General features: G+C 39.6%; 12 protein-coding genes across 15 annotated transcripts; 5 read left to right on the top strand and 7 right to left on the bottom strand.

The window, feature by feature from the left end:
* The first annotated feature begins 7638 nt into the window (after positions 1–7638).
* On the top strand, positions 7639–10593 carry phox2a (paired like homeobox 2A). The gene is made up of 3 exons (XM_084558578.1): positions 7639–8136; positions 9314–9501; positions 9605–10593. Exons 1-3 carry the CDS (start codon positions 7914–7916, stop codon positions 10097–10099), a joined length of 906 nt encoding a protein of 301 aa, XP_084414704.1. The 5' UTR covers positions 7639–7913; the 3' UTR covers positions 10100–10593.
* Positions 10587–38770, bottom strand: inppl1a (inositol polyphosphate phosphatase-like 1a). Of its 2 annotated transcripts, none has more exons than XM_084558576.1 (27): positions 38274–38770; positions 29838–29901; positions 29122–29269; positions 28959–29040; positions 27204–27350; positions 26682–26772; positions 25320–25409; positions 24236–24334; positions 23032–23182; positions 22293–22399; positions 21814–21916; positions 21516–21712; positions 21214–21331; positions 20803–20899; positions 19920–20058; positions 19721–19820; positions 18985–19073; positions 18778–18859; positions 18258–18347; positions 17886–17999; positions 17362–17538; positions 17090–17245; positions 16857–16941; positions 15977–16063; positions 15102–15846; positions 14722–14855; positions 10587–14064 (listed from the first exon to the last, which is right to left on the bottom strand). In XM_084558576.1, the coding sequence occupies exons 1-27, from the start codon at positions 38453–38455 to the stop codon at positions 13959–13961; spliced, it is 3780 nt and encodes a 1259-aa protein (XP_084414702.1). In that variant the 5' UTR covers positions 38456–38770; the 3' UTR covers positions 10587–13958. The 2 variants fall into 2 exon arrangements, with proteins under 2 accessions (XP_084414702.1, XP_084414703.1); XM_084558577.1 differs by having other exon boundaries at positions 16866–16941.
* A 2766-nt stretch (positions 38771–41536) lies between these two features.
* folr (folate receptor) lies at positions 41537–44121 on the bottom strand. The gene is made up of 4 exons (XM_084558856.1): positions 43402–44121; positions 43048–43236; positions 42622–42757; positions 41537–42508 (listed from the first exon to the last, which is right to left on the bottom strand). Exons 1-4 carry the CDS (start codon positions 43555–43557, stop codon positions 42237–42239), a joined length of 753 nt encoding a protein of 250 aa, XP_084414982.1. The 5' UTR covers positions 43558–44121; the 3' UTR covers positions 41537–42236.
* Positions 44122–47160: 3039 nt separating this feature from the next.
* Positions 47161–48740, top strand: anapc15 (anaphase promoting complex subunit 15). The gene is made up of 4 exons (XM_084558231.1): positions 47161–47375; positions 47457–47516; positions 47608–47748; positions 47891–48740. Exons 1-4 carry the CDS (start codon positions 47229–47231, stop codon positions 47936–47938), a joined length of 396 nt encoding a protein of 131 aa, XP_084414357.1. The 5' UTR covers positions 47161–47228; the 3' UTR covers positions 47939–48740.
* A 172-nt stretch (positions 48741–48912) lies between these two features.
* Positions 48913–50705, bottom strand: tomt (transmembrane O-methyltransferase). The gene is made up of 4 exons (XM_084558230.1): positions 50110–50705; positions 49825–50021; positions 49585–49707; positions 48913–49303 (listed from the first exon to the last, which is right to left on the bottom strand). Exons 1-4 carry the CDS (start codon positions 50369–50371, stop codon positions 49106–49108), a joined length of 780 nt encoding a protein of 259 aa, XP_084414356.1. The 5' UTR covers positions 50372–50705; the 3' UTR covers positions 48913–49105.
* A 604-nt stretch (positions 50706–51309) lies between these two features.
* On the bottom strand, positions 51310–55987 carry sfrp2l (secreted frizzled-related protein 2 like). The gene is made up of 3 exons (XM_084559296.1): positions 54225–55987; positions 52959–53039; positions 51310–52774 (listed from the first exon to the last, which is right to left on the bottom strand). The coding sequence occupies exons 1-3, from the start codon at positions 54748–54750 to the stop codon at positions 52356–52358; spliced, it is 1026 nt and encodes a 341-aa protein (XP_084415422.1). The 5' UTR covers positions 54751–55987; the 3' UTR covers positions 51310–52355.
* Positions 55988–56736: 749 nt separating this feature from the next.
* On the top strand, positions 56737–61533 carry lamtor1 (late endosomal/lysosomal adaptor, MAPK and MTOR activator 1). The gene is made up of 5 exons (XM_084559297.1): positions 56737–57062; positions 57853–57995; positions 58097–58174; positions 58867–58990; positions 59681–61533. The coding sequence occupies exons 1-5, from the start codon at positions 57021–57023 to the stop codon at positions 59771–59773; spliced, it is 480 nt and encodes a 159-aa protein (XP_084415423.1). The 5' UTR covers positions 56737–57020; the 3' UTR covers positions 59774–61533.
* A 357-nt stretch (positions 61534–61890) lies between these two features.
* On the bottom strand, positions 61891–65057 carry lrrc51 (leucine rich repeat containing 51). The gene is made up of 4 exons (XM_084559168.1): positions 64444–65057; positions 63925–64130; positions 63349–63497; positions 61891–62222 (listed from the first exon to the last, which is right to left on the bottom strand). Exons 1-4 carry the CDS (start codon positions 64493–64495, stop codon positions 62087–62089), a joined length of 543 nt encoding a protein of 180 aa, XP_084415294.1. The 5' UTR covers positions 64496–65057; the 3' UTR covers positions 61891–62086.
* Positions 65058–65192: 135 nt separating this feature from the next.
* Positions 65193–78383, top strand: LOC311498532 (uncharacterized protein). 3 transcript variants are annotated; one of them, XM_084559166.1, is made up of 25 exons: positions 65193–65372; positions 65688–65762; positions 65862–65947; positions 66118–66191; positions 66457–66545; positions 66624–66698; positions 66788–66881; positions 67019–67178; positions 67604–67743; positions 67973–68084; positions 68435–68552; positions 68644–68784; positions 69079–69192; positions 69288–73382; positions 73575–73784; positions 73892–74082; positions 74332–74469; positions 74890–74971; positions 75261–75459; positions 75722–75858; positions 76118–76402; positions 76649–76750; positions 76881–77201; positions 77880–77923; positions 78188–78383. In XM_084559166.1, exons 2-25 carry the CDS (start codon positions 65724–65726, stop codon positions 78189–78191), a joined length of 7050 nt encoding a protein of 2349 aa, XP_084415292.1. In that variant the 5' UTR covers positions 65193–65372; positions 65688–65723; the 3' UTR covers positions 78192–78383. The 3 variants fall into 3 exon arrangements, with proteins under 3 accessions (XP_084415292.1, XP_084415291.1, XP_084415293.1); XM_084559165.1 differs by having other exon boundaries at positions 74890–74995; XM_084559167.1 differs by lacking the exon at positions 77880–77923 and having other exon boundaries at positions 74890–74995.
* A 3290-nt stretch (positions 78384–81673) lies between these two features.
* Positions 81674–95157, top strand: nlrc3l (NLR family, CARD domain containing 3-like). The gene is made up of 12 exons (XM_084558880.1): positions 81674–82242; positions 82616–82783; positions 84209–84301; positions 84735–84909; positions 85097–85244; positions 86710–86802; positions 89578–89933; positions 90183–90374; positions 90573–90748; positions 90888–91161; positions 92046–92261; positions 93129–95157. The coding sequence occupies exons 1-12, from the start codon at positions 82217–82219 to the stop codon at positions 93504–93506; spliced, it is 2295 nt and encodes a 764-aa protein (XP_084415006.1). The 5' UTR covers positions 81674–82216; the 3' UTR covers positions 93507–95157.
* Positions 95154–98704, bottom strand: LOC311498342 (uncharacterized protein). The gene is made up of 7 exons (XM_084558881.1): positions 98682–98704; positions 97702–97777; positions 96889–97104; positions 96664–96739; positions 96477–96545; positions 96242–96360; positions 95154–95857 (listed from the first exon to the last, which is right to left on the bottom strand). Exons 2-7 carry the CDS (start codon positions 97772–97774, stop codon positions 95493–95495), a joined length of 918 nt encoding a protein of 305 aa, XP_084415007.1. The 5' UTR covers positions 97775–97777; positions 98682–98704; the 3' UTR covers positions 95154–95492.
* A 10596-nt stretch (positions 98705–109300) lies between these two features.
* On the bottom strand, positions 109301–113259 carry LOC311497739 (uncharacterized protein; the record flags this gene model as incomplete). The annotated part of the gene is made up of 6 exons (XM_084558109.1): positions 109301–109980; positions 110723–110844; positions 111037–111109; positions 111275–111469; positions 112173–112245; positions 113191–113259. The coding sequence occupies 6 exons, from the start codon at positions 113257–113259 to the stop codon at positions 109619–109621; spliced, it is 894 nt and encodes a 297-aa protein (XP_084414235.1). The 3' UTR covers positions 109301–109618.
* Positions 113260–117288: the final 4029 nt, after the last annotated feature.

Raw genomic sequence — 117288 nt, 5'->3', positions numbered from 1 at the left:
ATATTGCTGATGTACTGTAGGGACATCATAGGTGTAAGGGTTTATGGTTGTCATGGCGAACTATGAAATCTGGGGCCTTTCAGATTTTTTTTTCCATGGGGCCACAAACAATTGCTTGGTTTGCCTGTCCTGACAGTGTGTCCCTGCTTGTGCCTCTTTGAAGCATGGCCTGATGAAGCTCATGTTTGACAAAGGAAGGTTACGGCCACTGCTATGTCCCCATTTTGTGTCCACTCTGGGGACATATTGTAGCATGTTTGGCTCTGGATGATTCTCCAGTGAGGTGTGTTAGAGTTCACTGCAGTCTGAGAGCAGCCCAGCCAGCAGCGGCAGCAGCAGCAGGAGCAGCTCAGGGAGGTGCAGCAGCCAGGTGGAGGTGGTGAATGATGAACGACTACTAGCGGCTTTCCCATTATCATATCTGTCCCTGCTCTTAACGGGGGATTTTCATCCGTGTCCCTCTGCACTCCTCTCATCTCTCCCTCCCCTCCGCCTCTCTCATTGTGCTCCCCTAGGAAAGCGATCGATTTCACCTCCATTACCTCAGTCCGCTCAGCTCTTAGTCTGAAGATGCTCCTCATTCATGCGCCTCTTATCGCTAACTATTCACTTCAGGCTCACATGTTAGTTAAAAATGGCCCCTTCGTGTTAACGCCTGGAGTCACGACGGCTACTTTTGGGAGGACCCGGTGGAAGGGGCGCGCTCACCGGATGCCACCAGGTTACCGCAAAGACAATCACGTGACAGTCCCTGGGGAGAATTAGCATAAAAGACAAATAAAAGACCCCACCGAAAAAAGCACACCAGTCTGTCCTCCTTTCTTTTAAAGAAAAGGAACAAATCCATTCCGCCTAATTCGAACCTTGCTCAGGGACAGCTCGCGTGGCAGATTGCAGCCTAATTAGTTTAGAAGGAATTTAATTCAATTAACTTTCCACAGCTCCGCGCGCCCCGCCGCTGGGCTGCTTTCAGAGCGCGGGGCCAGAGCTCGAGATCTAATTAGCGTGTTTGGAGAAGCTCTCCTGCGCGCGGCCATCCCTCGCCGCTCCAGCTGTGGCGTGCTTGCGTGTGTGTGTGTGCGCGCGCGTGTGTGTGTGTGCGGCGTGGTCTCTCGGGAGCTGGTTTTTATCCTAAAAAGCTTCTTTTTTAAGTAACATGCCGTTATCCATTAGGATAATACAGGTCTGGAGCCGCAGGAGAGATGTACGTAGCATGTGAATAACCGCAGCTGCTCTGCGTCACTTTCTGATGAATGCGTGTTGGATTCAAGTCAGAGCGGACTTAAACAAAGATGAGTGTCATTTGATGGGTTACAATTCATGGACACATTTTGAGGCAGTGTTGGCAGCTTCATCCTCATAAGCCTTTATGATGGACAATGATTCCTGGCTTTGATTTTGCCGTAATTTTGATCCAATCTGACTAAAATATGCGCATTTCTGATTGTATCAGAGCAAACACGGTGCAACTAGGTACAGTTAGGAATGCAGCGTTGTTTCTCTGTATTTGTCCTTTTTAATCCTAATTACATTTCCGACTTGCGCGCAAATTTGTGCACGATTTGTAAACACACTCACTTGCCAGTTCATAAGGTACACGAGTGAAATTAATGCTTTCTAATATAACAGTCCAGCTCTAAATCCCCCTTGACTGTTCTAATATTCAGTTTGTTGAAACATCCAGAGAAAGGTGGTAATTTAACTGTTTGATCATTTTTGGAGGATGCAGTTTGTGGCGCTGTAAAACTGGATTGAATTAAATACTAAACTGTTTCTGTTATTTAGCCTAGCCTAGCCTTTATAATGGGGATGTCAAAATAGTAGAAACATGTGTCGGTACAACACAATACAGTTGAATAGTACAACAAACCACGGCCTCTAAAATGAAAACACAGATGAATCAACATCATCTCAGTTATTTGAAACTAATGCTGAATACATAACCTTCAAGAAGCTAAGATTTAGTGAAATAATGGTATAGAATGCATTCGTTTTTATTTATGTACTTTATGAACTGGCAATTGAATGTATATGAGCTATAGGTGTTGGTATTGTAAAGCAAGAATAACATTTTTATGCCATTTCTTTCCCTCAGTGTTGTGATTATAGTGGATGTTTGCATTACAACACTTGTTAACGCCTTCTTCAAGGTGAGGCTCTTTGTGCCAGGTATGGTCAACATAAATGCAATCATCTGTAAAAACATTTAACCTATATCCCAACCAGTAGGTGGTTTATTCTATTGTATGCTCTTGTAGACTGTGGACTCAAGTTGAGTTTGATCAATACTTGAGTGTGGAGTTGAATGCAACTTCTACACTCCTCGGTGCTGTGTTGCTCACGTCGCTAACCGGGTTAGATACGCGCCGTCCTCTCCAGTCGGAGCGTCACGGCATATTCCGGTAATTGGGGACTGATATGCGGGGAAGGGCGCTCCGACGGGACCCCCGGGCCCGCCACACCCGCCCCTCCCGCCCGCTCCGTCTTCCATCCATCACCGAGCAAATCAAATACGCACCGCCAGCCTCTGCTGCTGCTGTAAAGACGCGTGCCAATGTTAACGGCAGGATCCACGAGTCGGGATTTTATTTTATGCGCAATCAAATCGACCTCCGAGGGAAGAGGATCTTAAGAGTGGCGATGACACGACACATTTTAGTGACTCTGCAGGTGGAGAGCGAGAGCCGCTCGACTGTGTGATCGCACAAACACACACCGGCCTGCTGGGTTTAACCCAGTCAGCACAATGGTGGCAAATTAAAAAGAAGGATGGGTCCTAATAAAACTATTAAATTATAAAGATATCTTCTAGATAGCAAAATTATGGATTGATTGTCAATAATATAAAATGTGTTGGGGAATACCTGAGGGAGAGAGGGAGAGGCTCGGCTTATTTTACGCACAAGAAAAATACGGACTCCTTTATAAAGAAATAAAGAGCACTCTTTTTATTCTCTCTATATCATGTTTACCATACATATAAGCAACATTCAAAAATAAGAAAATAAAAACTGGTCTGGCTCATAATCTATAATAATTAGGACATAAAGGCCAAACTAAATAAAAAATAGAAAATGATGCATTTAGTATTTCAGTATTTGAATACTTTCATTTTAATTATTACAGGTGATTATAGCATTTAAAACCCAGTTGTGTTGATATTTGTTGAAATAATTGCAGCTGAGTTAAATGTAATTTCAAATGTAGTCAATGTTTGAGAGATATTAGTTGCAGAAGAAGCAGACTACACTCCAACCAAAGACAGAAATAAATGTCCGTGTCTGGTTTCTGTGTTTCTCTTTAAGTATTTTATCCCGTGTCACAGCAGCCATCAGCTGTGTTGCTCACATTAGACAGAGTGAAATCCTTCTGACTTAACGTGTTCTTCGGATCTGGGCCCTGACTCCAGTTAACTCTGGTGTAATCTCCGCTTTTAATTGTTCATGTAACCGTTTTACAAAGCTCGACAAAGAGGAGGTTAATATCCAGACCGAGGATCAATAGAAGCCCGAGTCTACAGCAAAAAAAACGGCTTTGCGCACGGGACGTGTTCTTCTTTGAGCTTTGGTTGATGGATGGAGCTGGCAGTCTCCCTCCCTGACTGACAGCCTCACTCTGATATCAGACCACCACCGCCTGTCCCGGCACAGAACCGGCCTGGGCCTCCCGCGTGGCTTTTCATCAAACCAGTGTCGCCGCTGTCTTATCCTTCCCTCATCCCTTATCCGCTGTCTCTATCCATACACCTCAGCGTCTCTCCGTCAAAACCATCCATCATATCCCTCCAAGACTGCGCACAAGTCTTCCCGCTATCTTCTACACGGAGCCCTGCAGATCTGTAGTCGGACTTTGAGGGCTGGGAGACCATCACAAACAATTACAGGAGCATGAAAGATGAGAATTTAATTTCTCTAAAGATCACGGCCCCGTTTAGAATAGGATGGGACAGATAGGACAACTAATTAATAACGAATCATAAATTAAATCATCAGTTGAATTTGATGCACAATGGAATAAAAAAGAAAAGAAAACAATCACCAACATTTTTTTTTTTTTTTACATAAGCTTCTCACAAAAACCGACATCATATCCTCATTATGGATTCAGATTAGAACATGCTTTGATTGGTGTATTCGTTCATTAAATAAATATACCCACAGAATATGTATTTCACAGTTTACTTTTATCCAACGCTTTTGTAGGCCTTTTATGCTCTCCGTCATTGTTCCCATTATAGCCAATAGTTTAATGGTCTTAATCGCTCACATAACTGCATTTACAATTTTTTGTCTCCTGTCATTATATCCTAATGTTTTAATGGTGTGTAATGTTGCCATAGCTTTAAATCAAGGATACAAAGCTATCAGTGAAAAGATGAATTGATCCTTTACTATTAACTCAATCAAAGCTCTGATTAGAACCGGGCACCACGTTAAGTGCGTTCATAAGGTTTTTTCCCTAATAACCCATGGGCCTATAATCCCTATAGTCGGGGTTCCTCTCTCAGGGGCCCTCAGGAGTCTCTAGGGGACCATTGTGCCCCCCTCTGTTGACTCAGACGCTATGAATGCCAAAGCTCCCCGTTACTGTTTCCGTCAAATCGCTCCATGAATGTAAAAGTCCAAAGTTAAAGCCTCCGCAGAGGAGAAATCTCCCCCTGCGCTGGAGCACTATAGGGCGGATTAGTGGCCTGGAAGAGACCGGTCCCCTCTTTGAAGGGATTAAAGTTTAAATGCTTGAAAGCGGGAGAGCTAGGGTCGCTCCTGGCTGCTCTTTTTCTCTGAGGCAGAGACAGCCTGTAGAGTTTAGAAACTGTTTAGGTTTCTCTGTAAACTCACCTCTGAACCCAGCAGACTGGGACGAGGACACAACAGACGGGACAGCCTGGAAGCTGACTGGTTAACATGAAATAAATAAAAAAAAAATGTCAGTGACCTTATAAAATGTATAGCCTGCTTATTATTAAATATACAATTAATTTAATGGTTTAACTACAAGGCATGTGGATCACAGAACTCTGATATTTATCGATGTTGCTGAAAGCTGTTCTCACTTGCCAAAGCATTAGGTACTGAAATGTCTCGAGCTAAATCTTAGCTTCATGTCTGTTCTAATGTTCAGATTATGTTGAAACAACATAGGAAATGTGATCATTTAACTGTGTGATCATGTTAGAGGATGTAGTTTGTGGTAGCCTACTTTTAAACTGGATTGAATTAAACACTAAAGTGTTTCTGTTATTTGTCATAGATCACGGACTGAAATTGGGTGGTCAAAATAATGGAAACATGTTTCAGTACAACTCAGTATAATTCCACAGTACTACAAACCACAGCCTCCAAAATGATAACACAGTTGAATCAACAACTTTCTCACCACTACCTCCATGAAGCTGAGATTTAGTGCAGGAGTTTTACATTAGAATGCATTTGTTTTCACTGGTGCACCTCATGATCTGGCAATGAGTGTACGTTTTAGATTTTATTTGGATATGAAACAATGAGCGTTTGCAAAGTTTGGTTGCAGCCAAATGTTTAAGTGCTGCTAACAGTACTCTCGTGTCTTACAAATACAGAGCTGGATCCACACACAATAGTGATTTGGCCTATGACCTACCATCATCTCTGCTCTATAAAGCTTGTATTCTGGGTTTAACCCACTTGACTGTCTTCACCAAATAAAGGTGACATAATGGAAGCTTATACTTATTTTGGCCCAGGTAGAATTGATGAGCAAATATATCATTTTTAATACAAGTAATTTATTAACAGAATCGTATAAAACTACACGGTACAAAACTGCACATTTGGAGCTAAATGTATAAGACAGTGTGCAGTATCAAAGTTAATTCAGACCTCCTGAGCCTTGCTGAGCCTCGGACACATCGGACTGAAGTGACCGATGTTCAACCACAGCTTCAGGCCAACATCAGCAGAAGATGAGCAGCAGGAGCACCGCGTGCCGCCCCGCCCCAAACATCCACAACGAACGCCGTGAACAAATCTTATTATTAATTTGTACTTTAAGTGAGCACAGAGTAGAAAATGCACGCATGCGCACGCGTGTAGCCAGTTAATGCCATTAAGGAGCATCACCACGCAGCCTCTGGTCATGCAGAGATAAGAGCGCGCGCTCTGAGCCATTACGCATTTTACGCGCAAGCAGACGGTCCATACTTAATCAGTTTTTCGCGACGCAATTTTGGTTTGTGGATTATATTATTTGGTGAAATCTATCCGCTAATAAAACGCTTGTTAATTTAAAATAAATAGAGTTAGAAAAGCAGAGAGCAATATATTTATTTTAATAGCACCCGATTTGGAAAGTGCACGGAGCACGCGCCTGACTGCTGGTTCAAACCCTGAGAGAGAAAGAGAGAGAGAGAGAGAAAGTGTGTGTGTGTGTGTGTGTGTGTGTGTGTGTGAGAGAGAGAGAGAGAGAGAGAGAGAGAGAGAGAGAGATAGTGCGCGTGCGACGGAGGCCGAGTGGGATATGACTTATCACATTGTATGACACCGAACAATAAACTTAAACCAATTTATGAAGCGTCAATGCGTTTATGGTTAGCCTGTCGCGGTTGCCTCGGTTGTCTCCGCAGCCAGTTCCCTCGTAGTCCTATACATCAAAGTGACGCTCACTCTGGTGACATCTCCGTAAAAGTGATCGGAATCAAATCAAAGCTTTTAATCTCACCAATCACCGTCACATCTGGACGGGTTCCCTCACATAAAGACTTCTGCGGCTGAGCTGCGGTTGGCTCCACGAGCAGTCAAACAGCATTAACCGGTCATGGAGCATTATTTGGAGCTGAATCTGCTTCTGCTCTTGGGCGGCATTTTAGACATATGTTACTAGATTAAATAGACTATTTTTCCTAAATGACTCTAATAACCATCATTAGATTCTGCCAGAACAGCAAAGGGATATTTATCCTGCAGTGTTGGACAATTTAAAATGTTTTATAAACATGTCTCGTTTGTATTACAATTAAAAAAAAACCCTGGCTTCTGATATATTTTACTTCAAGCTACTTTTTTCCAGGTCAAACCCTAAACATGGCATATAGGCCTGTTGTTATACTCTGTAAAGGACGGTTAAGGTGGACACAAACTAGACTCATTTTTTATCTTTTTAATTTAATCTTAATACACGTACATTGTCTTCGTTGAAAACTGCCCTTACATTTTCCTTACATTCCTTACATTTCTACCTGGGCCGTTTATGGGGCCATTAAACGCAGAATAAACGTATATTTTAATTATATGCAAATGCTCACTTGCAATGAAACTTAGATGTTTGATTTTGGTCACATTTCTGCTGGGGAGAGAGTAAACTCACCACAATTAAGCACGTCCGATAAAGGATGCAGGGAGAGCCTAACTGATTTGAATGGAGCGGCCGCTGTTTTTTTTTTTTTTATTGAACTCTGCTGACACCTGCGAGCTCGAGATGCTGTGGACCGCGTGGGCGGTGCAGGGAGCGGTGGGAGGAGAGGGTGGGGGTGGGGGGTCCACGCTCACTCACTGCTGCCATTGTCATGGAAACTAGACCACCGCCTCGCTATTGTCTCGCGCCCTGCCAAGTTTATTATAAACACCGCGCGAGCCGCAGCGCGCTGTCAAACGGAGCGCGAGCGCAGAGCGAACTGCAGTCCAGGGAGGGAAACTGAAGAGACGGACACAGAGACTGAAAACTAGGAGGGAGTGGAAAACAGCTGGATTATTACCAAGAAAAACAGCCGCGTGACTGTGAGATATAAACCACAACAGCTGAAAAGAAACTTGGAGAAAGTGTTTTTGGAGATTCAGGAGAGAGAGAACCACCCTGACTGGTACAGACACACCTGCAGCCTCTCTGAGAGTTCACCTCGCCGTTTATTTTTCGCAGACCGGTGTCCGCATCGGCTGACCTCCATGTATAAGATGGATTACTCCTACCTGAACTCCTATGACTCCTGCATGGCAGCCATGGAAGCGTCGGCCTACGCGGACTTCAGCTCCTGCAGCCAGGCCAGCTCCTTCCAGTACAACCCGATCCGGAGCGGACCGTTCTCCAACCCGGGCTGCACTCCGCTCAGCACGGCCAGCTGCACACTCGGGGCCCTGCGAGAGCACCAGCCCACACCCTACTCCTCAGGTACAGAGCGTCTGTTTTATTCTCCTCTGAAGGTCTCCAGGTTCATCTGAATAAATGAATAAATGCTACACGGTCGATGAATTCATGTTCATTAGTTCATTACTTTAAAGCGACCAAAGGAACATTGTGTGTATTCCATCTGTACATCTTGTTCCAGTTATTTTTTCCATTTCATCTCTAAGCAAAAAAGAAAAAAAAAGAAAAAGAAAATTTTCAATTGTCAGCAATGCTTTTCGTTTTATATATATAATCTAAATATCTATTCCTAAATATCTCACATGTTGTTTATATTCATGGACTTAATTCTGTTTAGGATTCATAGCTGCAACAAATCACTTATGGAAGGAGACATTTTCATGCTGAAATCAGTGAAATCATTTACATTTTGATGTTATTATACTGACGTATGATCACGTTTTGTAATAATAATATTAATAATAACATTAACCCACCCGAAACTAATTATTCCTCATTTATTTGCAGGTATAATTACATGCTAATATTCTATATATTTCTGATTATTCAATTTAATAAAACTAATTGGAAACAATATTCTGGTTTTATTTGCAGTGGAAATTTTTTTTTCTTTGCTGACAAAATATATGCGGATTTTGACAGGCTTGTAAATATGTGGAAATAGTTTTATCGTAATTTCTTTTAATCGTAAACCTTAAAAATGTACAGACACGTATGAAGGCGCAGTCGTTTTGATTCAGTACTCTTTTGTGGTTTTTAGTTTATTACAGCGGCCTGTTCACAGCCAACTATATGAAATACCTAGACAAATAAAATAGAAATTATAATTCGTGCAACTTTTTTTTTTTTTTTATGACATTCTGTTATAAATGAATCGAAAATGCAATATTTTATATTTGTTTAAGTTGGTTTGGAATATTTTTTATTTTTTATTTTTTGTTAGTTGCCTCTGTACTCAACCAGTTATTCAAAATTATTGAAATTATTTGACTTGGGGAAAAAAATCGTTTATGGATATTAAAAAAAAAAAAAAAAAAAAAACGATCATCCAAAACATAACGCCTCCTGTTTCAATAAGGCAAGAGCTCTCCCATTTTTACTTAGTGCACTCCATGGCCTCTGGCATTTAAAAGCGTTTGTCTGAATGAATTCAACGTTTCTTTTCGACTACTAAACTTATGTAATTATTATTAACTTTCAGTTCCCTACAAGTTCTTCTCGGACCCCTCTGGGCTGAACGAGAAGAGGAAGCAGAGGCGCATCCGGACCACTTTCACCAGCTCCCAGCTGAAGGAGCTGGAGCGGGTCTTTGCCGAGACACATTACCCGGACATCTACACCAGAGAGGAGCTGGCACTGAAGATAGACCTGACCGAGGCCCGGGTACAGGTGCGAGGAACAAGCTTTTGATCACTGACCAAATGAAATCTATCTATCTATCTATCTATCTATCTATCCATCCATCTAAATGTTACCTCTGTCTGTGTTACAGGTGTGGTTTCAGAACAGACGTGCCAAATTTCGTAAGCAGGAGCGTGCAGCCAACGCCAAAGCCAACAACTCTGGAGGTAACACAGGCAGCAACAGCAGCAGCAGCTCTGGAGGAAAGAAGGGCGGAGAGCCAAGATCTTCATCAGATGATGATGAGTCCAAAGAGTCCACCTGCAGCCCCACACCTGACAGCACGGCCTCACTGCCGGGCTCGGCCAACGGGAACTTGGGCAGCCCTGCCAGCTTAAGCCCCAGCCCAGCTCCTCCCAACAGCGGCTACGCCAACACCTCCAGCTCTCCGGTCCTTCAGGGGCTGAAGCCTCCAAGCTGGTCCAGCCTGGGACCGTCCAACCCGGCCGTGGCCCAGCCCGCTGCCCAGACTCAGGAGATTCTGAAGGCCTGGCAGCCGGCGGACAGTATGACCGGGCCCTTTGCCGGAGTCCTGTCCTCCTTCCACAGAAAACCCAATCCCACCATCAAGACGAATCTGTTCTGAAGCACAGAGGGTGCGGGATGAGAACTGGGACAGAGAGGAGTTTCTAACTTTTGCAGAGAGTCGAGATTATAGCGCTGAATTCACTGGTGTAGTCTGCTGTAGTTCAGTGAGGCCCTCGGTTCTTCTCTGAAAAACTGTCAAACTGATACAAAGCTCAGATATTAAAACCACAGGTCTGATCACCTTCTGTTACCCCAAAATATTATGCAACTGTGCACATTTTACCTAAAAACCCCACCTGGACACGACTGTCTCTGTCTGATGACTCTCCCCCTCTAAGAGAGCTGAAGAGAAAATATATTTAATGAACTATACAAGTTAAACGGACTCTTTAACACATCAGATATTCTCACACAGTCTCTGTTCCTGCATCTCTTCTGTCTTTCTTACACATTCCCACACACACTGCACTGAAACAAACCCTGTTGTGCATGGCAGCGGCTCTGATGAGCATGTCAGTCAGGTATGAGTTTAAAGCAGAAATCTAAACAGTCTCTGCCAGGGAAACAAACAAGCTTTTACCCTCGAGCACAACTTCCTTTCAGCCCCTTGACACACAGACTTCCACCACGAGGAACAGGGTCCCCCTAAATCTCCTCGCCGGGCAGAGCGGGGCCAACTTTAAATCCAATTAGAGCAGCCGGGTCCAGACTAGACACATCCCATGTTCAGCTCATCCCCTCCTCTTTCTTTACTGTATCAAGTCCTGACTCCCACACTCCTCCTCATGTCCCATCATGTTTTTCCCTATCAAACACATTTAAAATTCTGAACAGAAAAGAGAGAGAACTTGAGGCAATTTGTTAGATGTAGAGAGTCAGCAAGTATTGATCCGTCTGATTAGAACTGGCTTATGCTGTTGCTGTCATGGCACTGATTCTCTGGCGAGATTGATGAAAACAAATGAGTGTGTTCAGCAGCCAGTGTGTGGTATGATTTTCAAAAGACTTACAGTGCGACTCGTCATCCACTTTGACTCTCATAGTACACACAAATGGGATCATCTTTCTCAGAAATGCAACACAAGCTGGTCAGAGGCTGCCACTATACCAAGAGATGAGAGTTTTCTACTGTATGTTCATCAATGTCTTGATTCTCTTAATTTTATTTGACAAAAAAAAAAGCTCTTTGTACTCTTTCATCTTTCATGTTGCTCCTAAACGATCTGTTTCAGTTTGTTGAAAATCACTGAACCAAGACTGATTTCAGAGGATTTACTCTAGAAACTTTACTCAAAAGAAAAAAAAAATAATACATGTATTTATTAATATTTTTTATTATGTCCGTGAGAAACACACATTTCTTTTGAACTGCTCCATAAAATTTGTGACTGTAAATTCTGTAATTAGTAATATAAATATTAGGTAGCGTTTTGTTTTTCCTTGCCTTGATTTACAGATCTATTTCATTGCAGAGCATCTGTCTGAACGCAAAAACTATGAATCAACAGAAAGCTCTAGCGAATACGAAGTTATAGCACTACTCTGAATATTCTAATAAATCTACATTATGGAGGCACTACCTGACGCGTTTAATGAGCTGGTTTCTTCTTGTGTGTGACAAAGTGAGTATGTTATGTGAAGACCTCGGAGACCCACAAAGCTGTTTGCATGAATTCTGAAGTATGAGCTCCTGAAATTAATTAAAAATGATTGTTTGGATTTTACCGTACAATCTGTCCCTTTCTGAGGCGGGTTTACGGCAGTAACTGTTTCCTGCCTTCAGCTTTTTTTCTGTAGACAACAAAATAATAGTGAGTGATTCTATGACAGAAGGAAAGATATTGGAATTTAATTAAAAAAAAAATACACGGGTGAACAACATATTAACTTAACACAACCAAAGACTACATGAAGTAACAAGATAAAATGGAGTGTAACAATGTCTTTTCAACACATGCACACACACTCACACATCACTGAGAACCCTGAAAGGCCTCAAAGGCTTAAAAAGACGTCTGATTTAACTCAAAGACACATCCACATTCTCTGCATTGTGGCTGTTTTGGCTGTTAAAAGGATTAGACGCGTTGAACAACATATAAACAGGCTAGAACTAAATAATACAACAGTCACAAAGAAAATGAATATTTATCAGACATTTATGCATTCACACATCTATTTAGAGTTGAATGTTTGGCTTTTTTAGGATTCATCATAGTGAGATGTAAAAAAAAATCATTTTAGTAGCAAAGGCAAGTTGTATTGAAGAACCTTAGTGTGTTCCACCTTAATAAAACAAAGGTTTCTTCAACAGCACTAAAATGGATTTTAGTTTTGGCTTCTAATTTCATGGTAAGGATTTAAAATATTGACAAATAAAAGCAGTCGGAACAGATTTTAACCGCTTAAAAACTAGATATAAACAGACAAGAAGTTTCCACAGTCAGCAGCTACTGATGAGGTTTGTGGAGCAGCAACACCACCTGTTGGCTACATCAGGGAACAACTGTCCTCAGCAGTAGGTTCTCTACAGGAACATAGCCTTTGCTTTTTTTTACTGTTACTAGAGGTCACATCATCCCCACAAAAGACGTCACCAGAAACTAGACAGTGTTTCTAGTAATGTAACAATAGAACTAAACATTACAGGAATAATGTTTTGGTGACACATGACGTGATGTGATGGCTTATTAAATCTTCAGCACAGTAACCATTAGTGAATCTATTTAACTAATTCCCTGAACACTTGAGACGGTTTGAAAATAAATTAGTAAAACATAAAGCCCATCAATATATTGGGTCATATGACGCTGAAATAAGGTGTCTTGTGTGAATTGAAATTTACGTAGCATCCTTGCAGACAATTTAAAATGTGAGCAAGAGAAATGTACTTTTAAACCTTCAAAATCATGTTTCAACTTGGTGAACTGAAAACTGAGTGTGCCAAGACACGGCGTGCTTAATTTGTCCACAAATTGAAATGTCAGTTTGAAACCAGCAAAAGTCACACACCCGGCAGGAGGTGTCAAAAGCTGGTGACGGAAACGTTTTAACCAAGGGGAAATGAACACTTTTAACTCTTAAAGGACAGATTTGGTTGGTTTGTTTAATATTCCCTTTATCATTTAAAAAGAAAAATAAACTATAAATATATGCAGGTCATTGTTTAAATAACAGTGGCCCAGACATTATCACAAAAATACAAAAATTTGAAAGGTGAGGGTTTAGCCCACATTAGCCTGGCTTGTTGGTTTCTTTCCTGACATCCACGTCCTCAATCACAGAGGAAGAGCTGTGTGCTCACATTCCTCTGAAGTGCTTGCTAATTTCCCAAAATGTGACCATGAGTGGGAATAAACCTAAGGCTCAGAAGAACACTGTTTTAAAACAAATGCTTTTCAAGGCTTATTTCCCAAAATAGCTCTATTCTCATTTTGCTAGAAACCTGAAAAATACATTTCCCACTTGTGAGACATCTCAAACTACAGTCCAGCTTTATCTTGACAAAGAAAGGAAAACAAGCTAACCTGAAGCTAAAGGTCAGATCTAACCGTACGACACGCATGACGCAGCATCGACACATCATTGCATCTCTATTTCTGTCTGGCCAGAAAAACGGATTTAAAGCCAGGGGTTAAGTAGTGACGCTCGGAGGATTGAAATAATCATAATTAAATAAGGCCACAGCTATCACTATGGCAACACACATACAGTACATGTGAAAAAAAAAGGACGTTGGTTCGACGAGTGTTTTCAGAAAGTACAAATGGAGTGCAATTTCTCTCAGAAGGCACAGTGTGGCATCGATCGGCACGTTTTCAGCTCAGCTCGGTTCAGTTCAGTTCAGCTGAGATATGGCCTCTTGGGGACCTGGTGTGGGACCAGGCCACTTTGGACCAGTCACAGTTTGCTACAGTTTATTTCTGCTGCTGCTGTTGCTGCTGCCTGAGGCTCTCCAGCAGGATTCGCTTGTGGGTGGAGTCGAGCACTCCCGCCTCCTCCAAGTCCTCTTCGGTGATGTCACTGAAACAAATGATGATAAATGTCTAAACAGAACTGATGAGGCTTAGATTGAACACAAGACAAACAGCATTTGGTCATTAGTAAAGACGTTCACAGTACACTGGTTTGTGAGCCACAGCAGCAGTAATCAGTTATTTGAAAGATGTACGTAAGCTAAAAAGACTTGCAAGGCTTTTGAAGTAACTCAAACCAACACGCTCTTACAGTTTCTCCAACACATTTTCAGAGTGTGTATTCGTTGGAATACAGGTTGGAACCTTCTAAATGGTGGTCTGAAAACTGCTGTGCGTGTTTGTAAAAAAGTTCTGAAACATAAGAATCCTTTGGCTGTACATTTACACTCGTATTGCTCTGTTCTTTCAGAGTTTACTTCACAACACCCAGTTTTAAATTTTTGACCACACAGAAGCTTTTGAGTCACATGACCCTGACTCTTGCTGGAGTCCAAGCTAATCACGTCATATTTATCAGAATAGACACAACACACAACAGATATGGAATTATGACATGCTAATAATCCGACAATTTTGCTGATAACTCTCTTCAGTCAATATAGCATTTGTGCCACTGTTTCAGGCACACATCCTAACACTTCTTTTATTTCAGTCTACCACTGCATTATCCACTGTCTACATCTGAGCGTGTGACTCCGTGTACCTGAGGAACTCCAGGTCGTCCCAGCCGTTGTGTAGAAGACCCTGCTCATACCGCTCCAGTCCCAGTCTCTGCAGCCACTCCCCCACTGAAGAGTCTCCCACAGACAAAGACGAACTACTGCTGCCCCAAAGTGCCTGCACAGGAGAAACGCAATGCAGGATCAACCAAACAGAAAGGGAAAGAGCTCGGGTTAGGATCTACTTTACTTTACTAAGACACTAATTGAAGAGATAAAGATTGTGTGGTAGCATGAATGTTATTATATATTTAGTAAATAGCCTGAAGGAAATAACTTAAAACATTTGGAGAGACACAGAGCTTTGCATCAGGATATTATATTTAAATTCAGCCACTGAGATGTAAACAAGTGAACTGCTCACTTCCTCTGGCATGTCCTCTGCGATACTCTCTGGGATGGGATTTCTGGGTGGGAAAGTGCGGCAAGCTTCCAGACCTAAACCCATGGGCTGCCCTCTAAGAGGAGGTGGTGCTGAAGGAGCACGTGGGGGCTGTCCAGGAAACTCGCTCTCACTCAGTGTCTTTGCCATCTGGAGCACAGAACACGACTGGTCGTCTAGCGCCCCCGTGCCAGCTCCTCCTCGCCTAAAACCTTCACCGAGGGCAAGTGGGGTCCCGGAACCTGCTGCAGGGATCCGGACCTCAGCCAGGTCAGGATAAAGAGGGCGAGGTTTGGTGAAGGGGGCCTCTGCAACCGTCTCCAGGGCTCCCTTAGGAAGAGGAGGAGGGGGGAAGTCAGGAGGGGGGCGATTCAATGTGCTTCCAACGGTCCCTCCAACACCTCCTCCCTGTGCCCCCGTCATACAAGGACCTCCATCGTCCTCTGAGGAGCCCTCCTCGCTAATGGCACGGACCGGGTGTCCTGTCATGGATCTGCGCATGTGAGGGGGCGCTGAAGTTGGACAGGGGGGTTTGGTTCGAGCCCCAGCTGAGGCAGGAGGCGCTTTAGCTGCCTGGGAGGTAGCTGAGGTAGGAGATGGGAGGAGCTCAGGTGAAATAGCTGCAGCTGACTGGTTGGGAACACCCTCCAGGATGTAGTAGGCAGGATTGTTGTAGCTGTTCTTGCTGACTGATGGATCACTGCTGTCTGTGGTATCCTGTTTAGGCCTTCACAATACACAAAAAAAAAAGATTCAATTTTTCAAATTTCTAATATCAGATAAATAGTTTCCATTTGCGTGAGTTTAACCTGAAGACTGTGTGTAACTGCTACATTAGTGTCTCTCATTAACTGTACCTTGCAGCAGTTTCCTCCTTGCCAGACCTTTCTCCCTCCTCACTGACCTTCCCCAGCTCTCCAAGCTGCTTACGGACCACAGAAGGCCTGCATCCAAAACACATCATAACAACTTAACAAGAGGGATGAAACAGAGAACAGAAAACAGGCAAACAAGCGGCTCCCATATTGCATATTACAGAGTTATCAAGTCCTCAGTTTGTCATCATGTTGATACTGTGTTTCGTCTCACAACTGGGATAGAAAAAAGTCACCAGGGCTGCTGATATAAAGTTTTTTTTCAGTTAGTAAAACGAACATTTAAATACATAATAATTTATTTCTGCTGTATTAAATTCTATAAACATTAATGTAAAGGTAAAAGACAGGAAATTAATAACAAGACAAGGGAGTTTAACACAAAATTTAAACATACGTTTGTTACTCTAAATTCATTCAGTGTGCAGGATATTAAGCATCGTATCTAAACAGTTTGTAGTACTTTTCCATCTGATCTTGGACTGTAGGGATATTCAATACAATGTACATTTGCATACATGCATTGATGAGCTGAAACCTAATGATCTACTTATATGCTGTTGGTCTGCTGAAAGTGCCCTGTGGTGTCTGGCAACAAGATGTTGGCTGTAGCTTTAAGATGCAAGTTAGAGCTGCTGCATACCAGACTACGAGAACCAGCCTTCCCATACGGTCTATAATACCCCAGACCATGTGTAATTAATGCTGTTGGTTTGTGTGTAATCACAGTATTTTGGCCCATACCAACAAGAATACCATTCGTAGAACATATACATAGAAATAATACATTCAGATTTTGGCATTTTAAAAACTATGTTAAAAACTATGTAAGTGCAATATTAAAAGAGTAGAGTGTACTGACTTCACATACTCATGTCCCACTCTGGATACCATAGTGGATTTCCCTTTAGGTCCACCTGTCTCGTCCTTATCCACACTGATCCACTCTGAAAAACAACAATAAAATACTTTTGAAACTACAGTGGCTCAGGTCATGTCTGTAAATGTTTAGATCTTGTGTCTCTAAGGATTTGGTAATGTTCCAGTTTATTTTCTGTCTTCTGCAGACTGTATGTTGCATATACAGTTTATTACCATACAGTCTCTCCCTGGTCCCCATCCTTTCTGAGGGGACTCTGACCCTCATCGACCCTCGGATATTTCCCGTTTCCTCGCCACGGTGGGACAGGTAGGTATGGAACTGCTGCGCTGTGCTGCCAATCATTGACTTCAGAGCCAACACACACTCTCCTAGCAGGAGGAAAAAAAACACACACACATCAGTGACTGTCAGACTTCAAGAAACTAGATAAAACTCCAATGAGCCATATAGCCACATTATAAACTTAAAGACCAAACATATATACCATAGGATTCATATCCATCGAGTGATTTCACTGTTAGCAACAGATGTTGGTCTTGCAGGTACTCTATCTCCGAGAGAAGAGGTTTGAGTGTCGTTAGCTGCTTGTTGGACCAGCCCACGCGGAGGAAGTTGACATTGTCGCTGCTCTGACTGTCATTCTCGTAACTCTTCTTAAACTCTATAGATGAGAGAGAGAAAGAAATGCAGGGATGGGAGAGAGGACAAAGGGAACAAGGTGCAAAGGAAAGATGGGACGGGGAGAGGGAAAAAGAGGAGGGAGATGTTTCTATCGCATTTCATTCAAAAAGTACACGGCGGGCAGGAGGTGGGGATGCAGCACAGGTCAAAAACGGATTCTAGCTTAAAGGTATACTGACTGCCTGAGATAGGGAGGGAGGAGAAAGATACAAAAAGAAGAAGCAGACACACTTGGTGTTACAGGAGCAATGTGTGTACTGTAACTCCTGGTGGATTTCTGCGTGTGTGACTGAGTCGCTGCAAGGGTCAAGGCATGTTTTATCTCACCTTCCAGACAAGTGGAGTAGAACTCGATGAAGAACTTGGTCCTGCTCGCCGTCTTCACTATCGCCTCGATGCTCTCAAACTCAATGTAGGCCTGCTCTGAAGACTTGGGCAGACCTAAACAGAAACAGGTGAAAATGGGGGATGGAAAAAAGATGAATGGAAAGAAAGACCTGAGTGGGTGTTGCATAACAAGTTTCCAGCTCAGAATAACTTGCTTACTTTTACGCATGACATTTTGTTCAATAAAAGAAAAACAGAGAAGAGAGCCAGCTTATTATGAACGTAAAAAGATTTATTACTTCTGCACTTAACTGGCATTTACTGTAACAGCATACAAAGAAGAAGTGCGACTGACAGGAAAAACCTTTTTACCTTTCTTGGAGACAAACTGGGATGTCACCCCCACTTCAAATGTAGCAAATACAGGGGAATGATCACTGGTCACTAAATCATCTGTACAGCCTGGCAAAAAAAAAAAAACAGTATTTATTTCAGTCTGCTCTTTCATTACTTATGGTATTGATGTTGAGGTGAAATTAACGACTATACTATGGCTACTGTATGTTTGTATGTTCTTACTGCTGGCCCAAACTTTGACATATTCAGACTGTATCCAGATTGAAGTCCGGATGGCAAAGCAACGTATGAAATCCAGTTTTTGTTGACAGGATTCAAATCAAACGGGTAGTTTGAAATAAGGTTTAGTCTGGACTATCTGGACACTCAACTTGGATTATTTTGTGCCACTAACAAATGGACATCTGATCACTAGCACAGTCTGTGCTAAAGATCTGATTTGAGAAACAAATCTGATTTGCCTGCAGTCTGAACAAAGCCTGTCCCCCAATCCTCTGCTATACTGAAGGGAAAGATTTTCTCCTGGCAGTCTCACCATAGGAGTTGCAGACGATGTGTGTTTCTGGGTATGACTTCCATAGGATCCTGTCACACCAGGATGGAACATTAGTCCTCATCTGGGACAAACCGACAAAATAGGAGACAATTACAAAATTATCAGGATGACTCATAAAAAGAGGAATAATGTGTCAGAAATAGCTGGAAGTAAGGCAGTCTGCGCTGTTTAAGTTAGTAGACTTACTCCTGTGGCCTTCTGCTTCTGCCAAACATATGTGTCTCTAGAGCCTCGTTCATAACGGTAGGTGGGAGGGAACGAGATCTCCTCCTCCGCTGCAAGCAAAGGGACACACGTTTACTTTTGTAAAGGATCACAGCAAAGCATTTTTATATTACCAAAAGTACAATTACAATGTCAGTGTAATTATAAAACAAATGGACAACTGCTAATACAAAAGGCAAGCTTCTCTCTACTCCTTTGAGTTTTGTGTCACAGATCAAACCTTCTTGTTGTAAGAGTGGAGCGAAAGATCGACTGTGGTTTGCTGATGCATTCATAGTATTTGTGACACACAGTGGCTGATGAGATCAACGTTCCCGATCATCAAGTCCAAATTTCCCAGTTCATCACACATTATCTGTATGGAGCAACTTTCACAATGTTTGACCTGCGTCATTCTAAAAATATTGCCTACCATACAGTCTTTTTATCTGGTTCCCCTTCTTATAATAAGCAAAGAAACCCGTGGTCTTGGTGAACTATACAAGAGAACTATAGAAGTGCTGAGCTGGTGCTTTTGGGAGATGTGCGTCATCACTTTGGCTGTGTTTATGAGACCACTGTAACCGTTTTAAGGGCTGGAGCATTGTGTTAATGTTGAGATTTTACTATTATTAGCTAATGTTTCCCTTTATTTAAGCAAATCCTGCTCTGATTCACGAAGAAGAGGAAGTAACCACTACAGGTTAAACGTACTCACCAAAGCGCAAAAAGACTTTATTCTTCTCCCTCTCCAGGTTGAGCTGGTCCACTTTCAGCAGAGGGTCAAACTCCTTCCTGTTGATATAGTTTAAAATCTCCTATATACAAAAACACAAAAGTAGTAAGAAAATAAAAATGGTCAGAGATAAAATAAAGATGAGATAATGAGGTTTGCGTTTGAGGTTTTTCTGCTTCACCTGTATGTCCATGTCCAGCCTGTAGTTGAGGTCTCCCAGCCAAAAGAGGTGCGTGAAGCGAAGTGAAATGTCAAAGGAGCTCAGCTGTTTGTCTCCTAGTGACAGCAGCCGCAGGATATCAAGGTAGTTCTGGTTCCTCCTGGAGGGGTCAAAGGTTGAATGTATGCTTATATCCACACTAATACATTTTAGTTTTAAAAACAAAGATTCAGATTCATTAGTACTGTAAAGAGCATTTACAGTAATCTTAATCTTAATCTGTACACCCATAACACCCACATATCACACAAACACTGTTCAGGCATGTGGCAGTTTTAACAGGAAGCAAAGCATTGGCTTGTTAGTTGTAGAAAACACTGCAGAGAAAAAAAAAAATGAAATACTTAAACTGACAACGAAGTGTTAAAGTATAACATGAAGGCAGCTATGATGGCGGATTGATTGTCACCGAGCAAATACAGCAACATATTTAAGAAGTATTGTAGCATTAGTGATTGTCAGAGGAAGCCATGACAATAGGTGAAGTGTACCCACACAAAAAGGCATCATTTACAAAAATCCAAATTTAAAATGCGAAACGAAAACAGGGTCAACAGCATTTCATAATGTCTCTAAGGGATCCTAAAATAATGTAAGTCTGGACGCTGTGCGTAAATGTCCCAAAAATTATGTGGATGTAGCCACAGAAGAAAAGTTAAATATTGAGTTTTGTACCTCTTTACAGAGTACAATAGTTAAATGGTTAAAGTTTTAAAGAGAGTTACAAGATATGGGAAGTTGCTGATCGAGATGTTCAGAGGTTGCTGTTGGGGATAGAGTTCAGTCATCTAAAACAAACAGCCTAGAGGCACATACGGTGAGTGTGTAAGACTGTAGAAGGTACCTGGCAATCTTTTCATTCCCTGATGTCAAGTGACAGTTTACAAATCCAAAAGATGTTCCATTGAACATGAAAGACACTCCCACTGCTCCTTTGTTACCTATAAAATCATCAAGACAAAGAAGAAACTGATTTTATTACAGTAATTTCTTTAGAGTTATTGCCTAATATCATCATCATCATATTACAGAAAAAAAGAATATAGAATAATTTTGATCATGCTGTGAAAATGAGCATAATGCATAAATAGCATAATAACCCTCCAACTATTTAGCTCACTGTTAAAGAAAAACAATTACAATCTTGGTTTGATCTGGGTTTGTTCCATTATTCCATCACCATCATTAATGTTTTAACCAAACAGTAAACAATGGGAAGAAAGAATACATTTTGTATACAGAGTACTGTTGTTACCCAGTGTGTTGGCGATGCCTGTCTTGACACTGGACATCCCCACGTGGCTGATTCGGTTCTCATGTTCAGGTTTCACTAACACAGCAATTTTTATGTTCCATAAAGTCTGAACTGCGATCTACAGACGACAACAACAAACAATGAGGAACCTGTAGTCGTCATTTCTGCATTCACAGCAAAAACAGCCCTGTCTTTATTTCAGCTATAGTGTTTTCTAAACCTTCTAAAAAACCTATCAACAAACATCACTAATACAATCTAAAAATATTTAACATATTGCTCCTGGAATATTTCTTCCTCACCGGTTTATAATCCAATTCAGTCTGTTCTTTCAACATGGCACGCAGTGACTCCACCCACTCCCGATCACACACAGAGTTTTCCTGGGTTCCAAACACATACAGATCGTGAGGGATGGTGACAGTCATCTCGTCCAAAGTCTTCCCGAGGCCACGACACAACACCCATGAAGCCACAGACTTGGGAGAAGGCACTGAACCTAGAGGCAAATATTGAAATGATCCCTGATCAAAAATCTAACATACATTTACACTTTTCCATAGTTTGTGTCCAAATGCATGATCACACAGTAAGTGTTACCCATATTCCAGGTGCCTATGAAGATGGTAATCATGTCTGGCTCATCCTGGTTGGAATGTTTGTTTTTCATCAACTGCAACAGCTGGCAAAACGCCTCCCGCTTCTTAAACAAACACACGCACACACATCAGTGAGTGGAAGCTGCAACAAAAGTCAGTTACAATATTTTGAATGCATGCACAAGTTTCTCTTTTACCACTCTCTTTGTTATATATATATATATGTGTGTGTGTGTGTGTGTGTGTGTGTGTGTTGAAAGAACATGTATATATCTATCAAATTTGATTTGATAGATTTGACTGTGAATCACAATACAGGAGCATGTGATAAGAAAAAGGGATTTGGGAGAGTGTCTCTTCGTCAGTTTGGATATGAATATCTATAGGTGGGTGTTTGAACAAACAATAAAATATCACATCATCATTCCTTATGTCTTGAAAGTAGGAATTTGTGTGTGTATGGGTGTTGTGTGTACAGACCTTGGCACTAGCAAAGATGAAGTCTTTCCTCTGGCTCTTATCTTTCTCCTTCTCAAACACAATGCCCAGTTTATTCTGCACTCGCTGAGACTTGATCAGCTGACGTACTGAGAGAGACAGACAGATGGCAGACAGAGGGTTACAGGTGGGGAGTCAAAACAGGGACAGAAAGAAAAACAAGGCCAAGTAATAGATTAAGAGAGTTGAAGAAAGTTACAAAAAGGAGAACAAAGACAAAAAAGATAAGATGATGTAAAAATACAACACAAATGGTATCAAAAGTTACATTGAACACTATTTTTTATGTCTGCATCTTAAATGGATTCCAAGTGCACGTCTTTTATTAATACAAGCTTGGATCCATAAATACATTTATATTCTTGCAGTTTCCATTTAAACTGGTTTAATGGTGAAATGCAGCAGCCACATTACATTGTTTCCCACAGAAAATAACTAACCACAATATGAGATGCGTCAGTATCTGGGTGTCTAAATCCTGCTCAATAATTTGCTTATGGAAACACAGATTGCTCATCTAACAGTTCAGAAAATACTGGGTTTGTGTGTGATGTATAAAAGGCGTTAGAGTTGAGCTTTGTTATACTCCCACAACTGGTCTACACAGAGCTTACACGGTGCAACAGGTGCTGCGACACTTGGTTTCTGTGGAGGTGTATGCCAGGTTGTGGTGTAGAAGTAAGATGCAACATTATAGCTTTGGTGTAAGTGTAATTCTCACTTTTGTCATGTGTGAAAGTGGTCCAGTCTTCCTGATTGTCCTTCATCTTCTTCATCACCACCAGCCTTCCTCCCTCCACATCCACAGACAATGTATACTTCTGACTTTTCCCTATCTTTGTCAGCTCTGCCAGGTAGACATCAAGCTTCACCTGTAATGGACAACAGGAAACAAATACATACACACAAATTGCGTAAGCCTAATAAAGTGTGTTTTTCAAATCACCACCAGGGGTCTCCAAAATGAAAGCAGGGGACCAGCCAACAATCTCTCTCTGCTGTTAATACATACGCTACAAGCAAGCTTGCTGCTTCTGTGCTATTAAGAGTGTGTCAGTTAAACACAGCCACCCCTAACAGGAAACAAAGGCTGGAACTTTGATTTTAGACTCAGTATTTTTCAAACAAATGTTTAACCAGCAGACAGACATTCATTCTTACTATGACTCATAACAGGTAAGTGGAGATAGGGTCTATGTGTCAGTGGTTGAAGTGACGCGTCTCCTCATCGTAATAAACATTTCTGTTCCTGTGCAACAGGAAGTTACTGAAAGGAGAAACCACAGAGAATGCAGGCCTAGCTGACAACTAATATTTCAAATCATTCTTCTCTTCTTCCCACTCTGCCACATGCTCTCACTCGCCATGTCCCACTTTTCAACACACACTCTTATGTCCATAATTTAGGCAGTTTGTATATTTCTATAAATAAAACCACAACAATCTTATAACCAACAAAAGAAATCCTTGGCTATTTTTATGATAAATACATCCCTGATGCTGCGAAAGGAAGCGCATTACAAGCATTCCTTTGGTATCACATCATCTCTACTGGCGAACATCCTGCTGTGTGTTGAGGAATACGCAACTCTCCAAACTCTTTACTGTATTGTAGGTTCAACCTGTCTTCAATTCCTGGGCAATAACTCTGCAGTCGTTTAGGACTCTACAATGGATCTAAAGTTTAACAACAAGATACACACTCAAATTGACAAAAGAGAACTTCGATCAATTTCTTTGAGGATAGTGAGTGTCTGTGTCAATATTGGTTCATTCTTTCTTTGCTGATGAAATAAAAGGTAAAAAATAATTTCAGTCCTTAGCTGACTCTGTAAAGGTCAACACGATCAGTCCTGCTGTAATACAAACCTGCATCACCCTGCAATGAGATGACCACAAATAAATATGTGTGCATGTGTTTGTACCTCGAAGGCCTGCACAGGAATGGCTTTGCTGTGACGCATGGAGAGAGGAGGAGGGGAGCATGGAGAGGACAAACTCATGTCCTGTAGAGCTTTTAGGGCCTGAAGCGACAAAGAGAGAGTGGGGCAGAGGAATATGGAAAAGGTATTAAAAAAGAGCAACAACAATAATAATAATGAAAGAGGTAAAAAGAAATAAGACACCTAAGGAAAAGAAAAGATGCACAGACACAATCAGACAAGCTGTAATGTTTTCACTCTCAGTGTTTGTGTCAACATGACATAGGTTTCCCATTTCCTGGATGTGATCTAACAGTAGCAGAGAAGGTGGAGTCAGTGCCATCACATGTGTTCCGACATGCAGCTTGACTGCACTGAGGCCATTTCCTCCCTAGGCAAGCTGAAGCCCTTCCTTACAAGTGAAATAGAAACAGTATAACTATAAACATGGCTGGTGACACTTTAATTACAAATGAAATTTTAATTAGTGAGGTTTACTGTGCTGGAAGTAAAACCACTCCTTAATCAAAGAGTCACAAAAAATTCCTTTTTTAATTTAGTTACTTTTTGATTTTAAAACTGTGGCAAAAGAAAAAGTTAAATCTACTTCTAAAGTGTCAGGAATTGTCCTCAGGGGTAATCAGCTGAAAACATTTTCAGATAAGATCTTTCTAAATCTTGTGGTAGAACTCAACGACCATGACGTGAACTGATGCCTACAGACCATGCTATAAATACATATCAAATTGTTTTCAGCTTTCAGTTTCTACTGTTGTTAGAAAGGCAGACAAGTCACAAAAGATCTAGAAACTGTCACAATGTTAAAGCTGCACAGCTTATATTATTATTACACATAATGTAATAATGGCCAATGGATAGATAAATGGCTAAGACACCGTCTCTTTCCATCTGCGTCTCTTTGAGGCAGCACAGCTTCTACACAGATGATCCATCATATCAAAGGGATTATCTAGACTAACCACCTCCAAACATCAGACTGTGTGTTTGTGTTTACACAGACATGAAGACAAACAATAAAACAGCAAGAGCAGACGTGATCACATGACTGGATGCAGTATGTCTATACCTTCTTCTCTATAGAAGACAGCAGGTCTTTTAGGATAGCCAGCTTTGTCACGAGGTTCTCCAACTCCTGGTCTCCACCCTGATTCACTGACTGATGGAGAAAAGGCAAAGTTAATGACCCCAATTTTGAAAATGGCTTACTGTAATTATGCATTTCAGCCAGGCTTGTAAAATGCACAGCAAACACTGACATCTGACAATTACAACGTGTCTGACGGATTGTTCTCAAGGCTGCAGAACCAGTCCGTCTGTGTGTACACAAATCAGTTTTTATTCAAACATAAAACTACATGTTAGTGTGGGCTTGGTGACTAAAGTGGCTCCTGGACTCACATCAGCACTTAAAACAGATACTACAACAACAGTATCGTATTCATTTCCAATGCTGTGGCTAATTGAGGAGTTTTTCTTTTTAAAACCTCTTTTTATTTACAGAAATCTACATAAAAACAAGATGTATCAAAAACATAACTTCCAAGGACCCACAGCACTCCCTTTAAAAGAAGAAGACAACAATCTACAACTGTTAAGATCATTACCAATTTGACAAAAGCAGATTGTTTCTAGATGTATGACTATAGCGTGACTGCATCTACCTCACCTGACCTCAGAAGACCCTTGAGAAAAAAGCTTTTCTTCATGACACCCACTGTACTTCAAAGCACATTTGTGTGTGTGTGTGTGTGTGTGTGTGTGTGTGTGTGTTATTTCCGTGTGTTACGGTCTCACAGTAGACATGCTGTTGAATCACTTGTTTCTTAATCTTCCTTTCTGCTCTGTGTACAAGGACCATTATTATATAACGGGATACCAACGTGTTACTTCAGAAAATTATGTCTCGTGTACAAAGCACCATATATAGAGTGAGCAATACTGAATGTGTCAAAGTTTACAGCAAATGCAATAGATGTTGGAATTTAGGCTATCGTTTTGAGGAAGCAAAACTAGCAGTTGATGAATATTATCGCACAGATTAATGTCAAGATAAATGCACATTTCTTGTATTTGAAACTGAGAGTGTTGAGTAAGATTAGCGTACAGTATAAACTGGGATCTACATATTCATGGGTTTCATCAGGTCCCTTTCCACAGGTGTTTTAATCAAGCACCATGCAGTCTACATTCATAATCTAGGTGCTTGATTTTAAACACCTGTGGAAAGGGACCTGGTGAAACCCATGAACAGAATTGATCCACAAAAATACTTAAGAGACACTAATTATTCAGCGTCTCTAATTGTTGCCACATTTCTAGGACTGTCGGGACTCAGTATATTTTGTGTGAATGTAAGAAAAAGTAGTGAAATAGCTGGAGGTAATAGTTGCTTCCACACACACGCATACACAGAGTTAAAGGTGTGTACCTGCTGGATCATCTTGGAGACCATAAAAGCACTCTGCTGATCAAAGACTTTAGACAGGATCTCCAGACCAGACAGAACTTTATCCACTTCCCTATTTTGGGGACAAAGAAAGAGATTCACAACTTTTTTTTGTCTCAAAGTTTCCTTCTCCAACTCATGTTTTCCTCTTCATCTAAATCTATGTATAGGGAAACACATTTTTACAACATTTGTGTGTGCTTTTTGGGCTCATAGAGTACTAAAAGATGATTGACAAGCACGTGATTCAGTTGTTGTCTGCCACATTTTTTAACACAATGATATTTCTGGTTGCTTAGCACAATATTTGAATGTGAAACATGTGTCACGGTGACCAAAACAAGAGACAAGTTGAGGAAGCAGGCAGCTCTGCAAGCTGATTCTTGTAAATCTTTAAATAGTCTGTCAGTTCAACGATGCACAGATATACAAGAACAACTTTGCAGAATATGTACAGATAATAGGATATGTGTCTGTGGAATATGTGTGTCTATAGACATTTACCCATTAAGGCGTTTGCAGGAGGCCACTAGTGTCTTGTTTAGATGAGGCAGTGAGCAGGCTCCCTGTTTGACTGCCTCAAGGTCCAAAGCGTAGCTGCCCTTCAGGTACTCATGGGAGATGGTGCTCAGGCCGTTAGCTGCTGGAGCGCTAGAAAAAATCCAAATAGTCCAAATAAAGTGAGCTTTCCTCACCACCCTTACTATATGCATGTAATCGCACGACATCAGTAGCTTTCTTCATGCAAACAATATTGCTTCAAACCAAATGAAATGATTAAATAAGGTGTATGGGTTTACATGCTCTAAATATACCAGCAAAAGAAGCTTTATTGACAATGAATGAGGCGTTGAACTGAGACAGGCCGCACTGCCCACATAGATTATATTTTCATTTTCATCTTATAAAAAAACTTGTTTGAACAACTTGTGGTTTTGCTCCCAGGATTTTGAATCAAATTGTAAAATATTTCCAGTTGGACAGGATCAGGACTGGGTGCGTGTGAGTGTATGCATAGTGCATCTGTGCAGTTGAGTTTTTTTTTTTATAATCACATACTTCCTCTACGTTAACTTCGGTCAAGCCTGGCACTCACAGACACACACCCTTTAACTAACTGAGCTGGCAGAGTGCCACCTGTACCTGTCCAACCAACTATAATCCAACAGTTTTCGAAGAACTTTAATTATAGATTGTTTCAGAATTGTTGTAGTATGATATGACAAGACTTCTCTCTGAGCTAAATATACTAAAATCTTTTGACCAAATAAACGAACACGCTTCTTTATTTAGTTTTTACAGTTAATTTTACCTGAAGTGTTCTTTACTAGCAGAAATTTCTGCATTTAGTATCCTTTAATATGATCCATAATGAAGTCTTGTTCCTTCACTTCTCCTGAAGACATATTTTGTGCTCATTTTGGTGGCTTATGGCCACCGCTGATTTCCATGGATGAATTTATCCTTCTTTGCATGACAAATAAAAAATGACAGTGACAGAAAGAAAAGTACTGAAAGAAAGAAAAGTACTTGAACTGCTAACCCTAAGTAGGGTTAGCAGTTCAATCCCTGGAATGTGCCACATGCTGAAGTGTCCTTGAGCAAGACACTGAACTCCCAGTTGCTCCCAGTGCGTGGCACTGGTGTGTGAATGTGTGTGTGCTTGTGGGAGCGAATGGGTAGATGTGTCTGTGACTGTAAAGCGCTTTGAGTACCAATAGGTAGAAAAGCGCTATATAAAAGCAAGGCCATTGACCATTTACCAAATATAATTTCCTAATTCTCTTTAAATATAACTTAGTCTGAGTGAAAAAACTGACCTTAGTTGATTCATCTACACAGATCTGAACTACACAGGTCTGTGTGCACATATTAAGCACAGTCCCACTTAATCATCTGCGAGCAATGTGGTTTCCAGGAGGATGTGGTTTGACTTCTTTATGCATTCTGAGGGGGGCACATTTGTAGGGCGGAGCATATCGCGTTGGGTGTGCGTGTATATGTGGCATTGTGCATTAGCGTATATGGCATAGGACAGGGGGGCACATGTGTTCAAGTATAACCTCTTGTTACCATTTCATGTGCTTGACTACCCTATGACATAATCACATTCACAGTGAAGCAATCCTTCCTCTGTGTGTGTGTCTTAGATGGTTAACGTGATGGTTAAGAAGGCTTGCAGATGTCCTGTGACCCTTAGTGCTTCCATTTAACTGTAATCAGGACACAATTAAATGTGTTTTCATGTAAACTTTATACCTCTCTGTGGGTGTATCTGGTCCAGGGGGAGTGGAGGTTGAAGCAGAGCGAGGGGGGAGGGGAGGTTTCTCATCCTCTCCATCTACCAATCACAGAAAAGCAGAGTTACTATGTGACAAGAAGAAGGCTGTTGCTATTGTGTGCTTGGCTTTGTTTGAGTTACCTGAATAGTCCCTGTCATCAGTGATAGCTGTCTCCTCTCTGTCCACGGCGTAAAGCAGAGTGGTGACCAGACCCTGGCTAGGCTGTAGATACAATAACACCAACTCTGGCAGCGTCTTAAACCGCTTAGGCTGAACGCCCTGAGACGTCTGAGAGTGGGAGGGAGGAAGACAAACAGAGAGGGATACGCCAAGAGACAGAGGAAATAAAGGAATGTTGTTTCCCAAACAAACACAACAATTACATCCAAATTACATCCAAATTACATCCAAATTCCTCTGTTACAAGTCGTCATGTTTTCTGGTGGCCCCTATTGTTCCATATTTAGTGTTATGTAACTGCCTAGTAGCTTACTTAACATTCAAAGCAGGAAGACCCCATTGGTAAACATTGGGGGCAAACAACTTCACTTCCAGGAAGCAACATTTCCCTTCTATTTTAATTTTTTAATTTTTTATTTTTTTACTGTCACAGCTAAGCAGCAAAAATCAGTGAGACAGACATCTGTGATGTGGCCACATGGCCTGAAGCACCATGTTGTCGTGTGTGTGAGGCTGGTGGTGGTTGCAGGGACTTCACAGCTGTTGGGCACATGACACAAAGAGGCTGCTGTTGGTGTGCGAGTGTGAGTGAGAGAGATCAGAGCCAACAAAAGCATCTCCTCCTGACAGCTGCTTCTGCAGCATGAGTGTGAAAGTACGTGTGTCTTTTCTGTACCTGAACGGCCAGAAATCCTTCTTCGTCTGGGAGGATTCTGTATGTGTGGACGTGCTTCTGAAAACTGCGGAAAAAGAAACAGACAGAAACATCAACATCAAAAAAGAGAGAAGATGGCCAGAATCGAAATGAAAAACAGAAGGAGAAACAAGTGACAAAAAAAAGAAGTAACAACATTTAGACAATGGTTAGACTCCACAAAAATGAGTCTGACGTTTCCAGACTTGAACTTGACTTCAGTGGATAGTGGTGTTTGTATGCATGAGAGTGAGGGGGGGTTTAGATACTGTAGAGACTCAACCTGTTGCTGTCTGTCACAGTTGTGTGTGTAATACAGTAACATCGAACAGAGCTGAATCCAGTGTTTTTACATTACAACTTTACAGTGATAATACAGACTAGAAACACAGAAGAAACACAAAAACACCACAAAACATTGAAATGGTGATGAAGATGAATCTCTTCCAGAATCCGTGGTGCATTTCATTCATTAAACATCTGTGCATCAAACTTCAGAGTGGGAAATGCATTTTTAATTGAACCGTAACCTTTCTTTTTAACAACTAGTCGCAAATCAATGCTCTGACATTGCCCAGCCGTAACGACACGCCTGCAGCCACAAGCTGGAGTGCAACGATTTTCATGTCTGGACTTTATGTGGGTTCAGTGGACCGGCTAGAAAATTTTCAATATACCAAGCAAACAATGTGGTTTATGTCCATTGGTGTATGTGCTTGGGCCTGTTCAGAAGTGAAGGCGTTAGCTTGGCAGCCTATGCAAAACACTAATTTGATGCTTTTACTTCTGCTTCAACACGGTTTATTTGCAGTATGTGAGTGTATAAATGGAGGAAAGGATAAATCCATGCTGCTCTGACTACTCAGCTGTTCTTCCGGTTTTTCCAGGTCAGTGTCCGACAGGAACTAAAACATGGACTGGAATAAAATCTAAAATTACTATCCCAAATATCAAACAAACTTGAACAGGAATAACACATTAAGCATGCTGGACTCAAGCAAAAGGGTCTCATTTCACTTTAGATTGGTGATGCAACTAATTATATTTTCATGTTCTTTACATCCAGGATGGGCCACAATAGGTCATTAAACCTGGATTCACCGATTTGATTAGGGCTCAATGGCAATCGGCTCGGAATGGCAATCATAGCAAAATGGGTTGGCCTACATTATTAATTCTTGATGGCATCAGAAAATCATATCAAAATTTCCACTATTCCACAATGTGCTGACACACCACTGCATAGATTTGTGATTTGTAGTAATAATTTGTAATAATAATCAGGTTCCAGAGCATTTGGAAACCTTTCCTACATATGTATTACATGCTGCTTATCACCGGTTCCTGCTGTAGTGGTTTTAATGCCAAAACATATAACAGAGGAAAGAAGAGATGAAATAAAGGCCTGAGCACTGAACTGAATATATGTCCAACTTACATTATGTAAAATAAACATTCACAAAACCCTGAACAGAAGCTCTCATGTTTAATTGATTTATATACAGCACATTCATCAGACAGTTGCTAATAACAGTTACAGATATCAGCCTGGGCAAACGGTATAGACAAGGTAAATATTTGCTCCTGACTTTCCATGTCGAGCAGTAAACACAGTCAGCAGGGTGAAATTTCTCTTTTGTCTATCTGGCCTCTAAAACCATATCCATATTTAATCCCGTCACATTATAAACACAATTTATTGTAGGTCGAGGGGCACAAAATCCATACACAGGCGTTGCAGCAGTGTACAGTGTTTATGTGTATGTGCGTCTGTGTGTGTGTGTGTGTGTGTGTGTGTTTGTTTTCCTGTTGGCAGCTGATGGGATTCTCTGCAGGCCTGTGGAGTAAATACTATTGTTTCAGTAGCTGCAATGTTAACAGGGGGAGGGAGACGGAGAAGGACGGGGAGGTTTATTGTGGGATAGAGAAATGTATACAGAGCATGTGTGTTGTCAACAGAGGCCTGTGTAGAGGGTGATGACTACTTCACTGACTCCTTCTGTCCTGTTTGTTCAGCGTGCCACCTCCTCTTCCTCGTCCAGACAATACACACCACCAACACACTAACTCGTACAGTAGGCTATTGCGGCAAAACGTAGTTGTTGCCATTAATCAGCAGGTAAATCTGACTCTCATATTCCACTCTGTCCGTCTTAGTCATTGTGTACTCCCACACTCCACAAAGTGCAGATGGTCAGATCTGTCCTGGCACCAATAATGTATGTATATAAAAACACTCCAATCTGATTCATTTCCTGACATTATTCTATACACAAAAAAAAAAAAAATAGAGCACAAACATTTTAGGAAGAACTAAAATTAAAGTGAGGATTCTTTCAAAAAATGTGAATATTTTTAATTTATCAATAAAAAAATAACTAAATTAAATCAATACAAAACCAAATTCAAGCACCAGTTCTCCTCTGTACACTTGCACAATTTTTCAAGTGTTTGTTTAAGGTGCTTAGCAAACAGCCAGCGCCAGCCATCTTAAAAAATGACCACAGTCCTTTTGGGTTTAAACTGTCTGTCTGTAATCCCAGACTCAGACCATGTTTTTTGATTTGAGAGCTCTAAGTGAGTCATACCATTGGTGTAGTACTAGATTTTTATGCCTTTGTATATTTGCACCTGCCGTCTCATACTGTAGAAAGACTTTGGTATCTTAATACTTAATACTTTCTGCAACACATGCATGCATCTATTCCAAAATATTGTGTGTATCATAATTTATTCAACATTGGTGCCCAAGGCCAGTTCCAATCTGCAGATTACAGTAAAAGCATGAAATATTTGAACTCCTATTGTTCTTATTTTCCTGTTCTTTTGAACAGGATTCATTTTAAGAGGGATTTTTAGCTTAATAACATTTGACAAAGGGACATTATAAAAGGAAGTGCTGATCAGTATCCTTATATTTTTGACATCAGAGGGCAATTTTTACTCTCATTTTCAGTTCCATATTTTTATTCTGGTACTCTACTAAAGTTGCTCTGTGTGAATCACAGTTCAAAAAATCTTTATTTATCTCAAACAGTTTGTTATCCAGCTCATCAGTTCAACCTCTGTGTGAAAATGGGCCATATCAGCTGTCTTTAAAGCCAACCTCCCACAAAGTCCAATTCCTTCTGACTGGCAGGCTTTAGGAAAAACTAATCTGCATACTGGACACATGTTTGACACCACATTCAGTCTGGAGCCGGAAAGTGGACACCACAAACATCTACACCAACAGTCATTACAAGAGGATGATTCTGAATATTACATTCAGCCGGATTTATTGTCCCAAGTCACTTTGACCCGTCACAGCGACATAGACCACAAAACATGTGGTTGGTTCAGAATGCACGTCCTCCTTCACATCTCTCAGCAGTCGGCCAAGCACAGTAAATTTGCCCTTGTTCAGCACCCTACACACCATCTGCTCTTCTCTATTTACTCTCTGTGTTGCAATGATTTCAGTGAAAGTAACAGTTGATCAGCATTTATTAACTCCATCTGCTCAGTTTCAATAGCCGTTGTCTGAAGTACAAAACACCTGACCAGTTATCTACTAGAAGAATGTGTTCATACACTATGTGTTCATACACTAACCCGCCAGACTTGTTGTCTTATGCATGACTTTGCAGGCATGCTACACTTGGATAGTTTTTCTTTTGTGGTTACTTTATGTTACCCATATGATGTTCATTTTGGCCACATTTAATGTGAAATCAAAATAAGGAAAAGCACAACAAGTCCACTTAAGTTTATGTCACAAACCACCTTTGTGAAAAATATCTCAGCACATAGAAAAGCAGCCATATCGTCAAATGTATACACAGACTAAAATGTAAACCATTCCATGCCACGAAATTACTTCAGAGCTTCTATCAAAAATGGTTGATTTACAAAAAAAGCTTATTTAAAAAAAAAAAAAAGTCAAGGAAATACAACACAGCTTTTTCTTGGTGAGAAATGTTTTTTTTTTCTAGGTCTCAAACACACAGAGAAACAGAGGCTGCCTGAGCTCTGACATGTTAAGACGCGCTGCACTAATACTACAGAACATCCCTGACAGCAAAAACAGAAAACATGTAGTCTCACATGATAGTTAGCATCATGTGTCTAAAAACTAGTAATAAATCAAAAAAGTCTAAATGGCAGGCAGGTCAATGTTGCCACTGCTTGCAAAACTGAGGCTATTTAAATGCCCGACACACAAAACCCAAAGTGTGCAGACTCAAATGTGCACAAAGAGGAAGTGAAAAGTCTGCAGACAGGTTCAAAAGTGAATCCCACAACAAGAGTGGAAACACTTCCTAAACACACTGGTGCCACTGAAGCCCTCAAAAAGGAAGTACACACATCCCTGTACGAAAGTCATGACTGCAAACTTAAAGAGTCTAGTTACCAAGTTCAGGTTACAACAAAACATACACCTTGAGTATGTTTATTAGACAGGGGCCTAAATAAGTCCACAAAGTTCAAATGAGGAAGCATAGCCTAATTAGCCAGACCATTAAATCACCACATTTACACAAGTATGTGCTAAGCTATCACAGTGTCATCATGTGGTTCTGTGTGCAAAACCTGTCGGGCAGAGTTCACTAGAAATCAAATTGTAATCTTCTATTTTCATCTTGACGGCAAGAAGAAAATAACTCATACACAAAATACTACAAAGTTTACAAGTTGGTTTTAGTGGTTTTAGGTGACAGCACTGTGCTCAGGAGGGTACGAGATAAAGGAAATCAAGAGGACCTTAGCCACCAGGATGCCACACTTGGTCAACGACCGAAAACAATGTGGTTCAAACCTTTTCACACCTGTAGTGATCTATATTTTACTGACAGGAAAATCTTATGACAAGCTGACAATAAAATGTGTGCCTTACAAATAATGTTTGAGTAATCGGTGCATATCCTCTTCTCACTAGGAGAGTTGAATAATCTATTTTCTCACACTATAAACTTGACAAATTCAGCACTGTTTAGATACCCAGTACCACCTTCAAATACCACCCTCCACTTTCAAAGGTAATTAATGTACATAATAAATATCCTTATAATGATATACGACTTTGAATCTTGCATTTCAGAATGAGTACTGAATTACAATCTGTCATGAACAAATCATGTTATAAAACACCTCTCTTATTTATTATCTCCAATTAAATCTACTTATTTAAAAATCTGTATAGTGGTAATATATTTGTGTCACTCTTGTTTTACTGAATGTATCGAAACACTCAGTGAGAGCTCAAATTAAATGTTTATCATTGATGACAGTAGCTGTTTCAGTCCATATTAACTGCTGAATCCTGCTCTATTACTACTATAAATCAATATGAACTGTGCCAAATAAAATTTAGAGGGCCCTATGTTGGTGATGCAATGCTGGAAGCAGTATTTTGATTCTTCACATAAAAGTGCTAATACTGCATTGGAAAAGTCAAGTCCCAAGTCCTGCATAGAAAAGTCTTACTTATATAAAATGACATGAGTATTAGCAGCAAAATATAGTTGAAGCATAAATGTCCTTCTTTGGTCCCTCTGACTGAAGTATTATTATATACATATGGCATGATTATATTATTAATATCACTATGTAAGTAAGCAGCATGTTGTAGATGCTGGAGGTTTGAATTACTTTATGTAAGTTTTTTATATACGGAGACCGCAGATAAATCCCATGGGTTGTGCGATGATTAATGTGGGAAGAAAGAAGAAAAGTTCTGATACACAAATCTGCTTTCAGATTTTTGACTTTTTCTCTAATTGGTGTGATTATGAGGAAAATAAGAGGGCAAAAATGTTTAAAAAATTACTGCTTTAAGGACTAAGACTATGTTGTATTTTAAAAGCTTTCTATATTATTTGTTGTGAAAAATATCCATGTTAAAAGTAATTAAAGCTGTCAAATAAATATAGTGGAGTACAAAGCAAAAGTATAAAGTAGCATAAAAGAAAAGTACAAGTACTTCAAAATTGTAATTAAGTACAGGAGTTGAGTAGATGGAGAGTTACCACTGCACTGATCATTTATTGAAAAGGGGACAGAAACCTGTAAAGTTGACTGTGCACCTAAAGTCTTCCTTAACTAAAACTTTCTGAGATGAAACAAAGTCCACGATGTGAAAGGTGAAAGGGGAGAGGAAGGGAGAGGTGGGGGTGGGAATAAACCCGGAAACGAATGATGTCAGGAATGTTGTTAGCCACAGGATGACCTACTGAATGACTAGTGCATCCAGAGATGAATGAGGAATGAATATCATCACCACTGTTTGTCCTGGACTGTACACTAAAAGAAAGTGGACGCATCACAACAGCAGTAATTATTTTACATGACAGAGAGTTCAGAATACAAAATACTGTATTACTTACACTCACTTACCCAAACATTAGGTACACCAGTGAAAATAATTGCATTCTCATGTAACAGTCCTGCACTATGTCCTCTTTCATGACTGTTAAAATGTTCAGTTTATATTGTAAGAGAGCCAGAAAGGTGGTACAACTGTATGATCATTTTTGGAGAATGTAGTTTGTGGTGCTGTTAAACTGGATTGAATTAAACACTAAAATGGTTCTTTTTTTAAGCCTAGCCCACTGACTATAATGGGGTGGTCAAAATAACATAAACATGTGTCAGTACAACACAATACAATTCAATAGTTCTACAAACCACAGCCTCTAAAATGAAAACACAGTTGAATCAACAGCTCTCTCAGTTATGTTAAACCACAACCTTGTTGAAGCTAAGATTTAGTGCAGGACTGTTATATTAAAATGCATTCATTTTCACTAGTGTATCTACTGAATTGGCAAGTGAGTGTATGTAGCCACAGTTTCCGAGAGCCCAAGAAGAGCAGAGTATGCGGAGTTAACTTCTCAGTATTCTGAACAATGCGTCTCACCCCCTGCACGCCAAACAAGAGTCCAACCAGAGCACATTTAACTGTAGACTGAGACTACCGACGACCAACACAGAACGCCACAGGGCGTCTTTCCTACCAATGACCAATAAAGTGTACAACTCCTCCCACTTCAGTAGGGAGGAGAGCTGAAACTAGAAACACTGACGGTAAACATTATGTACAATATTGTTCTTTTCTTTTCCTCACTACCACATGTAATACATTTTCAGCATCATGCGTCACATCAATCTGCAATGCCACTGTAATTAATTCTGTCATCTCAGTCATCCAGGTCATGTTATATCTGCAGACGAAGCTCAAAAAAAGGCAGCTGGACTTGTTGAGTATTCTTGAAGATATTTCACACACTCATCCCAGCAGCTTCTTGGATCAGAACTGGGTACTCTGGTACTTGGATAAGAAGCGAAATGTCTTCAAGAAAACTCAGCAAGTGAGTTTCATATTTTGAGATGGAGTTTATTAAAACAGCTGCTAACCAATTTTCTCTTCAAACACCTAACCTAATTGTTCCAGCTGTAATAAAAACATAAAAAGATGTTGGCAATTTAATACATTCACATAGTTCATAAATTATGTACTGCTGGTGTGCGTGCATAAACAAAACGCATACTGAAGTCATCATGGGGTAAACTATCAGATAGGGGATGTAGGTCGAGTCAGTGTCAGAGTACATGGCATGGGCCTTTTATTTCCTGCATCTGTTGTTGTCTATGCATCTGTTTAACTTACTGTGGGCGTGACCATTTTTTCAATTTGTAGCTTTACAAATCTAACATCCCTATTCCACGGTTCATTTGACTAGTCAGGGTCATTGCCATGAGTACAGAACGCTAACTAAAGCTTCCTTATTTTTTATCATCGGGTGAACAAAGTATAAATATGAGCTTTTTTTTTTTTTAAATGAATACTACTCAAGACAATGGTGGTTGTTGGTTTTTCTAGTTAAATAAACACTTGAGTGATTCAGATGGATGCCATACCCCCTTCTAAACAGAAAGAGCCTGAACTTTCCTTGCTTTCTTATGATTATACTGAGAGGATAAGCCTGCTGCTTCTGATCTTTTAACTGGGCCTTCATTAAAACATCAGCAGAGCTTCACCAGCCCATAGACGCTTATATTTACCTCCAGGGCCGTTCATTTTAATGTGCCACTGCTCAGAGGCCGCAGGCTGACTGCAGAACAGAGCCCTGTAAAAAAACATGCCGAGCTCCAGGCGACCACATCAGACACAAGGCAGACAAGGACAGCCCTAAAGTTGTGTGCCATGCTGGAGTCTCACTGCTGGGCAGACAGTCTCTCTCTCCCACTCACAAGAGAAAGTAAACAAACGGCTGAAACCTTTACACTTTGGTACCAATTTGCTGCTGGAAAGTTTTAAACAGCTTCTAAAAGCTACGCAGGGTCTTTAAAAGACTCCCCGGGGGCATGCGTGCTAGCTGTTAACTTAAAGCACAGTTTGAGATGAAACAATTAAGGTAAAAGTAAAAAGTTCCTTACAGTACACACAAAGCGTAAGCCCCGTTGACACTCTCGCTGTCCCGCACCAGGAAGCTGCCATCTCTCCCGGCCCGGGCAAGCAGTTCCTCGGCCGCAGCTCGACTCAGGTCCCGGTGATACCACATCGGCGGCGCGGGCCCCAACGGAGAAACCCCGCCGCCACCTCCACCACCCCCGGCCATGGCCACAGCCCTTCAAAACGGGTTCAAGTCAAGCCGCTTTCCGTCTTCTACGTAAAGAAAACCCTGCTCCAAGTTAATCGAGCAGGAGTAATGCGGTGAGCCCGGAGAAAAGTAAACGGTACTCCGACGGAGTTCTGGAGGCGCGAGTGAACCGACGGTTAGAAAATAAAGTTGTTAATTCGTGAAGTTAACGCGGCTCTCCCTTGAGTTCCTGAAAGGCTAACAGCCCTCTTCCTTTCTCGCTTCCCAGTCCCACGGAAATCAGGGTATGTAAATCCACACTGGAGACCGGGCAGAAACAGCGGGGACGAGCCTCGTCACCCCGACATAGTGTCAACATGTAGCACGTCCGGTCAGGTTTTACAAAATAAAAGAGATTGTTGATAAATTTACATAGAGATACTTTATTGGAGTAGACAAAGTTGCGTTAATTTCCTGTTATAATTTATTTAGATCTTATTAACAAAATTGAAGATAGATATTGTAAAGGAGAAATAAAGGAATTTTAACAAACGGACTAATAAACAAGAGCGTGGAATTTAGCATTAACACGTCGGCTACACAAGTGTGAGGTGTATTAATATCATACAACTTTAAACTTCTTCTTCACTGTTCTACAACAGAAATATTATACTTTTACCTCCGCTTCTATTACATGCATGTTTGCATAACGTTTGCATAAAATACATGATAAAACATAATGCACTGTTATAGACTGAACCATACAAAATTCTATGAAGTAGTTCAAATTAGTTGCACATTGACAACCTGCAACATTAATCAGTCATTTTTCCTCATAATTTGTCTTCATGTTGAAGTTAGTAGCACTTTAAATGTAACTTCCTATTTTCACAGTGTTGTTTCTAATTTTACTTAAAGATCAGAATACTTCACCACTCACGAAGATAAAGTCCAATTTCCCCTTTTGTTGGAGTGACCAATAAAAGTTTTTAAAAGTCCAATATCTTGTGGGAATTAACATATGAAAGCTTATACCATTTATTATTTTTATGCATAACAAACCCGGCTTCCATATAGGCAAAACGTTACCAATGACAAGCAAAACGCATTTTCAAGTTTTGCTTGTCATTGGCTACCTGCTCAGAGATTTGACTAAAGCCAGAGAGCTTTCCTCTTTGAGTGACACTGTGACCTGTAGCCCAGGGGAGGCCAGGTTGCAAAAATTTCTCAACACAAGCTCCAATCCATTTATACAATCCTCTTCTTTTCCAGACCACACACACTCACACACTCCCACAAGGTATAATTGTCCACCTAGGGGCCAGACTGGCAAACCACAGGAAACAAGTAACCCAGCGTTTAGAGATCATTGCTCATTATTCTCATTTTTTCCTCTGCTCCCAAAAAGTCTGACTCCTGAAATGTGGTAAGGATACACACACAAAGAAAGAGCGGTAGAGGTAGGTAGAGGTAGAGGTAAGTGGAAGAAAGACAGTTAGATTTGGGCATGGTGGTGTATATTGCCAATGACCTCAGAAAAGCTGAGTATTAATAGCCACATGGGCAGCAGCCACCCCAATGCTATTTCTGGTTATAGCATCACACTAGGTCTGTGTGTGTGTGTGTGTGTGTGTGTGTGTGTGTGTGTGTGTAAGCTGACTGTAAAAGGCTGTAATAGTATGTGGCTTAACAAAACGTCTGCAAGCTCACATCATAAAAGTGCATTGCAAGATGTTTCTTTATAATAAAGCCACTTTGTCAGCAAATGTCTCACAAATAACTATTTTTGCATATTTTCGTCTTTTGCATCTTACCATAATTGTCTGCCGCCATTGTTACAAGACTAAAAGACCACAGCAACATCACAGACCAGTAATACCCATTATACGCCCAAAACCAATATTGATGGATGGACAGTTGGTGAATACACAACGTTTTAAGGGTGAGGACATTGTATACTACGATACTGTTGAGATTATTTGATGACAAAAATTGCTTTAGACCACTTTACTGAGGTTACACTGGACTGCGTGGAAACCTCATATTTTTCAGTCATCCAGGTCATGGTACATCCAAAAACAATCAGAACCAAATGCAACTGGAACTGAAGAAGCCACTTGGATGAGTATTGAAAAGTCTTTAAAGTAATATTATTAGCATACAATTGATAAGTCAACAACTTCTCCTTGGATCAATATCACAGACTGCAAAGGCTTTTTGTAGTCAGCAAAGAGTCATCCTATTCCTGATAAATGAATTTTAACACGCTCTCTTCTTGCAGGCTGACATATTTTTCAGACAGTCTTGTGCTGTATGTGCAGCATGTTTGAAGTCTACCCACAGATTTTTAGTGATTAGACGCACTAGATACTTGTGTTTCTTGAAGAACTTCGTGGTGTAGTTTGAGGTCTGCTATGGATCACCGTCTTGTGTGTAGCAGCCAGCCTCTTTTCAGTTTCACTTTCTTGACTGTCGAAGACAACTGCATACATTTAGTGCAGTCCCTTTAGTCTTTATGTGTGTGTTTTCTGTTCCATTCACTGACACATAACCTCAAAGCAGAATATTTCCACTGTAATGCTTTACAGTTAGAGCTGCGCTATATGCATCTGTTAGCTTCATTTCAATCACTTGGTCAGTTAGGAGAGCACGTGGTTGTTGAATCAGCTTTATGAAATGACAAATATCAGTGCACTAAGATTTAAAAAAGGGTTCTTTTCATGGTTTTGCTGCCAGGAAGTGCATCATTTTCTTTCATTTGCGCTCAGGTTAAATATTATGTATTCTTTGTTATGCTTATAGTGGAAGAAATATGTTATGTAGTAGTAAAGTAATGCTTAAGGTCAAGAGTACTGCTATTTTGTGCATTTATCTTATGCAGAAGTGGAGAGAGGAAAGGCTGAGATGAAGTACAGAGGCTGAGCTGTTAAACCATACAGTGTCACCATCAAGTAGGGTGCTATTATCAGCCTTAGAAACACTTTGATATGTCTTTGATATGTCTGATCACGGTCATAAGTTCAGGCCAAAACATTAAGTTACTATTGACGGCATGAGTTATGGCTTTTTTTTTTAAACTATTAAATTAATCATGTCAGGCCTCCGTTACAAAGTACAAAGTGTAGGAAAATTGTTAATTATACACCATGTCACACATCTAGCGGATACACCAGCTAAAAAGTGACAAGACGTATTCACAGACTTGACAGAACACACTCAGACGTGGCAATGGCATACACACACATAGTCACACAAATTTTAACACATTCTTATTTTCGCTCCTTCTTTTTACTTTTTCTGTCACGAACAGACACGCACACACAGGGGACTGGAACCCCATAATTACCCAGCAGTGGAGCCCACTAACCACTAGCTGGTGGTCATGCGATGGTGTGATCGCTGGGGCCCATTGTAGAGACACGTTTTCCCTCAATGCTGATCCGGGGTCAGTTTTAAAGTTTCCCCACTGGTCTCTGAGGTTATGAAGGGGTTATTAAACTGATCCATAGCCTGCACTTAAGAGAAATGTCCTCCCAGAGCTGTGCAGTAATACAGCATGTGGCATGTCATTTCATGGCTTGTCCAGATGTGCAAATTTATTTTTATTTTATTTTTCCATATCCACGCAGATCTCTCAATATGCTATACTTTCCTAAGCACACAACTACTGCTCTATTTGTTGATGAGCATGGAAAGCAGATACTATCAATTAGGAAGTTCAGTGACTGAAAAGTGAGCATGCAACCAACAAAGACTTAAGACAGGAAGTGACTTTTATTGGTTGCTCCAAAGTGATACAGGATAGGTCAATGATATAATTTTAGTACATCGTTACAGAGAAAGATGTGATAGCTATGAATAGCAGCGTCAGGGCAAAGCTTGGGCGTTGCTGTGCATTGTTTAGGTAGTACTCGGCTACCTTCTTGTTGGGGTTTGGCCCAGTGAACCAGAGCTGCATGCAGAGGCCAGAGGTTTTGGAATGGGTGGTATAAATGTAGGAGTTGGACCAGATCTGTTCACACATGGATTTTGGAGTGGGGAAAGCTTCAGTCCACTTTCTGCACTTGCTGGCTTCGGGGCATTTGTTAATCCCTTTGAGAGGATGAAAAGGAAAGACATAAATCGTGAGTGAAACAAACTGATATAAATAGAATGGGTGATCAAGAAAAAAGGTGGAATGGTGTCTTATGGAGTGTGTGTCTTACCTGAGCTCCAGTCCCATCCCTTGTGCCAGTTAGTCTTGCAGGTGAAATCATTCTTACAGTCTTCCCACCAACTTTCGCAGTCCTCCTTGCACAGAGGCACATCTACGATACGCTCCTTACGCCAGCTTTGATCCACCTGCGCACAAGCGCACAATTAGCCAGTTTGTATGGTCCACAATCAAAACACAAATGGAACATTTCATGGAACAGATTCCTTGCTCTAACAGTTGTATTGTTATACTTTGTGAAGAGAGTTGTGTATACAAATAACACAAAGTTCCTTAATAATACTTGATTAACTGGTCATTTTCATGGTATATGTATATTCAAACCATGTCAGACGTTTCACTTTCCTGTGCTGCCATCTAGTGTTGACAGTACGTACATACATAAAAACACTCAAGGTCAAAGGGACAATATACACACTGCCTGTATCCATGGTCCTAAGTGTGGTGAGCATTCATAAAAGCAAGTGTCCTGGATGAAATGTTTCTTGCACTGGTCGCTCATTTGCCCACAGTGATTCCAGTTGAAGTTGTACAGGTAGGAGTTGTCATTGTGGGCTTCTGAGGTGGTGTTGGCCGTGCAGCATGCGTTCTCACGCCAAGGAGCACACTGGAAAGAAGAAGAGGAAAGAAGGATCTCTTTCTGTTATATTTTTCAGCCTTTTTATAGTTTGTAAAGCAAGCACAAAAACTTTAGACATCATAATAATCTAGACCTCAAAGCATCCCACAATTTAGTTTAGTCTATCTTTGTTGTCTACATTTGCATTGTCACCTGAAGGTACAGTTGTCCCTCTGGGCCAGGCTCTGTTTTGTGGTGTTTTGCGTCCATACATATGTTGAGTTTGTCCAGACACAGAGCACCACTGGAGAAGGCAAGCAGCAAGGCCAGAATAATGGACATGATTCTAGAGGAGGGACGGATCAGCATCCGTGAGTGGGAGGAGCTTGATCGAGAAAACAGGAAAAATAATGGGATGGCTGCCAACACAGTGTATCAGTCAGAAAACCTTGTCTGAGCATAAAGCACTCACAGCACTTTGTCCTCTTTAGTCGTTCCAGGAGTCACATTGAAAATGCAAACAGTATTAATTCTCATGCATTGCTTTCATAACTGTGCATTACATAGATACCATATACTATCTGCTTGTTCAGTATGTTTGAATTTCACACCTTCAGGAGCTGCTGTTTATATATGCAAGAGTTGTAGCGAATCACAGTTAAGATCATGCTATCACAGGCAGTGAACGTAAAGACAGTTGCACCGAGTGTCTTTATGTTGTCGGTGCCTGTTAGCAATTAACAGATCCCTTTTTCTTCAGCATGCAACCAACACACTTGCTGTGAAATAGGTTTCTTAAAATTGGGTTTGTTTTCTTTTCACCACACAATCACCCCCAAACATCATGACATATGTGAAAAACACAACCCAACGCATTACAGAAACCTTGATAAACCTAAAACTACAGACAGTGCTGAGTGGTGGAAGGTTCTGTGAGGCAATGATCAGGGCATTTGACACAAAGATGGCAACCTGAACTACAAGATCCCAAAACAGAGCTAAAAGTGGTGCAGGATAAATTAGAAAATGGATACGTGACAGTTATTAATGTGTAAAACTCACATAAAGGAAAACTTTATACTAATTATTTTTACGAATTCCACAAAGCTGTAGAATTATTTTTATTTCCAAGTACTTTCAACTCAACCTTTGATGCTATTGTGGCTAAAAATAAATCAGTATTCTGAGATAAAGTGTAATGCCACTACAAATAAATTGAGGCTTCCCCAAACAGCTTACATTTGTCAGAGAGTAAAGAGTCTTTCTATATCCTTTGGTACCCATTTTAGAAACAGTCGGGTCCCTACATGTTAAAGATAAACACACCAATAATTCATATATGGGAGGATACATCTAGGCGAACTATTAAATCCATCTCACCTCATAAAAGAAATCACTACAAGTCAAATACATAGTGTGTTATCTCCTAGTTTAAGGCAAGTAGTAGCTGCATCTATAATGGAAATACACTTACACACCAATGAAAAGATAATGAGGAGCAAATTCCTATTACCTTGTTAGATTCTGTGATGATTCCTTCTTGAAGAGAATATCCTACGCTTCAGTATCCTCAGTCACCTCTTATATACTTTTCAAGACCAAACAAAAATGACAAAACACACATCTGTGCCCACAAGAATGTGTCTGTTAAAATGTGTGATTGGACTGACTCCCACTAACAAAAGTAACATGTGAAAACTTACAGTGCTCTAAACTAATTAGTTTCCAAAGTCCAAAGTCTGCCTTGTGCGCATGTGTCTTTGGCATGGAGAGAAAGAACCAGAAAGATATAGTTAGGATATTTGTTCACAAGAGTGTGATTCTCTTAGTTTTATGACATCTTAGTGGGAGGAATGTTTGTCTTATCTCAAGGTCTATGCCCCTCATTCTGTTTTACACACACACACACACACACAATAGACAACACGCTTGTGAAATGTCAAAGTGACCTCGGAAGATCTGGGAGTAAAAATGTGACAGTCAAGATATATTTCTGCCACATGTCTGTGATTTGTTTGGGCTTGTTTCAACTAGAACATTAAAAATTAAAAGCAAAATGAAGTGTATAAATGTGTGTGTCTGTGCGTTTGTGTATCTCAGAGGTCACAGTTGCTGATTTAGAGTGCAGGGAACTTTTTTTTCAACTTCAGCAACGTTTCTTATTGTTTGATTGTTTCAGTATACTGTTGCTATACTTCATTAATGAGTCAGGTCCTATACAATTAAGACAAGCGAACGAAACAGATTTAAAGATTCCTCTGTAATAATAATAATAATAAAATGAATAACAAGTCATCGATATCTAAGAATTTTACCAAAATATAATATAATATTGTAACTGGTCCTTTTTCTCATGCCTTTTACTTCCCGGGAAAACAAGCGGAACCTTTGTGATGTGACACGGGAAATGAGGACACTTTATTCATGAACACCGACAGTTTCCGGTCTAATTTTTTTGAAACTGGAGCGAGAGCTTGGCAGGTACTTACTTACTTTGTTGATTACGGGTAAAAATTGCCACTATTTGACATTATTTGATAGTGTTACGCCGATTCAATAGAATATTAGTTGAGATAGTAATTGTTTGTGTTTCACGAAACAGGAAGCGTTTTAGTCGTACATTAACGATTTGTTAGCCACTGTAAACTGTATATTTGACGTGAAGAACAGATAACAAATAACAACTGTGAGCACTGTGGCACTCTCCTCCACAGATAGCTGCTGCCTAGCCATAACTTCCTAAAATATATAAAGTCAAACTTGAGTGTAATGACTATGAAATTGGGGGGAATTACAGTGAATGTTAGATTTGGTTAAATGTTGTCATGCTAATTTCATTTGGCTTTACTCATTGGAGATGCATAGCCTACAAGGGATATTGTATACTATGTGCTATGTAGATAGGTAGTAGGTGCACTATGTGCATCCCAAATGATGTAAGCCAAATGAACATGGCATAAAAGTGAATCGAGAGGGAGGGAAGGCACACCTCATCCCCTAGGCCTTGTGCTACCTTTGTGGTCTCTGGGACCCCAAGCGAATGGACAGACAGATAGAGATCATGCAAGAGGGTAGCACGAGGGCTAGGGTTGGACGATATGGAAGTAATACGACCAATTTAGAATCACCAATTAACCTAACCATCATGTCTTTGGACGGTGGGAGGAAGCTGGAGTACCTGGAGAGAACCCACGCAGACACAGGGAGAACATGCAAACTCTACACAGAAAGACCCAGTCGGCCCTTGGATTCGAACCCGGGATGTTCTCGCTGTGAGGCATCAGTGTTAGCACTGATTCCGCCCTAAATGTGCCGCCCTAAAAGTATACATTTATGTCATAATCTAATCTAATATTTTTTAATAGAAAAGAGACGGTGTTGACATGTTATGGTTGTGACGGCAGCAGTGTCCAAAAATATGAATAAGCTTAAGAGAAAATAGCAAACTTACAGGAGCTTGAGTGATCTTGAAGCATGTAGTAGAGTTGAAAGTTTGAAAATGTGGTCCTCAGGAATGTAGTTGACCTTGTAGTTACCTGATTTTATTGCTTTTTAGAAATATCTGACGGTGGTGACGAATATGTGGGACACATTTTGAGCAACCACAAAATAATAGTAAATATTGTTCAAAACTCACTGTTTGTAGTTTTTAACACATATTACAATGTACTCTTTCATGTGGTAAAGATATTATTCAATTATTCCTTTTTGTTTTTTGAATCAAGTTGAAATGATTATCTCCTATCCGAGGACAGCTGATTTTGTAGGCAGTGAGCCAGCATATAGTCATTAAATTAATAAAAAATAAAAATAAACCTATAAAAGAACCTTACATACGTATGTGCAAATGATCCCCTGATTATAATCTTGATTCTTTTTATTCATGAAAATTATATTAATTTCCAACAGAATTAGCACTTGGGACATATTTTTGCCAAAGTTTCAAGAATCGTTGTAGCTTAAGTAACTATGTCCCTGGTCATTACATTAACTTACTAAACTTATGGTCGCTTCATTTTCTTTTTCCTTTTTCATACTTAATGATTTGTTGCCCATTGTTATCAGACATGTCTACGCTGTTCCCCTCTCTGCTCCCACGGATAACGGAGTCCCTGTGGTTTAACCTGGACCGACCATGTGTGGACGAGACCGAGCTCCACCAGCAGGAGCAGCAGCACCAGACCTGGGTAAACACCTCTGCTCCAGCACCGCTTATTTCTCCATCTTTACGATCATATTTTAATATGTGCTCTCTGTCTCTTCTAAAGTTGCAGAGCATTGCTGAGAAAGACAACAACCTAATGCCAATTGGGAAACCTATTTTTGAGGTATCAAGATTATTTTATATATATTTTAAATTCCACGCATTTTCACTGTGTGACACAGTTCCCTCCATTTATCTGAATGTTATGGTCGCAGGCAGGCTATGAAGAGGAGGAGGAAGAGGATGATGAGGATGAAGAAGACAGCGAGGAAGACTCGGAAGATGAAGAAGACATGCAGGACATGGATGAGATGAATGACTACAACGAGTCACCTGATGACGGCGAGATCAATGAGGTGCTTTCATTCATAAATTATAAATTTGTTCTTGAGAAGTGGAAGGAATTAATTGTTCTTTAAAAGCCGATGCAGCCAATAAAATCTGTGTTTTTTCATTTTCATTTTTCTTGTCTTATCTCTTTCTGTTTCTTTCTGTTAGGTGGATATGGAAGGAGCAGAACAAGACCAAGACCAATGGATGATTTAAGACAAAAGACAATTTTGATCCAACTGTCTGGCCTTGGATTTCTGCTCACTGATGAAAACATGACTCTTCACTCTGTGACACGGACATATATTTTTATTTGTGTATCCAGGATTAAGAATATAGTCGCATCACTACAAGATACTTCAGGCGGAGAGCAGTACATTTGCCTCATTTCAAGTCAGTCTTGGAAGCAAGTTGTTGGACATAGCTGTGAGTGTTGCTACCTGACGCACATTCATCTACCAGAGACGGATGATTGTGAAAATACTAGGGTGTGTGTGTGTGTGTGTTCAAGGGCCTGTGCACATGTTTTAGTGTCAGCTTTAAATACCATTTACTTTTTATTCCTGTCAAAACTGCCCCACACATGTCCAGTTCTCTGAAATAGACACAGTGCACAGCTGCACAGTGGCAGCAGTATGCGCTGATCTGATGATGTCTCATTTAAACTTTGACCTTTTTATATCTTCAGTCATGTGCTACTCAAAGTCTCCAAACAGCTGACTGAGTGCAAGTCAGCAAAATAATTTGTTACCTATTAAGAGGACATTCATCATATAGCCCAGTTTAAATTCATAGTGTACTGTATGCTGCTGGTCTTTTGCTGCGGATACAAACTCAATGTGTTAAAAAGCATTTTAACATTATATGTCAGCTCCCATTACTACTGAAAATGAATTGTAATTTCAGTACTCGTGGTGTCCATCTAAATTCTTAAAGGCTTTGGTTATTTGACTTGAATATTTGTATTAAATTATATTGATCAAGACTTTTGTTTTGTTTTCTGCATTTTAAATCTTTTATAATAAATAAGAAAACATATTGATTGCAGTGTATGTTTGATTCATGTCGACTCACTGTTCAATGAGATAAACATCATGAACTTTAAATCAAATAATGAAAATGGCTGATTTGAATTTGGTAGCCCCACAGGTAATTTTGTGTAATTCAACATTTAATGTCGCAAAAGGTTTGGCTTAGTTTCTGCATTTCCTTGTGTTAATAAATTATGCAGATTGGAATCTAAGGCACTACAGTTTTCAGGTGAATGCAATTTTCAGACCATTTTTGAGACACTTTTCCTTAAAAGCGTGTTTTGACGGGGTATGTCATCATACACTGCCGCTCCTAAAATGTCTAATTGTGTTGTATCCTGGCCTTAAGGATTTACTTGATTCCCAGGTACACCAGCTCTGCCATCCCATCCCTGATGCCCTTGCTATACTCTAGCGTGGCCCGGTGGATCTTCCACTCATACAGGCCGCTCTTACGAAGGTGTCTGAGGAACTTTGGAGCCCCAGGAAACAGCACGTTGTCAGCCAAAATCATAGATCCTTTTCCCAGCAGACCAGAGCCTTCCAGCATCTGTAACACACAGATGCAGGAACTGAATGAGCTGGACATGTTAGGAATGAGCTAGACTATATATTAAATTCGAAATATATTAAACTGAGACATTTTTGTGGGTCCACATTAGGCCTACTGAAGTACAGTAATAATAATTTTTTTAACAATAAGGCTGTGTGCACCTCATTGAAACATTGCGTAAGAGCCAACAGTTCCTTATCTGGAGTCACTTTGGTGGTTTTGGTACCACTACCAAGACTTAATATGTGCATGACCTCTCAAATGATATATCTAGTTACCTGCAGGTCAGGGAGGTAGCATTTCTTCCAGTGATCCATGAAGACAAAATCCAGCCTCTCCAAGTTGTGTTCAGACCGCAGCTGAGGGATCACCTCATCTGATGGCTTCACAATGAGTTCCACCTGGAGGATCCACAACATGGACGTCTCAAATGCAAGTAAATACAAATGATGATAGTCTGTAGGTGCCTACAATGCATAAAGTGCTCTGGATTTACAGTGAAAGTAAATGTGTCTCACCGTGTCGTCATCAAACCCTGCCAAGCGAATGATCTTCTCAGCGATTGCAGCATTCCTCTGGTCCATCTCGATGCTGTAGAGCCTGGCACCCAGAGGGAGAGCCCGAGCAATCCGTACGGTGCTGTATCCACAGTGAGCACCCAGCTCCAACACCGTCAGAGGGCTCTGCTCCATCAGCAGCCGGTCCAGGATTTTTCCTAAACACAGTATGGATTTAGAGATTTGGACTTTTACTTTATGACTCTAATACAAACATAGTTGAAATCAAACCAGAAATCTCTTTACCCTTCTTAGGCCCAATGTTGCTGATGAACTCCACCTTGCTGCACCAGACATCGAAAGCCTCCAGGATGCTGTCAGGGTCTCCAGGTGTGGCATGAGTGAGAACGTACTGGTAGGCCCGCTCCTCTCGGGTCAGACCAGTGATGCAGTCCTTCCATATCCTGACCAGGACTGCCCGGTACAACAGGACAAAGTAGTAGCGGTACCTGATGATCAGTGTCAGCAGCAGGGGAAGGAACGCCAAAGCGATGGCAGCTGACACCATCCTAGCTTGTACGGAAAGAAACACACAGACAGGTAGATTCAATCGTCATATATACTCATGTCCACCAAGGAGAAGGCATGTCTTCTTTACAGTGTACAATAACAATAAGACTTTAGATGAAAAGAAAATGCAGAATGAGGATAAAGTCAACTCTGTCAGTTCAGAAATTTACACATTTTCAAAAGCTAAAGAGTAATTTTGCTCCATATGTTTAATATGGTTCATTTTGGCTTTCAGAAGCATCATTGATTTGAAAGATGCCACAAGCAGTTCTTTCAAAACTTTCTTTCAAAACTACAGGAAAGAAAAAGAAAATTGACAAATGAACCTTAACTAATGCATAGAAAAAAAGAAATACAATGTTACAAGATACAATCTTTATCGTAAAAGTCAGTCAGATTAAACATGTTTTGTCATAAAAGCTTTGCTAGTTTTAAACTATTTATGTGAAGGTATGAGATCTACATAGGAATAAGTGTCCATGCTTTAGCCTGTGGTAGATTTGAGGGAAAGTGTTTGTCTGGATGTTTCTTCTTGCTCAGGTAACTCTAGACTCCACAGGTTTTCTGCATCTCAATGAACAGATGCTATGACAATATATTCATTCATTCATTTTCTGTAACTGCTAGTCCCCTGGAGGGTCGCGAGGGGCTGGAGCCTATCCCAGCCGTCTATGAAAAAATATTCACTCAAGAAAAATGAGAAAAACTCACCTGTTTTTTGGGAAAGTTTGGCAAAAGCAGAGCAGAAGCACTAATGCTAACCTAAAGAGGCACTTCAGCTGAGACGGGTGCAGAAATACAGAGAGAGGAGTGTGTGTAAGAGAAGATCAGAGACTCAGGGGTTTTGAATAATTTATGTATAATGTGCATGACGGTAAATATCTTGTAATTATTCACAATGCTAGCAACATAACCAAATTGATTACTGCTAAACAGCACTTTGTGTTATTTGTAAAGAAATGCACAAAAACAGTCACGTTCAGATTCTCAAAATAGGGCCGACGCTGTGAAAAGGACCAGACTCAGTGAGACAGAGAGAGGCAAACTGACATGTGATACATCAAGTTAACATCAACAGGTGTGTGTCTTTGCATGGTTAAATGGAGTCTAATTTCATCCTTTACTGAGTCATGATGGAAAGATCAAGAACAAGATGGAGAGAAGCGTATAACACACTCAAAACCATTTTAATCAAACTTTATTTAAATACAAAAACAAACAGAGTAGAATCATGTTAGGTATATAAATAAATATAAAATAAAATGCAGATCAAAAATGCAAACCAAACCCAAATGGAAACTTTTTATTGTTTGAGACTGTGCCCTTTTGTCTTTCAGTGCTCCTGTGCCTGTGATAATGGCGTTGTTGTCTTGTCGTGCCATATGAATGTTTTTATCATCAAACCATGACTAGGAGACTTTAGAAAAGGATAAAATAATATCAGAAAAAAGTAACCTTGTATGTCATTTAAATGTATGTCATGCTCAATTAAAGTATTACCATATTTGGTAAGATATACAGTAGGTAGTATTAGAAAACTATTTGCTGCTGCAGGAATAATAAAACTTACACAGAAAATATGTATCAACCATTAAAAAAAGCTACTTATACTTATATATTGTCTCTTGTATGACCAAAAAAATGCACACATATTGTGGTATAACATACCCTATTTAGTAGCGACTTTTGAAACAATGCCTCAACATCAGTGCCTATGAGATATTTCCAAAATTAGGGTTGTATTTGGTGATTACACTAAAGTACACAAACACCAGATCTCTGACTTTGGTCATTCATGAACTAATGATTAATTGTGTGTCATTTAGCACCTTGTCGTATTCAGTTTCATCCGTCCATTAATTAGCAGGTAGTTCTTGCCTAGAGTTTGTGTACATTACTGCAAACTGTTGCTACTAGTGTCACAGAGTTACATATGATTGTACAGCCGCGGGGCAGGGCTGCAGTGGTTGATAACTGGCTGCTTAAAGCTGTGGACAGGGTTGTTTAAGGAGAGCCCTGATGAACTTCTTCAGCTCTTTGTCCCCTCTGGTCCACCTCACCAGTCGAGTCAGCACTAGTCTTCCCTCTTCAGCCTGGGCCAGGGCCAAGTACCATCCACCATGGGCACCATCCGCTGCCTTTCCTCCATCTTTGGTCTGTCTTTTAACTTTGTGTTCCTCCTCTAGCTCTTTATCTTTGTTTGTTTCTGCAGAGTCCAAGCCAGGACAAGTACAAGTGCCTCCTTCTTGGAGCCACAAAGCACTGTGGGCCATCGCGCCTCCAACCTCTTCTGCCCTCTCTGCACCTCCCCCTGCCCACCTCAGGATGCGGCTGCGGGCCGTAGGCACCAGCTGACGGTCACCTCCCACTGTTGACACGCTGCCCAGACGCATCTTAAATGCTGCAACAGAGACAGAGAACTCAATTGAACAGGTGTCACTTCAGACACACTGTAAACCAATCTTTCGATCTCTGATTAGATAAGTGGGTCTGTGGCTGGTTTTGCAACAGTTATGTTTCTTCGATTGCATTCGAAAAGAAGAGAATGTTGTGTTTGGAGTCTTTTATTATCACTTTGTTCTCACCATATGGACTGTGACAGAAGTTTTCCTGGATGTCAGTCTCTCCTTCCGCTGCCAGACTGCAAGCATCACAGATAACACTCCCTGAGGGGTAGAAAAGAGAAATGACCACATAAATGAAACACACAGTGCACTACTGTCTTTAAAAAAAACATGCTAGGGTCAGGGTATGCAAAACTGTTTAAAACTTATCGATCTCTGTAAGAGACATTTAGTGGTTACAACAGCACTGGAAACAAACCAAAGAAGTAGCAAACAGATTACATTCTCCAAATTCAATTAAGTTAATATAAATAATGCACTAAAGAAATTACTTTGGCAAGCTACGTACATTATATACACACTACAATACCTTTGGTCAGTATATAAGGCTAAGTTTAAGTTTAGGGCTAAGTTTAAGTTTAAACACCCAGTGATTCCCAGCGCAGTGGCCACAGTACAATACTAAGATCCTGTTCAGATCTTGCATTAACATCCATCCTGAGGAATCCGATCAAAAGTGAGCAGCTTAAAGCACAGGTGTGAACACTCCCAGGATGGATCGAAGAAGCTTTTGAGAAATCTGATCTCTCTTGTTAGATTGAAGAGTGGCTAATTTAAATGTCAAATTAATGTGGAATTTAAATTCATTTAAAGACATCAAAATGACAAGTGTCCTTCCTCAGTATTTAAGTAGTATCTGATTATAATATTTTGTCAATTTACTACTTTATGTAGTTGGAAAGTTTAGCTGAGGGAACACAATGAAGTAGAAAAAATGTTTCACTTAATGTAGTTTTGTTAAATATTAGATAAAATTCACTCAGTTTAGTTGCCAAGTGACACTGGAAGATTTAAAGGTTTTCATTGTCAATTCTCAGTAATCTCAGGACATACACTTCGCTCTCATTTTAAAATAAGCAGTGCGGATGTAAAATAAACACTCTAGAAAAATATGATTAAGATAAAATATTTAAAATCAATCAATGCACAGCAGTGGCTGAAGTGCAATATAGTAGCAGCTTGTTGAGATGGGCAGTAGTGCAAATGATACATTTAAACTAGTGGTTAGTGTAAATGTCAAATTAATGTGGAGTAAAATGTCCTTTCTCTTAATGGGATAGAAGAATAAATGATGGTATAAAATTGAACACAAGTAAGACTGAACTAGGCCTACATGAGTGTCTCTGTGGAAATAAGTATTATTTGGTGGAGTAGTCTGGTATTAATGAAGCCCGGAAGTAAACATGAAATCAACAGCTGTTTTTTTGTGAGAGGTTAATCACTGACCTTTCAGCTCCTCCTCGTGCCTCACCTCCTCGGCCGTCCGACCCTCCTGCTCCCCGGTTGCCGGGATACAGAGATCAGTTCCGCGTGGAAACCGTGTACAGTTGAACATCTCGGGCCATGGGAAGCCGAACGCGCTCATGACGGGCACGCAGCCGTCCCTCACGGCCTCGCACAGGCTCCTGCAGGGGCTGACCGGCCCGCTAAGCTCCGGCAGACACACCGGGGCGAACAGCGAGCACAGGAACTTCTTAGTGTCCCGGTGGCACAGCTTGGAGATGAGGGGCAGCCATGCCGCCGACTGCTGCTGGGCCTCCCTCAGTGAATCATGGCCGAGCAAGTTGGGGATCCACATGCGCCTGTAGCCGATCCCGTGGCACAGAGACAGAGTGCTGGGGATGGGTTTGCACACCGAGCGCACCGAGGAGCTGAACCCGAGCGACGGGGGCCCGAGCTGGGCAGGAGGCACAGCGTCAGACGCAGCAGAAACTCCAAACAGAACAAAAAAGCAGAGCCGAAAGACAGACATTGTTTTTGTTCAGAGTGAAGTCTACAAAGCCGCAGCTCCTCTGCCTGGACTTGACCGGCCTTTAGGTGTAAACAAAGAGGTGTGGAGGAGGAAACAGGGGGTAAATGAGAGGGAAGGCGCCTCCCAGTCATCATCCCTCCCCATCAGACTCCTGTCTGCCTCCACATCTGTTTGTTTTTTAGTTTGAGGCGGGACTTTTATTGGAGACCGCACAAAACAGAAAAACAGAAACAACAACAGAGGCTGTACGATTACCATTCTTTCATTTTGTACACTTACTTGCCAGTTCATTAGGTACACTTGTGAAAACGAATGAATTCTAACGTAACAGTCCTGCACCAAATACTAGCTTCAGCTAATTTACTGTAGTCAGTATTTGTTTAAAATAAGCGAGATAAGCTGTTATTCAAGTGGGGTTTCATGTTGAAAGTTGTGCTTTGTAGTACTATAGAATATATTAGTTTACACTAGTTAACGTAATGAACTGGCAAGTGAGGTAAATAGGACTTACTGCATTAATCAGACAACAGACTTTATAGACATATTTATTCTAATAGAGCATATTGAAGATATTTTTTTTTTTTCCAAATTCTACCATTGCAACTTATCTTCTGCTGTATACTTTCTTCCATATGTTTCTTTTGTTTCATTTTCTAATTAGACCTAGTTTATTTCATTATATGTGATATTGTTTAAGTGCATATCAGCTGGGGCTTTTTCTTTTATTTCTGTTTAGTAAAATACATAGATTTAAAGTAAAAGCAGTAAGTGGTCTAATATGTTGTAAATTCATAATAACTTAATGTAATTTTATTTTCTTATGTTTCTCAAAAAGAGATTTTTTTTTAATAAAAGAGAACATACAGTTGTCTGTTAAGATCGCTTGCTTACCTCAAAATTTGAAATTTAAGTACTGACATGTATTTTTCTAGAAGAACAGAAATATGTTATGTTGTATACAGAGATCTGAAAAACATCAGTGGAATAGTGTAATGACCTTAGTTACTGGAGATAAAATGTATCTGTTAGAAAAGCAGTGTGTGTGTGGTCCTCTGTCATCATACTCAGCCAGAGGGTGTCAAAGACCCTTTCATGTTTTCCACAGTGACTGTCACATGTGCACCAACATGCCTCTTCCTGTTTTCTTCTTGTACTGCGGTTGGATTTTGCTACAGCAGCCTAATGGAAAAATTGGAGCAGTTCACTTTCGGTTTGTTCACTCAAGTACAGTGCAGCATTCTAATATCACACATTTCAGAGTGGGCCTGCAATGCATTCAAATATGGCATTATATTGACAAACGTCACGGTACGATTACATACAATAATAGAACACTTTACAAGCAAGCATGAATTAACTTGTTAGAGAGCCCAGGGATAAAAATTGGCTAAAACCTGATTAACTGGTCCCGATTAACTCACACCTACCAACGTCTGTGACTTCTGTATCACATCAACTGTTCACACATAAGAGAAACATATGGGAGCTAGAGCTATGGATGGACCATATACTAGGTTTATAAATACTAAATGTTTGGTTTGAGGTAGTCTGATTAGAGCAAATACATTTTCACAAAGATAAAAGGGTTAATGTTATACTTTTGTCCAGCTAATATGCACCTGCCAGCCTCTGTAAATTGTGTTCAAAGTACACTCCACACTTAAGAGACAGCACATGGCAGATTCAATGTATGTCTAGAGCCAGAGACCAGCCATTTCCTATGTGATGGTTTGTTTGAGGTAATCTTATTAGACAGAAGTGAATATTTTCTCCATGAGCAGGATGCAAATAAAAATGATAGGCCTAGTAGTCTTTAAACCAGATTTTCCTATTGGCTTGTTCAAATCAAGGCCATAAAAACCCAACACGTAAAAAACCGCTTTGGTAAAATAGTAAATAATTAAATAAGCTAAATCATAGATTTGCAGAACAAATTAGGTCGCTCACATACAAATGTAGACATCGTGCGTGTCCCACTGCTACTTTTATTTATACAGCACATTTAAACAAGGTTTTAAATTTCCCTCATCACGTGACGAGTACCACCGCTGCTTCTCAAATACCGGAAGTGGCCGTTGTGCCAGAGCTGCTGTCATGTGATAGCTCGTCCGAAAAGCTGCTGTTGACAGTAGCTTCCCAGCTTTAGATGAGGCTAAGGTAAAACCACAGAGGAGAGAAGTTTTATGTTTGCTGTAGAAGAACAACACGGCTCGTTTCTGACGGAGAACAGGGAAGCAGGGGTTGTGTAGTTTCGCCCCTCGGACGCTGCCATGGGTTGCTGTTACAGCAGCGAGAACGACACCTCAAGTCAGGTAGTTAGCTGCTAGCTGGCTAAAGACGATATATACAACATGTTTCTTTAAGAAGTCAAATTTCGGGCGATATTTTATTTGTTAGACAGTGTTTCGTGTAAAATGCATTTGACGAACACGGCACAACGTTAGCAAGTGGTCTTTTTTAACAGTTAATGTTGTAACACTTAGTTTACCAACAACCATAGCTTGTTACTGTAAGCCTCCGGGATAGGCCTAGCAAAAGGCAGCCTATGAAGTTAGCACAGGCTGCCCTAGCTATTTGTGCAACATATTTACTTCCGTTTTTTTTTTATTTATTTAGAGCTTAGTAACAAATCATTGAATTAGTTACTCTTAAATGGCTAAAAGTATTCCGCTATGACCTGACCTTTACTAACACCCCAGGTTGATATTCAGATATCATTTTGATGTGTTTTGTGTCATATGACTCTTAGGATTCCCAGCTATTTTTAGTTTAGGGAAACGGCTCTCATCTTTCCTGATAATCAGTTTCAACTTTGGTAAAAGCAGTATAAGTAAAGTGTCTGTTTTACCCATATAATCCATATTAGTCTGAAAATATAACTTTTGTTAAAGTTGTAAGATAATCTTGACAATAATTGTAACGATAAGTGTTAAATGTTTGCTGTTTAAAAATGCATTGCTATAGTTGCAGAGTGGACAAATGCTCAAACATTTTTGCATCCCATCTTTATATTGTTATACCTGAGAAATTAAAAAAAATGTAATAATAACATGAACTGAAATTGTCCTTATCGTTTATTTACATTCTGATCTATTCTTAAAGAATAATGAAGAGACTAAGTCGCTGATCCCTCAGTTACACCCTGAAACCATACCTCCGAATGGGCACGAATGGCCCACCCCCCCCAACCGGGGCGGGGGAGATGAACAGGCCCTCCTTACATCAATTCTGACGAAAACTGCACAGTAAGCCACTACTTCATACCGTAGACTAGTCAGATGCAGCATGTATTTCCTGACCATAAAATCCCTCTTTTGAGTAACAAACTTATCATTGTTATTTTCAGGAACATCATCGATGTCGCAGCGGCTGACTCTGTAATGATGGAACCGAATGAATACATGGACCGAGCTCGGCAATACAAGTATGTGTGCAGGAAGTGAGGGTTAGGGTTTGAAAATGTGGCTTTAAAAAAAAAATGGAAAAGGGTATATTTCCCCTTAATCTAAAGATTAGTGACAAGTTGAATGATATGCAGCATATAAACTGTAAAGATTTCTTGGGTGTTAGAGCCATATGACAATGATACTGTAATTAAGAGCTTGGCTCAACTGGCTGTACGTATGTTTGGTGGTATCTCAACATGTTGTATCTCACTAATTTCTGGAAACACAATGGAGTCAAAATAATGAGATTTAGAATACTTTATTAACTGTTAAAAAGCAGTCCAGCTGTATTGTTGTGGTTAGTGGTGACAGCTTTGATGGTTGTTTGTGAAGTAGGAAAAAGAAGGTGAAGGTGGGAAGTGTAAGCAAGAAGCTTCTACACCAACAGCTGGAGGAGGAGATGGGGAATGTAAATGGTTCAAAACATTTCAACTGCGCTGACCTTCTACCGTTAAATAGTGGAAGTTGGATGATTTCTAAACAGAGCGGCTGTTTAGACTAAAATACAGGTGCAGATTAATCTGTAGCTTCCCAAAACACAGCCATCTGGTTTAAGACAAGGTGATGTCTTCTAGACTAAATGAAACTCTTTAACTGCAGCACAGCCGATGAAAGCAGCAGCCCTAATAAACTCCTGTTTTTTGTTTTTCTTTTTTGTTTTCTTCTTCAGTACAAAACTGTCTATGTTGAGCACCAGTCTGCCCCAAAAGAAAACGCTCCCTCTCCCCTCCCTCACCAGCCAGCCCCACCAAGTGCTTGCAAGTGACCTGGTGCCATACTCAGATGTTCAACAGGTAATCATACACTAGAACACATAGCTATACACTCACTTACCAAAACATTATGTACACTGGTATAAACAAATGCATTCTAATATTACAGTCCCGCACTAAATGGTAACTTTATGAAGGTTATAATATTCAGATTATGTTGAAACAGTAGAGGTGGTAACTCGACTGTGCGATCATTGTGGAGGATGTAATTTGTGGCGATGGTCTGAATTAAAATTAAGAGTGTTCAGTTATTTAACCTAGCCCCCTGACTATAATGAGGAACATGTGTCCGTAAAACACAATACGATTCAATAGTACTATAAATCACAGCCTCCAAAATGAAAACACAGTTGAATCAACAGCTCTCTCTGTTATTTGACAACATTCATGAAGCAAAGATTTTGTGCTGGACTGTTACATTAGAATGCATTTGTTTTCATTAGTGTACTTAATGAACTGGCAAGTGAGTATATATTGACTTGTGTTTGCTGCGCCCGCATTGTCTTGAAGCCTTTGGGAACAGTAGGCAACATGGTATTTCATTGTGTAGTTTAAAGTAGATCTTAATAGATATCAAATGCTTTCCTTTTCAGTGTCTTCATTGAACTAATATAAATATTGTGTTCTCTGTAAAACTGTGGATCTGATGTGTTTGCCACTATACTAATAACTGTTGTTATTATTTATTATTTATTTTATTTTTTTTTACAGGTGTCTAAGATCGCAGCTTACGCCTACAGTGCTATCTCACAAATCAAAGTGGACGCTAAAGAAGATCTGGTTGTCCAGTTTGGTATTCCCTGATTTTGCAAAGCCCTGCATATTTCTCCACCCATCCCGCGCTCTCTGTGTCACTCCTGCATCCTCATCTCCAGCCCACCTTTTTATTAAAGCATTTTGGTCCTTGTGCTTCTTAGCTATACCTCTACCTGCTTCAAAGACAGAGACAATGAAGGATTTGACGTCCTTTAGTGTAATGATGGATCAGTGACAGTTGTCAAATGGGCTGTTGAAGATGGTTTACTGTTGATGGGTATGATCTCATAAACAACAAGTCCTTTATACTAATGGCACAGGCTTTGTCAGAATCAGTTTTGGGGGAAAAAATTGATAAATGGTTTTCAAGACCATCTCAGTATCTTTATTTTGTTTGAACCCCTGGCCTGTAAACTAGGGCAAGGAAGAGTAGCTTTGAGTGTATCCAACTAATTGGTACAGTGCTATTGGCTGGATTAAGTTATTGGCTCTTGGTTTAAATATTTGATATAACCCCTACTAGAACAGGAGGAATGAAGAATTTCTGTGGTGTGGACTAATGAAAATTATCATAGCCTGAGGTGTTACATGTTGGCACTGCATACATCTTCAACTATCTCCTGTTTTATCCTGGGGTAACACACCCAATGTTCAGACTTTTTCATTGGAAACAAAAACTATGTAAATATTGGAACCAAAAAGGTGAATATGTTTTTTTTCCTCAAGATTGAGATGATTATAATTAAGATGTATGCTGGTAATCTGGTGTCACTCTGTACCAAGAAACATAAACCATCACACCAACCAGGCTGGAGTGTAATAATGTTTAAAAACTGACCTCAGATCAGGTTGGATTGGTAATTTGTCATGTGATGTGTATACTGCTATGGCAGCTGAGGCCAAATCATGAGTGACCTGTCCATGGCTGGTGTCCTCCGGTGGGTGAGGATGCAAATACAAAGCAGAGGGTGTGTTGGGTGGGCCTGCTAATGTCACTGGGAATCAACAGCGATTTCTTGGGGCCCAAGTTCTCGAGTTTACAGACGGTGATTCTAGCACTAAAGAACAGGCTGGCAGACTCTTTATATCAAATTCCATAACTTCACATATTTAACAGCAGCGGAGGCAGTCAGGGGTGAAAAGGGTTGTGTTGAGGGTGCAGGGACAGATACTGTGTATTCATGCCTTTGTACAGAATTTTGTGGTTAACTATAAAACCAGATGATGGATTGTATGAAGTTCCTCTCTTTGTAGAGAGTACATTGGTCAGGATTGGCGGAGATCATGTGGTGATTCAATATTTTTTTTTTTTTTTTTTTAATGAAATGCCAGAACACTTTTAAGGCCTGCATTTGTTAGCTTTTAAACCAAGCTTTTCGCTGCAAATTATAATATGATTGAGTTGTTCATATTAATCAGAAACTAACCATTGTAGCAGTGTGGGGGGAGCATTTGCAATCTATGTACACACACACACAGTGCGGATAAAATGATCAGAGACCTTTTTGTGATTATTTATTTGTCTTTTTAAATGTATATTTGCTCTTCGGAGGAGAGCGTGTGGCTGTAAGCGTGGACAGGAAGTGTGGCGAGCTACTCTTGAGCCTCTAAAGGGATGTTCTACAACTATGTGATTATTTAAACTGCGCAACTGATTTGAGCTTTTTTCGAAATGGGTTATTGCCAATTTGTTTTTTTTCTGTTTTGTTTGTTACTCATACGTAATACTACCTGAAATATGTTTGTAATATCTTAGGCTAGTACCAAAATGTTTTTTTGGTTTAGTTCATTAAAGACTCTCAACAATGCACCTGTGTCTTATAAAATAAATGCTGATATCCATATCCTCAAATCTGAATAGTAATAACTTTTATGCAACCAAGTAATCCCTAACAATATTCCAATATTTGTCACACCCATATTGGAGATACACTCAGTGACATTTGCCTCCTTACTTCATAACAATTAAAATATTAATTAAAACTAGAGTCAATGACAGTTTTGTTACTGAACATCCTATAGTAATTTCATTTTAACGTACCTCACCTCCAAAACGGCAAGTTTCTTTTAATAAAGGATTCAACTTAGTTTGGGGTCAGGGACTTTTAGGGGGAAAAGGGTTAAACACATTAGATCATTTTGCACAGCTAAAACACTGACAATGTATTATGTCAAAAAACAGAAACTAACAATTCAGATTCTACTACAAATACTGTACACAAATATCAAGAATCAAGAGTCTTTATTGTCATTATGAGAACATACTGTACTGTACTTTTTGAATATTTAGCTTTCAAGCAGTGAATAAAGCACAGGGCAATCATGTTAAGCTATGAGTCAACAAACCACAGGGAAGAAGAGTCACTGGAAAGTCTCCTTGCCGCATCTGCTGTGGTCGCTGCTGTGCTGCCATATCTTTGCCATGACGCGCTCCTGCCGTGTCACAGCACTGAAGTCCATGGTCTTTAACCGAGGCAAAACAGAAATCACACGATTCCTAGAAACAGAGAGGTTTTTGTAGATTTAAATACATCTGTATAGAAAGACTACAATTATAGTCTCACGGTTGTATGATTCCACCGACAAGATGCACATGAATCCATGTGAAGTCAAGTCTCATAAAATATACAGTATGTACTGAAAATCGTGATGTTTCAGTGAAGTTGAATTTTGGAATTTTTGCTATTTGACCTTTGTGTGTAATAGCATCATACTTAGAGCATGGATTCTTGTGATTGGGTCAAAAATGTGGTTTGTGAATTCACAGTGACAAGTGACTTTTCACCACAAAAAAAATAATAATATATGAATCATAGTTTAATCTGATTGTCCTAAATATTCAAAAAGTACTGTATATTATGTATATGTATAACCAAATTTGAAGGCATTTTTTCAAGACATTCCTGAGGTGTTGATGAATGCATTATCCCAAAAATGTGTTTTGTGAGGTAAATTCACACTTTGACCTTTGACCTTGTGTCAATAAATTCTGATCAGTTCATCTTTAAGCCTGGGAAAAAAAGAATAGGACATACATAAAAGGCGAAATTATGTCCCCAACAACAGAAGAAGCATAAAAATATTGAACTGGAAGGAGTCTCAAGCTGGGCAAACTCACCCATATCTATAAATCAGTGGTGTTGTACATAAATGAACCCATTATGACTTCATGAGAGACCAGATCGCTGGTGTTTTAACCTGCAGCCTCTATGTCTCTATACCACAATGGCAATGAGCCACTAGTCAATGCACCGTGTTGTAACCAGTGTTGCTATGCAGACCAGAACATGTAACACGAACCTGATCTACATTCATGCACCTGTTACACTGTTATACACCTACATGCTTGCCAAGCAGTCACGTCTCACATACACATTGATCGCGCTCTTGTAGCAAAGAGTAATCTCTCTCTCTCGTCACCTCTGAAGTATGATAGTATGAATTGCTGACTGTCTTATTCTGTTCTCTACACAGACATCTAGCAGCAGCTGTGGAATAAAGTTGGCTGCTGTGGTTGCAGGAGGTTGCTGCAGTGTTCAGTACGAAGCAATGGCTGAAGAGCTTTTGACGTTTAAAAATACTACATCTCTGTAGGACGTGTGAGTGTGTTTAAAAGGCGCCACCTGTAGGATTTGTTGGTCTCTATGACATTTCCATGCAGAGTGATGGTGTGTAGATGTGGCAGAGCTCCCAGCCTGTCCACCTCTGACAGGATAAAAATACTGTTTCCATGCAGATATAACACACGGAGTTCACGCAGCTCACCCAGAACCTGAAACACACATGCACACAAATTGCAGATGTACTGGGGCGCACCTTTAATCTGATAAAAGGCAATAATAGAAATATTAAATGCTGATGCTCATATACAGATACACAATGCCTATAAAGTATGCACCCCCTTCTATGTTTTCATTTTTGTTGCTTTTATAAATGGAATCTTTTTTTCTTTTTTTTTCACAAAAAACAAAAACAAAATAAAACTCTTTACTGTTATGGTAAAAACTTCAATTAATGAAAAAAAAATGTTAAAAATGAATGGTTTTGCATTGCTACATTTCTACATTATTTTGTAAAAATCAGTTTTCAACTGAACAGTAAAGAGTTATTTTGAGAGTATCGATTTTATAGGCACAGGTCAGAGAGAAAGACAACTAGTGTAAGAAAACACACAAACAAGCCAGGCAGAGGAAACTCACTTTGTCTATATGCGTGATTTTGTTAAAGGACAGATCCAGCCACGCCAGGTGTGATGGCTCAGCCAGGAAGTGGATTACTGTCATCTGGAGGTCATGAAGGTCAGTGATGTTGTTGTTATTGAGACGCAGAGAGGAGCTCAAATATTTCATCTTTGAATTTCTCTTTAAAGGCCGCAGACCGCTGGCTGGTTCCTCTGACCACATATCTGAAACAGAAATAATAATAATAATAATAATTCTTATTAGTTAGTAAACTTGTTGACTAGTTTAATTTTGTGCAGCGTTTTATTCATTGAGCAGTGATCAAGGCCATCAGTTGATCAGTTCATAAAGGATTATGATCTACACAGGAACTGTAATTTAAATTTAACATGAAGGCATACTAATTGTATTGCAGTAAACTGTAATGTGCAGCCAAGTGCTTTGATGACATTGTAGTGATAATAAAGAATAGCGTTCAGTACCATAAGGTCAGACTGGGAACCTTTAGAGGAGTATGACAGAGACAGAGATGAATACCTGCCAGACAGCTGATGTTTTTAAAAGATAAATCCACTGGAGCTCCATACATAGTCACACCTGGAGCAGACTCACCCACCTGTGGAGTGATAAACTGAACCAACAGCCTCCTTATCAATATCTATCTTGTCATGTTTTAGTGTGTAATGCAGCAGCTATAAAGTAGTAAATGGCAAATGTCAATTAATTTACCAGTCACATATACACATATTCAACACTCACCGCAGTGTAAGGCAACCTGTAATATCTTAGTCTAACTTTGCAGTAACTTAACCGCTGTTTAAGCTCCCTCTTGGTTTTGCTGTACCTGCCGAAGAGACAACAACCCGTTACTAAGGAAACAAACAAGTACATCATGGGATTTGTAGGCTCTATATTGTAGGCTCTATATTGCCACTGGCATACTGTCTGTCCAGATTATGATTTAGTTTCCTACTTTATTTCAGTGAAATATATATGCTGCGGCAAATCCGTCATTAGTTACTTAAACCAAATACATGTGTGTAATATTTCGCTTGCTAGAAACCCATTGCAATTTAATTAAATCCAGCGTACACCGATCTGGTTTGACAACGTCAGCACTGTTATTAAATAGAATATGGTACATAGCGAATACCGGGTACATTAACTATCCGCCTATTTTAAACCTGAGTGACCCGGCGTAGCAGGGCGTAAAAAGCAAGCGCGTTACTCGGTCAACTTCCGGTCTTTAAACCAATCATCTTCGCCTATTTTCAGACGCGTCGATACGTGAAAACGGGTTGGCTGGTTCAATCCTCGTCGACTCTTTTTGAATTTTGTTTGCGTTCGTGTGACTGTTTGATTTATTCACACAAGCTCCATGAAAGACGGCGGAGAGGCAGCGCTTTTCCTGAGAGAATAAATAAATACTTTACAGAGTGGCACATTCCACGTAGTTGGCTTTTAAGGTGAGTCGCTGCTTGGAAGCAACATATGATGCCGTTGGATTTTTAGAATCACTGTTTCTTCAGATTTGCCAAGATAGAGCTTAGTTAGCGCAACAGTTAAATGTAAGCTAACGAACATGAGTTAACATCAATGTCAACCTACCCTTGGTAAAACAAATGTAGCTCACGGTATGTAAAGTGTGAGGAATATTGGTCGTCAACATTAGTTGGGTAGTTGTATTTACTGAAAACAAGTTAGTTTGTGCTCATTCGTTAGCTTGCTAACGCTAGCTGCACACGCTTTCATTTAGCTAGACTGTGTTTTGATTCTTCCAGGTTGAAATCCCTTTTTGAGGAAAAGGGTCAGCCAAGATGACGACTAACTTGGGTGTTAAGGCTCTCCTTGGCTGGGTAAGTTAATAGTTGCAGCAATTATACAGTATATTGCAGTAAAGTTAATTACAATTCCTGTTTTACTGATGCATTTCCCCCCTAACTATAATTTTATAGGTCAACAGCATGAAACTGTCCGACAGAGAAATCAGTATCGAGGATTTACAAGATGGGTCAGTCTTAGTGAGACTTGTTGATATGCTGTAAGTATGAGCATGTGAAGAAGTAGTTGGCTTATGTAAACAATGCAACGTCAATGGTTGGTGGACTGTATTTTAAACATGCTTTTAACCCTGCTGGTGGGTTCTTGGAAATATAGACATATGAACTCATTGTAGTAAACCTCAGTTTTGTTTAATTTGTGTCATCTCAGGAAAAAGGAACCCAACTCCCGTCTCACTGACTCCATTGACGATCGTTTCAGACTCATTTCAGACTTTGTGGAAAGTGAGTTTTAAAATTGTATTGAGATGTTTTTTGTTTTTTTTTTTCTTTTTCTCCAAATGTAGTACGAGCTTTATGCTATTAAGTCTTCTGGTTTCAAGAAGACTGAGCACAGCAGTGCAGTACTGTTGGGTGTGGTCTCAGAGTACCTGTAATGATGCCAAACACTGATAACAGTACATTAATAAAACACACCCGGTGCCATGTTTTCTATTCAAGTCATATTGTTGTTTTGAGGAGTAACTTATCTTTTTGTCTTGTTTATTAGGGGATTGCAGATTTAGTTCAGCCAAAGGCACTTCTTTATCTTGGGACAACATAAGAGATGGCATCAACCTAACAGTAGAAATTGCAAAGGTAAAAGTCCAAGAAATGATAATAAAAGTCAATAGTCAACAAAGATATATTCTGAACATTTTTTTCTGATATCACCAGGTGCTTTTGTTGTTGGTGTACCATGATATGATGAATGACCGCTGCACACTAAACATGCTGGATTGCGAGGTGGAGGTAACCAGTTTCCACTGCTGTACATCTAATTTCATTCATCATGTTTTGTACGACCATTTAATCTTTTGTCAATGTTCCCACACTGTTAGCGAGAACTGGCAAACCTGACTGGTTCCTATGTGATGGAGAGTGAGGGCTGTGTTTATCTGAGCAATGGACTTGTTGCCCACTTGACAAGAAGATGTAAGTCACAAATTTGCTAAATCTTCAATTTCTCCATCATTTGTGTTAAGATTTCAGTCACACATGCAGTTACTGCAACTGTGTAACACCAATTTTCTGGTTCAGATTTTACATGCAAACTGTTACATGTGCCTCAGATTTGCCGGTCTCCCGTGACATATTTGAGCGATCAACAACTACCTCTACGTCCAATGTGTCGTCAGTGTCCTCCTTCTCGGATGATGATTCTCCTGTCTTCCGCCGCACACAGAAAATTATGTTTGTGGACATGCAGACTGTGGCCTCTTCCTCAGTCAGGTATCTACCTGGATTTAAATTCAAACCAACACTACTTAAAATATTCATCAACATTAAGCATTAGTAATGATGTATGTACAGTATAATGCATGTGCTGTCATTTGATTTATTCAACCTCTGTATTAAAGGTGACTTGGTTTAAACCAATACATGTGCCCAAAACAAATATTTAAAGTTTTACCTCAAAATACCACACAGATCATTTGTTTTAACATGGATGTAGCCGTTTTAACATAAGACAATAAGTGAAAGCAGCTTTGTTTGTGCATTACATATCGAAAACTTGTAATTGGGCTTCATATGAACATTGATATTTCTTTCGCTCCATATGCACATATACATAAGGCAGTCCTTATCCATTTTTCCTAATCTATAATTCTTTTTGATTATAATTTTTCTTGCATGTTCTGGTTTTATTCTCTTAGTAAATCTCCTCTGGAGGATATTATGAACACGCCCAAATTTCAGATAAGGAAAATGCAACGGCAGATGATCAAGGAGAGAGACTACAGGGATGAGCTGGAGAGGGAGTTGGCCACCAAAGTCACGCTCATTGCACAGAGGGGTAAGACATTTAAATATTTGCGTCTGAATAAAAACATTTAGGCCAATAAAAACAATGGGTAATACTTTTTGTGTTTTTGGTGTATCTTTTATAGCTAATATTCAACAGCCTTGGAGTGGCTGAATGTGCTAACTGTAGTTTAACAGATGTGTGATGATATTGTTTGCCTTTTCATGTCTGTTTTGTTTTCATCTTCTCTTCAAATTATGCAAATGATTTTTTTCTCCAGAGTCTCATATTAACCAGTTACAATACCGCCTGGATAAGCTGAAAGAAGAGCAAGGAGATCAGGAGCAAGCTATCAGACAACAAATCAATGAGCTCGAGACCAAGAATGACAGGTAAATATACAAAAATAGTGCTAAATTTATCTTTTTGAAGTTTTCTTTATCTTTAGAAGTAAAAATCACTATGCCCCATGTATTAATCCATTCCTGGACCACTTAATTAAGTTTTACCAGATGTGGCGGATCATGTATCAGGGTATGTTAACCTCTAAAGGCTAAAGTCCTTGACAACTTAAAATTAAAAGAGGACAGACTGATCTAGTAAACTCAAGCTTTTCGCTTTTGGAAGTAATGGCAAAGGTAGCTACCATATAAAATACAGAATGATACATTCTAATTATTATTATTTGGTGTATAAGTCTAAACTGGAAAAATTTAGTTGTACGATATTTTTTTTCCATTAGGTTACAAATGCGTCTTAATGAGATGTTAAAGCAAAATAAGGATCTGAAGAGTACCACTTCAGTTATGGAGCGACAAGTGGATGAGCTGGCAGAAGAAAATGGCACACTTTCTTCTCAGGTAATAAAATGTCTCAACATTTGTCAATGTTGAGATCAAAACTCTCACTTTTAACAGATTGTAAAGTGTTTGTTTTGATTTTTTCCCCCAGATGAGAGCAGCATGTTCACAGTTGGCCATTTTTGAGGCAGAAGTTGGCAGATTGACTGAAACCCAAGCATCTGCTCAGGAGGAGTGGAGAAGCAAAGAAAGCTACCTACATGAACAGCTCAACCAAGCAACTGCTCAAAAGGTAGACTGTAGATTCACGACAGCAATTGTGAGACAACTGTTTATGATTTATTCTAAGCATATCTATGCTTATTACATTTTCATGTTTTGTCATGTAAACACATCATTGATCTTCTCAAACATCCCTTAACATTTAGTATGATAGCTATTAGTGGGACTTCTGAAGGAAGTAGAAACATAATGTCAGAAATGTAAGAATTGGAAAGAAAAGCTAATTGTAAATAATCATGGTACTTCTCTGATTGAGTTTTGGGTTCTCTAGCTTAATGTATTATACCTCTTTTTTTTTTCTCAGGAGATCCTGGCTGAACAAATTCAGATCCTCCAAGGAAAGATTTCCTGTTTGGAGGATGAAATTAACAAAGCTGCAACAGAAGAAGTAGGAGAGAATATGGGGCCTGTGATGGAGGTAAAGTGCATAATTCTATGCAAAAAGATGCATTTCCCCATGTATAATCTATTTTCTGATGGTTAATGAGAAAAAATATGTTCTTAAATTTCCAGAGAGAAATGTTGGAAAATGAAATCAGTGGTTTGAGGAATGAATTGGAGAGCACATCATGTTTCCTGAAAAAGGCTGAGGTGGAAATTCAGGCTAAAACTCAGCAGCTTACTGAATGCCAACATGAAATTTCTCAACATAAAGAGCTCCTGGAGCAACAGAAGCGCCAAGCTGAAGAAATGATTCAAGTCAAGGATGAACTTTTGGAGAAGTTGCAAAAGGAGATAACTGAACAGAGAACCATTTTACAGCAAGAGATCCAGGAGCTTAACCTTAAACTTCAGATAGTTGAGCAGCAGAAAACTGAGCAAATAACCAGACTACAGCAACATATTGCTGCTTGTGAACAAGAAATTGAAAAACTAAAGGAGATAAAGAAAGAGAAGGAAGACCTTCTACATCAAACTGAAGAAAGTGTGAAGGATCTTGAGACACGATTATCTGTTGCTACTTCTCTGTTAACTGAGAAAGAGCAACAAATTATTGGCCTTAAAGAAGAAGTTGACATTCTTACAGATGAAACTAAAAAAAGCAAAGATCAAATTCAAGCCAAAGATGAAGAGCTTGCCAAGTTACTTCTGGAGAAGTCGAATGAGCAAGAAATTCTTCATAATAAAATCCAGACCATAACAGCCCATGTGGAAGACCTTGGCTCATCTCTCAAGCAGGCTAAGCATGAAATTCAAATTAAGCAGGACCTACTAGCAAAAAGTCAACATGAGAATATGCAACAAAGGGATGTACTTCAACAACAGATTTCAGCCCGTGAAGAGGAGATAAAGAATTTAAATGCAGAAATGCAGGTAAAAAATGAGCAGCTTCTTATGCTAAAGAACGTCTGCTCTCAACAGTCTGAATCTCTCGAGCAAGAGATTAAAGATTTAAACGGCCAAGTGGAAAGTCTGAGTGATTCTCTTAGAAAGGCTGAGGAACAGGTTCTGACTCAACAGGTTATGCTTACACAACAGCAGCAGGACAGTGCTTACCAGAAAGACCTTCTGCAACAACAACTATCTGCTTCTGAAGAAATGGTGAAGAGCATGAAGGAGGAGATCCAGACTAAAGAGGAACAGTTGAACTTGTTGAAAAATCAAAGTTCAGAGCAGGAAGAAAAACTACACCAAGAGATGGAAGAATTAAATAAACAGGTGGAATGTTTGAGTTCCTCGCTGAGGTCTGCTGAGGAGAATTTGCAGTCCAAGGAAAATCTGTTAGCAGAACAGCAACTACAGAGCACTCGGCATATGGAGGCACTCCAGATCCAGATGGTAGCATCTGAAGCTGAGGTGAAGAGGCTAACTATGGAGATTCATACTAAGGAGGAACAGCTGGTTCAGCTCAAGACTGAGACGTCCACACACGCTGAAGAGCTACAGCAGGAGATTGACAGTCTGAATCAACAAATAAAAAGTATGAGCAATTCTCTTGAGACAGCCAAGGAGCAGAGTCAAGCCAAAGAAGATCTGATGGCTAAGCACAAGGAGGAAAGCAATTTGCAGATTGAAGAATTTAGAAATCACAGTGCAGTTCTTGAGAATGAGTTGAATCAGCTGAGGCAAGAGATCCAGACTAAACAGGATGAGGTAGACATGTTAAAAGTTGAGAGCTCCAAGGAGTCCGAGGTCCTGCAGAATGAAATCCAAACTCTCAGAGGTCAAGTACAGAGTTTGAATGAATCGCTGGAGACTGCAACAGAGCAGGTTCAGGCTAAAGAAAACCTGTTGGCTCAAAAGGCGAACGAAATATCACAGGAAAAGGAAACGCTTCAGAACATGAAGACAACATCTGAAGAGGAGAGCGGAAAGCTTAGGGAAGAGATCCAGGCCAAAGAGGAACAACTGGTCACACTAAAAAAGGAGAGCTCCACACACACTGACATGCTACAGTGTGAGATCAAAAGTCTGAAAAACCAACTAGATCTTATGGGTGACGCTCTCAAGACAGCTGAGGAAAATGTTCAGACTCACTTTGCTATGCTTAACAAACAGGAGCAAGATGGTGCTCTTGAAAAGGAGCTTCTGCAGCAACAACTATCTGCATCTGAAGAGATGATAAAGAGCATGGTGGAAGAGATCCAGACTAAAGAGGAACAGAGGAACATGTTGAAAAATCAAAGTTCAGAGCAGGCAGAACGACTACACCAAGAGATGGAAGAATTAAATAAACAGGTGGAATGTTTGAGTTCCTCGCTGAGGTCTGCTGAGGAGAATTTGCAGTCCAAGGAAAATCTGTTAGCAGAACAGCAGCTACAGAGCACTCAGCATATGGAGGCACTCCAGATCCAGATGGTAGCATCTGAAGCTGAGGTGAAGAGGCTAACTATGGAGATTCATAGTAAGGAGGAACAGCTGGTTCAGCTCAAGACGGAGTCGTCTACACACGCTGAAGAGCTACAGCAGGAGATTGACAGTCTGAATCAACAAATAAAAAGTATGAGTAATTCTCTTGAGACAGCCAAGGAGGAGAGTCAAGCCAAAGAAGATCTGATGGCTAAGCACAAGGAGGAAAGCAATTTGCAGATTGAAGAACTTAGAAATCACAGTGCAGTTCTTGAGAATGAGTTGAATAAGCTGAGGCAAGAGATCCAGACTAAACAGGATGAGGTAGACATGTTAAAAGTTGAGAGCTCCAAGGAGTCCGAGGTCCTGCAGAATGAAATCCAAACTCTCAGAGATCAAGGACAGCATTTTAATGATTCGCTGAAAACTGCAACAGAGCAGGTTCAGGCTAAAGAAAACCTGTTGGCTCAAAGGGAGGAGGAGATTTCTCAGGGAAAGGAAACACTTCAAAACATGAAGAAAATGTCTGAAGAGGAGACAAGAAGGCTTAGGGAAGAGATCCAGGCCAAAGAGGAACAACTGGTCACACTAAAAAAGGAGAGCTCCACGCACACTGACATGCTACAGCACGAGATCAAAAGTCTGAAAAACCAACTAGATCTTATGGGTGACGCTCTCAAGACAGCTGAGGAAAATGTTCAGACTCACCTTGCTATGCTTAACAAACAGGAGCAAGATGGTGCTCTTGAAAAGGAGCTTCTGCAGCAACAACTATCTGCATCTGAGGAAGAAGTACGGAGGATGAAAAATGAGATCCAGACTAAAGAAGAACAGGTGGTACTGCTGAAGACCGACAGCTTAGAGCAGTCAGGTGTGCTACATCAAGAGATCCAAAGTTTAAAGAAACAAGTGGAGACTCTTGGCTCCTCACTGAGGAAGGCTGATCAAGATATGCAATCCAAGGAATACCTGCTGTCCCATCAATGCCAAGAAAATGCTCAGCAGAGGGAGGTACTCCACAAACTACAGGAGAAAGTCCAACAAGTGGAGAGTCTACAGAAACAGATCAACTCTCAGGAGGAAGAGATTCAAAATCTAAAAGAATCTCAGCGTGAGAAAGAAAGCCTCCTTCTGAAAGCTGAAGAGAAGCTTCAGACCCTCCAGACAGAGTTGTCGGGAGTCAAGACACTCTTAGCTGACAGAGACCAAAATCTCAGCCTGCTTAGGGCCAAAGTCATTGCACAAGCTAACTTCGTACAAAAAGCAAAGGAGGAAGCTGAAGCCAGGGAAAAAATTCTGGCTGAGATGGAGGATGAAGCAAAACAAACAGATGTTCTTCAACTTCAAATCCAGAATCTGAAGGGGGAAATGGAGACCATTTCTCTGGAACTTGTGTCTAAAACGCAGAAGTTGCATGAAATTCAAGAGGAGTCTGATCAACAGATACACCACCTCCAGCAGCAACTTGAGTCAGTAAATGCGGACCTTAACCATCTTAAAGAGACAAAAGCTGAAAACCTCAGACTCAAAGAGGAATTGAAGGAGTTCAAGATTACAACACTCACACTGGAGAAACGAGTTGAAACCATTGTCTTTGAGAAGGAAAGACTTGCCAAGGCACATCAGGCCTTAGAGAAAGAGAACAAAGTCTCTTGTAAACTAGAAACCATACTGCAGCAGGAGCTGGAAATGCTGAAAACTGAGAATGATAAACTGTTGAAAGAAATGGAGAAATCCAAGGAAATTGAGCTTCTCAACAGAGACCTGCAGGAACGGCTTTCAGCCAAATCGGAGGCTGCAGAACACTACAAGATTCAGGTGGGTGTGACCACAAAAGCAATAAAATGTCACACTTAGATCAGTCCTTTCTACTCCTTACTAATGGCCAATAACTTGTAGTTTTACTGTTGCACCACAATTTCATGCACGTTCATGGTTGATTGGTATCATATTTGTTCTCTGGACTGAATTTAATGTGCAGAAATGTGTTTTATTATCACAATGCCACAGATGGAGAAGGCTGCAAGCCATTACAACAGCAAGAAGGAACTTCTCCAGAAAAGCCAAGAGGAGGTGGATGAACTCAAACAGTCCTTAGAAGCAAAAGAGCGTGAAATTAGGGACATTAACATGGACAAAAAGATACTCCAGTTTGATTTGGACAAGGTCCTAGCCAATGAGAAGAAACTTTCAAACCGAGTGGCTAGTTTGGAGGCACAGGTTGGTATTGTATTTTAGAGCATGAACTGTCTCTTAAGTTAATTTAAAATAATTAAGTACATCTCTTTTTTTTTTTTTTTTGTCACCCTATTGTGTCATATGTTTAGCTGGCTTGTGCTGACGAAAGCCTGCGAGTGCAGAATAAGATTCATGGCAATGGAGGCAGCACAGCGGGGTCTTGTTACTTTGAGGTTCCCAACACACGCTCAAGTATTTACACTAAAGCCTCCGTGAAGAGGACAATGAGCTCTGACAGCCTGGACCAAAGTTCTCTGGAAGACTCTCTGAACAGCACAAGGTAATTGCTGAGTTATGGGCACCACGCGGGCAGTATTTATTGTCTCACTGCAAAGCTTTCTGAAAAGCTGGGGATTATGATTGTGATAAAATGTCTTATACGAACTGTGATAATTGGGTACATTGGCAGACAATCGCTCAAGAGCATGTTGGCCGTGTTCACACCTGGAATTGATATGTCTTAGGTGATCTGATCACAGGTCGGTAAGCTTTGATTGAAGGTATGAAATGCATTATTTTACTTTGGCAGGAAACTTTCAGCGCCTGATGAATCAAGCACCCCACTTGTCCGCAGTTCAGAACGCTTGGCAGCCAAACGTCGGGGTCTACAGGCAGAATCACTGGAGACTTTGTATTTTACACCTATAAACACCAGACAGACCAACAGGTATGTACTTGTGACAGTTACGGTGTTTGATATAAGTTTCCGTCTTATGAGTGAAGCAAAATTGTTTGTCTCCCTACAGGCATTTTCTTTTGCATATCTTTGAATTGCCAACAGTAACTCATTCATTATTGCCCTCACATGTTTAAAACATTTTGCTGATTAAAAATCAGTTCAGTCATTTTTTGTGAAGCACAAACAGCTGAACTGTTTTGATTAGCCTACATCTTATTATATTACAAGTAACTAGTCATGAGTTTGACATGTTTGTTGCTTCTTGAAGATATCATGACAGCCAATGCAGCTGTAATTGTCTACTTTTTATTGTCACAATCTAGCAATTGTCTGTTCATGCTTAGGTTCTTGAAAAGTGGATTTTCAATACATCAATACTTGAAATCCATTTTCTCTTTAATCTCCCAGGACCATTACAGAGCATAATATGGAATTTGATTCAGTGCGGAAAAATCCAACTTCATCTGTCAAACGCCGCAGGACCACACAGGTTATAAACATCACTATGACTAAGGTGAAGGAAACTCACCTGCACATTTGTTACATGTTTTGCATGTTCACATTGACACCCTCTTGAGGCTTTTACATCTGAAAAATCACAGTGGTTCCCCAAAAATATTCATTATGCAGATGTTTCAGGATTTTCTATGCATGTTTATTGCTTTTTTTAAAACCACTTTCTTAATTTTTCTAATACTTTTTTCGTCTAATGAGGACATTGTTGCCCTTGTTGTTGTTGGGAGCACTGCTCATAGTAACTTTTTAATTCCAACTTCTAGAAAACCCCCGGCTGCAACGAAGGTGATGAGACTTTCTACAGCCTGGCAACAGCTCGCTCCCAACCAAACCTCTCCAGTGCCCATTCTGCACAACCTGTGTCTGTGGCGCTGTTTGACACACCTGCCAGGATGTCCAGCGGTCCCAGCGACCAACTCGCAGGGCTACCAGGATTGAGACGGAGCACACTCCATTCACAGGGTAAGCAAATACCTGGATTAAGTATAAGTGAAAAGGATGGCAGCATACTGCAGAGCAATGCAATTTTTGTTCATGGTTTGTTATTAGAGACATTTTTCTTATGTGACTTTATACTCTGTGTACCATGATGCATGACCATGGAGCACTTATTGGACAGCAGTACTAATTGGTTATTGATCATAGATGGATAGATATTGTAGTAAAGAATTGACATTTGTCTTGTATTTGTGTCTTTGTTTTCTCTACACTTGTTTGACTTTAGCTACCAGGACATTCTGTGTGGGAGCAGAGAACGAGCCAGACGGTGCACCTGATGATTGGATGAGGATTGCTGAGCTCCAGAGCAGAAACAGGGCCTGCCTTCCTCATTTAAAGAGCAGCTATCCTGTGGAGTCTGAGGTAAAGGAGGAGGCCTGAACTCACCCTCACCCCAACAGACATACTGTTGTACATATATGAGTTCAGAAACCTAAAGTATAAGATATTATTGTGGCTTCACATCAGAAAGGAGGGATTTTATTTAGTATGTTGGCCAAAGGTATCTAGGGCCGAAATGTTGCCTGCAGCTCTAAAACATGGTTTCAGTGTTACATTACTTTGCAGTATCTGTCCTTGTCACACTAGTTTCTTAAAATCCCTTCTTTGTCTATACCTTTAGACCGGTTGTAGCAGCGCATTCGCATTCACAGATGAAGAACTTCGCACAGGTGACCCATCTGACACTGTCCGTCGGGCATCCATGATGCCAGGTCAGCTGCAAGACTCCCTCGTCTCTCACCGCCATTCCCTCATGTTGGGACAAGCAGCCGGTGCTCGTTCTCATCGCCTGTCCTTGATGCCAGGCCAACTGCCATCCAGAACGGTCAGCTCCTCTCAGCTGAGAAGCCCAAAAGGGTTGAAGCAATCTACATCTGCACTGTCTGTTCATCAGACTTCACCTGAGGTTGGTTTGCAGTAGTTTGTCAAGCAATATAGTTTTGAATCAAACCAAATGTTTGGCAAAAGGACATAAAAGAATGATGCATTTTTCTGGCTATCATTCTGAAACCGGTAATAGCTACATGGCTACTTATTTCACTGGTAATTTGAGAGCTTACTCTTTGGCTTATTCTTTGGTCTTTTGGTCTGAAAAGAAATTTAACCTGAATCTATTTTTAATTTTCATGTTTTTCTTTCTGTCAATCTGAAGAGTAAGATAAGAGCCAGTTGCTTCCCTCGACCACTCACTCCCAAAAACAAGAACGTGAACAATAGACCCTCCAGCTCTCAAATTCAGCCTACCCGTACTCCAGTAAGTATGTTATATCTCAAATATACTGCTTGGTTGGTTTTGCTACAAAATAGTTGTTTGTGTTTTTATGGATTCAGTTGGGAGTATGTTTGGAATAGTTTTCTAACAGTTTGACTTGTGTTGTTCTCAGGCTGGACAGAAGCAGTCTATGTCATTCACTATTGAAAATACCCCCAATAACAAGGACAGCTTCCTGCACAAAAGGCTGAACAAGCTACGGAGTTCCACCCGGAAATCTCCAGGCAAAAGTACAAAGAAATCGCCTGCTCACACAAGTGCACGCAAGTGCCAGGAAAACAAGCCTCCGGGAAATTCTCGTGCTGCAATGGCACGAGCTGGCAGACCTAGCAGCTTTAAGTCACCGCAGGTGTCGGCTAAAGGACTGAGGAAGTCTCCTCAAGCCACCAGCAGGTCTGCAAAGTCTCCTGGACTGACAGCAAGTGCTCGCAAGGTAAACTTACAGACAAACGCAGGGTTTTATAGGACACTTTAAAAATAATCATTTTATTGTAGCCTTTGGGGTTTCTCCCTATGTCACCATCCTGCTTATTGTTTAATAGTAAACGTGAGCTCATCTTCCTAATTGAAGTACAACAGCAAATACATTGTATTAAATAAATGACATAAAATGTGATTTAACAGGTTTTACTTGTTTGACTGAAAGCATCAGTTGTTCAGACAGGGACTGCTAGACCTCGTGACCCCTAATTGCAAAAGTCTGATCTTAAGCTAGAACTTAAGAACAGCTTAAAGGACTGCTTTGGTTTATGGGGGAACAGTAAGTCAGTAATAAAGTGATTTAATCAATAAGTGCTTTAAATTTGAACAGTAAAATATTAAAATTAACTTTAAACTGGTAGTTATTGGAAATGTGGTTGGAAAGTGGTACAATCTAATTTATTTATATCATTATCACCCTTAGTTGTGAGCAGACATGTTCATCATGTTACTTCCCTACAAAATTCAAACGATCCGTCTGATTATAACAGCATCACAGTTTTTAACCTTTTGTATTTCTGGACCATTTAGTTTGTGTTCCTCATTATTGATCTAACTACTGAAACAACTGAAGTATGTGTTTGGTCATTACATTTAAGTAACTGCAGAATTTGAACTCTGTTTCCTGCAGCATGTGTCTATAAATGAAGAAAACCTTCCTGGATTTCTGAACAGGTCACTGTTATAGTGATTAATTTTATGGGGGTTTGTCTACACTCATTAAAGGCTGGCTGGGGGTTCTCATAATCCTAGTAATGACTCAGTGTGTTTATCACACATTCACTTAATGGGTGTGGGTGTCTTTTCTCTCACTTGAAACACCAACTACACAATGCTGCATTTTTTTATTAAATGTTGTCTTCATGTTGTGTTGTTGAAATGTGAGCTTTGGTTTAATCTCTTTTGTTGTTTTGTTTTTTTGTTTTTTCTCACACGCAGATGATCAGAAGGATGAAAATCTGAGGCCTTTTTTCGCAGTGTGGACTATCATTGATGCTCGATGCTACTTCTCTCCCCCTTTTGATGCTACGTTCCATCCTTCCTGCACACAAACAACTTAATTTTTATCTCCATCTTTCTTTATCTTTTATCATTTTATTCTGTATTTTATTTACATGTCTGTCAATAAAAGATTTTAATTACATTGCGACAAAGACTTCTTGTTGAACCAGGTTGCCATTTTAGCACACATCTTGTCAGGCCATCAGGATAATTAACTCTGTACTGTTCCACAAAGGTCTTTATGCATCAAATCATTACTACACTGATGGTGAAGGTTTGGTTTTTGAACCGAGGCAAGGTCTCTTGGCATCCTCATTACAATGTTTCTTGGAAACCTGGGTCCTGGCATTTATGTGGAGGTTACTTTGATACCTACCACCACCTGAACATTGTTGCAGACAAAGTACACATTCGTGGCAACAGTAAGAATGTTCCTTGCATCCTGGTGAACAGAAAATATGGAAGAGACTTGTCCTCCCAAATCAAGGCCTTCTGGTAGTTTTACCACATTCAAAGAGCAGAACACTAGATATTGTTATAAAGTCATTTCATGTATATGTCTAACAAAACATTCATTATACTGAAACCAAGGATGAGGAATTCGGTTGCCTGCTTGGAGGTCATCTGGAGCACACCAAGTCAGTTTAAATCATCCATTTAATCACATGTTCTGTTTTCATATTGTCTTTTTAGTCTCACATTATAAAATAAGGGAAAACAACCCTGAGTTGAGTGACATGACTGCTGCATTAAGCAGGGTGCTCTTCACCGGGTTGTCTGTTAGTCACTGTTTGGGAGGTGGGGTTCAGAGCTGACATATCGGTCACAGCACCACTAAACTGGAGATTAAAACTGCACCCTATTAAAACTGTGGGTAAATAATTTCATTTCAAGCATGTGATCCTCATTTAAACTCACCTGTGGCAAGTAACAGGTGCTGGCAATATAGAAATCAAAACTGAAGCCAGTTGGAATGTATAAAAGTTGACTCAACCTTTGTGTTGTTTGCCTGTGTATGCCACACCAAGCATGGAGAAGAGAAAGAAGAGCCAAGAATTGTCTGAGGACTTAAGAAGCAAAATTGTGGAAAAATATCAACAATCTCAAGGTTACAAGTCAATCTCCAGAGATCTTAAAGTTCCTTTGTCAACTGTGCGCAATATAATCAAGAAGTTTTTAACCCATGGAACTGTGGCAAATCTCCCTGGACGTGGACGAAAGAGAAAAATTGATGCAAGAATGCAACGCAGGATTGTTCGAATGGTGGATAAACAACCTCAGTCAACTTCCACACAAATTCAGGCTGTCTTGCAGAAGAACTCAGGGTGCAACGGTGTCAGCTCGAACAATACGTCGTCGTCTGAATGAGATGAAGCGCTATGGCAGGAGACCGAGGAGAACCCCACTTCTGACACAGAGGCATAAAAAAGCAAGACTGCAGTTTGCAAGAACATACCTGAGTAAGCCTCAATCCTTCTGGGACAATGTTTTGTGGACAGATGAGACTAAGGTAGAGCTTTTTAGCAAAGCACGTCATTCTACTGTTTACAGAAAACCGAATGAGGCCTACAAAGAAAAGAACACGGTACCTACAGTCAAATACGGTGGGGGTTCAAAGATGTTTTGGGGTTGTTTTGCTGCCTCTGGGACTGGGTGCATTGATTGTGTGCAAGGAATCATGAAATCTGGAGACTATCAAAACATTCCGGCCCGTAATGTAGGGCCTAGTGTCAGAAAGCTGGATCTGCATCAGAGGTCATGGGTGTTCCAGCAGGACAATGATCCAAAACACACCTCACAAAGCACCCAGAAATGGTTGGAGACAAAGCGCAGGAGAATTCTGAAGTGGCCAGCAATGAGTCCGGATCTAAATCCCATAGAACACCTATGGAAAGATCTAAAAATTGCTGTTGCGAGAAGGCACCCTTCAAATCTGAGAGACCTGGAACAGTTTGCAAAAGAAGAGTGGTCCAAAATTCCAGTTGAGAGGTGTAAGAAACTTGTTGATGGTTATAGGAAGCGATTGGTTTCAGTTATTTTGTCCAAAGGGTGTGCAACCAAATATTAAGTTGAGGGTGCCAATGATTTTGTCCAGTCAATTTTTGAGTTTTGTGTAAAATTATGTCAAATTTGGCTTTTTTCTTCTGCTTTTTTGTGTTGTCCCAATGCACTTAAAGGAAATAAACGTGTATACCAAAACATTTGTAATTTCAACACTTTTTCTGGGAGAAATGGTGCATTTTCTGGAAAAGTTCCAGGGGTGCCAATACTTTCGTCCATGACTGTATATGGTTATATGTATTTTATAACTAAATTATTGGATCATGGATATAACTGTAAATACTACAAATTACTGAAATAACAATGTGCCTCTTGCACAGCCAAGTTAGAGTCACCAATGAACCTAACGAGCCTGTCTTTGGACAGTGGGAGAAAGAACCCACGCAGACACAGGGAGAACACGCAAACTCCACACAGACAGGTCCAAGTTGGCCCATGGATTCAAACCCGGAACCTTCTTGCTGTGAGGCATCACTGCTAACCACTACTCCACTGCCACCCCAAATATTGGTTCATCTGGTAGAAATTTAAATTTATTAGTGATGTGCAAATCAACACGATTTCCCGACACTACTACAAATAAATCAACACATTTATACTGTATGTCCTAAAATGCCAAAGGCAAGAAAACAGTTGTGCTGTTCTGATTGAGTTTATGGTTATGCATGAAATACATCAAGTAGAACTGCAATGATGATTCAGTTAATCTGTCTGTTCTGCGTCTTGGTTTTGGAGTAATCTTTGTTGGTTGACCAAGTAACTGGTCGGCTAATTATGACAACAATGACACACAGTCTGGACTGACAGTTCTTAAATGTTACTGAGGTGTTACCTTGGTGCTATGTGCTAGTAATATGCAAATAACTCAACAACCGTTTCCTCAGAAATTAATGATTTATCTGCTCAGCAAAGAAACACATTAATGAAGAAACCTTATTTTTTACATTGTTTTCCTCAAGCGAATCATTGAAAAGACAGAAAAAGGGATTTGAGAGTAATTTGGATATAAATGTGATTTCTGATTAATCGCTGATATTGGAGGAAATGATAAAAGAAGAAGCACAAACTTGAACTGAGCCCTCAGTTTGATTTGATGCAGTGCAGTAATGGTTAAAGTTCGTTTGTGAGTCAGCAGCTTTTCACCAATAAGCTATAGCTCCACCATCTGGCAAAATAGTGTGATTTCAATTGATAGCTGAAAACACACTAACAATGCACACTCACAACGGACTCTTATCCGAAGACTCTCTCCTTCCCTAAAATCAATATGCAGCTTAGGGAGTCTCCTCCAGCATATGTTTTTTTTTTTTTTTTTAATGCACCATTATTATGAACCTATTTTCTATTTTTATTTATTATTATTTATTGTCCATCCTACCTCTTGTATCCTGTAACAACTGTTTACACTTACCCTGTCTGCACTTATCCATTTTAATCATACAGCGTAAAGTAGAACGACTGATTGCCTCTCTAATGCTTTGGAATGTTAAAGTATTTCGATATCATATCACATGACACTTTTATTCCGAAAAGTTGAACCGGAAGACGTATTTCTTTGTCTGCCGGAAGACGCAAAAACGAAAGTTGAAACTGACAAGAAAGCTCTCAATGAAAATTAATGGCCGGTGGCTGAAGTCCTGGAAGTTTCTAGTCTCCTTTTCATATTGATCATCTGACAAGAAACTACTTTCAGACTCGTCTACGTGTTATTATCGCGTTATCGTAGCTAAGTGTTAGCATAACGTGTACAGCGGAGAGTAGTAGGCTAACGTAGGCTTTAGGGTTAGCCGGGTGGGTTCATTATTTATTTATTTTTTTAGATGTGACGTTAAAGTTATTTAGTTAAGTAAGTTGTAGTAGGCGAAAAGCGACAGTACAACAGCGGTGTATGTCTTAATCAGAAACATGGATCCGGACGTTGAGGTGGAAAGGTGGGTGCTGTCACGTATCTTCGGCTAACAGCCGTCTTCAAATGTCGGGTCACTTGAGAGTCAGTTTTGACAAGCTAAGTTACTGTACTTCCGATATTACACCTCACAAGATGAATTATTAATCTTTATTAAGTCGGTCGACACCTGTGATTGTATTAATTAATTAGTAATAGTTAATTAGTTCTGACATTTGTTTACCGCAGCCATCTTTGCAAAGAGTCATTTGGTCAAATAGTTCGCATTTCTCAAACCCCCTTCATCCAACTTCTTTTTATTGTTCTTATTATTTAATACGTATCAGATAACAAATACAATTGATTGTTGGCCTACTGTAATACACTTGCATATTAACAGCCACTTTTTGTCCTGACAGCTTCCTTAGAAATGGGAGTGAAGGGGAGGAGGAGGACAGGGAGAAGTGGAAGAGACCACCATCCAGCTATGGTTCGATGAAGAGTGAAATAGAGGAAGAAGAGAATGAGGAAGAGAAAACCGAAGAAATGGCTGTATTACCAGAATCAACTGTTAACCAGGCAACAGGGTATTTGGTCATTTTTTTCCCCCTTTTCCCAAATTTTCCCTTAATCCTTTCTGACAAAAAGCTTCACATTCCTGCTGGATTGGCTTCAGTTTGTTTTCACCTGAGGATAACTAACTGAGCTCCCTAGAGTCATAGGCCTGCTTGTGTATTTTTTCCACCAAGTCTGTTCCTCCTTTCTGGGAGCTTGGTGCCAGTGACACATTTTTCACAAAGTCCCAAACATACGTTCATTTCACATTTAAGCATGGTAGTGTGCAAACCAGTCTGATTAATCTGTCTGTCTGAAAAACAAAAGATGAAACATAAGAAACGATTAAATAATCCTTTACTGAACATGCAGTGGGGAAATTTACTGTGATAGTAAAGACATAAAAGACAGTAAAAATAAATACAGTACAAAAGTACAAAAGTGTGCAAAGTATAAATAAAGACTGAATAAATAAAAAAATGTCTACAATAAGTTAAATTCTCTTAACAGCAAGTCATAATTGCACCAGGAAATATCTGTGTTACACCCCCAGTACCATAGGTATTGCACAGGCGTTCATTCACATACACTCGTTTGTCAAAACATTAGGTACACTAGTGAAAACGAATGCATTCTGATAATAACAGTCCTGCACCAGTTACAACTTCATGACTGTTATAATGTTGAATTTGTATTGATAAAGAGTCAGAGAGGTGGTAATTCAACTGTATAATTATTTAGGAGGATGTACTTTGTGGTGCTGTTAAACTTGATTGAATTAAACACTCAAGTGTTTTGTTATTTAGCCTAGCCCACTGACTATAATGGGGTTGTAGAAATAATAAAAAACGCAGCAGCTCTCTCAGTTGTTTTATAGAAATGCTGAATACCATAACGTTCGTGAAGATTTAGTGCAGGACTGTTATATTACAATACATTAATTTCACTTGTACCTGATGGACTGGCAAGGGAGTGTACATGCACATGAAATATAGCACTCACTCAAGGGGGGGCATCCCAAGACAGAGCTGGCCTTCCTGACTAGTTTATTAAGTCTATCCCTGTCGGCTAGCAAGAAGCTGCTTCTCTAGCAGTGACATGTTTCTGAGGGACTCCATCCATGTTCACAATTACAAGATTATCTATTTTACTAAGGACAGACATTTGGACATAAATTGTTGCACGCCAGATAAAATGACAAAACACACTTCTCACACATCCAGTGAAGTCTAACAGCTGCTACAGTAGGAGTACTGTTTGTGTTTGTTCACAAGGTACCACAGTCTGCTAGTCATTTAATAATTAGAATATGTGCTGAGACATCGTAGATATCATGAATGGGTCAACCTGTACATACCCATATTCTGCATAATAGTCGGAAACAAAGGTTATTTAAGTGGGAAATAAAATGACTAATGTGAGGTACTGTGTATACTAATATTTTTAATGTTGGCCAGGTTGCAGCTGATTCGCTCCGAGTCTCCAGAGACCCTCTACACTCTGAATACGCAGCAGACCAAACCACAGGGAGGTGTTGTTATTGACAACAGGTAAACGACACACTCATACACTGTCGCACAGTGTCATTCCTGATTGTATTTTTAGATTACAGTTAAACTGACAGTATAGCATCTTTAGTATGAACTGGAGTGTATCCATGGCTCTATAATGTGATACTTGCAAGGTCGGACAAGAAAATATATAAATATATGACAATAATTATCAAAGTTGTTAACTTTAAATTAAGTTGGAGTAGATAAAGCACAAAGCTATGTATTTAATTTAAACACCTTAATTTTGGTAATCTATTAATTCCAGTGTTTAATCGTCTCGAGATTTTTATACAAAAAGGGGTTTTGCATAAGTCGGGGGAGTCTTAAATCATATTTGCTTGTGATTTCGTGAGATAACACCCTTGTGATCATCAAACAATGTTTGCAGGGTTTTTTGACTTTGTCCCTGTTATACACATCCCTCTTGCAGGTCTTTTGAACTGGAAAATTATCCTGAAGAAGATGACGAGGAGGATGAAGATGACATTTATATAACAAATTCCCCAGAACCACCTGAGCCTGTCGAACTAGATTTAACAATGCAGGATGAGAACAGTCAACCTGGCAGACTACACCCAGAACAGGACCTGCCCCATATATTCAAGGTTGGTGGACTGCCGTTGGTCTTAATCCCAAATATAACTGTATTCCACTCTTATTTTGGCATGATAGCAACAGCAGACTCGTGCAGTTTTATAAATTCACCTGGTCATTCACATGAGTGGGCCGAGAGATCACTCTTTTAAGGCAACACATTGACATGTATTTTCATAATTTCTTGTCTCTTTGTAGAGTATCCAGAGTAGTTTGACAGCACTTACGATAGATGAACTTTTCCAGTTTAAAATGCTGTTCTACAATTGGGAGAAACGCATTACCCTGCAGCAACTGATGGAAGGAGACATTCTTGACGTTGTGGACAGAATTCTGGAAACCCTTGGTGAGTAAACACTGCAATGCTACAAGTAGCGCTCAAAAGTTAGAGCAGGGATTAAAGTTCTCCATCGCTACAAAGGACTTCTATCAATTTGATTCAAGAGGCCAATTATGAAATTAGTTGAAAGGGAAAAAAATATGCCAGAGGCTCAATTTACAGGCTGAGAACCCCACAGCACACTGTTGTGGTCTTTGAATGCACCATAATTCATACCAGACTGATGAATGCAGTACATGCTTTTAGAATAGTGCAAAAGCTCACATACAGTCACTTCTGATGTAGCCAGCCAAACAAGAAAGGTAAGTAATCTGATCCCAGAGAAACGTCGACTAGTCTGACTTTCTATCACATTTTTTAACACACTTTCACCATCAGGATTATTGTTTGATGGCTGCCACTAATGTTATGTGTTTTAACAAAGATATACCTATAAAGTTAAACTGAACTGCTAGCCTACTTTAACATTAGACTTAGATAAACTTTGTTCATCCACAAGGGAAATTGCTTGGTTACAGTAGCTTAGTTCCACATAAAAAACACTCTTAAGAACCACAGATAAAAGCAAGATAAAATAAAATAAAATAAAATAAAATAAAAATTAGTAAAATAAAATCTAGGAAAATAAAATAAAAATAATATAAGCAAAAATGTACAAGAAATAGAGACAGAAGAAACAAATGTACAAGAAATAGAGACGGAAGTATTTGGTTAAATTGACATATACAGGTGTTACTGTAAAGTTGTGTGTATATGTCTATGTATATATGATTATGAGAATTTTATCCTAATTTTACATAAGCTTTAGTTTACATTCATTGTGGCTTAACCTCTGTGTCTAAAGTCACCAGTACAAGTTTGACTAGTCTAGTGGTGATGTTTTGGTCTGTGTCTGAGTGTGGTGTGTTCAAGTTTGACAAGTGTTAAAGTTTAGAAATCGTTTCCATAAATAATATTATAACCGTCAAGTGATTGTCTGTACAAAGGTTTTTGACACTAAAAATAAAGTGAAAATGTCAGAACTTCATACTTTAAACAGAAAAACAGGTTATATTAGTATTTGTATGGGCATGCTTTGCCTTTAAAACAGCACTTAATCTGAGATTATCCAGATAGACTTTAAAAGCTTATAATCAGGGCTCTCTGGAGCCAGATCACTCCTTGTTCTTGTTCCTGTAGATTGTTCTTGGACTCCTGCTGAGTTTAAGGCAGATTAGGCGCCTCCTTGACTGTACTAAGAGATGGATAAGACTTAATACTGTACAACTTCCACAGGGACATATAGTATATAACTTGATTCCTTTTGGTCATACCAGCTGTTTGTCACAGAAAGTGTCTTGAAAAATGAAAAAAGTTGGAATCCTGTAGGTGGTATGGCACCTGCCTTTTCTTAACCTGGAATATCACAGCTTTCACAGACGAAATGAAATTGATTACTATTTTTATGTTTTATTAAAATTCTCTTCTGCAGGCCAGAATCGCTCCCTGTCGCATACGATACGTACTCTAGAGAGTATGAATAAGAAAGAAGAGGCAGACAAACTACAGAATCAGTGCAAGAGAGGTAAGTGGACACATGGGCTAATATTGGGGGCATTTCTTCTTAGAGATTTGATTGATGACCATTAACTATGTGGAGATTTCGTGATTGCTCTCAAATCTTTTGAAACAGAGTGCTTGTTTCACATTTCAAGAGCAGATTCTGTACTGTGACCTTTAAAACATAGCTGTCATTTTCCATGAATATCATTTTCACAAAACTCTATGAAGCAAGCCCAGACTGCTTTTTCTATGAAAGTGTGTTTGGTAGATGTTTAACAGGTCTAAACTTACTCAAAATACCCAGCAAACACATAACCTTTAGGGAACGTTCCCTAAAGGTAAAATATTTTGAACTTTTAAAGGACCTTTAGGGAACGTTCCCTAAAGATTCTCTTAAGGTTATTTTTTTTAACCTTCAGCTAACCTTTAGGGAACGTTCCCTAAAGGTTTGGGTTTTTTTTACCTTCAGCTAACCTTCTCTGAACGTTCCCTAAAGGTTCTCTTAAGGTTACATTTTTTTTTACCTTCAGCGAACCTTCTCTGAACGTTCCCTAAAGGTTCTCTTAAGGATGCATAGCTAAATATGGGATGTCTTAATTATAAGACTCTGAAGAAGCAAAATCGATTGTAGGGAGGGTAGATCATTTTTTCTTTAACCCCTTGACGCCTGAATTGATTTTTCAATTATATAAAGAAATTAATTATTTGTATTTTTGCTTACCACTCCGAATGGTCCTACGAGAAACTAGTGCTTGCAAAAGGTTCCTAGAAATTTTTTGAATGTGCACAAACCGACATTGGAGTATTACATGCGTTATTTCGGCTGCAGTCTGAGCGCAAACAGTGCGTCGCGAATTCGCAACACTAGGTGTGAAGGGGTTAAGGGAGAGTAACTAATTCAGCCATTACTTCTTCTGGATATCAGTTTCAAGATTAAATAGTCAACCATGTGATGTAAACTCTTGAGCACTCTGATTGTGCTCAGACTGCAGGAGTTTCTGACTAATTTATCCCTGAATTCTCCCACAATCGGCAGAGTAATTCGGGCCTGATGTTGCTTGGTAGATTATCTTGTAATGTGAGATGTTTACAGATCTTCCCCAACTCCTTGTAGATGTGATATCTAGGATATAAAATCTTCTTCTTCTGGTTAGTTTGCTTTTATGTGCATTGTCACCACCATTTGAGATTACACCAGAGTGAGGTGATGCGTTCAGTGCTGAGTGATCCTGTAGTCTGTGCAAGTTCGAGGTTTAGGCAGAAGAATATTTGTGAAGTTTCTCCTTAAAACCTTCAAACACGATTTTAAAATTATTACGTTGTTACCATTAAGGGACAAATGTGTCCTCTTCATAAATGCCATAAAAATTACATAGTTAATATTTTTTACATATATCTTTTAATCAACTTCAGTCCTGTTCATAAATAGGACCCATGCACAGGAACTGATTTTGTTTTACAACATCCTGCAGAGGGATGTGTGAACTTTGCAAATATACTTTCCAAACTTGCAGCAGGTATTTTTAGCCTTCCTCCGGTGACCAGTGTAGTGCATCCACAGTCAACTTTTGTGGGATTAGAGGTCCCTGGGTACCCACTGTTACAGGCACTGTCCTGCCCTTGCTGGGGCCTTTGTGCTTCTGCCTCCCTGGCTTGGTGCGCTGCTGTGTCGTTGCATTTACGGAGTGATCAATGCCATTCCCAGCTCCTCCAGGAAAACTCAGTGCTTGTACAATTTGCTCTGGTTCCAGGTTGGATACACAGCCATCCACAGCACAAAAGAGTTGAAAGCAAAGACAACTAGGATGTTGTAAAACAAAATCAGTTTCCAACAGCAGGTCTTTCAGTGACAGCTGTAGGCACCTAGACACTGCAAGAAATTCATAAATGTAATAGGCTATCCTCCCTCATCGCACCTAAATATACAATTTGTTATTTTAGTAAATGAAAGAAAAACTGAATAATAAATGCACTAAATGTATCTCAGACAAGAGCATAAATCCAGTAAAAATAAAGCGTGTACGTAATTGATGCACAATTGCGCATACCTTATCCAGGTTGTCCACATCACCTTTGCAGGATTATTTTGGGCTTCTGCTGGGCCTCGTCACTAATGGCCAGTGCCTTGTGTTCAATGCTGAGAAACAGCACGTTCTTGCCACACACTTTTGTCCCTTAATGGTAACAACATAACTATTTTGTAACGTGACACTACAAATAAATAAATAAATAAATCCATCAAAATCAATGTTGCTACTAATCATTGACATACCCAAGGCTCTAATAATCCCCACAAGAAAAATCCACTTTGCATCAGATTATTGAAAATATTGTGTTTGTTTTTAATGCCATCACGAAAACTCAAATATGTTGTATCTATGATTAGGACTAAAGTTGATTAAAAGATTTATGTCAAAAAAGTAGAAAAAAAATATTAACATATAATATGGCATTTTTGAGGAGGACACTTTTGTCTCTTAATGGCAACAATGTAACAATTTAGGCTACACACTGTAAAAAATTATTATTATGGGATTTGATGTTTGAAATATCAAAATTTGTTGAAAAATACACACCTTTGCCAAATATCACAGCAACAAGCATAACCAACGCTAAGTAATCAAAAAAATAAAACTTGAAAAGGACACTTTTGTCCTTTTGTACTTTAGTCAGAACAGAATATAGTGTTTTCTGTGTGTAGACAGATCCAGATTCACACTCAAGTGTACTTAAGGGAAATGTTGAGATTTCACCTGTAATTTTTCTCACTTTCCTCCCTGATCTTCTCCACTTCCAGCGCTGATCCGTTTTTACCTGCAGGAGCATTTAACCAGAAAACATCAAGTCATCCACGAGGGGGTCGTTCGAGCTGGAAGGCAGAGTGTTCTTAACACCGTCTATGTGCAGCCTCAGATTTCCACCTGTGGATATGGAGGGGTCGACCCCTCCCATGAGCTGCGATCGGACCCCCCTTCATCACCTCTCCAGCTCCCAAGTCCTGACACATTTGTTGAGTTGAACAATCTGTTCCGGCTACAGAAGGATGACGGGACGCCAGTGAGGACGGTGCTGACCACAGGGATTCCAGGAATTGGCATGTCTGTCTCTGTGGCAAAGTTTTCACTGGACTGGGCAGAGATGCACACCAATAGGGTGAGAGTTGGGAAAACTAATTTTCAGTTGAGATTTTATAAAACCACTGTGCTTTTCCTATGCAGCACTACACAGTAGATGAAGTTAGAGTACTTCGACTTTGAATACTGTAAAGTACTGTTCTCTTCCTGACAATTGTGAAAAATGAAAACTTCTGTAAAATGTGTAGCACATACTAATTGAGGAAATTGTTTCTTTTTCTTTTGTGGATCTTCTGTGAACTGATCTTTTCTGTCCTTGTTTGCTCAGGATCTGCAATTTGTCATCAAACTCTCATTCCGATCTTTTTGGCGTCTGCGAAGCAAAAGCATGTCCATCATGGAAGTGATCAAATATTATTATCCTGAGTGCAAAGACATGAATTACCTGGAGGAAGAGGACTGTAAATTCCTCATCATAATGGACTCCTTTGATTGCTACCAGGCTCCTCTGGACTGGGAGGTACCCCATCTGCACAAATATACCCATTTACATTTGTAATTGTAAAAAATATCTAACATCTGGCAGGCGTCAGACAACAGAGTTGACATTTTTAACTTTTTGAAGATTCAGAACTGTCTGCAGACAAGGCTTGCTTTAAAAACTTCCTCATCTAAACCAAAATGGTGACTTAGAAACTATTATTTTCTCTCTTTGCAGCATGCTCCAGTAATAACTGACAACTACACCCAAGCACATCCGGACGTCCTGATTGTGAACATCATCCGAGGCACTGTGCTCCGTGGTGCCCGTGTCTGGATTCTGGGGAGACGTGCCGCCGTCTCACAAATACCGTCTCAATTCATTGATGTCGTCACAGAAATACAGGGCTTTAGGTGTGTGCGTTGATGCACTGTGTCTGTGTTCTTGTCTGATTACCTCTGCCTGTCTTTATTTTTAGTATTATGTCTGATAGTATGATAACAATAATCAGTGTCAGTCAAGTTTAATGGCTTGCTCTCTTCTTTTCTCCAGTGACGGGATGAAAGATGACTTCCTGACCAGACGCTTTTCCGATCCAGAACTAGCAGCAAATATTGTGGCGCATTATAAGAAACTGCCGACACTTCACTTGCTTGCTCGGCAGCCCTTTGTGTGCTGGATGGTGGCCACCGTGTTCGAGCGATGCTACCTTTATCAGGGCTACGGGGTGCATCCTCCCAGGCTGACACCATTCTACATCAACATTTTGATCGTCCAGATCAATCGCAGGCTGAAGTTCTACTATGGAAAGGGGGACAGTGGACTGGTAATGTTCATTAAACTAAATCTGTAGCCTCTCTCTCACACCGTTACTTCCTGTCTCCCTCCATTTAAAAAAATATTGCTAACCTAATTTCTATAAACAGATGTCTGAATATAAATGCAGAATGCTGGAGTGTTTCCTGGCAATGCTAGAGCATTTCCTACTGCAGCGACTTCACATTAACTGGCAAAACATGAGTTGACGTTTATGATGAAGTAGTCACAGTAGTCAAGTAGTCACAGGAAATGCAATTTGTTAGTGACTTTACCATTTATTCATGCCATATGCAGTATAACATCAGATCAGTGAATGATGTAAATGGCCAGGTATTAAACTTATTTAGCTTTATAATAGTTCATAGTATTAAACCGCAGGTGCTATTACCTCTAGAAACTACAGGTGGCGCCAAATGAACTAAATATTTGAGGCTTCCACCACTCATGTTATACAAGATATTATTAAGAGTTCCTACTCACTAAATGTATTCTTTATCTTTACTAGAGTTCTAAAATAAGACACTAAAATGGATGCCATGTGGACACAGCCTCTTGTTACATCTTAATCATTATTTCCTTTATTATTTCCTTTAGTATAAAACAGTTCAAATGTCGTAGTTTGTTTCATCCAGTATTTATTACTCCTTCTTTTTAATTTGGGTTGATATGATACCAAAAGCAACTCCTGCAACCTGAAATTTGTATCTTTATTAAGCTTGTAATTTTTACTGTACAGTGTGTTTTTGTTTTACATTTTCTGTTTTTGTTTGTTTGAGTTAAAAAAATATATATTATTCTATTATTAATAGAAGAGGCAAAGCTATTGAATAGCTAACTGTAGCTTGAGTGCTGTTAGTAATGTTCTCTTGTCCATCTCCTCTTTCCCCTCAGAAATGGTCTGCTGAAGACAAGAACCTGGTGACAAAGATGGCGAAGATGGCCTTTAAGATGCTGGAGAATAACACCAGCGTGTTCTCTGAAGAGGATGTGAAGGAGATCGGCCTGAACTTGACAGAAGTGACGGTGCTGTCTGGCATGTGCACTGAGCTTCCCTCTCCAGCTTCACGTGGAAGACGGAAATTCAGCTTCATCCATTTTACGTTTCAGGTAGAACTCTCTATTTCGCATTGCCTGCGTCACAGCATTCCCTAAAACCTTTTTACACTGCCGGATAATGTAGTGAGCCAGCCAGACGTGTCAAAGCTAGGCCTAATTTTCTCAACCAACAGACATGTCTGAGACTTTTTTAATCATCAAATAAAATGAAAGCAGACATTTCATAATGGACAATGGGTGTGTGCTACAAAATTTGTGACACATAAGTCAGTTTGCTTGAAATTAAGTTGACTTTGTCTGAACATGCTCCGAGGTTTTATAGAACAGATGCTGTTACTCTGAAAGTCACACAGAAATGAAAGTTATAGAAGTATATAGAAGAACTGAATTCCAATCACTCAAGGACTTTCCACACATGACCGTATTTGGGTTAAAGAAGTAAATCATCTCACGAATTGAAGCTCAATTTCCATCATTGGAACTTTTGGAACCTTTTTCATGACTAACAACCAAGGTGCATGCAAACGTCATCATAAACTGTGTACATATTTCCAGTATTCAGTTTGCTAGGTTTCTGTGTATAATGTTTTTTATCCAATTGCAATATTACAGACGTGATCTGCAAACACAAACCAATGAAACATCAGTATGTTGAGCGATTTTATGTGTGATTTTAACAAGTCTCTTCAAATTGGATTTGATAAGAATAATAAATTCATTTTCTAAGATAACTGATATAAAAACAACTTTAATATAATAATCTAAGTTTGTATAAACAACAAAAGAAAAACAAACTATAAATTTCCCTGGGTCTTGACAACTGCTTAAAAAAAACACACTGAGGAGGTGTAAGGTGCCTCGTCAGCAGGATACCCTGAAATAATCTCTGATATTCCCTCTACATCTTGTCTCCTACAGGAGTTCATGGCTGCTCTGTACGTCTTCATAATGTTTCGCTCAGAGTCTAAGAACGTTCTGGACTCTGGATCATTGTCCAAGTTCCTGCGGAAATACCAGAGCAAACCAGCAGTATTCCTGGTGCACAGTGCTTGGATGCGAACCTCTAGTGCCCAGCTGGGCCACTATGACATGTTCCTGCGCTTTCTGTGTGGCTTGCTTTCCCCAGACTGCTACCACAGCCAGCTCGGTGGGTACCTCTTCCCCCACAACGCCCCAAAACTGTCCGGACTGGATGAGGTTCAACAACTGCTGCAGCAAACCATCCAATCTGCTTCAGAAGACAGGAGAGGAAACTTAAAGGAGTGCCTTAGAGAGATGACCCAGGAAGACGAGTGAGTTGGGGTTAAATGAAAACCACCGTCAGTTTATATGGACATGGTGGATAAAAAGAGCGACTTGCTTTGTTGTAGTTATCTTCAAAATTCTGTCATCATAATATTTGTCATTGTTTTAAATGTGACACTCAAACCTTAGACCATTGTTTATTTTTTTATGACTTATAAAGAGTCAGTGTCAGCAGCTGAACTGCACCAGACAAATTAAAATGATTTTCTATGCATCCCACTACTCTGGTCTTAATGCAGTATGTCAAAGAACATCATGTGTGTCATGTCCTCGTAGGATCACTAATAAAAATGCATTCTGATGATGGATGTTTTTATGTAGTTGCTAGTTTTCTGTGGCCTTTTATCCTCTGAACCTAATACATGAGAATGGTGTAAGAAGCACTAAACCGATGTCTGATCACATATCAGAAGACAGGATAAGATTTAATCTGTTGTGACTCAGATATCCTTATGAAGCAGATGTGCCTACCAGTGCGTTGCCACTATATGTTTAAATGCCTCAAAATTGTGTTGTCCAATAATTGTTAGATTTTTTTTTAATTGAAGTGTATGATATTTGATCTCATGCATAATTAAATACTGAAAATACTGTTCAGTCAACCCAATTGCAACAAAAGTGCAAAGTAAATAAATAATAAAAAAAAACATGAACAGATTTTAAAAGAAACTTGATTGACAAAATGTGGATTAGTGGTTGAACACACACACACATTTGGTACAGCATTACTGGCTATTTTCAATTCAATTCAATTCAATTTTATTTATATAGTGTCAATAACAATACAAATCGTCTCAAGACGCTTTACAAAAACCCGGCCTGAAACCCCCAGAGCAAGCCTGAAGGCAACGGTGGCAAGGAAAAACTCCCTTTTAACAGGAAGAAACCTTGAGCAGAACCCAGCTCATATGGAGGGACCCATCTGCCTAAGGCCAGCCGGGTACAGACAGAAGAAAGAGAGAAGAGAACAGCAAAGAGAGAAGATTACATGGTCCATACATGGTCCATATATTACATGGACCTGGCCAGGAAGGGCAGAGCATGAAAGTGAATTTGACTGTGGTTAAATGAAATTTACAAGGCATAGCTGTGAAGACGCTGTGAATGCAAGTTTGCATATCCAAATACTGAATGAAAAGAGACTCAGTTTGAATGAGCTCATTGGGAATTTTCTAACATACTAAAAGAGGAAGTAAGTGAAAACTGCATTATAAATATAATGTTTGATGACTTTAAACTTTACAATAATAATAATAATAATGTAGAACATTTTGTCTGTTAACCTACACATGAAACAAAAGAATAATGCAGTCACTGTAAGATGGCAAAAATGTGGACACAGCACAGACACAAGGCAACAAAAAAGAGAGCTCACATTATTACTGGAATTAATGTAATATTAAGTGTTTACATTTCTGTGAAAATGTATGTTTTTTATGTTTTTATGCTGACAGGCCATCTTAAGAGTGAATAGGGATATTCATGGTATTTTGTGTGTCTGGGAAAAGTTATTTCGTTATACTGTAATGTAATGTTGGAGCAGTTTTATGTGGAAATGGACAACTTGGATCAAATGTATGAACCAAAATAAGAAGAGGAACAGGTGAAATAAACCAGGCTTTATTTAATGAAATAAAAGACAACACACATAAAGCTTGCTTTACATTACTTTCAATGCATCCTTATTGATTTTACATGAAAGGAAAACAAATTTTGTAAAGGTTAGAACAAGTGTCATAAAAAGTCAGGGCAAACCAGTGTAGTCCATACTACCAGTATTAATTAAAAGTTATTATCAAAAGAACTTTATACAGTCTTTATATGTGTAGATAAAAGTAGTATGTGGATGAAAGATGCAGCACATAAAGTGAAAAGTAATTTTATGTTGTCAAGCAGTCAATGTTTGGATTGCTGCAGCAAAGCCTTTAATGCTAACCTGGAGACAAGAAAAATAAGGACACATGCTGGACTGGTCGTTCAGCACAGGTTACAGATGAAAGGTAATTCATCATGGCAGTTGCCATCCAGATACTGTATTCCATTTGATTCGTTAACCAAAACCTTTCCACAGTGGTTGTTTAAGTGGTTGACAGGCAAGCTATCGTTCCACTGAATGTTTCCAGGGTTTGATCCTGAAATCCACTTCCACTCAGTGCCAAAAATCGACCGCTCCAGGCCGACCCACACCCCCTTCTGCAAGCTTGTGTTGTTTTTCAGGAGTTGGATCACGTCATTCTCTACTGTCACATTGGTGATTTCAACCAGGAAGGAGCTCACGCTTTTGCAGTACTCCAAGGCATCAATCCAACTTGTATTTTCAGGTCTGAACAGCAGACATAGACCTTGACACACAAAAGACTGCTAATTTAAAAAGCAAGCAATGCTTTTTATACCCACTGAACATTGCAGTTGAATAAATCATTGGTATATATCTGGTGGATTAACATCATAACTACATTTGTTAGTGGTTATCTTTCATTTCTTCTGGTATGTGCTGTTGTTTTTTTTTTTGTTTGTTTTTTATCTTGAAATTGTCATCCAAAATATGTCTGGAGTTACAAATGATACACTGGTCTATATTTTGCCTTATTTTGACTTATATTTCCTATTGTTTCTCATTTTTTAATTTGTTTGTGCGTTTGTATAAAGCTGTAAGGTAAATAAAATCTCAAAAACTACAATTACAGCTGCCGGGCATATCTGTTGTGTTGAAATAAAGACATTACCTGTCTCAGGACCAGTCTGGTTACTGAAGTTGAGCTTGTACTCATTGCTGTCAAATTTTATCTTAACTGTACTAAGCTCTTCAAAGATTTGTATTGTTCTTTTGGAGTCCAGTGATGAACTGGTAAAGAAAGCATAGAACAAAAACATAGTGATTCCTTTATATATAATTATATTATATATATTATATCATATATGTATATTTTATAACCGAGTAACTGAGAAAGATGTATTTACCAGGGGTTGTTTCCTTTTTTGCAGTGACCATTTCCAAAGGGTTGTATTATCGGGAAGTCCAATGATGAGCTGGTAAAGAAAGCATAGAACAAAAACACAGTGATTCCCTTATATAGAATTATATTATATATATATTATATCATATATGTATATTTTATAACCGAGTAACTGAGAAAGATGTATTTACCAGGGGTTGTTTCCTTTGTTACAGCTGCCTTGACAAATCGTATAATCACTCTGGCACCCCGCAAAAGGTAGACCTGCTGATTATTTTAAGACTTTGTTTCATTTTCTCTGCTGTATGTGTACTATTTTCTTTTCTTCTAACTTAATGTCAGCAAGCGTTGTAGACACATTTCTTTTCTTCATAAGGGAAGGTAACAGAAGGTGAAATAAGGCTGAGAGTACTTACCAAGTATTACATTCCGATGGTTAGTTTTCCCGTTCTGTGGCCAGATTTTGACTTCCAGTGTGTCATCAGAAATTGTAGAAGAGCATGTAAGTTTCCAAATCAAGGTGCCAGTTGGGCAAGTGGTATTTGCAACTAAACAATTGAATTCCGTTCCTTTGCATGGATTGCTTTTGAAAATGACACGGAATCCTTCACTGGTCAAACTGGAGACTGTTACTGTAACACAGAAATACAATATAATATTAAGAATGGAATTTGTTTCTGTAAAACTTTCCTTTTCTATAAATGAATAAATGGGGGGGGGGGGGGGGGGGGGGGGGGGCAGTGGTGTGGTGGTTAGCACTGATGCCTCACAACAAGAAGGTTCTGGGTTTGAATCAACTGGGCCTTTATGTGGAATTTGCATGTTCTCCCTGTGTCTGCGTGGGTTCTCTCCAGGTACTCCAGCTTCCTCCCACTGTTCAAAGACATGCTCATTAGGTTCATTGGTGATTCTAAATTGGCCGTAGGTGTGAATGTGAGTGTGAATGGTTGTCTGTCTCTTTGTGTTAGCCCTACGATAGACCTGTCCAGGGTGTACCCCGCCTCTCATCCAATTACAGCTGGGATAAGCTCCAGTAGCTCCAATAAAAGTATCAAATATAATATTTTTTTCATTCGTAGATTTGTTTCAGATATACAATGACCCAGATGACTGAGAATCTTCACAGACAAACAGTAACTAACTAAAAACATTATTTACAATATTTACATTAAAAGGCCAGTTCACATAAATGTATTCACAAACTTCCCTTTATAGGTTAATCTACAGACCTGTACACTTTTTCATGGTGACTTGAGGTAAGAAAACCCCCAGAAGCAGTGAGAAATGGATGAGCCGTGCCATGTCCTGCAAACATACAGAAAAATTAAATTAGGAAAGTTAGCTAAGAACTGCACAAAACACCAGAGATTCTGGTCTAATAGGAATTAATAAACATTCTAACTCAGAAATCTGTGACATGCATCTCAAGTACTTCCAGCCTTAGCATAGTTGTAAATATAATAGATAAATGTAACTACATGATTGCGTTCTCCGTGTAATGGTACTGTGTCCTTCTGTTCAGATACACAAACCCACCTTTCTGGGGATCAGTAAACGTGGACTCAGGTAGAGCATTTCTTTGCAGACAGGACATTACAGTGATAACGCAGAATCAACAATCATCCGATCACATGACAAACTGAGCCTTGAGGAGGCATCCGTTAGCTGACAAATATCGTACGGTAAAACATTTCCCTGTGCAGAGGCATTCTACATATGTCCAGATGCACAGTTGCCTTGAGCTGAAGATGTAATGTTTTATTGCTGAAGTAAAGTGTGGGAATAAATATGTAGATCTATTACTGAAGGAAAGTTTTTTGGTTTATACTACCACTGCAGTAGTATGTATACGAGGTTGAGCTACTTTTTACAACTGTGTAAGCAATGCATCATCTTTTAATAAGGGTAGTGAGAACTATATTTTCATGAGCTCAAACACCACTGACTTCAGCTTTGTGACAATGCGCTTTCCTAATTCAACGATTTTAAATCATAAATCATCAGAAATTGTGAATCTTCTCAACGTGTGAAGATGCATAATGTTTCAGCTTGTGGGATAAGTTCAAATTCAAGGATTCTCAGAGGAAGTGGAGTACTTGCACAAAGTGAAAAAACTTGAATTTGAATTTATACTTTAAAGGAGTATGAGAAAATAAATGTAGTTACGTTCTGCTGCTGGAGTAACATTATATTAAATATATAAACTTACCGAAGCAGTGAGGACTTCTGAGGTCCGTCTCCCAAATGTGATGTGAAGTACAATGTGAACATCACTTTATGAAGCTCTTTGATGCTTCCCCTTTCCGACTAAAGAAACACGCCCACAGCTGGGCGCTCATTTTTCTGAAGGGTGAATAACAGGCCTCATATTTCTAAAACTACGTGAAGAAATGTGAGCATGAATAAAGAATCAATAAAAAGAAAATACTAGTAAACTGTGTGTGAGGTGAATAAGTATTAAGTGTTGTTTGTCCATGCTTTGATATAATAGAATATTGGACACATGTTTATTGGTGCATTAGAGAGGAGACATCTCCAGTCATTTACTGCACAGTTAATCCATCACAACAAAAAACATTATTATTATTTCAAGGTATGGAAAAGGAACAGCTCAACTTTAAAAAGTAATTATTACAAACAAGTCCCTGTTTCCACATACCTCATACAAATCCAAATTCAGAGCTCCAACAGGAAGAGAAGCTGTTTAGTCAAATAGGAGTCATGCTCATAATCTTTTATTAACATTTTATTAGCATGCAAACATTTTGGGTCATGCAAACAGGATACATGAGAAAAAGCTTTTTTTGTTGTTGCTTGAAGTACTGCAGCTATCTTAACTTAACCCTAATGGCATTTACTTTTTTATGTTTTGTGAGACTTTGTTGCCACAATTAACTCAATACCTTAAACATGAACAGACTCAACAAACGCTGTGAGTGGTATCTAGTGGATACACGTGTTTCCAAAAATGTCTGATGACTGAGCAGTGGAAATTTATTGAATAAGTTAACATTATAAAGATTGTCTGTAACATAATGCAAGCTTATTAAACTGAGTATAGCTATAATATGATTTGTTCCATATGCATAAATATGTGTGCATAACTGCGAATACTGCATGAAAATATATAGAAAAAATATAAAGAAAACTATAGTCATTACTGCAGCCATGTTGACCAACAGGGTAACCACAGTTTTATGCATCACTGGAAAGGTTGTGACCATACAGTCTACGGCTGTGACACACTAAATGTAACACTTGTGTTTACCTGCTGTGACATGTTAAAATGGCTGCTGTGAAAAAGACCTCTCCAACTGACCATTTGCTCATAAACAATTGTAATAAGGTATTTTTGGCAAAATATGTCTAAATGCCTATTTTCTTCAGCTGCTCCCTTCTTTCTAGGTTTGGTGAATCGGTGAAAATATTGATGCTGTAATGGTCGTCCTCTTGGTAGTAAAGATAAAACACTGGTGTTGTGTCTTCAAACAAAATATGCACACCTGGGCAACCACAACAGTTGGAGCTCCAGCATCATATCAGCTGTGAACCTCTGTGTTCAACATGGAGACATCTGACAGCATTTCTTTGCAGAGACCAACAACAAGAACTACGTCTGCTCTTAAAATTAGCTTTCCTGGAATAAGTTTGTTTTGATTTGTCTCTGGTCTACATCTGCACTTCCTGTTGTCTCATGTCAATCACACTGATCCAGAGCAGGATTATCATTACATCAAGCTCCTTGTGTTGACAGCAGTAAGTCTACATATAGGCTAGCTTGTTGAATGCCTCATGAAATGTGTGCTTTCTATTTTGATACATGCATTTGATCCAAGTTGTCCATTTCCACTTAAAACTGCTCCAGCATTACATTACAGTATAACGAAATAACTTTTCCCAGACACACACAAAATACCATGAATATCCCTATTCACTCTTAAGATGGCCTGTCAGCATAAAAACATAAAAAACATACATTTTCACAGAAATGTAAACACTTAATATTACATTAATTCCAGTAATAATGTGAGCTCTCTTTTTTTCTTGCCTTGTGTCTGTGCTGTGTCCACATTTTTGCCATCTTACAGTGACTGCATTATTCTTTTGTTTCATGTGTAGGTTAACAGACAAAATGTTCTACATTATTATTATTATTATTGTAAAGTTTAAAGTCATCAAACATTATATTTATAATGCAGTTTTCACTTACTCCCTCTTTTAAAACTTTTTAGTACGTTAGAAAATTCCCAATGAGCTCATTCAAACTGACTCTCTTTTCATTCAATATTTGGATATGCAAACTTGCATTCACAGCGTCTTCACGCCTATGCCTTGTAAATTTCACGCAGATCCATTTAACCAGTCAAATGCACTTTGATGCTGTGCACTTCCTGGCCAGGTCCATGTAATATAGCCAGTAATGCTGTACCAAATGTGTGTGTGTGTTCAACCACTAATCCACATTTTGTGAACAAAGTTTCTTTTAAAATCTGTTCATGTTGTTTTATTATTATTTATTTACTTTGCACTTTTGTTGCAATTGGGTTGGCTGAAACATATTTTCAATTTTAATTACGCATGAGATCAAAATATCATACAATTATTGGACAATACAATTTTGATGCATTTAAACATATAGTGGCAACTCACAGGTAGGCACATCTGTTTCATAAGGATATCTGAGTCACAACAGATTAAATCTTATACTGTCTTCTGATATGTGATCAGACATCGGTTTAGTTCTTCTTACACCATTCTCATGTATTAGGTTCAGAGGATAAAAGGCCACAGAAAACTAGCAACTACATAAAAACATCCATCATCAGAATGCATTTTTATTAGTGATCCTGCGAGGACATGACACACATGATGTTCTTTGACATACTGCATTAAGACCAGAGTAGTGGGATGCATAGAAAATCATTTTAATTTGTCTGGTGCAGTTCAGCTGCTGACACTGACTCTTTATAAGTCATAAAAAAATAAACAATGGTCTAAGGTTTGAGTGTCACATTTAAAACAATGACAAATATTATGATGACAGAATTTTGAAGATAACTACAACAAAGCAAGTCGCTCTTTTTATCCACTATTTTATCCACATTTTCATTTAGCCCCAACTCACTCGTCTTCCTGGGTCATCTCTCTAAGGCACTCCTTTAAGTTTCCTCTCCTGTCTTCTGAAGCAGATTGGATGGTTTGCTGCAGCAGTTGTTGAACCTCATCCAGTCCGCACAGTTTTGGGGCGTTGTGGGGGAAGAGGTACCCACCGAGCTGGCTGTGGTAGCAGTCTGGGGAAAGCAAGCCACACAGAAAGTGGCCCTTAGATTAATTTTTGAAAATTATAAAAATATGTCCTCTGTGGCACTGATGTAATGGCATCAGTTGTAATGACACAGTTGGCCACTAGATAGCGCCTCCAATGCAGACGCCGCCTCGTACACGCTTCCACCGGGTCTTCTCTACCAGTGAAGAAGAGACGTTGAGCCGTGACTAGAGCGGAGGAAAGAGAAAACTTGTAAAGGCAAACCATGTGCTTAGTCTGCTTAGAGACGTTAGCTGCCATGAACGATTTCAATTTAAGTTGCTGCTACAACACGTTGCACAAAGCTAAATAGGAGAAGTATACTGAAGCTGCAAGGGCTGCTATCGTAGCGGATCTCAAATCAAAAGTACGCAAACAACAGCGACTTTTTACCAGTGCCCACTGCTGCTAGTGGTGAGGTAGAGTGGGTATACAGGGAAAATGTTAAACTCTTTCATAGTGTAAAAATGCACAAATTAATTAAATAAATAAAAAATAAATCACAGTAAGCGCTTATTTTTGTTTGCTTTAATAAACATATATATATATATATATATATATATATATATATATATATATACACACAAACACACACACAAACATATTTTAAATGGCAGTTTTATCATATCTGGTTAAGTGTGCGGTCCTATGTGGCCCTCAGGTAGTGTCGATGGAAAATTGTGGCCCCCTCCATCATTTAGGTTGCCCATCCCTGGTCTAAGGTGTTCCTGTTCAGGAAAATAATGAGTTAAATGTTCTACAACAGAAGTGCTGCTGTAGCTGTCAAGTTAATAGTGGTGACAGATTCACACCCTGAGTCTGACGGTTGGAGCATTCATTGACGTCTAGGCCATGTTGATGACGTTGCTTTGTGTTTCCTGGCAAGATATTCCTGGCTACAACACTGCAGCTCCAATCCAGCAAACTACGGAGGTTTATTATGCCAAGCGTATGGACATTGTTATGGGCTGAAATGGATTGTTTTGGAGCTCGACCAAAAAACTGTGCAAGCACAAGAGATGCAAGATAACAGGTATGTGTTTATGCATGCCTGCGAAAGGTGACAAGAGGTCTGATTTAATGTAGAGACACTGGAGAGGAAAGACAGACGCGACTGTGAGTGATAAAGTGAGTTTCAAGACAGTTTTGTCTGTTTGGTGTCCTCCTCTTGTTGACTCACAAGGAAGTACAGGAAGGTCCAGGCAGGCCCACATGATCGGCTCAGCCTTCATCAGAGACACCTCCATCTTCGCGTCCATCATGTTCACAATGCTACTCTTCACTTCCATGGCATGAGAGGTGACGGAAAAGATTTTTGCTGTGACACTGTTGCAGACATTAACTTTCTATTGTAGCTTTATTTTCCTTTGTGTCACGTTCTTTTTAATATTGAGTTATTTGCAGCTCTGAACTATAAAACTTTGACTTTATGAACCTCAATACAAAGAATTATGGGAGGAGGAACAAGAGACTGTGTGTGACAAGCAAAAGCAAAGCTCACATGACATACTTTTACTGTGTGTGTGTGTTTGTGTGTGTTTGTGTGTGTGGGTGTGTGTGTGTGCGTGTGTGTGTGTGTGTGTGTGTGTGTGTGGGTGGGTGGGTGTGGGTGTTGCCTTTTCTGATAAGACCACCCGAGGAAGCCAAAGTCCTAACTTTTCAAACCTGTAAATGCCCTCTTAAACCCTGCTTTAATATTTTACATGTTTGTGCTTGAGTTTTTTTAGTGCATGTCATGTTGTCTCAGTTGGATTTGACCTTCACACATTTCTAATACTGCATTAGTTTTAAATTAGTTACCTGGTTTGTTCTCTCCAAATCCACAAAACACCATCTATACTGATGTGTACCCCACATAAAAGTTTCAGATCTTCAGTTCAAATTCTTTATCTCCATCAAACACCTCATGTACAGTATGTTGACCTGGAGCAACCAGAGACGGGTTTTTATGGACATAGCTACTATGATGGAGTCTATGTGACATTCAGAGGAAGTGCATGCTGTTGACCTCCAGATAGCCAAGTTCTGACGAGGAGTTCTTGACAAGCATGGAGATTGTAACCTGTCTGTCAGGTGCTACTGGTTCACAGACATTACTGTACATGCAAAGCACATGGAGTGATAATCTCTTGTGATAATCACAGTGTGTGTATTGCACTGATCTCAACAGTGCCTCCCTATATTCCTTCCCTTCGATCTAAGCCGAGTTATTTCCCGTCTGACTGATTAAATAACACGACTTAGGTCGAAGGGAAGGAATATAGGGAGGCACTGTTGAGATGAGTGCAATACACACACTGTGATTATCACAAGAGATTATCACTCCATGTGCTTTGCATGTACAGTAATGTCTGTGAACCAGTGGCACCTGACAGACAGGCAGTCAGGTTACCATCTCCATGCTTTTCAAGAACTCCTCATCAGAGCTTGGCTAACAGCATGCACTTCCTCTGAATGTCACATAGACTCCATCATAGTAGCTATGTCCATAAAAAACGTCTCTGGTTGCTCCAGGTCATCATACTGTACATGAGGTGTTTGATGGAGATAAAGAATTTGAACTGAAGATCTGAAAGTTTATGTGGGGTACACATCAGTATAGTAACAGTAACACAGTAAAAGGATGTCATGTGAGCTTTGCTTTTGCTTGTCACACACAGTCTCTTGTTCCTCCTCCCGTAATTCTTTGTATTGAGATTCATAAAGTCAAAGTTTTATAGTTCAGAGCTGCAGATAACTCAATATTAAAAATAATGTGACACAAAGTAAAATAAAGCTTTAACAGAAAGTTAATGTGTGCAACAGTGTCACTTTAAAAGCAAAAATCTTTTCCTTCACCTCTCATGCCATGGAAGTGAAAAGTAGCATTGTGAACATGATGGCCGCAAAGATAGAGGTGTGTAGCGCCCGCAAAGTCAGAATCACAAAACACACCTCCATTCATGGCTTCCTCCGTCATCCACCCACATTCATCTCCTACTTCAATGGGAATAATCCACCGATTCCAGCGCAGTTTGAATCCGTCCTCCAGGAAGGGCATTTATGATGAGTGCAAGTCACCGGTGAGACCACCACGTAGAATGAGAGTCAGAAGGAGAGTCCGTGGAGGAGAAGAGTGACAGCGGTCCACCCAATAAGGTAACGCTTTATAATACCATGTGCTTATTAACTCGGAACAGTGCATAATAAGCCATTAACAATGCATAACTAACAGCTTGTTAACAGTTATTCCCCGTCACTAACTGTTAACAAGCAGCTTGTAAGCAGCTTATAAGCATATTTTTTAAGAGTTTACAAGCAGCTTGTTAACTGTTAAAAAGCAGCTTGTAAGCGCTAATAAGTTGATTTCAAGTTACTTACACGCATATTATAGAGTTTACAAGCAGCTTGTTAAGTGTTAAAAAGCAACTTGTAAGTAACTTAAAAGCAGCTTATAAGCGCTTACAAGCTGCTTTTTAACAGTTAACAAGCAGATTTGCAGAGCCTGGATCTAAAGCGGGGACTACTTCCTATACTTTCACTACCTCAAACATTTATCCCTATATTTCACATGGCTCGTCTCTGAAAGTCACTTTCAAAAGTATTGCTCCAACCAGGATTTGAACCCAGGTCTCCCACATCTGAGTCTCAGTAGTTACAAGCTGCGTTTTAACAGGCAGGGACAGGAATCAAATATCAACCGCTGCATAGAGAGCCAAAAAAATATGAATGGCAGTCTATAGAGAGCCGAAGTCCCGCCCCCTCTACTTCCCGGTTATGGGACCTATCTTTCGAAAAAATACGAACGGCAGTCTATGGCGAAAGATAAATTATTTTCTGGTCCCGATCGACTTGTGCCTTGGATTATACATATGTTGTTTTTCAGAATAATAAATTATTTTACATGTCAAGAATGTCACAGTTTGTCGCAAGATAGTTAAGTAAAACGCTATGGAAAATACGTAATTAAACGGACTACAAGTCCCGTATGCTGGCGCGTACAGAACCGACCAAAACTCCCTTGGTGTAACTACAGCTCTCGACATGACCCGATTTATAATGATTTTCACCTCGTTTGATGCTTCTGCCTTCGTCCTGGAAGAAGACGGTAAAGCTCAACAAGGAGACAGCCATAGTTCTCTAGTGACGTACATTGTTCGAGATGAGAGATGTAGTTCACTAAGCGATCTCATACAAAACCTGATGTTGTTCAGCTTATTTACGTCAAATAATTTATCTCTTGACGTGAAAAATTATCTTTTAAATTCACAGACATCATATGTGAAATTCATGCCACAATTCGAACGGGACCAAAAAATAATTATGATCTCTCCATAGAGAGGCGAAGTCCCGCCCCTCTACTTCCGGGTTATGGGACCTATCTTTCGAAAAAATATGAACGGCAGTCTATGGACTTTGGCTCTCTATAGGGTTCATCACCCTTGCCGTTAGTTAACTATATTACATGGAATATAGTATCAAGGTCATTACAGGAAAGAGTCACAGTTATTTCATCTGAATATAGCTCACTTGGTAACTGCTGAGACCCGGGTTCGAATCCTGGTTGGAGCAGTACTTTTGAAAGTGACTTTCAGAGACGAGCCATGTGAAATATAGGGATAAATGTTTGAGGTATTGAAAGTATAGGAAGTAGTCCCCGCTTTAGATCCGGGCTCTGCAAATCTGCTTGTTAACTGTTAAAAAGCAGCTTGTAAGCACTTATAAGCTGCTTTTAAGTTACTTACAAGTTCCTTTTTAACGCTTAACAAGCTGCTTGTTAACTGGTAACAATATGCTTGTGAGTATTTAAAAAGCTGCTTATAAGCGCTTACAAGTTGCTTTTTAACACTTAACAAGTGTAGCAGACTTATGTCGGTTGCTAGTACAGATGAAGTCAGGGACTCAGGCCTTAATCAGGATCTGCACATTTATTTCTGCGAATCAACAAAGGGGAGCACATGAGTCACACACACGGACAATGGAGTGGTTTCTCTCTCTCCTGTAGCGAGTGAAACGATATGCAAATGAGGCAAAATCTCCGCGTTTTCAGCACAATTTAGCGTCTTTTTGACCAACCAAAACTTACTGCAAAACTCATATGAATGTCCACAACGAAGTTGTGTTATAGTTTCATGCAGTTTTAAACAAGTTTAATCACTTTTACAGACGCTAGCTTAAAACAATGAGAGAGAGCATCACAACACGTCTTCGTAGCTTTTGCCGGGAATGCGCAACTGCGTCACGCATGTGTGTCTCGCTAATAACCGTCCCCCGCTACAACACGTAATGTGGAACTAATTAACTTATATACAAAAATTACTCACGTCCAAAGTTTGAAAGTACATTGAAAATTTGGCTTTTGCAACGGAGATTATAAACAGGTTTTGAGAAGGTTCACCAAATAATATAATGTAAAACAGTTTATTTTTAAATAAAATATTTACTCAGCTACACAAGCTGCTTGTTAACTCGAGTTAAGCTTATTAGCTTACAAGCTTATAAAGATCTTTATAAGCTTGTAAGCGCTAATAAGTTATACAACTTATTAGCGCTTACAAGCTGCTTTTTAACAGTTAACAAGCTGCTTGTAAACTCTTAAAAAATATGCTTATAAGCTGCTTACAAGCTGCTTGTTAACAGTGACGGGGAATAACTGTTAACAAGCTGTTAGTTATACATTGTTAACGGCTTATTATGCACTGTTCCGAGTTAATAAAGCGTTACCCTCAGGAGTCGGGAGATACCATTCCAGTGGAGCAAGTCCGACTCTGACTGACTGACTGACTACGTTAAAAAACTTCGGTACCGTGAGTACCCGGTGTGCATTTTTGTTTTGTATGTGCCGTTTGCTGCACCGCGACGAGAGACGCTCGTTGTTTGTGTTAGAGCCCGCGGTAAAACCCGGAGCGGAGTTTTGAGTTGTTATTCTGTGGGGGCGCAGGTACCTACTGGACTGAACTGGGATATTGCGGAACACTGAAACAGACTTTTCCAACCGGACTGAACTGGAATTAAGAGACAGACTAAGGCGCACCCCTTTTTTTTGTTTTGGCACTGTTGATTATAATTGTGAAATATATATGGTGGAAATCACATTGCTGGGTTGGTTGATGGCTTTTGTGGTTTATGGATGTATTTGATCTGCCTGGTTATTATTTTGTGTGGGTTTACTAACTATTTTTTTGTTCTGTTTTATTTTACTTTGTCAGACTTGACTGTGACTGGCACCCCAACATTAAAACTAGTCAAACCTGCTACAGGTGTCTCTGGTGAAGGCTGAGCCGATCATGTGGGCCTGCCTGGACCTTCCTGAACTCCGTCATGAGTCAACAACAGGAGGACACCAAACAAACAAAACTGTCTTGAATCTCACTTTATCACTCACAGTCGCGTCTGTCTTTCCTCTCCAGTGTCTCCGCATTAAATCAGACCTCTTCTCACCCGAACGTTGTCTCATCTGGCATCTCCAGTGTATTCTCAATCCTTTATTGTACATGAAAGGTTGAAGGTTTGGTTGTCGCTGTGGTAGGACATTGTATTTGATTGTCTTTTATTAAAATTCAGTCAAAAAGTAAGAATTTTTGCACATGTTTTGCAGGTATGCATAAACATACCTGTTATCTTGCATCTCTTGTGCTTGCACAGTTTTTTGGTCGAGTTCCGAAACAATCCATTTCAGCCCATAACAATGTCCATACACTTGGCATAATAAGCCTCAGTAGTTTGCTCAGTAGTTACCCAGGAAACACAAAGCAATATCATCAACATGGCCTGGACGCCAGTGAATGCTCCAACCATCAGACTCAGTGTGAATCTGTCACCACTATTAACTTGACAGCAGCACTTCTGTAGTAGAACATTTAACTCATTATTTTTCTGAACAGAAACACCTTAGACCATTGTTTATTTTATTTATGACTTATAAAGAGTCAGTGTCAGCAGCTGAACTGCACCAGACAAATTAAAATGATTTTCTATGCATCCCACTACTCTGGTCTTAATGCAGTATGTCAAAGAACATCATGTGTGTCATGTCCTCGTAGGATCACTAATAAAAATGCATTCTGATGATGGATGTTTTTATGTAGTTGCTAGTTTTCTGTGGCCTTTTATCCTCTGAACCTAATACATGAGAATGGTGTAAGAAGAACTAAACTGATGTCTGAGCACATATCAGAAGACAGTATAAGATTTAATCTGTCAAGACTCAGATATCCTTATGAAACAGATGTGCCTACCTGTGCGTTGTCACTATGTTTAAATGCCTCAAAATTGTATTGTCCAATAATTGAAGTGTATGATATTTTGATCTCATGCATAATTAAAAACTGAAAATACTTTTCAGCCAACTCAATTGCAACAAAAGTGCAAAGTAAAAAAAATAATAATAAAACAACATAAACAGATTTTAAAAGAGACAAAATGTGGATTAGTGGTTAAACACACACACACATTTGGTACAGCATTACTGAAGAGGAATAGGTGAAATAAACCAGGCTTTATTTAGTGAAATAAAAGACAACATTCATAAATCTTGCTTTACATTACTTTCAATGCATCCTTATTGATTTTACATGGAAGGAAAACTAATTTTGTAAAGGTTAGAACAAGTGTCATAAAAAGTCAGGGCAAACCAGTGTAGTCCAAACTACCAGTATTAATTAAAAGTTATTATCAAAAGAACTTGATACAGTCTTTATATGTGTAGATAAAAGCAGTATATGGATGAAAGATGCAGCAGATAAAGTGAAAAGTAATTTCATGGTGTCGAACTGAAAAGAGTTTCAGTTTTCAGATTGTTGCAGCAAGACCTTTAATGCTAACCTGGAGATAAGAAAAAGGACACACACTGGATTGGTCGTTCAACACAACGGCGGGTTACAGATGAAAGGTAGTTTTTCATGGCAGTTGTCATCTAGATACTGTATTTCTTTTGATTCGTTAAAAACCTTTCCACAGTGGTTGTTTAAGCGGTTGACCGGAAAGCTATCGTTCCACTGAATGTTTTCAGCATTTGATCCTGAAATCCACTTCCACTCAGTGCCAAAAATCGACCGCTCCAGGCCGACCCACACCCCTTTCTTCAAGCTTGTCTCAGTTGTCAGGAGGGTGATCACTTCATTCTTTACTGTGTCGTTGGTGATTTCAACCAGGAAGGAGCCCATGCTTTTGCAGTACTCCAAGGCATCAATCCAACTTCTTTCCCCATCCTCCAGACATAGACCTTGACACAAAAAAACAGCTTGGAGAGATTTCTAGAGACTGCAACAAACACAGTAAATACACTGCATGTCTTCCTTTTCGCACCTTTTCTTTTTTTTTTTCTTTTTTTTTCCCAGCCTGCTGCTGCTGATTTCTACAAAGGCCTGTTGATGTGACCTATATACAGAGTAGGCTTTGAGAAGACAAACACCATGAGGAGCAGTTACAGTGGGTATAAATATATGTTAAAAAAATTAAAACTAATTTAGTACATATCATTTAATAAAAGAAAAACATCAACTGCATGAGTGTATGCAACCCTAAACTAATATTTAGTTGAATCAATCTTTGAGTTTTGGATCAATTTCGTTAGATTTTTTACATCACAAAGACTGCTAATTTAAACAGCATGTTAGCACTTTTTATACCCACTGTACATTACAGTCGAATAAATCAGTGTCACAAGTATATATCTGGTGGATTAACATCATAACTACATTTGTTAGTGGTTATCTTTCATTTCTTCTGTGTGCTGCTTTTTTTTTTTTTTTTTTTTTTAATCTTTATCTTGAAATTGTCGTCCAGAATATGCAGTTACAAATGATACACTGGTCTATATTTTGCTTTATTTTGCCTTTATTTCCTATTGTTTCTTATTGCTTAATTTGTTTGTTTTGTAGATAAAGCTGTAAGGTAAATAAAATCAAATAAAAATAAAATTACAGCTGCCAGGCATATCTGTTGTGTTGAAATAAAGACGTTACCTGGCTCATAATCAGTCTGGTCACCGAAGTTGTGCTTGTACTCTTTGCCGTCAAAGTTGATCTTAACTGTACTAAGATATCCAGAGATTTCTATTGATCTCGTGTAGTCCGATGAGGGACAGCTGGTAAAGAAAGCATAGAAGAAAAACATAGTGATGCCTTTATATATATTATATCATGATAGACTGGAGACCTGTCCAGGGTGTACCCCGCCTCTTGCCCAATGACAGCTGGGATAGGTAGAAGATGAATGAATGAATATTATATCATATATGCATATTTTATAACTGAGTAACTGAGAAAGATGTATTTACCTTATCTTGCCACGACAAATCTCATAATGATTCCCAGTTTTCTCAATGCAGCACCCCGCAACAAGTGGACCTGCTGATTATTTTAAAACTTTGTTTCATTTTCTGTGCTGTATGTGTATTATTTTCTTTTGGCAGTTATGCAACAAATGGTAAAGGGCAGAGATTAACTTAATGTCAGCACATTTCTTTTCTTCATAAGGGAAGGTAACAGAAGTGAAATAAGGTTGAGAGTACTTACCAAGTATTACATTCAGACGGTTACTTTGCCAGTTCTGTGGCCTGATTCTGACTCTCAGTGTGGCAGTAGGTTTGGGAGAGCATTTAAGTTTCCACTTCCAGATGCCTTTTTTGGAAGTGGTATTTGTAACTGTACTCTCACAGCATAGAGGATGTTTGAGAATGACACTTTCACTGGTCATATTGTGGATTGTTACTGTAACACAGAAATATATAGTATAATATAAAAAAATTAATTTGTTTCTGTAAAACTTTCCATTTCGGTAAATAAATAAATAGAGGAGGGGCGGCACAGCGGTGTGGTGGTTAGCACTGATGCCTCACGATGCCGCAAGAAGGTTCTGGGCCGACCGGGCCTTTCTGTGTGGAGTTTGCATGTTCTCCCTGTGTCTGTGTGGGTTTTCTCCGGTATTCTGGTTTCCACCCACTGTCCAAAGACATGCTCATTAGGTTAACTGGTGATTCTAAATTGGCCGTAGGTGTACATGTGAGTGTGAATGGTTGTCTGTCTCTCTGTGTTAGCCCTGAGCTAGACTGGAGACCTGTCCAGGGTGTACCCCGCCTCTCGCCCGATGACAGCTGGGATGAATGAATGAATGAATGAACAAATAGAGGAACTCATATGAAAAGAAATGCAAGCTACTGACACATAAATAAACTGAATAATTGCACTAGTAATTACATAAATGTGCAAATAAAAGTATCAAATATAATTTTTTTTTTCTTTTACATACATTTGTTTCAGTTTATGATTTTTTCTTCATAGATTTGTTTTAGATATAAAATGACCCAGATGACTGAGAATCTTCACGGACAAACAGAATCTAACTAAAAAATTTACAAAAGGCCAGTTCACATAAATGTATTCACAGATTTCTCTTTATAGTTAATCTACAGACCTGTACACTTGGTGTCGACTTGAGGTAAGAAAACCCCCAGAAGCAGTGAGAAATGGATGAGCCGTGCCATGTCCTGCAAACATACAGAAAAATGAAATTAGGAAAGTCAGCTAAGAACTGCACAAAACACATGAGATCCTGGTCTAATAGGATTTAATAAACATTCTAACTCAGAAATCTGTGACATGCATCTCGAGTATTTCCAGCCTTAGCATTGTTGTAAATATGATGGATAAATGTAACTACATGACTGTGTTTTCTGTGTAATGGTACTTTGGAAGTCAAGTACTTCCAATAGACAAAAGCTTGTCTGTACTGCATCCTTCTGTTTAAATACACAAACCCACCTTTCTGGGGATCAGTAAATGTGGGCTCAGGTACAGCATTTCTTTGCAGACAGGACATTACAGTGATAACGCAGAATCAACAATGATCCGACCACATGACAAACTGAGCCTTGAGGAGGCATCCGTTAGCTGACAAATACCTACAAATATCGTACGGTAAAACATTTCCCTGTGCAGAGGCATTTTACATATGTCCAGATGCACAGTTGCCTTGAGCTCAACGTGTAATGTGTTAATGCTGAAGTAGAGTGTGGGAATTAATATCCATTACTGAAGGAAAGTCTTTTGGTTTATACTACCACTGCAGTAGTATGCATATGAGGTCAAGCTACTTTTTACAACTTTATACATCTCTGTAAGCAATGCATCATCTTCTAATAAGGGTAGTGAGAACTATATTTTCATGAGCTCAAACACCATTGAGTTCAGCTTTGTGACAATGCGCTTTCCTAATTCAACGATTTTAAATGATAAATCATCAGAAATTGTGAATCTTCTGAACGTGTGAAGATGCATAATGTTTCAGCTTGTGGGATAAGTTCAAATTCAAGGATTCTCTGACAGGAAGTGGAGTACTTGCACAAAGTGAAAAAACTTGAATTTGAATTTATACTTTAGAGAGAGTTACGTTCCACTGCTGGAGTAACATTATATTAAATATATAAACTTACCGAAGCAGTGAGGACTTCTGAGGTCCGTCTCCCAAATGTGATGTGAAGTACAGTGTGAACAGGAGTCATCACCTTATAAAGCTCTTTGATGCTTCCCCTTTCCGACTAAAGAAACACGCCCACAGCTGCACTGTAAAAAATTGCAGCCTCATTTAGTTATGTCCACTTGCTACCTCTCTTTAACACAAAGAGCTCTGACAAGTTTTGGATTTTGAACTCAGCTTTACAAGTTTTAGAAACTAAAACTTACAGTTAGTCGTTGTGTTGACTATTTGAGAATTCTGTCAGATTTGTACGTGTTGATTGAACTTGAGGTTGTAAGTCATCAGTTTAAAAGAAAACAGGAGGGAAAAAGGCGGGAAACTAAAACTTATAGTTACTCATTGTGTTGACTATCTGAAAATGTTGACAGATTTGTATGTGTTGATTGAACTTGGGTTTGCAAATCATTAGCTGGGGAAAAAAGGAGAGGAAAAAAGTGGGAGTGACAGAAAAATCTATTTTCTGACTTTTTAGTTAAAATGTCTTCCTTAAACCAAGGGAAGGTTGAAGCATGGGAATAATAATTTATAATCTGCAGTGTACACTGCAGATAGGTCATACATCGAATTCCATCCAAAATATACACATTTTGCGGTAAACAATAAAGGACTGCTTCCAGCGGCGGAACGAGACTATTTCGCTGACAACGGCCTGTTAACGGAGGCGGAGCAATAAAAGACTAGGTGCGTTCGACTTCATGCAGATCTGACTTGACGTGATGCATGCTGGGTTGAACAAATTAATTTTAACCAATCATATTCGAGGTCTATAGCATGAACAACCCAGCATGCATCACGTCAAGTCAGATCTGCGCAGATCTGCATGAAGTTGAACCATGAGTTGAACACGCCTATTGAGAGGACTGGAGTTGGACGGCTGATCGTGCATGGAGGGCCTCTGCAGGATGCTTTTACTTTCGAAGTCTTTAATGTGGCTATGATAGTAGAGGAGAAGATCATCCTACACGACATCAGATGTGCCCACCGGCAAGGTCATCATGAGGATTAATGAGTCTCTCATTTGCCTTATTAACTTATGATGATGATGCCTTATTGAACTTATAATGTTCAATAAATGTATTTTTGGACAAATGCAAGAATTCAGTGCATTCTGTCATGTGGCATGTAAGTTGTAACAAATTTGAAATTTAAATCCTCTTAACTTGAAATGGGAAGTCATATAAACATAGTAAGTTATTTTGACACAAAACTGTGAGTTACAATAATGCAGAAACATGTGTTTGTTCAACTAGCTAAGGAAAGTTATTGTATTGGTGACGTTTAATATTTTTTTGTTTTAACTCGCATTATTGAGTTGAAACAAAAAGTGATAAAACATTGAATCAACTTTGACAACTTCAAAAACAAAGTTGAGCCAACTACAACAATTTAGTACAATCAACTTTTTAAACTTTAATTTCTGAGTTGAAACAAAGATAAACCTCAAGTTGAGTTAACATGCGTTTTCAAGGCAGCAGGTGAACTTTCATTTGCAAGTTTAACTGACTTGAATTTTTTTACAGTGTGGGCGCTCATTTTTCTGAAGGGTGAAAATCAGGCCTCATATTTCTAAAACTTCTAAAACTTTCCTGAAGAAATGTGAGCATGAATAAAGAATCAATAATAAGAAAATACTAGTAAACTGTGTGTGAGGTGAATAAGTATTAAGTGTTGTCTGTCCATGCTTTGATATAATAGAATATTGGACACATGTTTATTGGTGCATTAGAGAGGAGATATCTCCAGTCATTTACTGCACAGTTAATCCATCACAACAAAAAACATTATTATTATTTCAAGGTATGGAAAAGGAACAGCTCAACTTTAAAAGTAATTATTACAAACAAGTCACTGTTTCCACATACCTCATACAAATCCAAATGCAGAGCTCCAACAGGAAGAGAGACTGTTTAGTCAAATAGAAGTCAAATATATGATATAAATATATCATTATCTTTTCTAAACAACGTGCAAACATTTTGGGTCATGCAAACAGGATACCTGAGAAAAAGCTTCTTTTGTTGTTGCTTGAAGTACTGTAGCTGTCTAAACTTAACCCTAATGGCATTTACTTTTTTATGTTTTTTGAGACTTTGTTGCCACAATTAACTCAATACCTTAAACATGAACAGACTCAACAAAGGGCCATAAGTGGTATCTAGTGGATGCATGTTCGTTTCCAAAAATATCTGATGCCTGAGCAGTGGAAATTTATTGAATAAGTTAACATTATGAAGACTGTCTGCAACATAATGCAAGCTTATTAAATTGAGTATAGCTATAATATGATTTGTTCCATATGCATAAATATGTGTGCATAACTGCAAATACTGCATGAGAATATGTAGAAAAACCCTCTGTGAACCTCTGTGTTCAACATGGAGACATCTGGCAGTGTTTCTTTGCAGAGACCAACAACAAGAACTACATCTGCTTTTAAAATGAGCTTTCCTGGAATAAGTTTGTTTTGATTTGTCTTTTGTCTACATCTGCACTACCTGTTGTCTCATGTCAATCACACTGATCCAAAGCAGGATTATCATTACATCAAGCTGGGTACACATCAGTATAGATGGCGTTTTGTGGATTTGGAGAGAACAAACCAGGCAACTAATTTAAAACTAATGCAATATTAGAAATGTGTGAAGGTAAAGATAAATAACAACATCAAATTCAACTGAGACAAAATGACATGCACTAAAAAAACTCAAGTACAAACATGTCAAATATTAAAGAAGGGTTTAAGAGGGCATTGTTTGAAAAGTTAGGACTTTGCCTTCCTCCTGTGGTCATATCAGAAAAGGCAACACCCACACACACACACACACAGTAAAAGGATGTCATGTGAGCTTTGCTGTTGCTTGTCACACACAGTCTCTTGTTCCTCCTCCCATAATTCTTTGTATAATAGTGTTCATAAAGTCAAAGTTTTATAGTTCAGAGCTGCAGATAACTCAATGTTAAAAAGAACGTGACACAAAGTAAAATAAAGCTTCAACAGAGAGTTAATGTCAACAGTGTCACTCTAAAAGCAAAAATCTTTTCCTTCACCTCTCATGCCATGGAAGTGAAAAGTAGCATTGTGAACATGATGGCCGCGAAGATGGAGGTGTCTCTGATGAAGGCTGAGCCGATCATGTGGGCGTGCCTGGACCTTCCTGTACTCCCTCAAGAGGAGGACACCAAACAAACAAAATTGTCATGAAACTCACTTTATCACTCACAGTCGCGTCTGTCTTTCCTCTGTTATTCAGAGAATTGCCCACAGAGAATCGGCCGGCTGTGGTTCAGTAGGTAGAGGGCATTGTCCATGAACCAGAGGGTTAGCAGTTCGATCCCCGGAATGTGCCACATGCGGAAGTGTCCTGGAGCAAGACACTGAACCACCAGTTGCTCCCAGTGCGTGGCACTGCCACTGGTGTGTGAATATGTGTGTGCTTGTGTGAGCGAATGGGTAGATGTGTCTGTGCTTTGAGGTACCAATAGGTACCAATAGGTAGAAAAGTGCTATATAAAAGCAAGGCCATTTACCTTTTAAAATAGAAAAGCTTACTCGGTCATCTAACATATAAACTGAGGTAATCCCTCAGTTCTCTAAACCAGTGAAATGGTTGTACGGTAGCTCCTGTTGTTGAACAGATTCTGTACATCTGGATCACAACATGGGCATGGCAAGAGCAGGATTGTTTGTTATAGAGCTTACGCTGCAATATGTGTGTATCATTAATTAATGTCATTTCATTCAGGCATTCCAATCAACTCTTTCTGCTATGGCTCAACTAGCTGCTCCCCCCACGCCTCCCCACAGCAGCACCAAACTTAATAGTGCCTCACCCTCACAATCAACCCCAGCTTCCACAGTCACTGCTGCAGACAAGTGGCTTGTAGCAACCCCTCACACCACCACCATCACCATCACTTCGGCTCAGGTGAGCGGACAGCTAAGGAGGCTCCGTCCTCCGGACCTGACTACCCAGGGCCCAAGAAGGGAGAGGGCCCTCTTTTTTTTCTTTTATTTTTTATGAATGAATTGGGCCCTCCAATTAATTGGTGTCAT

This window comes from Chelon labrosus (assembly GCF_963514085.1).
Source record: "Chelon labrosus genome assembly, chromosome: 13".
Lineage (NCBI taxonomy): Eukaryota > Metazoa > Chordata > Actinopteri > Mugiliformes > Mugilidae > Chelon > Chelon labrosus.
Note: the sequence above shows the minus strand (reverse complement) of the source record. Positions and strands in the feature narration are given on the sequence as shown.

What these genes read in the sequence shown, in the direction of transcription:
- tomt (XM_084558230.1), bottom strand. Translation starts at nt 50,371, where the DNA reads ATGGTGTCAGCTGCCATCGCTTTGGCGTTCCTTCCCCTGCTGCTGACA. An exon ending in CAGGGTTTGATGACGACACG is followed by an intron (nt 49,708 to 49,824) that starts GTGAGACACATT and finishes TGGATCCTCCAG; the next exon opens with GTGGAACTCATTGTGAAGCC. An exon ending in GCTACCTCCCTGACCTGCAG is followed by an intron (nt 49,304 to 49,584) that starts GTAACTAGATAT and finishes TGTGTGTTACAG; the next exon opens with ATGCTGGAAGGCTCTGGTCT.
- anapc15 (XM_084558231.1), top strand. Translation starts at nt 47,229, where the DNA reads ATGATTTGTTGCCCATTGTTATCAGACATGTCTACGCTGTTCCCCTCT. An exon ending in AGCAGCAGCACCAGACCTGG is followed by an intron (nt 47,376 to 47,456) that starts GTAAACACCTCT and finishes TCTCTTCTAAAG; the next exon opens with TTGCAGAGCATTGCTGAGAA. An exon ending in ATGACGGCGAGATCAATGAG is followed by an intron (nt 47,749 to 47,890) that starts GTGCTTTCATTC and finishes TCTTTCTGTTAG; the next exon opens with GTGGATATGGAAGGAGCAGA.
- LOC311498532 (XM_084559165.1), top strand. Translation starts at nt 65,724, where the DNA reads ATGACGACTAACTTGGGTGTTAAGGCTCTCCTTGGCTGG. An exon ending in TGCCCACTTGACAAGAAGAT is followed by an intron (nt 66,882 to 67,018) that starts GTAAGTCACAAA and finishes CATGTGCCTCAG; the next exon opens with ATTTGCCGGTCTCCCGTGAC. An exon ending in AACACCAGACAGACCAACAG is followed by an intron (nt 74,470 to 74,889) that starts GTATGTACTTGT and finishes TTAATCTCCCAG; the next exon opens with GACCATTACAGAGCATAATA.
- inppl1a (XM_084558576.1), bottom strand. Translation starts at nt 38,455, where the DNA reads ATGGCCGGGGGTGGTGGAGGTGGCGGCGGGGTTTCTCCGTTGGGGCCC. An exon ending in TTCCTGTGCAGGCCTTCGAG is followed by an intron (nt 23,183 to 24,235) that starts GTACAAACACAT and finishes TGTCCATTACAG; the next exon opens with GTGAAGCTTGATGTCTACCT. An exon ending in GGGAATGAAAAGATTGCCAG is followed by an intron (nt 20,059 to 20,802) that starts GTACCTTCTACA and finishes TGACCCCTCCAG; the next exon opens with GAGGAACCAGAACTACCTTG.
- lrrc51 (XM_084559168.1), bottom strand. Translation starts at nt 64,495, where the DNA reads ATGTATGGAGCTCCAGTGGATTTATCTTTTAAAAACATCAGCTGTCTG. An exon ending in AAATCACGCATATAGACAAA is followed by an intron (nt 63,498 to 63,924) that starts GTGAGTTTCCTC and finishes TGTGTGTTTCAG; the next exon opens with GTTCTGGGTGAGCTGCGTGA. An exon ending in GAGACCAACAAATCCTACAG is followed by an intron (nt 62,223 to 63,348) that starts GTGGCGCCTTTT and finishes CTCTGTTTCTAG; the next exon opens with GAATCGTGTGATTTCTGTTT.
- folr (XM_084558856.1), bottom strand. Translation starts at nt 43,557, where the DNA reads ATGCTGATCCGTCCCTCCTCTAGAATCATGTCCATTATTCTGGCCTTG. An exon ending in AGGGACAACTGTACCTTCAG is followed by an intron (nt 43,237 to 43,401) that starts GTGACAATGCAA and finishes TCTTCTTTCCAG; the next exon opens with TGTGCTCCTTGGCGTGAGAA. An exon ending in TAGGACCATGGATACAGGCA is followed by an intron (nt 42,758 to 43,047) that starts GTGTGTATATTG and finishes GCTTGTGCGCAG; the next exon opens with GTGGATCAAAGCTGGCGTAA.
- sfrp2l (XM_084559296.1), bottom strand. Translation starts at nt 54,750, where the DNA reads ATGTCTGTCTTTCGGCTCTGCTTTTTTGTTCTGTTTGGAGTTTCTGCT. An exon ending in GCACGAGGAGGAGCTGAAAG is followed by an intron (nt 53,040 to 54,224) that starts GTCAGTGATTAA and finishes TCTACCCCTCAG; the next exon opens with GGAGTGTTATCTGTGATGCT. An exon ending in CTTCTGTCACAGTCCATATG is followed by an intron (nt 52,775 to 52,958) that starts GTGAGAACAAAG and finishes TCTCTGTTGCAG; the next exon opens with CATTTAAGATGCGTCTGGGC.
- lamtor1 (XM_084559297.1), top strand. Translation starts at nt 57,021, where the DNA reads ATGGGTTGCTGTTACAGCAGCGAGAACGACACCTCAAGTCAG. An exon ending in GACCGAGCTCGGCAATACAA is followed by an intron (nt 58,175 to 58,866) that starts GTATGTGTGCAG and finishes TTTCTTCTTCAG; the next exon opens with TACAAAACTGTCTATGTTGA. An exon ending in CATACTCAGATGTTCAACAG is followed by an intron (nt 58,991 to 59,680) that starts GTAATCATACAC and finishes TTTTTTTTACAG; the next exon opens with GTGTCTAAGATCGCAGCTTA.
- LOC311498342 (XM_084558881.1), bottom strand. Translation starts at nt 97,774, where the DNA reads ATGGCACGGCTCATCCATTTCTCACTGCTTCTGGGGGTTTTCTTACCT. An exon ending in AACAAAGGAAACAACCCCTG is followed by an intron (nt 96,546 to 96,663) that starts GTAAATACATCT and finishes TTTCTTTACCAG; the next exon opens with CTCATCATTGGACTTCCCGA. An exon ending in AAAAAAGGAAACAACCCCTG is followed by an intron (nt 96,361 to 96,476) that starts GTAAATACATCT and finishes TTTCTTTACCAG; the next exon opens with TTCATCACTGGACTCCAAAA.
- phox2a (XM_084558578.1), top strand. Translation starts at nt 7,914, where the DNA reads ATGTATAAGATGGATTACTCCTACCTGAACTCCTATGACTCCTGCATG. An exon ending in GCCCACACCCTACTCCTCAG is followed by an intron (nt 8,137 to 9,313) that starts GTACAGAGCGTC and finishes ATTAACTTTCAG; the next exon opens with TTCCCTACAAGTTCTTCTCG. An exon ending in TGACCGAGGCCCGGGTACAG is followed by an intron (nt 9,502 to 9,604) that starts GTGCGAGGAACA and finishes TCTGTGTTACAG; the next exon opens with GTGTGGTTTCAGAACAGACG.
- nlrc3l (XM_084558880.1), top strand. Translation starts at nt 82,217, where the DNA reads ATGGATCCGGACGTTGAGGTGGAAAG. An exon ending in CCGGACGTTGAGGTGGAAAG is followed by an intron (nt 82,243 to 82,615) that starts GTGGGTGCTGTC and finishes TTGTCCTGACAG; the next exon opens with CTTCCTTAGAAATGGGAGTG. An exon ending in CAGAATTCTGGAAACCCTTG is followed by an intron (nt 85,245 to 86,709) that starts GTGAGTAAACAC and finishes TCTCTTCTGCAG; the next exon opens with GCCAGAATCGCTCCCTGTCG.